Genomic DNA, 144,179 nt, shown 5'->3' with positions numbered 1-144,179 from the left:
TAAGAAATTTCAAAGAAAATTTTCTTTTCTTGAAAAAAATATGACAAAAATACATATAAGGAAAACTGTTAACTAGTGTATAAGAAATAGAGTGAATATTTCAAAATAATTAAAAAAAGAAATATGGGCAAAATTCTCAGAATTTGGAGAATCACAGAATTTGGAGAATGATATAGGCTATTGTTAGGACTTTGGCCTTTGCTTGGAGGGAAATGGAGAACCCTTGAATGGTTTTGCATAATAGAATGAGATGATCAGAGTAATGATGTTAAAAGCTTTCTCTGAAAAGCAGAAATTCCAGGAAAAGTCAGGATTCTATTATGATAATCCAGGTGAAAAATAATGGTGAAAAAAGTCAGGTGCCGTGGATATAGGTTTGGAACTTCAAATAGACACATCAGTCCAGATACATCCCAACAGAGATTATTAGTCAATTGGCTATGCCAGATTGATCGTCTGTAAAGACTGACAACCTAATGTATCTACAAACACTGATTCTTCCAGTTGCCTGGGTGTCCTGCCTTCCATTTTCAGTTCATTCAGTAGGCTGAGGTATCAGATTCCAGGAAAACAGAATGCTTAAATATATTTCTTCAAGCTTTCACTTTACATGATTTCCTATTGTCATTCCAGCCATTAAAGTGTCCAATATGAAGGCATTAAATACATGTTAAGCATATGAAATGATAAATGTAGACCAAAAGAGATGGCAGGCATACTGTGACTTTTTATCATTGTCTGTTTAATTCCACAAAGTTATATTAAATTTTTTATGTGTATTGTTAAATTGGTATGCTATAATTTAAATAGAGTTTGAATATGTTTGTAATAATTAAATGCAATTTTGAGTCTGTTACAGAGACAAACTATTAAACTTTTAGTCATGCAGAACTATATATTATTCTCTCTTGAGAATTATATGATCAAATTATTAATTGGTGCAGCTGAGACAAAAACGAGTGTTAATTATGTTTATAATGACAAATAAATAATACTACATAAGTAAAATATGTTGTTGTCAAATTAATGAACATTAAGAAAATTAAGAAGGATCTATCCTATGCTTATTATAACAAGTGTTGTTTTTGTACTAGCATTTTAATTTTCACTTGCAATCTAAAGGAGATATTTTAATGATGTAGTTTAGATAAATTCAGAAAAAGAGTTAAAAAGAGAGTTAGACAATATTTTAGTTCTTTTATCTAAGAAAGATTTATTTCTGAATTTCTATATTTTAATGAAGAAAATGATTAATTAAAAACTGGACAAGATGTTTCTCCATATTGATAATGAATAATTTATATTTTCCTATGATAGATAACTTTGAAAGTTAACTTATTTTCTTCTATATACTACTAATATTTCACAAAACAATTTTAAAAAGTAAAAATTGAAGAATGTACACCATATGATGAGATTTATCATTAAACTATAATAAAGAAGATAGTGTTGTATTACTTAAGTCTAAACTTAAGTAATACAAGTTAGGTATTAACTTACAGATTGGTAACACAAAATAAAGACTTTAGGAGTACATGTACACTTATGTGTTTATTTCTGTTTTGACAATGTGTCAAGGAAATTCAGGGGGGAAGTGATAAGCATTTTAAAAAGTGATGGGAAAATTATCCATAAAAGAAAAAAATAGATGTAAATATTGAAACAAATGTTTTGAGATAAAACTCAGTTCACTGCTTCTGCTGATAAGGTCTACACAAGCTGTAGTTCTCTGAAGCTCTTAATGGTGGGCTATACCCTCCAGTGTTACAGCAGACCCCAGCATCTCACCATCATTTTTTTCTTTCTAAGTTCTTATCTAGCACATTTGAAGCATGAAATCCACCCACCAGGATGAGTGAGGGTAATAGTAGGATTCACTGAAGAATAGAAACAGGAACAGAACTTTTGCAGTGCAAGAGGTGACCAACAGTGGGTTTTTCTCCTACAGAGTACTCTAGTCTAGAGTGTTAGTTCTTGGGTCAATACTATTTGTCTAAATTTATGCTAATCGGAGTTTGACAAAGTACCAGTGTTATTGGTCCAAAATTATGCTAATTAGGGTTTGGAAAGGTCCTAACATTGGTTAATTCTGAATCCCGTTCAGGTTTGCCTTCTTTCCATCCCCTAACTCCACCATCCTCTACCCCACATGCTTCTTGGAAAGCCAGAAGTTGAGGTCTGTGAATTGTTCATGCTTAGGGTGTGTGTGTGAGTGTGTGTGTGTGTGTGTGTGTGTGTGTGTGTACGTCTGCAGCCACTGCCCTGCTAAAATGGGTAATTGTGCCTGGCAGAGCTGTGGTGGGATGACAGGTAGCACACCTTGGCTCATCTGCTGTGGAGACCCACTGCTTCAGACCCACTGCGCCTCAGCCCAGCTCCTTGCAGTGTGGCCCAAGCTTGCCACCTGTATTCCAGCCCAACTGGGCCCCTGCAGTGCTACTCCAATGCTCTACCTACTCCTGTTTATCAATGAGATCAGGAAGTAGGCTGGCTGTATCACTTGGTGGAGAGGAAGCCATGTCAACATTAACTTATACCATTTGCAACCCTTAATTCAAAATTGATCATTTACCTAAATGTAAAACTGAAGTTATGAAGTTTCTAGAAAGAAGTGGAAAGAAACGAAGAAAAATTTTAGGTGTGGGTTAGGCAAAGATTTCTTGGACTATACATGGAAATAATTCCATAAGATATAGAAAACAATAAATGGAATGTTTTCTAAATTAATATTATGGTGTTCCTCAATAGACATAGAAAAAACAAACAAGAATGGAAGAACACTCCAAACAACTTAAAGACCTAGCATACAAACCACAGTAATATGAGTAGTAAAGTATCATTCTTTATGCAGCATTTATTCCAAATTCTAAGTATTTTGCTTATATTAAATTATTTAAATTACAAAGAAAATATGACATAAATAACTTTATTTCTAACTTAAATATAAGAATAATGTAATAGCGATAATTTAATAAAGCTTTCTGAAATCCCAGTTAATAAGTACAGAACTGTGATTTGATCACAGAGAGAATAGCTGTAGATTCCATGTTCTTTGCCTATTTTTGCTTATCACTTTTCTAAAAAAAGCATGAAATTTAAAGTTATAATTTAGACTTGAGAAACAGAATGAAAAATTATCAAAATTCAGTTGTCTATTCCACCAAAGAAATCTCAAAATGTACCAATAAATCAATCAAAAAGACTGTATCCTGTGGCTACAAGGATTACAATGAGAAATTAGTAGCAAAAAGACGGAAAGTGTGCTTCTAAAATGAAAATAAAGCAAAAATAACAATAAATGGTCCATGTTATCATATATTGACATACTTCTAATCAATTTTCAAATAATTTTGTAAAATTTAATGAATATTTATTTCATTGTTGTATTTGCCATTTGCTTTTTCCATCTCTCATGTACCAATAAATTCTAGCTATCAAATTAATAGATTTTGATTAATTTCCAAATATAATTGTCTTATTTACTTATTACTATTCAATGAAATACCCCAATACTTAGCAGGCAAACAAGAAGCCTTCATTACCTCATAGTATCTCTAAGTCAAGAATACAGGATCAATTTAGTAGACTTTTCCACATAAAAAGAGTTGCGCATAAGATTACAATCAAATCATGAGCCAGGGCTACAGTTGGGAATGAATTAGTTTCCAAATTAACTTGCTGTTGTTAGAAAGCCTCAAAAAACCTATTTGCCGATTTGTTCATCTGCATCTCTCTCCCCAAAGTTAACTCAAGATCTGGTAACTGAGTTCGCCAGATATTTTTTAAAAAATTTAATCTGTGAGTGACACATCATGATTTTGGTTTTATTCCATTCATTTGAAGAGACTCAGCAAGCTCAATCCACATATGAAGTGAGGATATTACATATGGGTATGAATTCCAAAAGGCAAAAATATTAGGGGTTTTTAGAGAACCACTACAGCCACCCTTCCATCCCCAGTGATTCAGGTCTCTCCCCACATGTATTATACCCAAGGCCCCAAAAGTTTTAACCTATTACAAACTGCATCAGTTCAAAACCCAGAGTCCCATTACTAAATCATGTCTATACATAGATGAGGCTTTTCAGGTGTGTTTTTAATGTACAGCTTCTCAATATAATTCCTTTAAATGTATAGAAAAAGGAAACTAAAAAGATAAGTTATCTACCCTCATTATACATAGCATGCAATGGTAAGATAGACATAAGATAATTGCTACAGTCTCGTTTTTATAAAGGGAGAAAAGGGAAGGCAGAAAGTAGTCATTCATCTATAAAAAGTTTTAGTCTATCTCTATGGCACTGATCTTTACTTTCTCTCTCCTTTTTTTTTTTTTTTTAATGAAATCTAGCTCCCGGCCCCTTATAATCAAATGTATTAGCCTGTTTCCTACAAGCAGAAATTTGAAGGCCTAAGATTTTTACACTTGGTGCTTTTTAAATTTTAGCATAATTTGCAGTCTGGAGAAGCTGAGAAAAAAATTTAAATTTTTTTTTTTTTTTTTGTAAATGAACACGATACCTTTATTTTATTTATTTATTTTTATGTGGTGCTGAGCATTGAACCCAGTGCCTCACATATGCTAGGCAAGTGCTCCACCACTGAGCCATAATCCCAGCCCAGGGGAAAAAAAAATTTAACCATAATTTGGCTTTTTAAAAACATATTCTTTCAACATATTTCTTTTTGTTGCATTTCACTATTAGCAGCATAAAGAACCAGTAAGCACCTTTCTTTAAATATATCTTTTAGAAATATCATTCAGTTCTCATTTTCAACACAATCCTATCTAGTGTTGTTAGTCTTTCTTCCATTAAATGACAAGAATTCACCTGCTTCCAGTTTTCAAAGAGATTTTCTTCACTTCTGTATGTTGCTACCCATAGCACCATTGAATTCCAAAATTCCACACACAGTGTGTTCAACTTGTCACTTTGTCATTTACACCGTGATCAATGTCCACTGCTCAATTTCAAAATCTTCACTGCTTTATGTTTTTGTAATGGCAACCCTCACATTCAGGCACCAAAATTTATACTAGTAATCTATTTCTGCTTAATAAAGTATTCCGAAATTGGTTGACTTAAAGATCAAACATTTATTTTCTCATAGTTTTTCTGGGTCAAGAAGCCAGGAGCATTTTTGTAGATGTTTCTCCTCATGGACTCTCATGAGACTGCAATCAATGTGTCAGATGAACTGTAGTCACCTCATATTTTAACTAGGGTAGGATTCACTTTTAAGCTGATTTTCTAAATAAGAGGATCTCTTAAGGATCTGCTAAGATCAAGGGTATGGAGGATTATACAAGGGCTTGGATACCAGCACACAAGGGTCACTGGGTGTGGAAGCATCTTTAAGGCTGCACACTTCAAAATTTGAATAAATATATATATATATATATATATCAATAATGGTTTAGAACTGTTCCTTATATTGATTAAAATTTGTCAATAATACTAAAGTTTTACAAAAAATACTTTATACTTCAGGTCTTAATGGGGAAACTATAGACCTTAAGTACATGGAAATTTTTCTTATTGTGTCTTTTAACTTATAATTTAACATATCATTATCACATATAAGTAAATTGACCTTTTTTTTCCTACTTCTAGCTTTTGTTTTGTATATGTATGAACTTAAAAAAAGAGGTCCACTACTTAAAACATTATGATCTTGTTAAATTGGTTTTCTTGTTGAATTTACAATATAGGAATTTCTATAAGATTTGACTTGTGCTTTCTTGCTGCCATTTCTTTTTCCAATTGTCTTCCCAATCTTATATTTAAGCACAAAGACTTTTAATGTGAGAGAAATTAGACCCAGTTCAGAAAAAAACATTTGGCATCAATCAGGATCTAGTAAAGAAGAAAATAGAAGCAATTTAATATAAGGAATTATTTTTATGAGTGAAGACTAAAAAAAATAATAATAATAAGGGAACAATGAGGGAATGAGATTTCTAGCTGTTTAAAACTCCCACCATCCTTTGGGAGGAAAACCAAAAGAAAAAGGTGAAATTATCTGAAGATTGAGGAAGGTGTCTGGGGAGAGTGGTGATTTGAGTCATGGTCTTTCTGATTATCTCGTGGCTGGGAACTTTCTGTGTGAAGTACAGGTCAAGATGGCTCAGTTGCTGTGGTTACGCCAGCCAGAAGAGGCTATGTGCAAAGGTGTGCAGCTTTAACAGTCAAGACCTTGAGCTCAGGCACCAGCTCTGGGGGATCCAGAACATAACAAGATAACCCTAATGCCTTGCCAGTCTTGCATCTTTCAGATTGCTTGCTTTGCTAAAACTTCCCCACAAATAACCTTTTGATGAAATCTATATAATAAACATGCTGAGCTAGCCTCTGGGTCACTGCTTCTTCATCAGAGAGCAGGGTCTGGTTTGTTTCCTGAATTAGTGGCAGCAACTGAGTGATGAGAGGGCTTCAGCAAATATCTCTTGCAGCCAACATTTAATGAGGAGCCCTGGTTTGACTATGCCCAGAAGGCAGAGGAAACACTCAGGCAACTTGATGCTTTTAACACTCAAAATCCAAAGTGAATATTTTTGAGCTTTTATTTATACTCAGAAGTAGTCATATACAGTGGCTGTGTCAAAAGAAGCTATAGTCTGGACATATCTGTCCTAACTACAGAAAGGTTACCAGAACAGGAATCTGAAATTCTTATCACTTTCAGCTTTCTATCTTCCACTAGTCATTACCATTAGGAGAGATTAATATCCACTTTCAGTGGAGTTGGTTAAGAGACAAAAAGTAAGTACCCCTTACAACAGAATATTGTAATGCTTTTAGGTAACTAAAGTCTTGACCAACCATAACATTTTAGGAACTCATATGTATGTATTTTCAGGGTGATATTAATAGTGTTAATTCAGGTACTGGTACAACAAAGTTGTCATAGATTGGTTTCCCCATAAGCAGGTGCTGCCAAAGTGTTAGGTTATAAGATATTTATTAGAGGTTATCATCTACATGGGAAGGGAAAGAAATTATTAAGGAGACTAATATTTCTCAAACTTTAGCTTCTATTAAAATTACCCAAAGCATTTGGTAAAACAGAAATTTCTGATATCCACTTCCACAATATCTCATTGAATAGTTCAATGATAAGCTCAAGAATTTGCATACTTAAAAGGTTCTAGTTGATGTTCATACTGCTCCTATGGGACTCATATAGAGGAAGATTCAAACTGCAATGAAAGTTCAAGAAAAGCCTTTGTTAAACTTTAAGGAATTCTCAGGAGACCTTGTCTGTTGGGAGCCATGAATGAATTGTGGGCTTGTTGCTTGTCTGAGCCATCTCTAAGCAAAGTTGTGCCCCTTGGCCAACTCTTGGTGTCATCTCACCCATCTGAGACTGCTCCATTGCCTTGGCAATGTCCTGCTCAAAGAGAATTCTGTAATACCACAGAATTTGCTGGTTCAGACAGCCCCAGGTTTTCTACCCATGCATGGACAGTAAGCTGTTCCTTGATATGGGAATTTGCAGGAATATCTCGAAATACACCAAATAGTTTGAAAACAAGTTTCTTCACCCTAGACTGCTGCAATTTTTTAAAAATTGAAACTAAATTAATGTGCTATATCCAGTATTCATATAAAACATGAAATATAGAATCACGAGTCCCTATTCAACCATAAAACAAAATGGCAAGAAAAAATATGCTTACAAAATGAATGCAATATCTGTGTCCTCATGTTGTCTGAAATGATTATGCAATAAATCTATAAAACAACGCTATTTTATAAAAACAGTGCTGGATGCAATTAAGAATGTTAGAGCTTTTTTGAAAGATAAAGATGTAAAGTCCAGGTATAATGGATGAAATTTATGATTCAGTTACGCAAAATATTCACATTCTTGGTTGCAAACATAAACTATGCTCAAAATATAGTTGGCCTAATTAGAGATTCATACTGGAAACTAAATATAAATTCACTGATGACTCAACCTATTTCAATGTTAATATTAAAGTGTATTTAAATACATTCTATTCAGACTAATTTCCGAAATTTACATATATTTTAAAGCTTTAAAACTTTATGTTTATATATATTCAAAACCACAAACACTATTTATTCAGAAGGTAATTAGCAAAAAGTTTTCATTTTGGGAAATGAAGGAACTATTTACTAAATAAAAATTTCTATTTTAAAATCTAATTCTCTTAACAGAGGTTAGATTAGATTTGGTAAGATTTTTTGCTTTATTTTACAAATTCCAATATTGCTAAATATACAGTTTAGGTGATAATTTTACAGTGGTTCATTCTCAGGTAGAGTGCTCAAGCCCATGACAATAAGTTTGTTCAAAAGTCACCGTGTAAGCTCTGAAAGCCACATGGAAAGAGTAAAACTTAAAACTATCTAAAAATGTGTGAAACGTGTTTCATTTTTCACAACATACAATTGGAGGATTATTCTTTTTGTTTTAATGGCTGAAAGAATTGAAACAAATCTTCACCCCAGAAATGACATATTTTTAAAAAAGAGAGAGAAGAGATAGTGTTCATGATTGCCAATATTGTAATGTGAACACTTTATATTTTAGCACTGGATGAGGCAATTCAATTGTTGCATTTTTAAATTTTTTATAATATCTCATATGTACTTAAATCATCAGAATATATTAATAGGGAAATGTTATTTTAGGGTTAATTTTATTACATGAATATGTGTGCACACCAATTAAATTCTGTATATGTATAAATGTGTGTGCTTTGGGGTGTATATGGTATTTTCTTTGTGGAACTATCTTTTAGGGATCTTTTTAAACCAGGGTACATGATTGCTAAGTTGCCTCTGAACAATCTCTGTTCACATTACATGATGAACATGAAAGTCTGTTATATGAATGAGTCAGATATGTTCTCTGTATATTGACCTTATGGCATTTGTATTTTCGTAGCAGTCTAAATAATTATCTTAACAATCCACCAACATTAAACTCATAATTTTCTATATCCAATTATTTTCAACATAACTTAAATTTTTAGTCATTTAGAGCCAAACTTCTTTGTGTCCTCTGTCAAATTGCACTCAGTACACTCAGTATGTGCTAGCGATGGACAATATAAACCTTGGATTTATGATGACCTCAAACTGCTTTCTCACCAGAGACTGAACACTGTATTGCTATGTATTTGCAAAATCACTACACAGACACAATTATACTTACAAACTTTAGAATTTGAAATATTCTTTTAAAACCACATTAATGTTCCATACATTGAGAATCACTTTGTAATGAACTGAACTTTTATTAAAATTATTTCAAGACTAAAACAATCAACAATCATTTATTTTTGTTTTAAAAAATTCTTTCCAGAAAGTCTTTGTTATATAATTTTGAATAGAGAGGACAAATATAATTCTCTTTCTTCTCTTATCTATCGTATATATGAATATAATATATATGGATACATTTTATATATTCAAGTTTCATATGCATATAAATTTTATACATATAAATCTTGAAGAAATACTAAAAGTTTCAGCTCCTAGGTGTATGTTAAGAATTTTAAATATATGTCACAGACAAGGATTCCATGTTATGGGTAGAAACTGCCAGCTTATAGGTGGCAGAGAGAAGTTTTGACTTTGGGCAGTCTGATTTCAGAGACTGCACTATTAATCACCATATCAAACTACAGACTAAGAGAAATTTGGCTTTTAAAAGAAAACACTGTTTTCTCAAAAGCTTTGTATTCATCATTCTTTCAAAGAAAGCAATGCAATTGATATTTATTTTTACTCTGGCTGAGAGGCAGCTCAAAGTTTTGTTTGTTCTCTAGTCATTAATTTTATCAATGCCTTGCAATACATGTCTTCTCTAACATGCTATTTCAGTTTTAATCTAGACAAATATGATGAATTAAAAATATGTAATTTACCATTTGGAACCCTAATTTGTTTTTGCTGTGTTATGCCCTGAGTAATTTGCATTGAAAACAAAATAATGAAGAAAAATTGATAAGACCAAAGGAGAAGACACTGGTTACTAAAACCAGGAAAATAAGGACTATCATTACAGAGCCTTTAGACTTTGTTCTGTCAGTTATTCTGTGCAGTTTTTCCTTTTTCAAAGTTTAGTTAACATAAATATTGCAATTGATGAGATAGATAGCATTAGGCTATTTACCCTTCTGAAATTAGTTATATCATTTCAAGTAGGACCACAACTTCTCTGTTATATATTGCATAGTTTTAAATACATTTATATATAAAATAACATAAATGTAAAGTGAAATGTAAGTCATAATATGGCATATAAATATAAGCTATAAATATTTCAATAAAACATGAACATAACACTAGTCTTCATGTATTGTTATATGTAAATTCAAGGCACATGCCTGGAGCTCTGAATAGATGATGACTTCATCTTGATTATCCAAATATGTGTGAAAATATTTGAGATGTCACTATTGCATAGTTGTGTGGTTTCTCCAGTGCATAATGACATTAGGAGTCTCAGTTTAACTGTAGCTCTTAATAAATTTAGTAATTGCTAAAATTTCAGTTAGTTCTGGAGACAGGAGGAAATTTTAATTTTGCTAGAGTAGTCTACCCTCTGATGATTGACAAGCAGAAGTGTGTGTGTGTGTGTGTGTGTGTGTGTGTGTGTGTTTAAAATGCTGAATTCCTGCAAGCTTCTGATGTGAATTTGATCTATTTTATGAATTTCTTTCTATCATTAAAGAGTAATATGGTATCTCTGCTTACAGTAGGAAGTGGAAGTTCCTCACGGAACTTCCATGATTACTCACAGACTGTATTCTGTTACTCAACTGGTATCAGTGACCAAAGTTAAGAAAGATAGTTTCTTGGTAGTAAGTTCAGAAGGAACGCTCTTTCCACAGGAATCTGAGTATGCCTTTCTCAGTATAATATAGCTAATATAGTGGCAACCTAATTTCCCAGTGAAGATCCAGTTTACCAGCTGCAAGGCTTTACCACTAGTTACATTTTTATTTTAGATAGAAATAGTCATTTTTGTAGAGAAGTAAATTGCTTTATTTATTGCTAGTGTTGCTTGCCTCATTTATTGAAACACTTTGTCACAGCTGGAGAATGCAGCTGCTTCCTTTTTCCTTACATTACAATCAAAGATAAATTGTTGGAGAAATATATTAGAAAATAAAAGTTTGTTCAGTATTTAAATTTGGCTGTCACCAAGTGAGAAATGTATAATTTTCAGAAAATGAATATATAATTTAAACTAAGATATATTGATAATGATCAATTTTCCTAATTGTGTTGCAGTAAAAATTTGAAACTTTTGTTTCTTGGTTTAAAGATACACAAAATGTCATATTTAAAAGTTGTAAGGAAGGTGAAGTTTGAGAATTATGGAATCTTTTGTATAGACATTACAAAAGGTTGTCATATATAAAATTGACTTAAAGATATTTAATTATATTAAATCCTGTTCACATCAGTAGTAGGAAACTTGAAATTTGAAACTGTAATTTTTCCTAATGATATGATATGAAATACCAAAAAATAACTTAATTATTACTTTTAGGTCAATAATAAACTAAATTCAGATACATTTGCTTTATTTTGTTTACTTGGACATACCCTCTTAGTTGTTTTACTCAGGTCTGCTGAATTTCTATTGGGTGGAAATTCATATGCAAAATAAGGAATGTATATATCTTCCCTTTCCATCCATGACAGAATAATGGAATGGATTTACCCTATTTCCTTGAGAAAATTAAAGCTAAGAAGCAGACAAAAATATATTTTAAAAAGTGTTTTCAGGCCTTAAACAAAGTACAATTTAAGTCTAAAATCTTTGAAAAAAGCAAAACAAGATGAGTTCTCTGAGCTCTCCCAAATTATTGCCTGGAAACATTATTCTTACTATAGTGAAAGAAAGAACACCCAAACAAAGCCTGATGCATCACTGAGTTCAGAGAACAGAGGGTGAAATTTTGACTACCATAGTTTCAAAGCATCCTGGAGAGCTGGAAGAGAGAGAGGGTGAAAGACACTCTTGAAGATCTGCAAAGAGATCCCTTAGAACCTTGACTGGGTACTGGTCTGTGCATAACTGTGCATGAACAATCATCACTTTGAAGTTCATAATGTGTGACATCCAATCAAAAATACCAGAAATAAGTGAAGAATCGGGAATAAAATACATACTTAAGATAAAAAGCGATCAGTTAAAAGAGAAACACAAATAAGATAAATGATAGAATTAGCATGCAAAGACTTTAAGATAGCTGCTATACAACATGCTCAATGTATTCAAAGCAGAACAAACATAATTGTCATGAGGAGAAAAATGGAAGGTATATGGTAGAGATAAAAATACACCATTGTAGAAGAATTTCAATGAATTCTACAAAATAGCTATAGAAAATACTCTGAAAAAGCACAGAAAAAAATATTTAAATGATTAGAGTGCAGCAGTGTCCCATGAAATATGTCAAGAGGTTTAATACAAGTAGATTTGGTAAATCTGAGAGAAGAGAATAATAACAAAAAATAAATAAATAAAAATTTCCCAAAATTATTGAAATAAGAAATCTCCCAAACAAACAATAAGCTCAATAAATTCCAAACAGAATAAATGTAAATAAAAATCATTCTTCCTCCATGATGTCCTGCCTTACCGCAGGTACTGAGAAATGGAGTCTGTCATCTACCAACTGAGACCTTGAAAACTGTGATCACCTGCCAAATGCCAATGTCTCGGCTTGGCACAGAATCATGAGCCACCATACAGCTTTGTAGGCTCAAACAGCAATTCTTTATTCCCGATCTCACACCAGCCTCCACACACATTCAGGGGCAATATCCCCCCCCCCCCCCCCCCCCCCCCCCCCCCCCCCCCCCCGCACAATTCAACAATTCACGTCCTAAATACTTTCTCTCCACAGAACTCAGCGGGAACTCAGGCAGCAGGCACGCCCTACTCCCAGCAGGAATAATCTTCAACCTCCAACTTCCCTAAAACTCCTATTGTCACGCCCTAAACCCAAGGATGGGGATACTTCCTGCAGGATACACCCTAATCCTGGATCCACCCTGGTCATTGAGCAGGGTCACCTTTCTCAAACACACAAGCAAGGTTGCAGCAAATCTCCAAGGCAAGTCCATTTAACATGGGGTATGCTGGCAAGGATTACGATACGTCATTCCTACTTGGCAATGGCTCTCAGCAATCACCAAATAGATTTTCCTCCTCTAAAATTGTTCTTCTCAGGTCGGTTTGGTCCCAATGACAAAAAAAAAAAAAAAAATTGACTAAAACATTCACTGTATTTTTAAATAAATTGCATTTTTTATGTTCAAAGCAAAAAAAATGAGGAAAATTATAATCAAATTCCTGAACCAGCATTAACTGGAAAAATCTTAAAACAAGCCAGAATAAATTCACTTATTGTGAAGAAAGATGAACTGACAGTACACATCTTGTTAAAAATGATCCAGAAATAGTATGTTACTAATTATTGAATAAAGTCAGGTGCAGTGACTTAAACCTAGAATTCCAGCTACTCAGGACTCAGAGGCAGGAAGATTTCAAGTTTGAGTTTAATCTTGGCAGTGTAGGGAGATACTGTCTTGAAATAAAAAATAAAATGGACTAGGGAATGTAGCTCAATAATAGAGAGTTCCTGGGTTCAATCTCCAGTACCAATAACAAAATTGAATAAAAGGGCCTTCAATTTAATTTTTTTACTCACAAAAACAATTTTTGAAAAATAAAGGCCAAATGACACTTTTCAAACAAACAAAAGCTGAAGAAAGCATCACCTTTAGATGTGCACTGCAATAAATTTTAATGGACTTTGTTCAGACAGCAGGAAAATAAGAGCAAAGGAAATTTAAATATCTACACAAAGAAATAAATAACATATGAAATATTAAATACATCAGTAAATGCATATTTCTAATCTCCAAAAGAACTGGTTGTTCAAAATCAAAATGTTAGAATGTGTTTTATAGTTTGAGATATGCAGAATTAAATTTTGTGATATCAATAGAATAAAAGATAGGAAGCATAAATGGGAATATGTAGTTTTAAAATTAAGACACATATTCTAAACATTATAACAACAACCCCCGCCCCCCCCCAAAAATGCAAAAATCTAAAGATGTGTAACTAAAAACCAATATTGGGAAAAAGTTCAAAAAGCCACGAGACCTAAATTCTCCAATAAAAGGCAGAGATTGTCAGACTGAATAGCAAATCAATTGTCACTCATGTATTATCCATAGAAAAGCCACTTTATAAAACATGGATGCAAAAATATATATCATGAAAACACTCAAAGAAAGACAAAATGTTTATATTAATATCAGAATATAGTATATAGTTGATTTCAGAAAAAAATATTTTTATTATGGCTGTCAGTTCATTATGAGGACACGATAATTCTAAATATGTATGAATTTAATAATAGGTCTTCAATATACATCATGCACATAATACTGGAAGTGAAAGAAAAAAGTAGACTGCCTTATGAATAATGATTTCGTATTGGTGATGTGGAAATTGATGAAGTAGAAAAGGAAATATATTTATTTCTACTTCATTTATCTAGGCTGCAAGTTTTCTTTGAGGTCCTAATATATCTTGTTATTTTTCTAAGCACTAATAATTTAATATATACCCATATACATTCAGTAGGTTTTCCATTCTTAAGTGGGAAAGGTGAGAAGAGAAATCATAAAAGGTATTTTGATTTTGAATCTTATCATCAACATTTTAAATGAGTTTTTGAACATTGCAATTATCATGATTACTCAGTTTCTTTTGGCTGACTCCTGCTCTCTATCTATGGGTTTCTAATGTTCTACTTCATAATAACTGGATTTGAATCTGATGGACTATCTGTGAATTCCCTGTGTAGGACTTATAATGTACCCATTTGTGCCTCCTACATTAGTGGCCCACAGTTTAATTATGAGAAGCATCAACACATTCTTATTTCTTGCTATTTTTGGAAATGTAGCCCCATCTCTGCTATTTTTTTCAGTCTATTTCAAAAGCCTCTTGTCTTTAAATATTTTGGAAATGTGAGAAATATTATTATTAGTGCTTTTTTAAGAAAGAAAATTTTATATTTCTACATACAAATCTCACCAGGCTTTGTTATTTTTAAATTAATTTAATTGCTCTTCAAAGTGCTTAAAAATGAGGTGAAATATAGCCTACATATATTAATTTCCTTAGCAATTCTGGAACTTTACATTTCTTTGTGTAGATAAAAGTTTCCATCTTGTTATCTTATTCTTACAGGCCTAATAATTTTTTCTCACCCATTTTATAGTGAAGAGTTTCCTGTAAACTAATTTATATTTGTAAAAAAATGATTTTTTTTTTCATTTTCATTCATGAAATATATTTCAGTAGATACAGAAGTGGCATACATGGATAGTGATGTTTCTTCTAGGACTTTAAAACTATGGTCAGTTTTCTTCTGCTTTGCACTGTTGAGAATACTGTGGGGTTTTGTGTGTGTGTGTGTGTGTGTGTGTGTGTATGTGTGAACACTTTGGAAATATTTATTCGATCCCTTCTATCTTAAAATTGTGTTTATTGTGTGTGTGTATCTTACTTGGGGATTATTGAGATTCTTAGCAGTGTATGTGTGTTTGAATTTTCCTCAAAATTGGAAAAGTTTTTCCCACTATTCCTTCAGGTATTTTTCTGTTGTACCATTTTTTTTTTTTTTACCCTAGGACTCCAGATTCACTTTTGAATAAACATTTGACATGGCCTGAAGATCAGTGAACCTCTCTCTCTCTCTCTCTCTCTCTCTCTCTCTCTCTCTCTATATATATATATATATATATATATATATATATATATATATATACACATACACACACATACTTTTTGTATGTATGTGTGTATATATATGCACGATATGCATATATATAACATATATATATAACATATATATATAAATGTATATATCTAAAATGTATATATATATATTTTTTTTTTTTCTCTCCAGCATCTCTTTATCCTTCTGTAATTTGTGTAGTTTTTATTTCTAAGTAAAGCTTACTTATCACTTCCTTTGGAGTCTGACCTGTTGTGAAGCATATAGTCAAGTTGACATTTAAGATATTTCATTGGTTCTTTTATATAAAATTCTCTTTCATCTTATTCTTCTATGTTTTTAAAATATTTAATACTAATGTATAATAGTCCTTTTAATAGTTCTAATCTAAACTTTACTGAAATTTCTTGGTTTGTTTCTATTAACTGATTTTTCTTCTTAGCATGGCTTGAACTTCCCTGTTTTTTCACATTTATTTTAATTATCATTGTATGCCCAATTTTAAGATTAGTATATTATCGATTACCTTTTTCTCTTCAAACATGGTAGGATTTGGACAAGAACTCACTTTAATTACTCCCCAGCTTGTTCTTTGGAGGTCTATTTTCAGGCTTTGTTTGAATAAGTCTAGATTGTCCTTTACTTTCTTATATCACCTCTACAGTCCCTGCTGAACATCATCAGTATTATAGGAGTTATTAGCACCCAAGAGGTAGCCACTGAAATATTCCCTATGTCTAGTTCGGTGTGAGCTCTTCACTATTTATAATTTATAATTCCCAAATTGATTTTTTTGTTTTTATTTATTGATTGATTGATTGATTGGTACTGAGGATTGAACCCAGGGGTGCTTAATCACTGAGCCACATCCCAGCACTTTTTTATTTTTTAATTTTGCGATAGGGTCTTATTAAGTTGGTTGGCCTTGCTACATTGCTAAGGCTAGCTTTGAACTTCTGATTCCTCCTGCCTCAATCTCCTGAGCCACGGGGATTTCAGACATGTGCCAGCACACTCAGCTTGTTTTGTTCTTGTTTAATTTTCTTTTATGAAAATTATGTAGATTTATCCTACACATGTATAGAATTACTGTTAAGTTAGATTCAAGGACCCTTCTAGGAAGTCTTGGAAATTGGATTATTTTCATGGCTTCCTCCTGTATGGTATTAAACCTTAGCTATGTTGACAATAAAACACATAAAAATAAAAATTAGCCTATTGCTGACAGTGTGTCATAAAACAAAGTTGTAAAGTTTCATTTATATTATTTGCACTAAAATTAAGCATATAAATGTGATATTTATTTATTAAAAACCATATAAATATATGACTTGTGGTAAGTTTTATTCTCCAAAAATGGTAACAGTAATTGTCACTATCCTATATTCTCTTCTTACCATGTAACTTTTAGATAATCTATTTTGAAAGATAGGATATGTAATACCTCTTATAGAATCTATGTGCATTCTGATACTGTTATGGAGATGATGGCTTCCCGTTGGTTGTTCTTGGATCCTCATTGTGACAGGCAGACACAGGCAGCCATCTCATTAGGAGGAACTGTCCACAGGAAAGAATCACAGCACCAACTCTTCTCCCAGTGACAGACAGTCACTGAGTGAACTCAACCCAATTTATAAACTATGAATATCATGCAGGATACCCTTTGATCTTTGCCCAAATAGAACAAAGTAAGAAATTATGGCTTTAAGCTTCTAATTTTTCCAGCTTGTGAAATTATTTATAATAAATGATTATTAGAATTCATTTAAATGACTTTTAACCAACTGAAACAATAGTGAATTTTTCTTTTATTATTTTTAATGTATACTAATGAATTTCCAATGTGTAACGCAACATTATATTCCTGAGAATTGACTTTGTAATTTTGTCAACTGGGCTGCTATAACGGATATCATGGACTGGATTGCTTAAGTAGAAATTTATTTCTCTCACTTCTAGAGAGTGGAAAGTCCAGGATCAGGGCACCAGCATGGCCAAATTATAATGAAGTTCCTCTTCCTGGTTTTCAGATAGACATCTTTCTGTATCCTCATATAGTAGAGAGGGAAAGAGAAAGTATATCACTTTTGCCCATTTGTCTCTGCTCATAAGGGCACACTATACCATTCATGATGGTGCCACCTAATTATCTTCCCAAGGTCCTACTTGTAAATATCTTCACATGGGGGATTCAGTCTAACCTACGAATTAAAGGCACCAACACTGCGTCCATGCCATTCAGTATGTACTCTTTCATAACACTGTATTGAATTGAATTTCCTAATATGTTATTTGGAAGTTTGACTTTTTTTCTTTCTGAATGAGACTCAACAGTATTTTTCTTTTCTCCACCTACTATAAAATTTTGGTGTTATTATTTTTGTGTTCGTTTTTCATCACTATAACAAATATTTTAAATACTCAGCTTATAAAAAGAAAGGTTTATTTTGGCCCACTGCCTTAGAGGTTCCAGTCCATGTTCATTGGTGGTGTTACTTTTGGGTCTGTAGTGAGGCAGAATGTCAGAGAACGTGGTGGAGCAAACTTGCATACTTATGATGGTGAGGCAAAGTGAAAAAGAGACTGGCTTCTTATAATCCCCTTTAAACCTACAGCCCCATTGACCAAAAGACGTCCTAGTTTTTGCCCCAGATGTAAAAGTTTCTGCCATCTCCAAAAAATGTTAATCTGGGGACCAGCCTTTGTCTATCTTTCTTTATTTTCATATGTTCTCAAATTCTTTGTTAGGTTGCATATTTCCTCCAAGAGGCTTGGTAAATCTTCTGTTTAGTACATTATGGGACCTGACTAGTAAGCACAAGACCCTGGATTTGGTCCCTAGCACTATAATAAAACAAAACAAAGCCAAATGAATAAACAAAAACCATTATGAGTTAGCTGTATTTTTATGATTAATAAAAATAATTTAAATTTAATTATTATTGGTTTATTTTGGCTTGCTACTTATTCAAGTTTTATTCTATAGATATTTACAGAGACACTAAGAACTTAAAAAAAATACTTCAAACTTATTTAAATATCTATAGAATGCTATTTTAGAAATGGAATTGCAACTCAGCCATTTTCAAAATCATCTATTGAATTCTTTTGAAATTATCTTACAAGGTTTTCACCATCGTTTAGTTTCAGCATATGTTTGGATTTTCTATCGGCAACTTTTTCTTTGGCTAGTTTGTCAAGTTGTAGTCTATATCAGAGTGTAGAGAAGTTGTTATGCTGCCTTCATTTCTAGATTGGATATGGTTTTTTTGTTGTTGGTAAAATTATTGAGAAAAGTTTCAAATCTTCCCTAACACCTTTAGACATTTTTTTTTAGTGTTTAATGCCAAGCATTACAGAAACTTTTTGTAAATGCTGTTTGTAAAATGTTATACTTTCATCTCTTGTTTTGGCATCTGGATATTTTTCTATATGTGTCATTATTGTTTTTTTTTTCTAATCCCAGCCATATAGAATAATATTGTTATTTATTTTAATCAGTTTTTTGGCTTGATAAGAACAATTTTAACAGTCAGATGTTAACATCAACAGAACTCATCCTGTAATCATTGGTGCTTATCTCATGTAGTATTTGTTAAATAAATTGAATGAAGGTATGTTGATAATAGATCATATATTCTATTTAACTCCAACTAGTCGAAAGATTTCTAAATGTGTTGATTTTGCTTATTTACCAGGAATTCATCAGAGGAGTATTTCCAAACATGACTTGCAATTGTAAAATTGTTAAAAATTAGAATAAATTATTGGCAATAATTTTTTGTTTTTATGTGAAATATTAATCTAAAAATATTTATAATTTGTTAATTTAAATGTAATGAAACTTATTATTTTTGTGTATATGAGTTTACCATGATGATTATTGTGCTGTAATAAACACCAGAGCAATACATATCACCTTATATTCTTTTACTTAATAATTAAACATAAACTCCCATCTTGTTTAAAGCACATTATAGAAGAATAGCCATTAAAATGTATGAATCAGTTTAAAATGTGGTTATTTCATAAAGTATTATAGACTATTCAACTAATATTAATCAGGGATTTAGAAATTATTTTGCTTTTTCATTCTAATGTTTATTTTTCTGGGGAAGATGTATTTATCAAATCCAGTCTACAAATGTAGAAATGTATTAAGAAATTTTCCTGTCATGTGATTGTATAACCTAAGATATGAGAAATAATACAACTGAGTGCTGCAGTCTGTCTGGGCACAAAATAATCGAGCCACCACACAAGCCTTGTAGATTCCAACAGCAACTCTTTATTCCCGAACTCTCACCGGCACTCTGCACGCACGTTCTGGGAAAATACACCACCTCCACCGGGCTCTGCATACCAAAATACCTTCTGAATCCCGCGAGAACTCAACGGGAACTCAAGGAGCAGGCGCCTGAGGCAGCAGGATATGCCCTATTCCCAGCAGGATCCACCTTAAACCTGGATCCACCCTAAAACCTGATCCCCTAAACCCGGATCTGCCCTAAACCCTGATCCGCCCTAATCCCTGAGCAAGATCACCTTTCATGCAATGTCACTGCAAATGACCTGGGTCCAAGGCAAGCCCATTTCCGCAATGGAGAGTCCTCCCTCTAAGCAACATTGGGTAGGCTGACAAGGAAATTGCCATGTGTCATTCCTATTTGGCTATGGCTCTCAGCAACTGAGAAACTAAGTACAACTGAGAAACTAAGTACTTCTACAGAATATAGAAAGTTAAAAATAAGATTCCTGTTTTCAGATATCCCAGCACAAATGTACTTGATGTACAAGGCAAATGTGTTGGATAGGCATACATTGTACTATAAATATCTCCCTAAATTGATAAATTTAGCATTATTTCATGTGCTTCTATGGTTAATCATGCCTGAAAATTTTGAAATTGAATTATCAAATTGCTCAACTTTGAAAACACACTTGAATATAATTGATGAATAAGAAAATTTACCTTCTACTAGATTAAATTCTTTTAATTTTAAAATCAAGAAATTTCTTTTTGTAAGAGATTAGTACTCAGAACTTTATGATAAGTGATTAGGAGGAGGAATTAAAAATTAGAAATACCTGATCAATATAAGATATCTGCACTATTCATTAAATGATATAATATTAGAAATAGAACATTGCTTAATTTATAAAGGCATATTGAAATCTGTAGGGCAACCAGTGGCGGGGGGACAAAAAACAAAGGGGGAATAAGGAATATGGTTGATATGCTAATGGAATTCATTGATGATTATTATTAACATTTAAAAAATAAATTATAACATTTCTCTAAGATCCCCTTCCAGAAAATAGAAGTAATTAATCCATAGCTAACTCTATGATGCCAACATTAAATTAAAACCCAAACTGAAACATTACAAGAAAACTATCAACCAATTGATGTCTCATGTATATTGATGCAAAATTCCTTAAAAAAAGTTAAACTGAATTGTATAAAACAATTTTACATCAGAATCAAGTGAACTATATTATAGGTATTCAAGGAAGCTCCAGCACTTGAAATTAGTATTGATATATTTATCATATCAATGGGTCAAAGAATGAAATTCATATGATCACATCAATATATTTTAAGAAGCATTTAATAAAATCCAATACACATTCATAAAAAAATAAAACCTATCAAAAACCAGGAATGAAAAGGAACTCCTTCAATTTGATAAGGAATATCTGCCCAAAAACCTACAGCTAACTCCATACTTAAAGATAAGAAGTTTTCGAGTTAAAATTAGAAGAAGGCAAAGATGTTCTCTCCTCACTTCCATTAACATTGAACTGGAAGTCCTGGTTAGTGAATTTAAATGATAAAATGAATCAAGTGATACACATAAAGGGAAATAAGAAATAAAATTTTGTTTACAGATGATTTATCTTCATAAGAAAAGGTCCCAAGTTAACAAAAACAAAAAATCTCCTGGTACTGATATCCATTTATAGACAGTTTGCAGAATTCAAACTTTATGTGAAAAGATCTGTTACTTTCTTTTATATCTGCACTAAAAAATTGTTCTTCAGAGTTAAAACACAATAGTACCAAAACAAAAGTAATAATTCAGCACTAATCCATCGTAATATATTCCAAATCTATTTTAGGAAAGCAACAAATATACAATAATTGTTTAAATACTAAATAAGTGGAGAAATAATCCATGTATGTGGATAGTACAATGGATGAAATGTTTGTTTTCTCTCAAAATTCGTAAGTTGAATTCCTAATCTTCAATGTAATGATAGTTGAAGATAAATTATTGGGAAATAATTATGTCATGAAAGTGAAGCCCCTATGACAGGATAAATACCCTCATAAGAAATTACATCCCACTTAGTCCTCACCAGGAAAAATATTGGCTACCTGTCAGGCTAAGAATGAGGCTCAAGCTTTGGAAGCAAGGGTCAGGGATCCAGCAATTGAAAAAAGATGAGAGACACAGGGGGAATGTTGGTCATCCTTTCTTTTGAGGTGTCAATAGCAACTAGTTATCCCCATTTAGTCCCAAGAGTCTTTTCCATAGGTCTTTTTATATACAGACTAAACAAAGAAAGCATGCTGCCAACAGGTTACATAAGTGGGCAAATGCTCACAAGTATATATTTGCTTAATTAGGGTATACATGTATGTTGAATCAAGGTATCTATGTGCTTGACTACACACTAACCATAACATAACCAATTTGACTTGGCTATGTATTAAAAACATAACATAGAGAGCCTAACTCTAGCCATTTTGGGTCTACCCCAACCCTGGCACTTTGATCTTGAGCTTCTCATCCAAGTTTCAGAACTTTACAAGATAAGTTTCTATTGTTTAAACCACCAGGTTTATGATATTTTGGTACTAAGAAGTGGGATGCTATTATTAAAAGACACAAATAATGTAAAAGTGGGTTTGGAAGTGGGTAATGGGTAGATGTAACAAAAGTTTTGAAATACATGCTAAAAAACCGAGTATTGTTGAAAAATGAATTCTATAAGTTAATCTTGTGAGGGTTCAAAAAGAAAAGGGAAGCGTTAAGTAAAAAGTGACCATCTGTCCTAGAGAACATATAGTCATGAATGGAAAATTTGTAGGATTATGAATAATAAAGGTTATTCTGATGAAGTTTCATATAGCAAAGTGGAACATAACATGCTTTTGGAAAATGGAGGGAAGATAAATTTTTAAAAACTTAAATATGTTTAAGTTTAATTCGTGTTAACATTTTACCTATCACTTCTTTTGTTTTTTTAAAGATATACATAAGTGTATTTTGACATATTTTATGTACATGGAGTATAACTTCTCATTCTTGTGGTTGTACACGATGTGTCCCTGATGGTTTCTAGTATCTCACCATTTAGGGGGAGACAAATAATAATGACAATGAATGAATACAATATATAGCATTAAACCAAATAGTTCCTGCTTAAACGTCTACAATGTTGTCACAATAAACAGAAATAATATTATCAGTATTGCCTACAGTAAAAACAGTAAGTTTGCAAATAATTTTATAATTTCAAATGGTGAAAAGGGAGAGAACAGAAGTGATGTAGGATGTGATGATTATGAGGGAGGAGGAGAGAAGACAGGAACTAAAAAATTAAATAGTGAAAGATGTGGCAGCTGAAATGGTCCTGGGGATTTCTTCCTTATTGTATCCAACCTCCTAAGTCCCTGATCTGCTTTGAATATCTAGTATTAAATCCCAGTAATGTCCCCACCCCCGCACCTTGCTTAGAAACTATCAGCTTTCTTGATTTCACACCACAGAGCAGCCAAGAAAATGACCTCTATTCTCTGATCTTGAAACCTCCAGGAAGATAATCCTTGTTATAAATGGGAAAGTAGTTGGCTGAATTGTCTGAATTCTAGTGTTTTGTGGAAGATAGAACTTGAGCATGATAAAATTGTATATTTAGCTGAGGAGAATTCTAAGTCAAGCATTGAAGGAGTGGTTTGGTCTCTCAGATTGCTTATAGTAAAATATAAGAAAAGAGACAGAAATTAGGATGTTATTATAAAGAAACTCAAATTAAAATAATGAGATACAACTGCATTTCTATTAGAGTGGCTAAATAATATAAAATGCAACTTTCCAGTATTAAGTCAAAGGTTAGCAGAATATAAAGCAGTGGCAAATTTCTCATTAATTTAGTTGATGTTTTAGTAAAGATGTGTTGTCGTAAATATGTTTAAGTTGAAATACTAGTTTACTTTTTGTTATTTTGAAATTATTTTATAATGACTATTTTATAAATTTCAGAGTTTTCATTCATAGTACAGTAATATTTATAAATCTAACCCGTGGAAGCTCTAAGATGTCTTTAATAATTTTTAAGAGTGTGAAGTATTTTTGAGACCAAAATGTTTGGAAAACACATGTATTCACATGCACACACACAAACTGATGAATTAACTAATTATAAAGCAGAACACAAGTTTACAATGAACATGCAAACTGTATTTCTGTGTATAGTACACACAATGGGAAAATTAAATTGATATTTATGTTTTAAATATTTAAAGTTACATATTTTTAAATTGTAACAATACCAGTGTATGATATTCTGTCAGATCATTTTTCTTTGCAATATATTTAATGGTTTTTCCCCCCAGTATTTTGATCTAAAGAAACTTTTATATTCCTAAACTGATTTAAAAATCCAATGCAATCCTAATCAAAACCACAGCAGGGCCTATTTTGTAATAAAGCATCATGAGACAAAATATTCTTAACCTTTTTAGTAAACAAACAAACAAATCTACAACTCAAAACCAAAACAAAACCTTGAAAAATTTGATTCCATCAAAATCAGATCTATATGCAAACTTATCAAATTGATTTTAAATTACAAATCATAAAAATACTCCAAGAACTACAAAATCAAACAAAATACTTTTAAACTCATAAATCAAAGAAGCACAAAATAATTAGAAAAATTATTTCAAACTGAGTGACAATGCAATAAAGCATATACAATTTCATGTGATATGATTAAAATATAATTTGGAAGAAAGTTTTAAATAATTATAAGGAAAACAAAGAGGTTTTAAATAAATAATTTATACTTTTTTTAAAGAGAGAGAGAGAGAATTTTAATATATATATATATATATATATATATATATATATATATATATATATATATATTTTTAGTTTTCGGCGAACACAACATCTTTGTTTGTATGTGTTGCTGAGGATGGAACCTGAGCCGCATGCATGCCAGGCCAGCGCACTACCGCTTGAGCCACATCCCCAGCCCATAAATAATTTATACTTTAATCTTAAGGTAGTATATAATGAGAATCATATTAAACTCAATATTGGAAACAGGAGGAGACAAATAAGGCACAAATGTAAAAATAAATCAAATAGAAAAGGCAAGTAGTGAAGAAAATCAAACAAGTCAAAAATTGATTCTTAGAATTTAAAACATTGAAAATTAACACCACTTTTGGCCCTGAATCAAGGCCAGCAGTTTGTTGAAGCTGTTGGTTTCAAGCAGGAGCCTAAAGAAACGTCTTTCTATGGTCTGTTGGCCATTTCAGAACTTTGGAAATGTAATGGTCAATTCATTAGAAAGAAACATTTGAATCATTAATGATAGATGTAGGCTAATTTTTCAATTAATCTCATCATGTCTCTTGATTCTGCTGTAGGACTACATATACCATTTGACTATAAAACTTTATTATTAGATTTTGAAATTGCATCTTGGTTATAGGTATTGATTGAAAAAATTACTTTTTGTCATAAAAATACTTATTAAATATGCTCTTTAAATGAAAAAAAAAAGAAAGAAAATTAACACCACTGATCAAGAAAAAAAACAAAAAATTACCTATATCAGGAGTACAAAAAATAATATCACAAATAATATATGAAAATGGTAATAAATATTTCTAATCCATTCATTAATTAAAAGAGACATTATTTCTAAAAATTGTGCTAAAACAGAAAAACTGATTAAAAAATCTGATAATCCCCATCTATCATAGCAAATAAAATATTCTCTGAAAATTTTAGATCCATATAGTTTCACTTATATATTCTATCATTTAAGAAAGAAATAACACCAGACTTACAGTGACTTGGTATATAAAATTGTGGAACACATTTTAATCTACTTTTTAAAATTTTTAATTTGTTAAATACAACAACAGAATGCATTGTAATTCAAATTACACATATAGAGCACAATTTTTCATATCTCTGGTTGTACACAAGGTAGAGTCATATCCTTACTGTCTTCATACATGTACTTAGGGTAATGATGACCATCACATTTCACTATCTTTCCTACCTCTATACCCCCTTCCTTTCCCTCCATTCTCTTTTCATTTTTTCCCTATCTAGAATTCATTTAATTCTGCCATCCCCCTCCCAGAATATTAAGCATCAGCATCCTTAAATCAGAGAAATCATTCGACATTTGGTTTATTTGGGATTGGCTAATTTCACTTAGTATTATATTTTCCAGCACCATCCAATTACCTACAAATGAGATGATTTTATTCTCTTTTAATGCTGAATAATATTCCATTGTGTATATAAACCACTTTTTTTATCATTTCATCCACTGAAAGGCATCTAGGTTGGTTTCATAGTTTAGCTATTGTCAATAGTGCTGCTGTAAACATTGATGTGGCTGTGTCTTTTTAGTATGCTGATTTTAAGTCCTTTGGGTATAGATTGAGGAGTAGGATAGCCATGTCAAATGTTGGTTTCATTCCCAATTTTCCAAGAAATCTCCATACTGCATTCCATATTGGCTGCACCAATTTGCAGTCCCACCAGCAATGTATGAATGTGCCTTTTCCCCTACATCCTTGCCAACATTTGTTATTGTTTGTATTTTTAATAGCTGCCAATGATATGATTCTATATGAGAAGACCCAAAAAAGTACACCAGAAAACTTCTAGAACTAGTAAATGTAAATGTTCATTCAGTAAAGTAGCAGGATACAAAATCAAGACCCATAAATCAAAGGCATTTCTGTATATGAGTGACAAATCCTTTGAAAGGGAAACAAGGAAAATACACAATTTACAATAGCATCAAAAGAAATAAAATACTTGGGAATCAACTTAATGAAAGAGATGAAAAACCTCTCCAATGAAAACTACAGAACGCTAAAGAAAGAAATCAAAGAAGACCTTAGAATATGGAAAGATCTACCTTGTTCTTGGATAGGCAGAATTAATATTATCAAAATGACCCTACTACCAAAAGCACAATACAGATTTAATGCAATTCCAATCAAAATCTCAATGACATTCCTCACAGAAGTAGAAAAAAGCAGTCATGAAAATTCATATGGAAAAATAAGAGATACAGAATAGCTAAAGCAATCCTTAGCAAGAAGAGTGAAGCAGGTGGCATCACTATTATCAGACCTTAAAGTATACTACAGAGCAATAGTAAAATAAAACAAAACAAAACAAAACAAAACAAACAAACAAAAAACCAAGCATGGTATTGGCACCGAAATAGACTTGTAGACCAATGGTACAGAATAGAGGACACAGAGATTAACCCACATAATTACAATTATATTTGACAAAGGCACCAAAAACATTGGAGAAAAGATAGCCTCTTCAACAAATGGTGCTGGGGAAATTGGAAATCCATATGCAACAAAATGAAATTAAACACCTATCTCTCACCATGCACAAAACTCAACTCAAAGTGGATCAAGGACTTAGGAATAAAACCAGAAACCCTGCATCTATAAGAAGAAAAAGTAGGTCCTAATCTCCATCATGTGGGATTAGGCCCCAATTTCCTTAATAAGACTCCTATAGTGCAGGAATTAATATTAAGAATCAATAAATGGGATGGATTCAAACTAAAAATCTTCTTCTCAGCAAAAGAAACCATCAGTGAAGTGAACAGAGAGCCTATTAATTGGGAACAAATTCTTACCACACACACACTAGATAGAGCACTAATCTCAAAAATATATAAAGAACTCAAAAATCTTAACACCAAAAAAGAAAATTAACTTATGTTTGAGTCCAGAACTTAACAGGGATATTTCCAAGAAGAATATTTTATGAGCATGGTAAAATAAAGAACCCCCTAAATTTGAGGAAGGACATATATGAAAAATATTCAGCTGACAGCATACTTAATCATGAAATTTGACATCCAGTCCTATTGCTTCTATTCAATATTGGATTTCAGATAATAGGAAGTGGAATAGATCAACAAAATTAAACAAAGAGAAGGCATGTAAGCTTAGGAGATGCAGTGAAAGTATACTACTCACAAGTGATATTTCTGTTTATGTATGAAATGCTAAGGCTTGTTCACAGTATATATTAGAATTAATGTTGATATTACAGGACATAAGGTCATTGAAAAATCCATAATGCTTTTATATACCAGCAATAGGAAAATATAATTAAAATAAATTTCTAATACCATTATTGGAATGTTTAAGGTTAAATTGCAGTAAATTTGAGTAATAACTTTATATTCAAAACTACAAAATAGAACTTGGGGAAAAAGAAGAAATCATCAGTCAGTGGAGAGATAGATCAGATTCATTTATTAGAATATACAATGTTGTTTAAAAGCCATTTCTCCTCAAATTTACATATGGATTCAAATCAATCCCAAACAAAATCCTAGTGTGTATTGTTGAAAAAACTATCCAAACAATACTAAAATCTAAATGGATGCAACATACATCCCAATGTGCAAGGCTATTTAGTAATTTAGAATCTGTTGGGAGGGAAAATATTACTCAGTCAATTTAGAAAACTGTTAAGCAGTTTTAATCAATATGCACTTACAATGTGACCTAGAAATTGCATTCCTAGTTATGTATCTAATATAAATGAAAGCATATGTCCATCAAAACATTTATACAAGCAACAACCACATGTCCCTGAAGAGGATGGTGAATAACATGTAGTATATTTATTCAATGAATACTAGTCAGCAATAAAGAGAATGAATTACTTAATATGTTAAAAAGTAGTTGTGAAATCAAGATATTGAGCAGAAAAATCCAACACAAAATAGTCTATAATATATGAATTCATTTATGTAAAGCTTTGAAAATGTCCAAATTATTCTAGAGTGATGAAAATCAAACACTGCCATTGAGATGGGACAATTGATTTGAAAGGAGCCTAAAAAACTTCTAGGTTTAAATGTTGGTAAAGACTCATTAAGACCCTTTTATTTTTCCTGAATAAATTAAATGTTGATTTTTTAAATTGAAGTCAACCAATGTGAAAGCATAATTCATGAAACATAATATTACTTCACCCAAACCTGAGAACTTGTAAAAAAATACTTAAAAAAATAAAATGTATCCTGTATATCTGAGGTTTACAGCATAATGTTGTTATTATATATATATATATATATATATATATATATATATAATTGTGAAGTAAATTTACTTATCCCACATAGTTTATTTTCCTATGATTAGTGCAGCTAAAATCAATTCATTTAAGTATATTACAGTTTGATTAACTATATTTCTCATGTTGAACATTAAATCTCTAGACTGATCATATATATCTGATACTTTGTATATTTCAGCTTATGTCTTTCTATTTCTCTCTGCAGATTCCACTCATAGTAACCATTGTTTTATTTTCCATATTTGTTTTATTTGTTATTACTATCATCATCATCATCATCATCATCATCATCATCTGCAGTGTAGGGTATTGAGCCAAGGGCTGTGCTATACCCCAGCCTCTGGTTTGTTTTAGATTAAAATGTAAGTTTATATCATTCAATATTTTCCTTTCTGTGTTTGATCCATCTATTTTGGACAAATGACAATCTCTTTATAAGGCTCAACAGTTTTCCATTTTCTTCAGCCATTCATTCTTTAGTAAACACTTAAGTTGTTTCCTTGCCTTGGTTCTTATTAATAATGCTACAATGAACACAGAATAAAACAGAGAAGATAGTCCAGAAATAAACCCAAACACATATGGTCAACTAATTTTTGAAAATTGCACTCAGTGGACACAATCAAGAAAGGATAGCCTCTTCAATAAATAGTACTTCTCAACAATATACTGAAGAACCAAATCACTAAAGAGATCAACATTTGAGTTTTGTGAACTCTTTTTTTGCAATAACATTTGATCCTTTAATGATAGAAGCCTTTTTTTGGTGGGGGGGACAGTCTATATACTTTATACCATAATAAACTTATTCATGGGTTACAAATTACCAAAGTGCAGAGGTAATAGGCAAACTGACATTAATGGGCTTTTTCTCTTTTTTTTTTCTCCTTTCTTTTTAACAGTAATGGCAATTGAACTAAGGGCTTTGCACATGCTTCACGAACACTCTACCACTGAGTTGCATCCTCCCAAACCCCACCCACCTTTGGGCTAAATCTGGTCTGTCAATCAAAGAACTTTTAAAAAATATACTTAAATTACTGAAAAAAATCAATAGAAGACTAATATGTTGTAAATGCAAAAATTACATAAAATTCATATTTCTGTGTCCATGAATAAAGTCACATAGATCATATTCACATTAATTTGTTTATGTATTGTCTTTGACTACTTGTGTGGTACAAGTAGCACATGTTTTGACAGGGATCATATGTCCCACAAACCCAAAACATATACTATCCAACCCTTCACAATAAAAGTTTTCTGACTTCCTTTTCAGTACAACCTAAAACAAACCAAACCAAACAATAACAACAACAACAAAACTAAACCTAAAATGCCATTTTAATGCTTTATGAATTTAAAAAGGATTTTTCTCAGTCAGCAGATGGAAGGTCAATATTACTTCTGGAAATTTCAGCTACTAAAGTTTTTCTCCAATAATTTGCCTTCATTCAATTCAATCTTTGATATTTTTATCTTCTTTACTTCACTACTTTATCGGAGAGTAAGGACATTGTTTCACATAAAACATTGTATCAAATAAAATATTTCTGAATAAAAGTTTTCCCTAGGACATAAATTTATCAATCATTTAAACCATTACTTTCCAAAAGTTTGACAGCTTCAAGTGCAAATTCTGACCTTTTTTCTTCTTTCTCTCATTGAGTTGAAGAAAACTGGAAACTTCTTTCATAATAAATCCTTCCTTTATGATAAATTCTTCTTATATCAGAGAGTACATTGCTCTTACATATTAAATTTTTAAATCCAGAGGTATGTGAATCATATTGCTTTAAATTTTTACAGGGAAATATGTTATTTTGAAAGAAAGCTTTATGAGCATGAGATATATCAGTCTGGGAAACATTAATGTCTTGAATGACAGATTTGAGGTTACTTCCCATAACATTGTCAATTAATGCACACTGATACAGAGTTAGGTCTCTTGAAAATAAGTCTGAAATGTATTTCCAGATAGTTCTGATTGTTAGAAAGATTTGTATCTATAGGTTATGCACTATTACATGATCTTTAAAAGCACCAACTTTTGAGAAATCATTAGAAGTAGATTAAAATATCAATTCAATAATTTATTACTACATATACATTTTTGAATATATAACCAGTTCTTTTTTTTCCTCTCAAGTTCCCTGTCATAACTGACCTGAAAAATTTCACCAAGGGAATCCAATTTGGTAAAACAAAATTTTATCAGATATTTCTGCTTTACCACTGGCAATTGTCCAGAAAATTTATTAAAAAGACAGTTTATCACATTCTCCAAAAATTCATCCATCAGCCTTTGGGAAGATGGCAATGATCTTGGACATTCTTTGCTATCGGTTTGTTTTATCTTTGGATATTTTTTGCTTTAGATTTCAGCCACAAACATGCTGAAGTTGGAATCATTTCTCAAAGTAGCAGTTTAATTGATACAGAAAACTTTAGCACTGCACTGCCTAGCTATCCTTTTTAAATAGTCTTCATTACTTTTTATATTCCTACAGTCTTGTTATCTATATTCATGTTGAAACACACAATTGGTTGAAAAATTAACAAATTCTTTACGGACATTTTATCTACTTGAGGTACCATGTCTGAAAAGAGATCATTTTTCATCACATGTGCCATTTTATGCATATATGTTATTTTGTCCACAGTTATTTATTTCCAGATGGCACTTTAACTAAAGTTGAATTATTTTGCCTTGGAAGTATTTAAGAACTAATGAAACTTTATTGGCGGCTGATAAAATCAGATTTGTCTGGTATAAATACTTTTATTTTAGCATCTTAATATGCCTTTGACAGTGGAACAATCTGTTTCATAACTGTGTCTATAATTCAGCTTGTTTTTTATGTTGATTTGATAGCCATCTTGGTGAAACACATCTTATAAAAATTTAACAGGAAAAATCCAAATTTATTTCTGGTGGGTCCTGTGTGTTATCTGTTTTTACTAATTATAATTTTATTTATTTACTATATATAGGTAATAATATTGTTTAAGATTTTATTACAAAATGCTTACCCAAAACATTTATAACATCCTGTAGTGGGATCGCTGGATTATATTGTAGTGGTACAATAGGGTGAGAATATATAACAATGATGTACTGTACATATTTAAAAGCTAGAAGAAAGTATTAAATTTAACCATTAAGAAATTACAAATGACATATTTGAGGAAATATATATGCTTAAAATGATTTCAACATTACACATTATATACATGTGCTTAAATATCATGTTATTCCTTTAATAAGTGGTGTGATTTTAATGTTTCTACATAACAGTTAAAATTTTTGAAAAGTAAGTTGTATTTATCAACTCATTCTTTTACCCAGGTCTTTTGTATTTTCTTTTGCTTATTTTCATTTTTTAGGAATCATAGGGCACCAGGCTACGTTTTAAAGTCATTTTATTTTCTAAGGGAAGTAAGCATATGAAGTGTATGGAAGATTCAGTGTTCATCCTGGTGAGGTGGTGAGGAAGATTTGGGAATATTGCTGTTAGACCTGGAGAACACCTTGGACAGAGCTGAAGATACCTTTGCCAGCATTTTAGATCTTTGTTTGGGAATACTGGACTTCAGAGTTTCTGTGGACAAAAACAAAGAAACAAACAAATAATAAATGAATGCAATATGGATGTTTATTAAATATTTTAATTGATGCAGTTATATTAGGGCAATGGTGTTCTAGAATTCTGAAGTTGATATTTACAAAATAATTTCTAGAATTTAAAGAACATCGGCAAGGAGTGTTTTTACTTGACCCTTGTGACACTCCTATGAAGGAACAGGGAGAAAGAGACCTTCTATTTTTGGACATTGAAGCTTGGCAAGGTCACATATCTTGCCTAAGATCATATGAGTAAAATTGTTCAAAGCTGGGAGTAGGATCCAGGCTCCCTGACTCTCTTGGCCTCATTAGGCATACTTCACCTTGAGGCATCTCCAGTCAGGTGTGGAAAGCCCCTCTGTTTTTCTCCAGAAAAAACAAACTCACTGAAACTGCCCAAAAAGCAGAATTGGAAAATAAATTTTGGCTCTACATTGAGAGTATCTATTTCAGAATGGTCAATTGAAAGCAGAAGTGCATTAAAAATGCTATGATTTCTCACCCATGTTGGGTAAATTTTCTGCTCACAAGTCTCCAGTAATATTTTGGCTCAGGTAAGAGAAGACTGCATAAGCAATAAGTCTTTATTTTGATTCATTTATTTTGTACCATTTATTCAGCACATGGTTATCTTAGAGAATATCATATTTCTGTTTAACAAAACTATTATTTCACACATAGGAGGAAAAAGAAGCATTAATGTGCTTTTCTGATCTTCATGATAGGATATGAAAATACCCATGGCACCAAGAATCCATAATTTCTTTATTGCAGTATATTATATTTAAAAATCAGGATTTTTAAAAAATATAAAGCTTTCATGTTATGCTTGAGAAGTGGTAAGACCTGAAATAGAAAACCTGGCAGTGATTGAAGCTCTGGTCTTCAGAGGAAGTATGCTGTTTCCAGTGAGTCATAGACTCTTACTCAACCTACTGCTTTGCTTACATTACTACCTTGCTGAGTATATGAACTATGATGATACTAAATGAGCTTTGGATTTGAAATCAAAGCAGATTTGTGTTTGCATCACAGCTCCACAGTTTACTAGCCATGAAGTGTCCTTGGAGAACATACCGTAATATTCTTCCTTATTTATTCTCATTTTCGCCCTCTAATAAAATATGAATAAATGTTAGTTGCACTGTCTATTGACCTTTGGGTGTGAATTCAAAGAAAAATGACTGCCCAATAAGCTTTAAATCAAATAAATCAGTTATATAACTATATCTAATAGAGAATGGAAGGGGCACTCTCAATTTATATATAATTTTACCATTTATATAAATATTTCTATTCTAAATTGCTAACACAAAGAGAAGGGCCATTACTTCCAAGAGTATAAATGATGAAAAACTCTAAATTCAAGATGATGTAATTGGGAACTTTATTTGGTTGTTAAAATGATAGTATATTTTGTACCTGCAATGACTTCCTTTGAGGGATATGCTTTACCAGCAGAATTCTTTGATCCTTCAAAGATGTTGATAAACTGCCAAGGAAAAATGACATATTATCCTACTCTTCTTTGGACAAAGGATACAGCACAATCATTATGTCATCTTATGTAAATAAAATCTGTACTCTGCACCCTAAAGCCATTGTTCTCTGAAAGTTAGGTTCATAATTTTTGCCAGTGATGATTCCTAGGATTATTCTTTATTATGAATGTAGACTTTGGGTACCACTACATGATACTCAAGGCTCAGCCATATTAAATAATGCAAAATGTCAGCTCCATCTTCCTAATTCCTCCTTTGGGTTAATTGCAGTAAGTTACAAATCTTTTTTAGAGAAAAGATAAAATAATAGAGGAGAAAGAAAAGAATGCTCATTTCCTAACTCTCAATTACCTTTTATGGAAATCTTAGCCATTGCATCTGTAGCAATCAAGTGGCTGTGTTTACCTATTAGCTGGGATCATGGCTCAGATACTTGCTTTGTTCTATAGACCTGAGTAATTTCTTTTGAATGCAGGAGGCAGCATTTATCCCAAAAGGACAGCATGTGAACCACTATAAAGACATCAGTTCAAGTTTTCAAAGCTTTTTTTCTATGTAATTTCAAGTCATTTCTATCTGTGTATAACTCAGGGGAGACGATTTTTTAGGGGTTCCCTTTTTCAGTGTCCCTCCTTTTTATCACTTGCCTCAGAGTTTCTGATGCTTAGCCTCCCCTTTTCGGGTTCTATGGCTAGAACGTTGTGCTGCTAACTTAACTTCCCTGTATGTGCTATCTCATTTCCTAAGACTCCGTTTTACCACCATGGTAAAGTAAAAAGAGAAAGCAGAGGCAAAAATAACAGGTTTATGCAATATTCGTCATTCTCCTGAGGGCCCTAATATCTGTGGCATGAGAGAAAAATTTTCTTTCACAATTTTAGGTTGCGTTTCAGCAGCCTCTTCCACTGCTGACATGCAGCTTCATAATGGAAACTTATGTCAACCCAAATCCAAAGGAAAAGGGGAGTGGAAAATAAAGCAGAGTCCCCCTACCCCACACACAGTCTCTACAGGTATTTATACTCTAACTCAGGTCAGAAGGAAATGACTTTGCTTAAAACTTTATTCTACCTAATCCCTCTGTGAAATTCCAGGTTTGAACTGCTCCAATTTTAAACAAGAAAATGTAGGAAGAAAAAGGCCAAGAAACTCACAATGATATTGGGTTTTCTTTGAGTTTTACTTCCTGGCCCAAATACCTGCTATCATTTATTTTCAGGTCCTCAGTACTTGTTTAAGGTTTTTAGTTGTACTCAATGAGAGATACAGTGAACTGTGCTTATTCCACTTTAGCTGGAAGTGGACTAGAAAACTAATTAATCAAGTTTTACTGTGGAAAAAGTAGAAAATGAGAGAAAGAACAAAGTGGAAATGGTTCAGGTTAGTTAGAAATTCAGATTTGGCACAAGAAGTGTCAATAATGTCTCAGATTAGAGTCTCAGTTTTAGAAAGTGTGGCCTAAGTGAAGCCTGAGATTTTTTTTTATAGATGTATCTATTCATAAATAAAAATTAGGATGACTGGGAACTAATCTAGTATGTTTGGAAATTTAAGTATTAGTTATAAGATTTTAATACTTGTTTCTGAAAAGTGTGCCATATTTTGATACTGAGAAGTGACTAGAAAATTGACAAATTGTGCATTTATGGAGGTAGGGGACCTACTTCAAAGCTAATTAAATTCATCCAGGAAGAAAACAAGGTGAGTAAAAAAGAGAGAAAATAGAGTCTGTTGCTTTATTCCTTATTAGAAACAAGGAGGATTTAGGAAGAGGAAATTCCCTGGACTGCACTGGGGCTGATGTTGTCTACATAGAATCTGTCCTTGGGAATACAGAGAAGTAGGTGGAATAAGCACTTGCCTCCTGCAACTCTTTGCCCCTCCGTCTTTGAAAGTGCTCCTTTCTCCCTACCTCCACCAAGTCCTGTGGTCTACCCACTCTAGCCAGAGCTATATGACTTACTTCCTCTAGGTTTCTCTCTAGAGATGGAAGTAACAGAGCTAATCAGTGGAAAAGAATTTAGGTGCTAGAGAGAGCCAGTGGCTTTATCTTGCACCTAAAGAAGGAATGATGATTTAACCCTAGGGGGTGAAGATTTTCATTAAGAGATTCTCAGATGCTAGGGACAGGTCTCAGCCAGAGGGGGCAATTTGTGAATACGGAATGCTTCCTGAAGTTTCCCATATCATACCACACAGTGTCTGGACCTTTAAAACTGGGCTATACTTAACTGGACCCTATTGTGCACCAATTATAGGCTAATGGAAAACATTTACCTTAATGCTGCTTGAATTCTCTGGCTTTTGTTCCTGAGAACTTGCTATAGGAGGGGGAAACAAAGAAAAACAGACATTTTTTCCCCCCTGAGTCTTATGTATTTGTTGACACAAACATGTTATTAAATTTTTTCATCAAAATTATATAATTTAGGCATATAAAATTATGATTTTTAAGTACATAGACAATGAGCTCAATGTTGAAATAGGTGAGAGTTCTCAAATGTTGAGGTATGTCTTAGGGATTATGAAAGATGAAGTGTGATGTACTAGAAGAGGCATGATGTATAACTCAGGAGGAAGAGATAAGGCTGGAAGGATAGGAAGATGGGCTCCTGGGTAACTTCCTGGATAGTAGAGAACAAATAGCACCTGCAAATAGTTGCTTAGAAATCTACAAAAAGGCTGCTTTTAAATCAAGACCTATGTGACTGGGGGGGGGGGGGTCTATGCCTCTCCAAAGAAGGAAAAATACCTGATCGATGTTCTGATTGAACTAAAACCTACATGAATACACTGAATGCCTTACCAGGGATTGGGCAGGCGGCTGACTTCCTTAAACCTATAGATCTATATAAACTGCTAGACTGTAGCCACTCTTTGGTATCCCTCTCTTGGGATCCCTCCCTCTTTGGGAGATCTTCTTTCTTTCTATTACTCTAATAAGTCCCGTTACTTTGCTCTTATCCTTGCGTTTGTGGATTTTAATCTTCAAATTCACCAAAGAACCCAACCCCACTCTCCATGTTACATATTCAAAATCATTCTGTCTTTATGACCCTGTTTATCAGGTGATGAGGGATTACTCTGCAGAAGATTCCTAAAGGCCCTTCCAACTCTAACTCTCTTCATGCATAATTAATTAAAAGAAGATCCTTGAAATAAAGAATAAAATGCTGACATAAATATCACTACAAGAGAAGTTTTACAAAGACCTAGGGAAGCAGCTAACATGCTAAGGGGTCAAAAAACCTGCCCCCTGAGTCTTAGCTTCACTCCCTAGGGCTATGAGAACTCTGGCAAATTGCATATAACTTCTTTAACTTAGTTTTCTCATATAGAGAACAGAAGTGAAATTCCCATCTTACAAGGGAACACAAGGAAAAACATGCAAAAACTATGAAGTTTATACACATGCAATCTTCAAGAGTCAACAGTTACTCTTCAGTCCACTGAATATTCTAGAAGTGAAGAGTAAAATCCCAATTAACTGAATTATGAAAGAGAAAACTTAAATAAATTGCCAAAAATTGGTAAAATTTTATGATTGCTTATCAATATTCTTAAAGTGTCTGAATCAACTTTATATTGCACATAAGTAAACTTGACTATAAAGTAACTGAGTTTATTTGGGTTTAATGCCAGGGCCATCATTCCAAATAAGTTTTAAATTTCTAAGCTATATAGGTATCAGAACTCCTACATAAGCTAGAAAGTTCTTTTGATGAAGACATGCAGAAAAACTCCTCATATTTAAGTGACCCAAGTATTTAGATTTAATTTATTTGAGATGCTTTTGTGGATTCTATGGATGTAGGGATGTATATGATCCAGCCTGATCTCTTTATTGAACTCTATAGATTTTACATCCAATTGCTTATGTGACATCTCAACTTGAGTAGCAAATGGATACCTCAATCTAAATGTAATCAAAACATTTACATTCTCCCTCTTATACCATTAGCTCATCTTATAGTTTCTACTGTCTCATTAATTACTCCCCTCTACTATATGCCAACATACTGCTTTGGGTTTGCTCACAAAATGTGAGCAGACATAAATCTCCACCTTCATGAAACTTACATTTTAGAGAAAGACAGTAACTAAAATATACAGTTTGCCAATGCTGGGGAAAAGGAAAGCAATGAGGTGGGAAAGGTAGGGCATGAAAGAAATGGATTGCAGTTTCAGAGTGTGTTCAGAGCGAAATGGAGAATGTTACATTTGAGCAAATTTTTATGGCCAGGAAAAAGCAATACAGATATAGGAGAAAGAACCCTAAAGAAGTATTTGCAAATGCAAAGACCCTATATTTCTGAAAGGGTCAGGAACAGAAAGTTCAGTGAATTTAACAGAGGTTATAAAGGCAATTGGAAGTTAGGGTAGTTCTCAGCTGACGTTTTGTAAGCCATTGTAATGACTTTGTGATTTTGTCACAGATGGAAAGTACTTTTAATGTCTGGAATTATCTTATGTCCTGACTCTTCAACTCCTCACCCCAAGTTAAAATGTAAATTCCACAAGAGCAAGGACACTGTGAGTCTTGTTAACCCATAAAGTCATAACAAAAAGGAGATGCTCAGTGAAGAGTGAATGAACATATAGATAAATAAGTTTTTGGTAACTTTGAATGAATGAATAGATAAATGAGTACCTTGGAGAGTCACGGTACTTTGAATTATTTAAGAACTTAAGCTTGATCACAGCAACAAAATTGGACAAACAAAACAATGTACGGAATTTAAGGGCAGAAGTTGAGGTCAAGATAGGACTATGTTTTTGAAAAGGATTGAATTAGACAGTTTCTGTTTGCAACTAATAGCTTATGATTCCAAAGTGCAGAAAACATGTCAGTGGTTACTGTGATACCTATAGGTTAAGGAATGTTCATGGAATCCAGGAATGACTACTGCTGTGTTATGGATTATCTTAATGAAAATTATTCCCACTTTCAAATTGACTCTTGAGTGGTTTGCATGATGGTGATAAACATGTAGTTTGAATTTCAAGGCTATTTTACAGTAAACACGTTACTCTACCTTTTTTTACACTGTCATTGTTAGAATAAAATTTATCCTCTTAGGTGTGAACAAATAGAGAATGAAAAGGTTCTAAAAAAGGTCCTAAGGGGTATACACAAATCAATTCAAAAAAAGAAAAAAAAAAAAGAAAAGAAGGTCCATACTATTCAGATTTTAACATAAGCAAATAAGTTTAGCTTTAAAAGGCCTTTTATACATTTTAGTAGGACTAAACTATGACACAAAGGAAGCACAACTAAGGTTGTGCTTTACATCCAAGTATTATGAGTTCTTGCTCAGATATCAACTGGTTTGACAATACATCCTTTTACTCTCTCACAGGACCATGATGAATGTGAATTCACAAATCACATCATATACTGGATATCAAAATTATTAATGAAATATGAATAGCAATTCAGATAAGACAAAGTATTTTGGTTCATTTTAACATGTGAGTGATGTAAAAATACATCACTTTGGATCACTTTCCAAAAGTAGAAATGCTCAAAGGAAGAAAAACAATATTAACTTCAAATTTGATACCTAAATAATTACTGAAATATTGAACAACTAATTTATCAAACTGAAAAAAATAGTTTCATTTTAAGCAATAAAGAAAATGTCAAACCTTGTAATACTTTAGCACTTGGATATGGGTTATAATCTTCTCCTTCACTAAAATAAGAAAAAAAATCATCATTTTTATTTGGATATTTAATAAATGAAAAAATTACTGGTTAAGAAAAATAGCAATCATTCATTCTTCATGTGGGAACAAACATGTAGTAGTATAATTGCTTAAATTCCAAAATGAAAGAAAGTGTTTTCTAAATAGTCTTTATATCACCTTTAAAGATATGATTAAATATACATAAAATTTATCAGCTCAAAAATTTTTAAGTTCTCTTTATTAGAACTGTTTCATTACATATTAAGTGCACAGTTTTGCAGTATTAAGTGCATTTACATTTTAATTCCACCATCACTACACCATGTATCTCCAGAACATTTTTATCTTCCCAACCTGAAACTCTATACCTGCTAAACAACCTAGTTCTCCTCTCTCATCATCACACAGAAACCACTATTCTACTTTCTGAGTCTATGAATTTGACTAATCCAAGACCTTTATATAGTTAGAATCATGCAATATTTGTCCTTTTGTGACTGACATGTTCATAACATAATGTCTGCAGTTCCTTGTGTTGAATTTTCACTCCATTGATATGTCATTTAAAGCATGAAAAATTTTCAATTTTGATTACACAATTTATTATTTCTTTTCTTATCTGTGCTTTTCATGTCATATAAAAATTATTATCAAATTTAATGTCATAAACTTTTCTTCTATGGCCTTTTATAAAAGTTTTATAGTTTTGGTTCTTATGTTTGAATCTATAAACAACATTGAGTCTTTTCTATGTGATATAAAGTAATGGTGTAACTAATTCTTTTTTGTTGTTGTTTGTTTGCTTTGCATATTGGTAAATTTTCCCAGTATCATTTTTTGAAAAGTCTACCATTAAATGGTATCAACATCCTTGTCAAAATTATTTAACTATACATTCAATGATTTATTTCTGAGGTTATATTCCATTGCTCTTTATGTTCATCTTTACATTAGTAATGACTGCTTGATAACTGTGGCTTTTCAGTTAGTTTTGAAATCAGGAAGTGAGAAAAAAAGCAATGTTCTTTTTCAAGATTATTTTGGCTGTTCTCTTAAGCTTTCAGTGATCTTTAAAGTTTTCTATTTCTGAAAAAAAATTGGTATTTTGATAATAATTCTTTTAAACTTGTAGATCACTCTGAGTAGTACTGACATATTAATTATATTGTTATTTCAATCCATGAGCATGGGATATTTTCCCACTTATCTGTGTCCTATTTTATTTATTATATTTATTATATTTATTACATCTTTCTCTTCCTTGTTTAAGTTTATTCCTAAGTATTTTTTTTCTGTTTAATGCTAGTGTAAATTCAATTTTTCCTCAATTTTCTTTTTGGTTTGTTCATTGTCTATGTATAGAAAAACAACCATTTTTTAGTATTAACTTCACAGACAGCAATTTTGTTGAATTTGTTTATGAGTTCCAATATGATTTGGGAAGATTCTTTAGGGTTTTCTCTATATAAAATCTTATCATCTGGAAACAGGTCATTTTACTCTTATTTTTCCTATTTGAATGCCTTTTATTTCTTTTTATTGCCTAATTTCTCTGGATGTGTCTTCATGTACCATGTTGAAATGGCAAAGATAGGTGTGCTTTTGTTATTCCTGTTCTTGGAATAAAAATCTCCATTGTTACCCCCAGTGAGGACAAAATTAGATGTAGATTTTTTCACATATAGCCTTAGTGCTCTTGAGATGATTTCTTTCTAATACTAGTTTGTTGGGTGCCATTCTCATGAAAAGATGTTCAGTTTTTTCAAGCTTTTTCTTATGCCTCAATTAAGATAGGCATATATGTTTGTTTCTCCTTTATTCTGTTAAAATGGTATATTACATAGATTCTAGGCCTAGATCCAAAAAATACTCCACCTTTGTCTATCGGAGCTTCTAAAATAATTTTCTCAGGAAGTCTATAGACAGGTCAAAACATTTAAAGCAAATAAGAAAACAAAACATTGAAAACACATTTCCTCTGAGGGAATAAATGTAACTGGACTCTGCTCCCATGATGGGAGGAGGTTGGGTAAAAGTAAGAAAATATCCATAGAACTGTTCTTCTCTATTTTCAGGGTGGTTTTTCCCTTCATTTGTTTGCTGCAGATATTTGACTGGTTTATAGAGTTCTTAAAAACTTGTTTTAGTCTGTTTATAGTTGTTTATTTATTTATTTATTTTGTTCCCATGGCCTGAGACTTCTTTTGGGACCATCTTACTCTAAATTGCTTTTTACTTAGTATTATCTGTGCTCCTTCTCTACTTCACATATACAAATAATAAAAGGTGCATGAATTACTAATTATGCATGTAAACAGATAGTTTTCTCTGTATACCCAATTCTTCTCTGCAGACAGAAAATAACACCTCTTTGTGGTTATAAATATAACAACAATAAACTTAACAACGTTTTAACAATAATTTTAAGAATTATTAACAGAGTTACTAATCAGATTTTAAGCCTATAGTGGACTTTGTTTCTCTCTGTACTCTGTAACTGCTATAACTCACATACTTTATTCCTATAGCAATACAAATTTGGATTTGTCTTTTTGTCATGTAAATGATATCCAGTTTTAAAAGACACATCAAAATTTATTGCGTTCTAGAATTCATCTCCAAAGCTTCCCACTTACATTCTTCCCTCTCCTCCTTTAATTGTTCTTTCAGGCAGCACAATATACTAGGAAATTTAGCTTAATTACCAGAGTTGAACAGAAACCCTTTTGTGATGATGCTCCATATTCTACTGCTGACCCAATGCCTATCTCTCAGGTTAAACAATACCATAACACATTAGCAAATACCTGTCTGATGTAATTGACATTTTGTGATGATACTCCATATTGTTTTAATTTCATATACCTTGTATTTGAAATGAGATCTTGATTATACGAAGATGTACTCATAATTCTGTGTATGAAGTAATGTGCTGGTTCAGTAACTACAGTCTTTTCTTCTTTCTGTAAAATTGCAAATAAGGTGTTACAAATATGAGTTTGATATGTACTTTTTCATCTTACTGGCATTTTTGCAGTCTAACCTACACTTAAGTGAAAAAAGTTTTGGAATTACTAAAAAGATTGGTGAACTCTATCACTCTAGTTAAAATGTCTCTTCCAGTATAATTCTTTTAAAATGGCTCAGAGAGATGTTCTAAATTATTATATTGGTTTTTGAATAGATTTTAAGCAGAAACCTAGTAAAGTGTTTGAAGGATATACTTTTCTATTTCTAAACTATAAAAACATTTTAGCCATATTTTACTGGTAAAAGAATTCGGATATAACTCTGGACAATTCAGAAACTTGTGAGGTCAATCTAAATATACTCTGATCTATCTGTGGGGAAATCATGGGCTTCTGAATTGACTGAAGTTGTATCTTCATTTTCTCTGGTTCACCTCAGTTTTTGTGTTAACCGGGGACATCAATCACATCAAGTGCCTAATCAAGAGAATTGTCTCATCAGGGAATCCTAAATTATATATTCTCCAAATAAAAATAGCAGAAATTTTTGGACAGGGCCAAACCCAAAAGGTCATTTAGGCCAGATTATCATTTGAGGATTTGGAAAGAACAACATGAAATGTTCGCCATGATGATAGTGAAGTTAATGTCTGATTGTAAAGGTGATAGATATTCAAAATACATTTATTAACTCGTTAAATTCTGGAAAATGGGCTAAAGATTATTTAAGAAGTTCATATGTACTTTGTATAAAGGTTAGATAGTTATTAAGTGATAGTCAATATACAAACTCAGACAATCTGATTTTCTTTTATTTGGGGGCAGGTGGTAGTGCTGGGCATAGAACCTAAGGCATCATTCATACTAGTTGGGATTCTGAATTCCTATGGATCATTTCAGCTTCCTCTACAACAATCACCCTCCACAAAAGATGTTCAATAAGTGATTATCAGTTCAAATACAAAAGGACTGGAATCTATTGTTTAAATAATTAGCTTGCATTTCTCTTAACTGGTTTCTATTTTCTGTTTCCCTTGAGCTTCTAATTAGTTTAGATTTCTTTCCATTATCTGTTTGTTCCTCAGTTCAGTTTCTGAGTTCTATATTAATTCTCCCTATACTTTAAATATCTATAGATTTAGAAGAATAATGAGCTAATTTTAGTATTCTTTCTACTTAAGGTACATTCTTGGACAGAGTTTGTGAAGTTCCCTATCCTTTCTATTCACTGATAGTCACATTTCTCACTTACCTTATGTTGTGTCTTTTTCTGTGGAGAAGAGTCTGTTTCAGTCAAGGTTTTTGAAAAGGGCATGCCAATCTCAGAAGCAGTTCTTTGAACTTGTGTGTCATGAGATTCTAGTATCAGATTTGAGGTTGTTTCAATACTTTCAGTATTCACACCATTTGTAGTCTGACAACATTTGCTTATTGATAAGATTTTTTTCAGGTTGCTTGCACTTATTATTGTCTTGGAAGAAGCAACTTTGCTTTCTACTGTCATCCCAAATTCTTTCTCTTGATCTTCAGATAGTTCTTCTAAGTTTCTTTGAACAGCAACCTCACCTAAAACAATTTCATCTTCATCAGAAATTTCTTCCTCGGCTACATTATTTCCTGGATGTTCTTGATTAATATCATGGGCTACTAACCGAATGATGAGATCTTTTGAGGTTTGAACATCTTTTAAAAGCTCTACTGTGGTGATATCAGGCTTTTTTATATTCTGAAATGAATGTCTGCAAACAGCCTGAAATTAAAGGTACAACATATATTAAAAACAAATCTCAATCACATTTCCTGTGGTACTATTGTGATATTGCTCTTTTCTTATAATTTCTAGTTTCAATTTAAGTAATACCTTCTAATGCCACTTACTAGTGTATTAGCAGTATTTTAAAAAGAAGAAACAAATAAAAACCATAAGAAATATTTATTGGTGTCTATCATTTCTTTTACATTGAGATTATATTAAACTATTATAACATTCCATAAGGCGGGTCTAACATGAGTTGTTGCTTAAATGTTATATTTTGTTGCAAAATAATTTTATTACTTTCAATTTTTCTCATTTCTCTTGAAAGTTTTGTGACAGAAGAAGATATAACAACTTATTTTTAAATCATAGGTAGGAAATCCTAGAAAATCTAAATACAGATACTGAAAAAAGGCAAGATATTGCTTGATCTTCACTCATAGAAATAATGAGTAGACAAAATTATGAGCTTTGAATTTTCGCTTTTTACTCCTCCACTCTTGATCCTTTGGACATATTTTCCAAAAGATTATTCAAAATATAAACCTTCATTATTTTCCTCCTTCCTAGTCAAATCTTAAGTTCTATTTTCAATGTTAAAGACAGATAAAAATATAATTATAATTAAATAAACAAATTACATCCATTTTGTGGCCTTTGACCAGGCCATAGAATCTCTAAATTAATAATCTTGAACCCAACCTTCCTTTGTAATATTGCAAGCCAGCTTTTCATATTATGATGCCTTAAAGGAATATCTTCTATAAAAACAAACTATTAGAAGCAACTCTTTAAGAAATGAAAACAATCAATTATCCTTTGTGGTGGAGGAAAAGAGTGGGTTAAAAAAATATTCCAAATCATTCTTTATAGTTTTGGTATTTGCTACTGAATGTTATTTTAAAATCATATGTCTGGTGAGTTCAGAATTTGTGGTATCTCAAAACAAAGAATCTCTGAGGCAGAACCAAAAATTGTCTGTACTATCTGAGTTGATCTACTCTTCTTCTTTTGTTTCTTTGTCGTTTTGTGTAAAATAGACAACATACATCTCAGATTGGTGCATAAAATCTATAATTTATGTACCTTAATTAAAGTCCCTGGGGATGCTGGGGTATTTTTTGTTTGTTTGGTTAGTTTATACAAATTTCTTTTCTTTCTCTTAAAAGGACAGAGGCATTAGTTTGGTTTAAACATTGCTTTCTGTGGTTTTATTCCTTAAGAGAGTCAGTAACTTATGGCTTTCTGTGATTTTATTACTTAAGAGAGTTGTGAACTAAGAGTAGGATTTGTGACAAAAGATTCTATAGATAATTAAAAACTGATCTTAGCTAATGGTATTTAGTCTGTTTATGCACATTTTATTTCCAAGTGATTACTTATATATACAAAAAATGTCACTATGTATGTGCTAAATTAATGATGAGAATTCAGATGGAAAAGAACATTTTATAACTCAAAGGAACCATCACCTATTCCAAAACCTAAGGATAAATGATTAGAGAGTCGCAGACATGATAGTTTCAGTATTTGGCTTTGAAAACACAAATGATCTACTGGTTCATTTATCAGCTTGAGATTTAGTTCAGTGAGTTGCAGAACTGTGCTGAGTTTATGTTCCAGGGTACATGGTTCTATAAATCTTTGTTAAGTACCCAGTTCGTAGACTACAACCTTAAGCACTCACAGCTCTTTTACAAATGCGTAACTATCTATACAAGGAGTTTTGATGAAAAGCGAAATGTGCAATGGGTTAGTATAACTATATCCACTGGTAAAATAATTCTGTTATATTCATTAATAGTTTTCTTGTAACAAGTACATAATTTTTGACGTTTTGGAGTCCCATTAAGTTTAATATATTTGAGGCATGAATATGAGACTCCAGGGCAGAACTACATCCACAGAAATGGGAACAGTTTCCTAAAAATAACAACATTAGGACAGTTGGGTCTACAGCAGGGGTAGAAGAGGAAAAAATCTGGGTACATCTAGACAGTATAGGGTAAATGTGAAGGGCCAATGTAATTAAATGAAATCATAAGAACAAGCATAATCTAATAGCAGTATGTTTGCTGAAGAATGTTGTGAAAAGAAAAGTAACACTATTTAGGAGACTTAAATTTGAAAATCAAAACTATTTTAAATGGTTTCAAGTATCCTGATATTCCACTAACTTGTCCTTTAGAATACTGTTATATATCCACAATGAAGAATTAAAAGAATTATATACGACTATATTTCTTCTGACTCTTCAAATGACAATTGTACCTTCAATCAGTGTTGTACTACTGTTAAGGACATGTCTTTATATTCCCATTCTTTATAAGATAAAAAGCTAGTTTAAGTGAATTTTTTAAGGAAAACTTGCCTGAGACCTTTAGAGTGAGTCAAGGTATCAAATGAGTCTTAGTATACCAGATAACTGTGTGGACAAACTGGTGAAACCAATTTCCTTTTAGGCTAGGCAACAACAACAAACATGCATTCCCATTTAACTATCAGACTAAAGAAATCACAGAATCACCGTGTCTCATTGACCACTGCCTTTACACTTACCTCCAAGGGTTTTATATCTATTCGTCCTGTCTTACTCAGTGTGGTTCGTCTTTCTTTCTGTCTCTTTTCTGAATCAATTGGTTCTGTAGAAGAGTAACTTTTTCCACTTATTGATGCTTTTCTCAGTTCTGCTATGCTATGTCCAGTTCTTCTTATACATTCCATTTTAAGCTTCTCAAGAGGTTGGGTTTTTACAGAAAGGACTGTTAAGTGTTCTGAAACAATCTCTGGATCTATTTTGATTGGTTTTTTCCCAAGATATGGAACTATTTTAATTGTAGAGTTTTCTTCATCTGGTTCTTCATTATCTAACTCAGGCATAATTTTGAGAACATGGTTTTGTGCCTTGTCAACAATTCTATTAACATCCAGCTCTCCACAGAAATGAGAGTTTGAATTCTTTGTGTTAATGCTTTCTGATGAAACACTTGAAACTCCATCAATAATTAAACTAGCCACATTCTTAGGAAAGACTATGCTTGTATCTTTGGTGTCATAAAGTTCTTTATTAGTTTCAGATTGTTGAAATACATTGCTATAAACAGAATCAATAACCTGAGAAATCATTTCCATGCTTTCTGGTTCTAAAGACTGTTCTTCAGAATCAGCAGCTACAAGAGAAATATTACTTTTGGAAATTTCCGCAGTTACATTTTTTGTCAGTTGAGATGCGATTTTACTTAACTCTGGCTTTGTTAAATTGTTTGTGTCTTTGCTTGATGTACTTGGCAATCTTAAAAGTTTAGCCAAAAACAAGGCTAGTGCTTCCTCTAAAACCTTGGCATGTAACACAGAACCTTTTCTGGATGAAGACTTTTCCTGGGACTTAAGTTCATCGATAATTTTGACCACTTTTTCCATAATTTGTACAGCTTCCAGAGCTAATTCTGAGCTTGATACTTCTTCCCCTCCTTGCAGCTGAAATTCAGAATTGGAAATTTCTTTCACCATTAGGAAACCTATTATATCAGAAAGGACATTGCTCTTACCCATTAAATCTTTAAAAACAGACGTATGAGAGCCAGAGTGTTTTAAAACGTTGTCATAAACAGAATTAACTATGTTTTCAATAGATGCATTGTCAGCTAAAGGTACAGTAGGTGATTCCTTAGTTGGTGGTACAAGTTTAATCTTACTTTTAGAGATAAATTCTTGGAATGATTTTAATATTTTTAATGTTATATTTTGCATTTCATTTTCTAAAGATTTGGTTATTTCTTTACCTCCCTTTGGAAACACAGAAAATAACTTAGATAAAAATTTTATAGCAATTTCTTCTATTACATTATAAGACAGTTTATGAGCCTGTGATGATTGAGGTGAAGCAGTTTGAATAATATCTTTAAGGATATTTTCAACAGTACTATCAACTTCTGCACACTGATGTGGAGTTAACTCTCCACAAAAATAGTTCTGCAACTGATTGCCAGAAACTTCTTGTAGAACTAAATCAACTATGGTTTCTAAAAGGAGTATGCATCCACTAGCTACACAATTTTGTATGACCTCTCTTGTTCCAAATTGTGGCAACAAATTATTATAAATAGACTGAACCACTAATTGAATGATCTCATCATCATTGGGGTGTAAAGATTCTACATATTTCACAACCATATTTTCATTTCTAGAGATTTCTCCTGCAACTGTATTTACTAACTTCATTTGAAGAAAATCCAGTTCTGTGGATTTTTTTCCCTCAGGTGATTTTGCTTTGTTTTTGCTGTTGGATATTGATTGAAAATTGAAAATTTTTGATAAAAGAGCAGAAATCACATCCTCTAAAAATCTGTGAGGCAACATTATGGTATATGGTGATGATGTTTGACATTCCTTGCTGGCTGTTTGGACCACCTTTTGGACTTTTTTGACAACTTCCTTAGATTCTAGAGGAAAACATGCTGAATTTGGAACATCATCACAAAATATCAAGTTAAGATGATGTTGAAAAATTTCATCTATCACTGCACTAGTTACACTTCTTGCTAAATTTTCCCTGTTACTGTTGATTTTCTTACAAATGGATTCCTGAGATCTATTCTCCTTCAAAATATTGCAAACAGAAGAATGAACAACTTTATTGACTAATGTTTTATCAATTGACTGGCTTTTTTCTAGGGAAGGTAACTTATCTGAACGTGCTTCTTCAGTCATTTTATGCATATGTGACACTTTATCTGCACTTTTAGCCTTAATACTGGATGATGCTTCATCTGTAGTTGGTTCTTTACACTTAGGAAGTCCTGTCGGATCTGAAGATATTTTATCAGCATGTGGGAGAAACTGATTTACCTTATGTGGCCGGAACACCTTAATTTTAGCATCTGAAAACTCCTTTAACAGTGAATCAATGAGTTTCATAGCGGTTTCATAGAGTTCAGCCTGACTTTGATCATCATTTGCTTTTAGACATTTATCACATATTTGTGGTTCGGGTGAGGAAGAAAAAACCAATATATTAACAATTTCACTGATAACATCTTCTAAAAAGTTAGCCGGAAAAACTGCAGGTTTATTTCTTGGTAGGTGCTGAGGATGGTCAGGTTTACTAGGTTTAATTTCAGTATTTTTCTGTCTTGCACATTCTCTTTCTCTCTTTTTCTCATTTTCTTTCTCCTTTTCCCCTTCTTTAACTTTTTCTCCTTCTTTCTTTTCTTTCTCTTTGTCTAGGACTTTTTCATTAATCGAAGGGAATAAATCCTTTTTAACAGATTGTGCAGAATCATTGCCAACCACCTGAACTATATTCAGTGCTTTATCACTTGGAGAGTTTTTTCTATATCCGGGTTTTGATAAATCCAACGGTTCTTGAAGAGATGACATTTCTAAAACATTCTCATAAATATTTTCAACGACATTTTGAACACATTCATAACCTGAATATGGTATTTCATCCACATGTATATGAGCTGAAGGGTTTCTCTTTTCTTTATTGCTTGGCTTTTGGATTATTTTTGAAGTTTTGTCTATTATAGTCTCCATACTTCTTGCCTTGGGCTTGAAAGGACATGCCTGAAAGTGTTTGTCAGCTTTTTCTGTTGGACTTCCCCTGGTACTGTCAATCTTCTCTTCATTGTCTATTTTACTGTCTGACCCATGTACATACTTATCATATTCTTTATTATCAGTAGCAACTGAAAATTGTGTGTCCACCCCAGCACCTTGCTGCTCATTTTTTGCAGTGGATTTTTTCATTGTCTCAATTTCATTATCTTTAAGTTTTTTATCTACATGTGGATCTTGAGCCTCCTTCCTTTTCACAGTGGTGGATGGAATAGTAACTTTTGATACATTCTCACTATGTTCTTTAGTATGAATTCCCAGTTTATTTTGATTCTCTTTCTTTTTATTTGCTACACCTGCAGCTGACTCTGATACTAGGTTAAACAGATTGCTGTCCATAATGGCATTTATAGAGCTGATTATTGAATCTTGGATGTCACTCTTTCTGCTCACTGCAACTCTATCATCTATGTCGGTAACATTTTTCTGATCTGAGCTTTGAGAACTGTCCTTGTGTGATTGTTCTGGTAAAGTAGGTTGATCTTTTAAGCATCTAGTTATCTTCATAGAGGTTTGTTGTGGTAGGTTTTGAACCTTTTGGGTAATGTTGTCTGGGTTTAGAAATGAAAAGAAGGTAGAAGACCATTCTCCTGAGAACAGTGGTTGAATCTTGAATGCAGAGATGGCCTTCTGGGCTAAAGTGGCAATCATTTCTATAACAATGCTACTTTTATCACCTTTCTGAATATCCTTAGATCCATATTTACCTATGAACTCATCATAAACAAAATTAGATATATTATCAATTGTCTCCTTATCAATTGGTGGAAAAGAAAATATTTCTTCAGCATGTGGTAAAACTTTAACTTCACTTTTCCTAAATTCGCCTATGAGTGAGTTTGCAAATTTGATAGCCAACCCCACAATATCTGACTCTGGAATTTCTTTGTTAGAATCTTCAGTAATAGTTGGGAAAGGACAAAATTTGTTAACAAGGTCAACAATTACATCTTCTAAAAACGTAGCTGAATACAGAGAATGCCGTTTCTTTTTCTTATCAGATTTTGCAATTACAGAAGCATAGTCATTACCAGATAAGTCACTGGAAGATGACTCTTCACCATATAAAAATGGTCGTAAGTGATGATCCATAATTTCCTTCATAATGAAGCCAGCTATCTTACTGAGAAATGAACGTCCTTTTTGGTCTGCTCCTTTCTGTACTTCAGCTTGGAATTCAGATTTTTTCAAAATATTATTACATATGGAGTCAATGAAGTTGTCAATAGCTTCTAATTGCACACTTTCTGAATTCTCTTCTGCTATGGCAAGTCGAATCTCATGTTCATAAATTTCTTTTATAATGTCATCAGTCAATTTTGAAGCTGTGTCCACGGACTTATCATCTGGTATAACCTCTTCCTCTTTTGGTTCATTTTCAGCATCAGTTGAAGGGACGATATGCACTAGAAGCTTAGAAATCATATCTTTTAAAAGAGAACGAGGCAACACAGTAACACATGATGGCAAGCCACTGCTATCCTTCGTTATGATACTAAGCACATTTCTGATGATGTTGTCAGCTTGAGGGGAAGAATAGGAAGAAGACACTAATTCTCCTGAAACTAATGACTGTACTTGATAATCATAAATTTCTTCCAATAGTAAATGATATATTTTTCTTCCAAAAGAAGCAGTATCACTTTGTATAGCCCTATATATTTGAATTAGAGATTTATATTCATCTAATAGTTTTTCATAAATTGGATTGACTGTTTTTTGAACCATTTCTTTATACTGCTCTGGAAAACACAAATTTTCATCCAAGTTATCTGCAACTAAAATCTCTGATGTGGTGAACTCTAGAATGATTGATTTTACTAATGTTGTAACAATGTTAGTAATTCTGGCTTTTGCTCCATCTGGGTTTTCAGCAGCCAAGACATTGTGTGTGAATGCATAAAGAATTTTGCATAAAAGCTCAGAAATTACTTCCTCCAAAAAGGCTGCTGAGTTCACAACAAAGGACAATTCTCTTTGTTTAGGATCTATTGCTTTCTGTTTATAAGTTTGATCAGCTGAAGCTGAAAAGAAAGTTTTATCTTCATATAAAAATGACTGTAGATGATGGTTAAAGATTTCTTTTATTATAAAACTTGCTATTTTTGAAACAGGTATGTTACTTATACCTTTTTGATCTTTTGCAAGAGATTGGTATAGATTTGAATGAGAAAGATCAGCATATATGGAATCAACCATAGACTGTATATCTTTTTCTGAAATCATACTTTGCTTTTTATCTCCATGTTTAGTAATACATATTGCATGTTTTGAAATTATTGACATAATTTCCTTTATAAGTTTTATGACTGTATTATTTAAGTCTGATTGGGAAATATCTGTATGTTCTACACTGGAAGCTGATGGACTAATCTGAGACATAAGCTGAGTAACTATTTTTTCCAAGTGAGTATGAGATAACATAGTAGTATACATTGTTGAAGCCTTTCTCCGGAATCTTGATTTACTAATGTCATATTGAACTCTATTTACCAATACATTTTCATTGAGTTTGGAATGTGACTTAAAAGGAAGATTTGCTATAAGATCCGAATGGATTTGGAAATGAAGTGTTTCAGTCAGAATGATTTTAGTTACCCTTGCAGCCAATGTCTTTATGTCATTTAAGAAATCTTTATCAGGCATAATTTCCCTTTCATATTCTTCTAAAACTTTGCTATATACCATGTCGATAATGTTTTTGACTGTAGCTCTCTCCACTGGAGGCAAACACAATTGTTCCTCAGCATTATCTACAATGCTCACTTGGGCTTTTGAGAATTCTTCTGCTATGAAATGGATGAGTTTTTCAGCTTTATCAAACAGTTCATCTTCTGAATCTTTCACTGACTTCATTTGTACAATGCCTACCACTCTGTGGAATATTTTGCCTAAAACCCCAGAGACTACATCTTCCACAAAAGTTGAGGAATAAGCACCAGTGTAAAATAATTGCTCTCTGATATCATCAAAATACTCATCTGATAAAGATGATAATGACTTTCCTTGCACAAATGGCTGAAGATGTTGCTCACAGATATGTTTAATGATAAAACCTGCTATTCTATCAATAAAAACATCATTATTGTTTGCGATATTTTGCTGCACTAAAGCTTGAGAATCAGAGTTTTGTAAAATATTTTTGAATACTGAGTCAACAAGATGCTGAACATCATCTTCTGAATAAACAGACTTTACTTCTTCATCTTTTGAAAATCGAATTTCATGCTGGGAAATTTTCATCCTAATATCACTGATTAGGTTGGAAGCAATTTCATTAAAATTCATTCTTGATTTATCTTTTGGAGTTTCTCTGTTTGGAACCAGGCTGGATGTAGGAGGAAAGAATCTAGATAATAGTACTCGGATCATATCTTCTAAAAATGTGTATGGCAGTAAAGTATTATATGGAGGTAAACTCTGGTTTGACATGATAGACTTACTGATGTTACTGAGGATGTCTTGAACAATATTCTCAGCCATTGAAACAGAATAGGAAGAAGCTGACAAATCACCAGAAAACAATGGATGAAAAAGATAGTTTGAAATGGCTGCCACAATTAAATTAGTAATATTTTCCACAAAAATAGTACTATCATCTGACTCTTTATCAATATCAGGGTCTAGCCCATGCTGATTTAAAACATTCCTATAAACTGAGGTGACAAGTTCATCCACAATATCTGTATCTGAAGTGGGAAAAGATTGCTCTTTGTTATCATATGGAATGGGAATTTTAGCTTTGTCCAAATGATTATTCACTGAGTTTATTATTTTATGGGTCATGTTTTCCAGTTCAACTTCAGTGTTCGGTTTTGGGCTAAAAATCTTTGATAAAAGTCTGGTAACAATCTCCCCTACAAGTGTGTCTGGGCGAATACCTAAAGGTAATGGCTTCTGGGATCCATATGATTCTGTAGCTTCATTGAGAACCTGTTTGACCATATTAGACACAGCATCATGTGGAGTCTTTGAATGAGGCCAAACCTCTCCACTTAAAAATGGCTGAAGATGGTTTTCAATAGTCTCCTGGATAATAAAACTGGCTATTTGGTCAACCATAATTGGACTTCTGCTGACTATATTTTTCTGTATTGAAATAAGAGAACCAGACCTTTGTAAAATACTACTATAAATAGAATCCACCATCTTTTCAAGGTTTTCTCCTGTAGCTAGATGTTGATTATCATAGATAGTGAACCAGATTTTATGTTTTGAAATGGCTGACATAACCTTATTTATTATACATGTGGACATTTCATTGAAATCTGAACTCATTAAGTTTTTTGTTTCCAAACAGGAAGGATTGATGGATGGAAGACTGAGCTGAGATAAAAGTCTTCTGATGACATCTTCTAAAAATGAGTGTGGCAACCTGGTGCTATAGCTTTTTGATGGCCTGGGCTGGAAAGTAAATTTTCTCAAGTTATTTTGAAGCTTCTGCAGTATAATTTCAGCTTTGAGAGGGTAATATAAATGAGGAACAAGTTTTCCTCTATGGCAAGATGGAAGTTGGTAGTCTAAAATCTCTATGAATATTCTATCAGCTATTTGTTCTGTTATTGAACTATCACCATATAACAGATTATTGCTACACGTCACATTCAATTCATATTGCTCTACAACACTGAAATAAATTGAGTTAACAATCTTACTAAGAGTTTCTTTATCAATTGGTGGAAAATATAGCCTTTCCTCAGCATTCCGTAGAACGGTGATTTGGGAATTATTAAATTCATTCACTATATTGTTGACATACAATATATTCATCTCATTGAGATGGGCCTCAGTGATGTTTGCATTTTTTTCCCACAATGATATAGAGAGATGACAAAACAATTCTGAAATTATTTCCTCCAAAAATGTGGCTGAATAAACACTTGTGGTGTTCATTCCTCTTCGAAGTACTTTGTTAGAAACAGCTATTCTATCCATTTCCTTTGTTTCTTGTCTATTAAGAAGTGACAAAGAAGATTTTACTGTATGTTGCTTGCCAAATGGTGCTTGTATTTTGGAACTAGTCACACTTGGATTACTCAGATCTTCTGTCAAAGAATTACTGTCATAACTCATGAATCCTAAAAAGTTTTTATCTTGTCTTAATTTTACTAATTCTGGTACATTTGCTTTTGAGCAAAATGTAGACTGTATTTCTCTTGTTCTGTATGTCAAATGTTTTTTTGCAAAAGGTGGACTTTCAGGAGCTTGTTGTAAGCTGTGAGATAGTTTGTCCATCAGTGATTTAACCAAGCTGTGGGAAATACTAGCAAGCATACTATCTGAAGACATTAAGTCTTGATCCATGTCTGCCAGATTTTCCAAAAGATCTGACATGTAATCTCCTTGAAGTTGTTCACAGCCCATCAATCCCTTACAATAATCAAAATCACCATCATCTTCACTTTGAAGTATTTTTAAAAGCTGACATTCTTCTGCAAATATTTCACTCGAAAGAGAACCATCATCAGCAAAGACAGTGTTTGTGCATTTTTCCAAAAGTGTTCTAACAAGTTTCTCACACACAACATTGAGAAGAAAAACTGATTTTGGGGAAAGACCTAGGTTATTTGAAAGTGTGAAATTATTTTGTTGATTATTTGGGCAGGAGAAAAGTGTTCTTGGTAGTTTTCCTGATTCCATAGCCTCATCTGGAAATTCATCTGGCAAAAATAAATCTACAACAATATTGAACACCTTATTGACTACTTCTTTGGATTCATTAGTTTTTAGGCTACCAGCAAATCTGTCTAACTTTTTTGCCAGATAACTTAACTTATTATTTTTAACAAGTTGATCAATTTTGTGAGTAGATGATTCCCAGTCTCGTGGACTTATCTGTCTTTCCACTGTACTGGTTTTGCTACAAAAGGACCCACTATTGCTTCTAAGCACTGAAAGCGAGTTGTTTCTTCCATTACTTTCAAAGTGATGAGTTATTCCTATTTCTTTGGAGATTACATGAATCACTCCTGTTAAGAGATCCTGAAAGAAATCATCCAAGTCATGAGAAGCTACCTGTGGACAGTATATGTATTTTGTTTTGATGGAACCCATTTGCTGTGTAATTTTAGCTTCTATAATGTTACCATTAGAAAGAATTTCAATAATAATTTCAGAAATACTTAAAGCAAGTTCTCCAATAGAAATTGACCTGTTCTCAAACATTTCAGAATGAACTGAAATAATCTTGTTAAATGCTGCACTTTGGATTTCCCAGTCTTTGTTTTTTTCTCTACCCTCTTCAGTGACATCAGAAATGCTTGAAGTTAAATGGCAGATGACAGACTCAGTGAGTTGCTCACAAAATTGATAAATTGAAGAAGTATTATATATGCTTCTTAGAGGTTGTGTTAATTCATACTGTTTCCTTGAGAGTGTAGAAATAAGAGATATCTTCTCCTCATTGGAAACTGAAAAAAGGAAACATTACCATTTTTAGCATGCATCAAAGGAAATATGGAAAATTCAATATTTTGGAAATCATTTACATGTGTTTCTTATTTTTTGGAGCACCTCAATAAAGAAAAAGAAAACCCTCAAAACCCTAATAAAGAAATAAACAGAATTTTATTCAAATATTTATTTCTCTATGTTGTGGGTCTCAGTTTTAGCCAGTAAGTTCAATAATTTTAGAAATACTTAAAGCAAGTTCTCCAACAGAAATTGACCTGCTCTCAAACATTTCAGAATGAACTGAAATAATCTTGTTAAATGCTGCACTTTGGATTTCCTAGTCTTTGTTTTTTTCTCTACCCTCTTCAGTGACTTCAAAAATGCTTGAAGTTAAATGGAAGATGACAGACTCAAGTGAGTTGTTCACAAAATTGATAAATTGAAGAAGTATTATATATGTTAATAAGCCTCCTGCCCTCCCCCAAGTAAAATATTTAAGTCATGTGTTAATGTCTTTCTTGGTTGGATAGTTATGAGCTTTAACATGCTGAAAATCTTAGGCCAGAGAAAAGATCTCCAGTTTTGTTTAAATATATTATCCTCTCTCCAGTGATATGTAAAGTCTGAATATAATTATTTAAAAATAGTTTTAGTCAAAACATATAATGCATTGCCATACTTTACTTTTAGGATGCTAAGAGGTTGGTAGTAATATCATCTTGATTAAAATAAAAGTGACAACTCTAGAAAGGTTAGTGATAGACTGCAATGGTGTGTTTAAAGTTTTGGAATTCATGCCTCATACATAATCAACATTGCCTGCCTTAAAATAGTATCTCTTTTTCTTCACCTGCAGATACAAAAAACTGAACATGTAGTTCAGATTCATTGTGTGTGTGTGTGTGTGTGTGTGTGTGTGTGTGTGTGTGTGTGTTGGAAAGTACTAGGGACTGAACCCAGGGATACTCTACACTGAGTTATATCCAAAGTCATTTTTGAGATACGATTTTGATAAGTTGCCTAGTCTGACCTTGAAATTGTAATCCTTCTGACCCAGCCTTTGGAGTTGCTGGGATTATAGGCATGTACCACCTCACCTGAATACACCTTTTAGATTCAAAGCATGAAAAATTTTTTGACTTTAATATATATTATTTTAACATAATGCACCTCTAATATTTTTTTTCAGAAAAATAGAGAATGCAGATTCTTAAACAGAAGATCTTTAAACATACCTTTTTACCATTTTATAAAAATTATGCTAATTTTTAAAATGAATTATCTCTTGCTTACCTCTACTTCTGAAGTTCTTCAAATATGTGATCACTGAGGTAGTGACATGTCTTGCTATCAAATGAATTTCATTTGGACCCAGTTCATGATCAGCAAAAGCCATGACTTCAAATTCTTTCAGAGTTATTATTTTATCTATCTTTGGGTTTTTGTTTTTCCATTTCTGCAATAAGGAAAAATCTTCCTTGTAGGCATCAGGGTTTCTGTTGTTTTCTTCAGGCATACAGCTATTTTTTTTGTCCCACATTCTAAACAAGTTTTCCGTATTCTTTTGTTGTCCAGATATTTCAGATAGAGGGCTTTGTTTTGATATGAAAAATGGCTTTATTGTTTCCTTGCTTTCATTGGTGTGTGGTTGATTTGGAAAGCCATAGCTTGACAGTACAGTATTGACAATATTTTCTGCAGCTAAGCATATTTTAAGTGGAGAAACACTTGTCTGAATTTGGTTTGGCTCACCAACTGGTTTTAGGGTCTCATAATGAAATACTCTTGGATTTTCACTTTTTCCCATCTCCATAAATGACATGGCTTGATTTAATGATGCTTCTGTGGAGTCATTTGCTTTCTGAGACAGTTTTTGTAAGACACTGCCTTCAGGAAGGGAGCTATTTCTTTTCACGTCTTCATCAAATCGGCCAAAGTTAGGTTTCCTTGGGCTGTGATATTGTACTTTACTTCTAGAACAAGATGGCATAGTTTCTGAATGAAGTTCCTCTGACTCTGATCTTTTAATTGTGTCTTCTACAGAGGACCTGGCATATGAGGGTAAATTTGATGAAACCCTGTACTTTGTATTCATATCTTCCTCTGAATAAAACACCAAGTCAGGTATACTTCTTTGTGGAGGATTATTCCTCAAACTATTTTCTTTTAACTTTGATGAGGGTGTTTTTACATTAGTTGCTAATTCAACCTGATTAACAATGTAAGTATTTTCAGTTCTTTGGAACAAACTTTCCTTTGGAAGGTTTTTGATCAAAGACTCTTTGAAATGAGCACACTGATCCATTAGTGTGCCAATGATCTCACTTGCTACAATGTTCTCTTTCAATGTGGGAATTGAAGGTGGATCCACTTGGCTTATTTCTTTGTCTAGCTTGTTCTTGATTGTGCCAAGCATGTCACTGACAATATTAATAGCATATGTAAGTAATTCTGAATGAAATGAATGAACCTGTAGCAGGGTGTTCTGTGTGTTTTCCTTAGAAATAGTAATTGGCTTGGATTCATCAGAATTTTTTTTTAGTGGTTGTAATTTTGGCAATATCTTTTTACTTAATAGTCTCTGTTGGACTTGGAAAAGGTTTTCTATAGGCATTTTCACTATTTCAGAAAACTCATATTTGGAGATATGTTTAAACTGCAAGTCTACAAACGACTCTAACATATTTATAACCCTTTCTATAATCTCTCGAATAATCTGGTTGCTAGAGCCTATAGAAATTGAATCCTTTGTTTTCATGTTACAGACTGGTAAACTGTTGAGGATATGCTTTGTTGGAAAACCATGATTGCTTTTACTAGAGATGTTTTCTTTCCTACTTGTTAGATTTTTTTTACTATCTGAAGTGGGCATCTGAGATAAGAAGCACAGCTGTAATTTTTCAAAAAGTATTTCAACAATTTCCCTTCCAAACATATTAATTTGTGCTTTGGTATCCTCAGCTCTAGTAGAACCGTCTTTAAAGTGATTATAGAACCTGCTTTCACAATCCTCAAGAGGTGGCAAATTTAAAAGTGAAAGAGAATATTCTAAATCTTTGGCTTTTATTGAAATTTCAGTCAAAACATTTTCAGCAGTCATCAGGAGCTTAAATTTTTCATTTTCCATGTCATTTGATTCACTTTGCCATTTGTCAAACATTTTTTTAAATATACCTTCCTTTGGAAAAATCTGTTCTAGCTGTGAAGAAATATTCTCTAAGTAAAAGCATGCTTGCTCTTTGGCAGAAGATCCAGCATATAAATCATGCTGTGAAGGTTTGAGATCATCCAGATATGAGAGTTTGATTGGATAAGACAAATTGTAGTTATCTGTAGTATATAATTCTCGCAAAATTGTATTAACTAGTTTACTTGCTTCCATGATTTGATCAGATGGTGAAACTTCTGTATTTACCATTGCTCTAGTTTCCATCTCTCTATCAAATTTTTTCACAACTGATTCCAGAATATTACTTGTTATATCTTTGGCATACATTTTTAGTTCTGAAGTGGGCAATTTTGATTCCAGTAAGTTTTTGGCATCTCCTGTTGATAGGATGTGTGGCAGTCCAGTGAAAGTCTTGGACCAACTATCTATTGAAGTCTTCTCTCCAGTACTTAACTTGATCTTGCTTTTGGATTTAGCAACAGTAGGTCCTAGGTATGGTTTTGTTTTAAATTTAGGCAAAGAGGTAATTTTTGATCTTCCTTTTAAATTTGCTTTAAGAACTTGCCTAGGGCTGCTCTTAGGGCTAACTTTAGAATTACTTAGTCTAACAGGTGGCAATTCATCAGAACAATCTTTAGGGGAAAAACTCTCTTCTAGATGGAGTGAGATGAACTGTGTGATCATACTAAGAACCATTTGGACTAAATCTTTTCCTATGTGCAATGGTGAATATTGCAAAGAAGTGTTTTCTAACACAGAAATATTTTGACTCTTTGCAGAAGAACACACCTGCAGCATTCCATATCTACAGGCATTATTTCTTTTCCCTGCTTGTTTAGTTTCTCTAAAGCTTGGTAGTTTCATTGTTAAAGTATCATTATTGTCACATATCTCTACTTCTCCTCTTTTGTTTTTGTATAATGATGTCATAACAACATGGTACATTTTCTCCAAAACACTTTCAACGATATCATTTGCAGCACTGTTAATATGTGACTGAAAAATTTTTTTTTGTGTTATACCTGATGTTTTAATTTTATAATTAGACATAAAGGTGGGGATTTCATTATATGGAGGCAAACATCCTAGGACTTCCATTATTCTTTGATCCAAGTTATTCAAAAGATCTTCTACTCCACTGAGTAATTCAGTTTTCTCTTTTTGTTTTGATTCTCCATTTCTCATAAATATTTTTTCCAAAGCATTTTTCTGGCTTTCCTTCTCCAATGTCGTTTGGTTTTGCTCTACTGGGCAATTTGTAAACAGAGATATTGTAGTGCTTTTTTCTTTTTCTTTGTGTTCCAGCAATATTTCATTTGCTATAGTTAATTGTGAAAAGTTATGATTCTCTTTTGAGGAAAAACTAATTTCCTTTACAGAACTTTTATTATATAAAATCTTTAAAGTACTGTCGACAATTTCATTCACAAAGACATTTTTCTGGAATAAAATGTTATTTGGAAATGGATGCATTTTTTTGATTTCTAAGTCTAAGTCATTCTTAATAAGCTTCAAAATGGTGCTAGCAATAATATCAGCATATTCCTTAAGACTAGCTTCTGGTAAATGAATAGTGGATCCAAGTTTTTCTCTGTAACTGGCAAAAGTGTGCTCTGTAAGTTCTTCACTGAGAATGGTTTTAGTTGTTGATATTTTCAAGACATTCACATCAGATTCCAATTGGCTTGATTCACAAAAAATGCTATCATCTTGTTTACAGTTTTCCAATTCTGGGCTAACAAATGACTTTGCTTTAGGCTGTAAAGCAAGAGTAATTAATGAATCTATTCTTTCTGTGGCAAAAGAGTGTAACCGATTGAAAATAGTTTTAGTGATGGAATTAGCATTTTCCTCACAAGGGTCAGGAATAGATTTCTTGGTGTCTTCTTTCCCCTCTACAGCTATCTGATTATTATCAGCATAAGCTGATTTCTTTTTTTTTAAATATGGAAAATACTCTGTCTTTTCTTCACTTTTTGAAACCACAAGAAGGGACTGATGACCCTCTTCTTTTGGAAATGTATCACAAAAGGTCAATTGTGCAAGAGTGGAATCCTTTGCATTTATGCCAAGCATTACAACAGAACTGAGATTATGAAGAACGATATCCACTATATCCTTAGAGAACAAAACAACTTCTGACTTAGGAACTGAAAATTCAGGAATATTCTTGTTTGTACCCTCAATGAAAATTTCAGAATTTGGTTTCAAATATTTACCTGTTATGCTACTTTTCAGAGAGGGAGTGACAAAGGAGAGATTGTTCTGAAACAGAATTTTTTCATAAATATCACACAAGATACCTTCTATGGTATCTTGTATTTGAAACTGAAGTATTTTTCGATATTCAGGCTTATTGAACAACTTTTCAATAATACCTTCTTGCTGATCTGAATTAATCTCTTTGTCAGAACTGTGTTTGTCACATTTACTTTTGCATGATACAATATCTAGCACTGTGCTAACAACTTGACTTGCAATACTTTCAGAAACCACAATTTTTTGAGTCAAGAAAGGACCCTCCCTTGCTTTATCTAACTCATGTTTGATTCCTTGTAGTATTTTTGTAGCCACTTCTTTTGCATAAATATTTAATTTTGACAAAGATGGTTGGCACCAGGAGTTGGACTGTCCTGACTTAATATGATCCACTGAGCAACAGGAATATTGTTCATCAGATTGTGAGTCTTTGGCTGATAATGCTTTGCTCAATGCACTTTCATCATGTGGATAGGGTAAAGTAACTGGCACTGTGAAGTTGACTTGGGGATAAAAGAGTGATTTTACCTTGGATGTAGTAAAAATTTCTAAGTTGGTTAATATTGTCTGTACAATATCTTCAATTACATTTACTTTGTTTTGTTTTTCAACAGTCAATCTGGACTGTAGAGAACATGGATTTCCATCCATCACAGCAACAGAGGAGTTTTGACCATAGGTATGTTCATGAAAAGAAACATTTGCTGAAAAGGTGACAGTTTTGCAACTATTTTCACTTACATTTTTTTCTATCATGGCAGCTGAATAAAGTTTATGGAATACAATTCTAACCACATCATCTGCCACTACTGTTACATCTGTGTCAGAAACTAATGGACCAATTACCTTATTCATAAATTGAACAGATGTTTGAGTAGTTGACTCATGAACATTGTGAGGCATGTCACTGAAATGAGTCTGAGAGGGAGAAAGCACATTTAATTCATTGATTAAATCACTTTGAAAAATTTCATTCAAGATATTTTTTATAATTGGAACAATTGGAGATTTATGTGGTTCTCTGAGTTTCACTTCAATTTTATTCAGTGTTCTTTCTAGAATCCATTGTTTAGAAGAATATGTTTTAGCTTCCTCTCTCAGTGATGTTCTCTCTCCACTTAATTCTTTCTCTGCAGGTGCCTCATCTTCTATAAATGACTCTGTGTCAGCTCCTCCAGGAAGAAAATTTCCATAAATTGGCTGGTATCGATAAGTTTCAATGCCTCTGTCTTCAGATTCAGTTTCACTGAACGTATCTGTGGATACTGAATCTAAAATTAAATCAACTATATTTGTAAACATTTGTGTTTCAGGTGATGGGTTTTTTATACTTGTCTTCAAATCTGACATGTTCATATTTAATTCAGTTTGAATTGTTTTCAAAAGAGCACTTGATACCTTCTTTGCTTGTGTATATAAAGTAGACCGCAATGGTTCTTCACAGATATCTGTGAATGCATTGGTACTTTCACATTCCCAGTCCACCCCCCTGTCTTTTTGACTGTAATCATTAGTAACACCTAGAGTATCTAAATTCCCATTGGCGAACCCTTCCAAATTAGCAAAAACCATATTAAGAATGTCTGAAGCTGTAGTTTTCAATGCATTTGGATGTGTTAGTTTTGAGTTCTCTATTTTGGAAGACACAGGAGCAACATTTTTTGCCTTGCTTTTAGTCAGATCTTTATTATTTTTCTGCATCATTTTGGAAATTATGTCAGAGATTATACTGGTGCATTTGGCCATTTCCTCAATAATTGAAGCAAACGATAAGTTGTCAATGTCAGGAGATTCTGATGAAGCTTTAAAACTTGTTAAATTGGTATCCATATCAACACCACATAGTTTTGCAATGATATATTCCAAAATAGTTTTGGAAATCAACTGAACATCAGATACCAGTTCGGTGGCCATTTGCTTCTTCTTGTTTGATTTCTTTCTGTTTTGCTGACTACAGGATGGTTGAGAGTTAGGATAGACACATGCTAGTTGGTTTAACATTTCCTGTAGTGTTTCCCCAATACTATCTAATACTTGCAATTTGTTATTCTCTTTGAGGTCTTTTCCGTTCTTGATACTATGGAAAGCACAAGGAGTAGCCAAAGATTTGAGAAAAGATTTTTTATCCTGTCTAAATGACAAAGTGTTTTGTTTGTCAAAGTGGTCAGATCCATAGGAAGTTGAAGATGTTGACTTATCTGAAAGGAGAAAAGTATTCCTTTGATCTTCATTTCTACCTGATACCATATCACAAATACAAGTTAATAATGGACTGGTCATAATGTCATCATTGAGATCTGTGACAAGATATTCTAATTTCTTATCATTGTCCGCAACAAATCCTTTCCTTGTAGGGGGTTTAGTATAGTCTATCTCTGTAAGATGTAAGTTTTTCTTACTGAATTCTACTTCATTCTGGATGGCATGCAAAACAATGTTTACTATTTTAGTCGTATAAGTACTAAGTTGAGATTGTAATAAAGATTGTTTGGGAAGTGAAGGTTTGACTCTCTTTTGCAATTTTGGACAAATCAATAGCTTCAGTTTTTTAAAAACTGTATCAATGATCTTATTACTAATGTCATCTACATTCTTAAGTGTACCTTCTTCAGATCTGGACCGGTAAGGCTTTTTAGAATCTACGTCAAGGGATGATAAATATTTCATTTTCTTTTCACTGTCAAACCATATTTTCAATGGTTTTTTATTTGGTGCTTTATTGACTATTTGGGGACTGTCAGATTTATCTAGAAAAGTTTGACAAACTGATGATGAAATGATACTTTCTGTGATATCGGGAATGCAGCTTGATGCCTTATGAAGTATATTTAACACAGAATCTGCTATTTCTTTAGCCACTGCAGTAATTTCCGACACAGAAAACATCTTGTTTATCCATTCTTGACGTGACAGTCCTTGAGATTCTTCTGTAACAAGAGCTGAAGATTCTTTGCCAATTTTGCTGCTGAGGTAATCAGAAGAAGAAAATATATCCTTGAACATTTCTGTTAAAATACATTTAACTATGTGTTCTGAAGTCTTTTGAATTTGATGCTTTTGATCTTTGGTGAAAATGGGAATGTCTTTATTCATGCATGGTTTTTCCTTCAAAATGTCTTCATTACTAAAAGATGGCAGCTCTGTCTTTAATTCCCAATCATGAAGTGCAACTTTGCTTGGAGCAGCAGACTTTGTAGGTGATCTCCTGATTTTTTTGCTTTGAAAATCAGTGTTTCCTTTTGTAAACCGATGATTAGAAATCTGGTCTTGTGGTTTTCCTTTTTCTTCTTTGAAGGATGAATCAAGTACACTTTTCACAATGTGGTCAATCTCTTCATTATCATCTTCAGAATAAAGGACCATGCCTGGGACATTAATAGGTGGAAATGGTTTTCTAGGCATAGGTCCATTAGATAAGCTAGTGCCAGTTAGTCTATACTTTTCTTCAGTGTCAGAAATATTTCTCACTCTAGGTTGTCTTCTTTTTTGTACACCTGTTTTTACTGGCTTCTGGCGGAGCTGTGTAAAGATATCATCAAGTAGTTGAAGGAATACTATTGTTTCTTCAGATGCAACAAGTCTCTCATTATTAAGTTCAGTTTGTACATAACCTAGTATAGTACCGATTGCTTCTTTTACATAACCAATCAAATTTGACTGTGAAAAAATACCTGATATTAAATTTTGTATTTCTTCTTTGAAATTTAAATTAGTTTTATCAGGATCAGGAGTGGATTTCTCTCTGCCATCACTTTGAGGTACTGTGTGTGTTGGGTCTGTCTTATTTTGCTTTTGATGTTTGGTTTTGTCTTCAAGAGGAAGTTCAGTTTTCTTATAAGATGCAAGAGTCTTCAGCTTTTCTAAAATGGCATGTACCATATCCTCTGCAATATCACACATAGGTTCCAAAGGACACGGCGGTAATGACTCTTCTGAAAGTTTTCCATTTGATAATGTGAAACACTCGTCACTGGTTGTTAAATTTGGTTTAAGGTCGACTGACAAATCTTCTTGTGAAAATACCTCAACACATTTTTTCTCAACTGCAAGTTCTAGTTTCTCAAGCATGTTTTCCACAATGTCTGAAGCTACAGAGCAGATATCAACATTGGAAAACAAGTCTTCTTTGTCAGACTCACACTGGTCAACAAAAACTTCAGCGGTTACAGAAGAAAGAGAAGGAATGGCCTGGGTTAAATCAGACATTAGTTCTTGAAAAATGCTTTCTAAAATCAGTTCAGTTTCCCCTTTCAAGTGACATTTAAAGTTAACAAAAACATTCTTTAAATTCTTTATCTCATCCACGGCTTTTGCTTTTTGATCAGAAAACAATGGATTCACATTCACTAAGCCATCTGTTTCTGTGGTAGCATCCTTAGATTTTTTTCTGCCTGTTTCCAATGGTGTTAAAAGATGACTATCTGATTTAGAACTTCCGAGCTTAGGGTATGAATACATCAAGCTGGCTTTTTTATAATTGAGTTCAGAGGCTATAGACTGTCCTTTCTGGTGAAATGCTTTCCCCACAACTCTTCTTTCCACATGAGAAGAAGGAGGTTCTAAGGGTGTGTTTGTTCTTTTTACTGATGTGTGAACTGCAAATGTACAAGGCTCTGCCTGATATGTTTTAGTTGTTGCAGATGTGTAGCTTCCATATGTAAACTCTTCACTGCATGTGCTACAGAAACTTGAACTATCTGAAGAAAGGACAGAGTCCTCAGACACTGGATAGGTATTATTTTGCAACCTTTCTTCATACTTTGTGATGGCTGGATATAATATGCTAGTCACTGTAGCTACAACCCAGGTCATTATGTTCTGAATTATACTAGTCAGTTCTTCAGAAGTTATCTGGAAAATAAATAAGAAGGGATAAAAAAGAAAATCATGTAATAATTTATACTCAGGGAACAGAGAAGAACATTTAATTTTTTTTATATCAAACAATGCATGGCTAGAATACCAGCAGTTTGTGAAAAACACATAGTAGAACATTTATTTAGAATTTTAGATTAATTTTGGTTAGTCTATTATCTACAACAGAGAAATATTTTGTGCATAATATTTCACTTATTTGTCTTCCTTCAGAAATTTTTAAAAATTTATTTTCCCTAGTTTTCATTACTAACATAAATGACTGTTTAAAAATAAACCATGAAATTGCTACCTAGGCATGTATCATGCAACTATTTTGTAACAAGAAATGTGTTCATAACCCTGTAAAATTCTTTAAGGTACATTAAATTATTTCCAATTAACTAGTTTTCAAACAGATGTCGTCCAAATATTTGTGTGCCTTCAGAGGCATCTGCCTGCCTCACTGAGGTATAAGGATGGAAAATACATCATCCTTATCCCCATTCCCTGCTGCAAGGGTCAATCTGTGGTCTGTATATATGAAATAAGCTTACTGTTAACAACTATTTGATAGGCTACAATAAAAGCTAATACTTCATAGAGACTTAAAGTCTTTGAACCCCACAAGAGTATCAGTGCAAACTGCCTTAAATAGGAAAGCTGAAAACAGATGATCAAGTGAAGGAATAAATTAATTTAGAAAGAACATAAGAAGATAAGCTCAACTGGATCTCTAAGATCCTGGAGGGATGAGAAAATGTAGGAAATTTGGAATATTCCTCATCTTGAACCAGCACTGAAAATTCAGAAACCAGATTTAAATGACCACAGTGTCAATGTTGCTCTCATAGAATTAGACTGAACTGCAGTAGAAACAAAATGTACCTACAGGATTCAGTTAAACCTCTACTTATTTACTGCACATATATTTTCTTCTAAAAGTCATCTTTCTTAGAATGAAATGTAGTCTTTTTAAAATTATTACCAATCTGAAAACATATAGGTTGTAAACACAATAGATGGCAGCAAAGCTGGAAGTCTGTTTTTTAAAGCATAATAATAAATGATAATATGATTCTTGTAATAGTGTTATCTAACCCATAATGTTACCTTAAGTTACTCCAAAATTATTCATGCTTCAGGAAAACCATCAAAGAAAAAGTAACACTATGTAGTACCCTTTCTCCTGATCAATTTGTGAGTTTTCAGGGTGCATCCTAGGAAAGTTCATTTTATTAAATTTTCATTTCCCAAAGCTCTTAAAATCCCACCGCCCTGTATCTCTCCATCTATCTATCTATTTTTTATACTAATTTTATAGACAGTACTGGTGATCTGAAAAATACATTTTGTTATGACAGTATATATTATACAACACTTGTTTTACATAAAAATAAAACCTAAAGTTTAACAGAGAAGATAATCATTCAAAATCAACAACACATTTAAAATATAAACTAAAATATTCAATATATACTACCTTTTATAACCCAAGATAATGAACAACAGACCTACATTATTACTCTTAGGCTAAGTATGGGAGAGTTTTCAACCTCATTATATGAAAGAAGGGACATTCCTAAAGTTTTGGATTGTAGTGAAATAAGTCAAATAGAATCCTGTTTTTCAAATTTTTTCTATGTAATATAAATTTGAAAATATTCCCTTGAACCAAAGCTTCTGTATTTGGCTGCATATTCTATGAATTGAGCAGGTATCCATGTGCATGCAGTATGTGCTTATTCCCCAACAGCTTCAACTTTCTTGACTGGTCTATCTAGACCCAAAGCTGGGTCTTAAGAAAATACAAATGAACAAAAACTCTCTTATCTTTGCTCATTCCAACTTTTGGCTCAGAGGTGACCAGGTTCTTTCCCATGACGACTCCTGGAGATAGATACTGGCTGACCTGCTTCTGAGCTCAACAGCAACATATGCAAAACATGATGATTAATGGCTTCTCATGAGAGATGGGCTTGTGGCATTCCATGCTATTCCCATGAAGGCTAGGTTCCTTTGTACTCCCCATTTTATTCTCATGGACTCCCTCTTGAAGATACACCATCATTTTTTTTTTATAACAACTGTGGACCACATCAGAATCTGAGAATTAATTGAGATAAATTTCAAAGAGGATAAAGAGCAAACAGGGAAGATGAGCAATCAATATATGATTCCTGGTTATTGGATTCACAAAGTTTTTTTCCTATTATGACACATAAGAAGATATAATTAATATGCTGCTTTTTCAGTGACTCTTATGATACATACTTTTTGTTGCAAGCAATTTTGTAGAAGGTTCTGTTGTCTGTAAAGCCAAGAAAGGTTGATCACTTTTAGGATAAAGAATTTATAAAAATCTTTCCAAAATATCTAATAATTAAACTGGTCTCTCTCTGACAGTTTCATTGCAAAATTTTTTAAAAAGAATAAACTTTTTTTTTGTTCAACTCTCTTATTTCACCTCCTCTTTAGATATTGGCCTCTGGATTCAGAAATGTGCCTTATTATTCAGGGGTGTACAGTTATAGCTGTTTTATAAATAATATACCTGTCTGCTTGTTTGCTTCTGACATACCTTAGCTATGTCTATGATTCTCTGGGGAAGGACACAGGATTGGGAGGGAGATATTATGGTTTGAATATGAGGTATCTTCAAAAAGCTCATTTTAGAAAATGTAGCAATATTAAAAGGTGAAATGATTACATCATGAGAGCTATAATATAATCAATGGATTAATCTATTTGATGGATTAATAATATGAAGGGACTCTTCTCAAGCTGAGAAAAATAAGCACCATTAAAATAGTCAAGAGATTTGATCAATGAAAAGACCCTGGGGTTTTAAAAACCATATTTTGGAAGTTTCGACAGGCTACATCATTAGAGATCATTATTGTCGAGTACACTGTAAATATTTTTTATGAAGGAAATAACTGATTAATTAATTAATATTGTGTAGTAAATTATATGAATAAAATGATAGGAAGTCAATAATCTCAAAGGGTGTAGGAATGCCAAGAGTAGAAAAAAATTCAGATCCTGAGAAATTTCCTGGGGCAGGGAATGGGGACTGTGCCTACAAGACCCTGAATGTAACAGCCACAAGGATAAGAAGATAGGAAAGAGGACAAACAGTTATTTATTTTGTTTGCAATTTAAGGTTAGTTCTGAAAGTTTGAAAAAAATGAAGCTTCACTAATTCCAAGTAGATCTACAAGGGAGTTTTCCATGCAATAATGTACTTATGAAGAGCACTATTATGCAGTGATTAAAATATTAATTTGTAATTTACACATAAATTTTTTAGATACTTACGTGTTTGAGAAAACAGGAGAAGAAAAAATACCCGTGGCTGTAGCTCTACCCTGAGGTCCTATATATTAGGAAAACAAAATTATAATTTATATCTCATCCTTAGCAACTTTATAAATGGTAAATACATCCTCTAGTAGATTGATATTCTTGGTTGTCACTGCCTTGTTTATAAGCTTTTAGGGATTCTCCATAGTAAAATCCAAAGTCCTTGGCAAGGCATAAAATGCACTGTAAGTCTAACATTCTTATCTTCCCCTCCAGTGTATATAGCTAGTTTTTCATATGTATTGTGTGGCAGAGATACAGAATATACCACAATCTCCTAAAGAAATATTTTCTATGCCTATGGACCATTGATTTTGCCATTTCCTGTTTAATACTCTGTGTCCTCTCTTAACTTGCTGTCTTATTAACCTTGTGTTAACTCCTATTGAAAGTCTTCTATGACATGAAACCCACCTAAATAAATCTGCTGCCAAAGCACTGTTATGCTTATATTATAAAATTCATTATGCTTTATTGTAATTTTTTACTTTTATGTATCCCTGACTATAATTTCACCACTATGTCCTTAGCACCTAACATAGTGAGTAGTCAATAACAAATATTTGTTGTAATTGTTGATTTGTATGTTTTCTTAGTATTTGTACATTGATCTGGCTATCATTTATCTCTTCCCATTGAAATATTATCTAATTTTTTAATGTTACAAAAAGTTTTTCCTCATTTTGGTAAATATTCTGGACATATAATGACATAGGAAGTCTTTGTGCAGAGTATCTCTACTTGAATACTGGATTTGATCAGTGTGGATCTGTGTCTGCCACTACACAAATGCAACTACACAAATGAGTGAAAATCTAAATAGAATGCTCTGCTCAGAGAAAAGTTGTATTAGTAGTTGTAATTACAGCGATTTCAAAGTAAGTTTAATTGGTTATTTATGTTTTTCTTAAACAATGAATCATCAAAAGTATCAATAATGTATATAGAGTCTTAACTCCATTTAACTTTTTTTGAGTTTTTTAGATATATTAGAGTATGTTCAGTTTTGAAGAGAAACTGACATTAACATTGTCCAGACCTGAGAAATTAAGTGTGAAGACAATGTAATTTTAAAACAAACCAATAAATATTCATATGTCTTCTAGCAATAAAACAAAACAAAACAATGCCTAGATAATCATCAAGAATGCAAATAACCATAAATGCTGGCGAGGATATAGGGGAAAAGGTACACTTATACACTGTTAATAGGACTGTAAAGTAATAAAATCACTAAGAAAGTAGTATGGAGATTTCTCAAAAGACTAGGGATGGAATCATCATATCCCACTCCCTGATATTTATCCAAAAAAACTAAAGTCAGAATACTATAGAAATACACACATCATAATGATATTTATAGCAGTGAAATTCACAATATTTAAGTTATGGAAACAGTCTAGATATGCCTGTCAGTAGACAAATGGATAAATAAAAATGTGGAAAAGCAAATCTACAGTTCTAAGCAAATGTTGAAGTTGACGCCCCTACCCTGTGAACAGTGGTTACACTTGGAAAAATAATTTATAGTCAAGAGGATTGAAAACAATATATCCAGCTCAAAAAAAGGCCTGAAAATCAAAATAAGAGCTCTTAAAAATATATAAGATTTCAAAAAACTATACCCACACTGAAATATTCATCTAAAAATAAATTAAAAACAATTAAACAGAAGTTTGAATGTAGAATTGTGATTACTAGAAGCTATGATGGGAGAAGGAGAGGGAAATAGAAAGAAGTTGGAAAATGGCTACCAAAACAGTTAAACAGAGGAATAAATTATGAAATTTCTCAGCACATGACTATATTTCACAATAAACTGTTATATATTTTGTACAGATCTGGAAGAGCTCAAAGCCTTCAAACATACAAATCATAAGGAGGAGAAAAATGTTAATTATCTTGACTGGATCAATGTGCCATACATACATACATGTATTGAAAAATAACATTGTACCTAATTATTATATATAACATTATGTTAGTAAAAATATAACAGTAAATATAAAAGGAAATTTTTAAAGGTATCCTGTTAAAATAGCATTAAAAATGAAGTAGCTCCGAATACTCACATGTAAAATTTACAAAACATACAGTGCTATAAACCCTGAGAGAAATTTAAATTATATACTATGTTCTTTGAGCAGAAGAAATAATGGTTTAAAGATGCCAATCTTTTTGAAATGAATCTCTAAATTAATACAATTCTGATCTTAAAATTTTCAGAAAGAATTTTTGTGAAACTCAGAAGATATTTCTAAAATTTACATGTAGAGAGAAAAAGGTTAAGGATGTTCAAAACACTCTACTTGCTCTCTTGGAATCAAGATTTATTAAAAGCCTTTAGTATTTAAGATAGTCATTAACTTAGTAATAATTATGGTGATGTGCTACTGCACAAATATACACAAGTAGACATAAAACCTATACTATAATGTCACAAATTAAGTTAATGATAGCATTTGGAGAGGAGGAAGAGACTATTGATTGGAATGGTTACAATAAGGACTTTGATAATATGAGCAAATATTATACTTCTCAACTTAAGTGTGGGTTATATGGATTTTTTGTGACAATCCATTTAGCTATATCATATACTGTGACATCTTCTAAATGTATATTTTACTTTAAAAATATAAAAAAGTACACTATGATTAGACAGGATTTATTTCTGAAAAGAAAAATAATATGATTAAATTTAGAAACAAAACTCTTATAAATCAAAGGATAAATATAATCCATATAAAATCACTTATCAATAGATGTTGGAAAAGCCTTTTAAAAAATTTATAGGTGCAGTGGTGCATGCCTATAATCCCAGTGGCTCAGGAGGCTAAGGCAGGAGGATTGCAAGTTCAATGCCAACCTCATAAAGTTAGCTCTATACAAGTTAGCAGGACCCTGTCTCTAATTAAATATAAAAAAACAGGGAGTGCTAGAGATTTGAGTCAGTGGTTAAGTACCCCCTTAGGTTCAATCCCTGTTAAGCAAAAAAATTTATAATTTTAGTTCATAAAATGAAATTCATATTTACTATCAGACATTTGCAAGAAAAACTCCAAATAAAACAGTAAAAATACTATTTTAAAATAAAATACATTTACCAAAAAACAGCAGCATATACTAACATAAACGGCAAAACACCAATTCCATATCAATTAAAAACTAGAATTTCACAGGTATGTTGCAAACATTATGGCCACATAAAATTGAAAGTTCTTTTAACTGTAATTAGACAAGATATTAAATGGGTATAGATGTTGGGGGAAAATTAGCAAAAAAAATTCCCTTATGTAATATTTATCAAGAAAAATAAGAAATGTTAATAAAAATGGTAGAGCAATAAGAAATTTTGGTATGATCAATGGATATAAGTCTAAGAACTTTAGGGTTTGTCTAGCATGAAAAGCCTGCACATGAATGTGGGAAGGTATTTTATTAATAAAATAGACAAAAAATGAGAAGTCAGGAATAAATAAGAAAGTAGATAACCACTATATAGTGGTTATCTACTTTCTTATTTATAGTGCTCATATTATCCATATCACTTGCATCAATAAATGTGTCACGCACATGTGAATATGATTACATATTATGAAATGATATTGAAGACAACTTCTAGACAAATGGGAAAGCATTTAGTGTTCAATGAAGGGTAGCACTTAATATAAAGAACTGTCAATTTTCTAAAAACAAAAATTCTTCTCTGTTATAGAATCTTTTAATTTTTTTTCTTCTTTAGTCTAATTGCTAATTGTTTTGGCTACGATTTCAAGTACTATGGTGAAGAGAAATGAAAAGAATTGGCATCCTTGCCTACTACTAATTCTCTACATGATCTTAGAGGAAAGGCTTTCAGTTTTTCCTCACTGATTTTGTTTTAAGCTGTGGGCAACTCATATATGCCCTGTATTGACGTAAGCTCCTTCTATACATGTTGTATTGAAAATTAAAGTTATGAATTGAAGTTTGTCATGTGCTTTTCTGCATCCATTAAGGTGACCATATGTTTGTTTTTAATTTAATTGGTATATATTACACCAATTGATTAGTGTAGGCTGAACAATCTTTGCAATCCAGGGATAAATTGCGCTTGATTGTGGAGGATGAACTTTTTAATGTGCCATTAAATTTCATTTGCTAATTTTCAATAAGAACTTTTTTTGTATGTTCCTCAAATATTATGTTCCTATAGTTATATTTTCTTATACTGCTTTTGAATGGTTTTGGCATTCAGGTGATGCAAGCTTTAGGATGAGTTGGAAGCATTCTTTCTTCCATTTTCTGGAAAAGTATAATAAAGGCTGGTATTAATTCTTCTCTGAATGGTAGAATTCACCCATGAAGACATACATTTTGGGCTTTTCTCTGTTGAAAGATCTTTAATTCAGTCTCCTCATTAGGTATTGTTGTGTTCATATATTCTATTTCTTTTTCCTAAGTTTATGTTTCCGGGAATTTATCCAGTTCTTCTAGGTTATTTATTATTTTTTGTGTTTTTTATTCATAATAGCCCCTAATGATAATTTTTATTTCTGAAGCATACCTTTTAGTATCTCTGATTGCATTTCTAATTACATTTATTTGACTCTTCTCTATTTCTTAGCCTAGCTAAAAGGTTGCCAAAATATGTTAAGTTTCTAAAGAAAAATAATTTTTAGTTTTTTTGATTTTTCTAAAATATTTATCAGTACCTTCCTTCTGACAACTTTTGACAGTTTATTCTTTTTCCAAATTATTGAGGTAGAGTGTTGCATTTCTTGAGATCTTTCTTCTTTTAAAATATTAACTGTTTATCATTATATTCTTTCCTAACAGTTGTACTTTCGCTGCATTCCAGAGGTTTTGATATTTATTGGCTTTGTTTTTATTTGTCTTGAGAAACTACTAATTCTCTTTTGATTTCCTCTTTGTCCCAATAGTTATTCAAAATTGCATTTGTGAATTTTATGATTTTTCCTCCTGTTTCTCATTTCTAATTCGTACCACAGTGATTAAAGATATTTGGAATGATTTCATTCTTAAATTTGTATTGTGACCTAAATTTGATCAAAGGAGAATCAGTATTCTATATATGCTTAGAAAGAATGGGTATTTAGCTGTTAGGTAAAAATTTCTGTATATATTTCACTTCTATATACCAAATGTTAGAAGTGAAATTACCTCTACTTGCAGATGAAAGGACTGCATGCACAGAAAACCAATGATGACTACATAAACAAAATAAAATAAAAACAAAACAAAATACCAAAAAAGGAATTCAGTAAATTATCAGGATACAAAATCAGCATACAAAAATCGATCAAATCTCTGTACACAATGAATTGACTGAAAGGAAAGTTAAGAAAACAATCCCACATTCACAATATTGATGAAAAAAATTACTTAGGAATAAATCTAAGGAAATATAACTGAAAGTTATAAAGCACTGATAATAGTTAAACAAAACACAGTTAAATGAAAAGATCTCATTTTAATGGGTTGAAAGATTTATACTTTTAAAATGTCCCTATTACCCAAAGTGATAAACAAATTCATTGCATCCATAACAAATTCCCAATGTCATTCTTTACAGAAATAGGTAAACATAATCCTGGCATCACAAGGGATTAGTGTAGGCTGAAGCTAAAGCAACCCTGAATAATAACAAAGCTGAAGGCATTACACTACCTATTTCAAAATACATTAAAAAACAGTAGTGATGCAAACAGTATGGCACTGGAATAAAAAAGCCAAAAGCTTTTTTTTTTTTTTAATTTTCTCATACTATAAAAGAATATAGAAGCAAAAATAAATAAATCCATACATGTAAGGTCAATTGATCTTTGAAAAAGTTACTCAGGACACAATGGGGATCAGATAGTCTCTTCAATAAATATTGTTAGAAAAACGGTATATTAACATAAAAAATATTTAAATATGAGCCTTAGTTCACTTCATATGCCAAAAAAAAAAAACCAAAACAAAAAAACAGACCACAAAATGGATTAAATACTTAAATGTAAGATCTTACACCCTAAAACAACTAGAAGAGATTGTAGGGATTGTAGAGATTATTGTCTACACTTTTCCCATGACTTGAGATTTTCTGTGAGCCTACAATATGACATCCTAAGCAAATGAAAAAAAAAAAAAAGCAAAGGTACACAAATAAAATTATGTCAAACTGAAAGTTTTTGCACATCAAAAAAGACAAGCAAAATTGTGCAATATTTTGTGCAAAATTTGCGCTAACCACATACCTAAAAGATTGATATTGAAAATACAGAAACTCAATTCAATAGCAAAATAATCACCAAATTTTAAAAAATGAGCTACAGACCTGAATAGAACTAGTATACCCCCCTCAAATACAAGACATATAATGAGCCAAAAGTTATATGAAAAGATGCTCAAGAATCAGTAATCAACAGGAAAATACAAATCAAAATTGCAATGAGATAACATTTCACACCTGTTAAAATGGATTTGAGTAAAGAGGCATAAGATAACAAGTGTTGGCAAGTTATAGAGAAAAAGAAATGCTGACAGCACTGTTTGTGGTTATGTGAATACATTTAATAGTTACAGAAAACTGAGTGAAGTTTCCTCAAAGAATTAAAAATAAACCTATTTATAATCCAGAAATCTCACTTCTGAGTATACACTTAAAATAAATGAAATTGATATAGTGAGAAGATATTTGCACTCCCCTGTTTATTGCAGGATTAGTCACAATAGTCAATACATAGAAACATCTTGCTATGATTTAGGTATAGTGTAAGTGTGTCTCCCAAAAACTTGTGCTCTGGAAGCTTGTCCTCAATGTGGTGATGTTGACAGGTTATGTGGAGCTAATGGGGTCCAGTGAAAGGTGATTAGATCATTGGGAGCATTGCCCTTTGAGAGGTTCTAGTGGAACAACAGTTAGTTACCCTGAAAGCAGAGCATTGAAAAAAGAGTGAGCCTGACTCCTGAATCCTTCTGGATCCTGTTTCTCTATAGGATCTCTTCCAAATATGCTGTCATTCACCATGAGGCCCTCAGCAGTGACTGAACATGTGGAGCTGCCAAACATGAACTTTTAGCTCCCAAACTGTGAACTACATAAGTTTCTTTTCTTTAGACAGTAGCCAGTCCAAATAGTTGTATTTTGTAATAACAACTGTTTTAGTCAGATTTTCCACTGCCATGACTAAAATACCAACCAGAACAATTTTAGAGGAGGAAAAGTTTATTTAGGGCCTTACAGTTTCAGAGGTCTCAGTCCATAGATGGCTAGCTCCATTCCTTGGGGCTTGAGGTGAGGCAGATATGATGGTTGAAGAACATAGTAGAGGAAAATGGCTAGCATGATGATCAGGCAGCAGAGCAAGAGAGGGACTCCACTTGCCAGACACAAAATATATATACCTCAAAGGCACACCCCCAATGAGCCACCTCCTCCAGTGACACCCTACTTACCTTCAGTTATGGTTCGGTTAATCCCAGTCAGGGAATTGATTCACTGATTGTGTGAAGGCTCTCATAACCCAATCATTTGTCTTTTAAACATTCTTACATTGTCTCACACATGAGCTCTGGGGAATACCTCACATCCAAATCATAACAAGAACAAATACAAAACCAAATATAAATGTCTGTTGATGAATGAGGTTTCAGAGGGGAATAAAACTTTTTTCAACTGGGACTAGAGAACATTCATGTTACATTCTGGCAAAGAAGTTGTCTACACTTTTCCCATGTCTTGAGATTTTCTGTGAGCCTGAATCTAAAGGTGATTGACTAAATCTGGTGGGGGAAATTTCAAAGAAGCACAACATTCTGGCAATGGCATGGGTGTTTTGGGTAGCATTTAGTCAGATATACTGTGAGAATTGGGAGTGAGAAGCAGAGAGGAAAAATTTTTAAAACTTGCATTTCTTTTTCCAGAAAAATGAATGTAAAATTGGGATCAATGAAGGTATGTTTTTAAAGTGACTATCACCACTAAAAAGAAGCTAAGTACTTTGCAGAGAGACAATGGAAAAGATGCCTTGAGAGTATCTCAGGAATCAACAAGACCACACCTATCACAGGTTCAAGTATTTAAAAGGGAAAACTTTCATAAAATACAGTGGGTACCCTGCTCATACAGGGGTTCCAAAGAGGTTGTTACTCCAGGATTCAGTTCACGATGCTTACCACCTAGGCACTGAGAGGTCACTATGTCCTTGGTACTAGGGTCATAGCTACTGCTGGATCTGGCAGCAGACCTTAAAATCATCTACATTGTCCTAGTTCTGTAGGAATGCAGATTGTTAAAGTTAGGGGCTCAGGTGAGGTGAGATTTCAAAGAAATGCCTGATAAATAAGACAACATGCATCAGAGTGAAAATCCTTGCAGGCAGCCTCTGAGTGGGTGATACATGAAGCTATGAGAAGCAAGCCAAAGTTGTTGTAAGGAAAATAAAAAAGGGGACACAGAGACAAGATGCAGGGGCAGGAAAGAAAGATGGCAGAATGACACAGGGGCCAAACTTCCAAGCTTTATTTATATCAATAGGTTACTTTAGCTCATTGGCATCATTAGTACATATTGTTCATTGTATTACTAGGCAGGTTACAGACTTAGCAATATTATGCAGCTTATTCCTCAGTTACATACTAAATTGCAATGTGCAATGCTAGGAGCTTTGTGTAGCTCTCAAGAAATTTCATTGTATAAAGTTACTGTTATATGGGCAGGTTTAGGCTCAGTGAAACACTGTGGTTGTCTAACAAGAGATTTCTTTTATTTCCAGGAGCTGTGTGCCTGAGATCAAGGTTGAGACTGATAAGATTCTGAGATTAAGGTCAAGGCTGATAAGACTCTAACACAGAGCCTCCCTGTGAAGGACATTGCTACAGCAGCTAGGCATTCTGTGTCTTTGCACTGATACTTCCTAGCCACCAAGCATGCAACAGTCATGAAGCTATCAGAGACCTCAATCTCAAACACAGAACCCCTACAAGTTGTGGTGAAGAAACCCATGATTAACAGATGCCCGTAATGAGGAACATCAGCTCAGGAAAGCTTCTGTCTTGGCTGAAGCAGAGCCAGCCTAAGTGAGAGACCATGAATTCTGCAACAGGCAAGGCCAAAGTGGAGGACTGCCCAAGAAATTTCAAGTTTATATCCTACCAACACGTGCCATGAATGCTCAACATGGCATTACAGGACATATATTTGTCCAACTGGGTTTTAGTTTTCTTTTGGTCCCATCCCTTCTTTCTATTTCTCCTTTTTGAAATGGGAATATTTACTCTTTAACACTAAATACTGGATATATGTAAATTGCTTTTAATCTTTATAGGGGCTCATGAGCAAGTGCTTATATTTTCTATTGTCCCTACCACATTCTCTCTTTGCTCCGTGTCTGCCATGACCTGAGGAAATTTCTTCTGCCACACCCTCTCACTATGATGTTCTGCTTAACATCGGACCCAGAGTAATAGAGTTGCCCAATCATGGACTAAACCCGTGAACTGTGAGTCCAATATAAACTTTTCCTCCTTTATGTTGTTCTTGTCAGTTATTTTGTTCATAGTAATGACATCTGATTAACACACATGATCTCACTTATATGTAGAATATAAAATGTCAAACTCATAAAACAATAAAATTCAAAGGATTCTATATATTTTGGTAAAAGGGATTTCTTATTTCTCACTGGTCATAAAAATCAAAGGCCTTAGAACCTAAATCCTAAGAAAATAAAGTAATCAACCAACCAACCAAACAAACAAACAAAAGACCCAGAATAGAATAGTCTTTACTAGGGCATGGGCAATGGGGGTGGGCAGAATATTTTGGGAAAGTACAGTGAATTGGTACAAGTTTTATTTATACAATATTGGTTAAGTATTGGAGATCCAATATATAAGACATCTATAGGTAAACAAAATTTTGTTGTATACTTAAAAATTGTGAAGAGAGTGGATCTTAAGTTTTCTAACCACACACACACACAGCCACACACATAAAATGGCAACTATGTGATCTGAGATGTGATAGTTAAAAATATTGTATGGTGGGGGCAGCTAGGGCTGTGGTAGCGGCGGCAGCTTCCTTCCCGCCGGGAAGTAGGGCAGCGGGGATGGGAACCTTGTTAACTTTAGCCAGGGCGGTGGCGGCGGCAGCTTCTTTCCCGCTGCAGTTTTTCAAGTGATAACTTCATCAAATGGCCAGTGATAAGCAAATGTCCGATGATGACAGCCCCAGCACCAGCAGTGGCAGTTCAGATTCGACCAGCAACACCCTGCTGCTCCAGAGCCTGAAGATCATGAAGAAAGAACCTTCTGCCACCCAGGGGAAGAAGAGCACCAAACTCTCTCGCAAAACCACTGCTAAGTTATCCACTAGTGCTAAAAGAATTCAGAAGGAGCTAGCTGAAATAACCCTTAACCCTCTCCTAACTACAGAGGGGGACCTATGTCCAAAGGGAACAAGTCCTATCAACTGAGTGTCATAGCAATCATGCAGAAGCTTCAGCATATCAAAATGTCAGAAATCAGACAACAGAGAGAGAAGATGAACGTTTAAATAATAGAAAACTCTTCAGTAGCGCTGAAGTTTGGTAAAGAAAGAAAAAGGGAGGTGGGAAGAAACTAAAGAGTTAATGAGGAAATAATTTATGAAGAATTTTATAATGCCTTCCATCCCTTGTACTAAGTAATTGAAGTTTTAAGTATAAAATACAGGCTCTTTTTACATTTTGGACAGACTGGCTCTGCTATAGTGTGGAAATTTGTCTTGGATGGGAGCCAGAGCAACAGTGAGAGATCATTCATTCATCCTGTTGTTTCAGATTATATAAATACACAAAGAGAAATATTGCATCCTGGTCACTCTCCAGTAATCTGCCCATGTCACAGACGGGTGGATGGACAGCACTCTGACTCACCCTGTGCAGGCAAGCAAGGAGCTTCCTGTCCCAGCCACATCAGAGGAAGATACAAGACAAGCACCAGTTCACCTGCCATGGTGGAGTTGGCATGAACTTAAAAGCAGCAGATACTGTTATTTTTTTTGACAGTGATTTTAATCCTCAAAATGACTTGCGGGCAGCTGCCAGAGCTCACCAAATTGGCCAGAACAATACAGGGCTGGGAAAGTGATCCGGCTGATTGGCCGAGACACTGTGGAAGAAATAGTTTATAGGAAAGCAGCCTCCAAACTGCAGCTCACCAACACAATCATAGAAAGAGACCATTTTACTCTGGGAGCCCAGAAACCTTTGGCTGATCCTGACCTCCAGACTTGACATTCATCTGAAATGACAATGCAATCCCTAGCTACTGCAACAGAAATCCTAACCTCTGAGTGAAAAAAAAGAGGGATGTTGAGATACCTTCAATCATCTTTTCTCACTTCTGAAGATGCAGCCACCCCATGAAGATGATTTTCCTAAAGAGAACACAAATCGTCTTAATAGAAATCTTCATGAAGAGCCTCACTTCCTGAATCATTTTAATGTGAACCATCCTGAAGAGCCCAGCCCCTTGAGTCAACCTGTGACTGAGGACATGGGTATCTCAGAAATGTCTCAGATCCCAAATACTGAGAAAGTAGACCCAGAGATGCAGCCACCCCATGAAGATGATTTTCCTAAAGAGAACACAAATCGTCTTAATAGAAATCTTCATGAAGAGCCTCACTTCCTGAATCATTTTAATGTGAACCATCCTGAAGAGCCCAGCCCCTTGAGTCAACCTGTGACTGAGGACATGGGTATCTCAGAAATGTCTCAGATCCCAAATACTGAGAAAGTAGACCCAGAGCTACTTATAACAGAAGGTACTCCTGTTGATGCTGCTGATACAGAAAACCAACTAGAGATAAATGTGGAAGAGCCAGAAGATGCCACCCTTTTGGACAGCATACTTTTCTTGTTACATTCATTCTTGCTTTATTTGTCTAAGATGCTGTTTACTACATTGCCTGATGATACTCAACCTGGGCCTGATTTTTATGGACTACCATGGAAGCCTGTAGTTTTCACTGTTTTCTTTGGGATTGTATCCTTTCTCATTTTCTTTTGGAGAACTGTTCTTGTTGTAAAATATAGAGAATATCAAGTCATTGAACAGCAAGTTTCCAAAAAGATGAACAATTTCATGAAAGAAAATGAAGAACTAATGCAGAAATTGTCAAATTATGAACAGAAGATGAAGGAATCAAAGAAACAGGTCCAAGAGACCATGAAAAAAATATGATTCTTTCTGATGAAGCAACTAAATATAAGGATAAAGTGAAGCTTCTTGAAAAAGATAAAGAACTTCTGGATGAGAAAGCTAAAAGTCTTCTTGTTATGTTAGCATCTGAGAGAGAACAGAATGCTAAGAATCAGGACTTGATAATGGAAAATAAGAAATCTATAGAGAAGCTTAAAGATGTCATTTCAGTGAATAATTCTGAACTTTCAGAGCTTCAAATTATCCTTACTGAAACTAAGCTTCATGAAGCGAAGGTGAAGTTGGAATGCAGGAAGCTTCAGAAAGAAAATACCATGCTTAAGAAGGAGAAAGAGCAGTTGCAGCAAGAAGCCAAAGACTGGAGTACATCACATGCTGAGCTCAGTGAACAAATCAAATCATTTGAGAAGTCCCAGAAAGATTTACAAGTAGCTCTTAGTTACAAAGATGATACTAATAAAGCTTTGACTAATTACATCACACAGTTGAATCGGTTACAATGTGAATCTGAATCTGAGGATCAAAGTACAGATGAGTCAGATGAATTAACCAATGGAGAGGTAGCAGGTGATCGGAACGAGAAGATCAAAGATCAAATTAAGCAGATGATGGATGTCTCTCGGACACAAACTACAATATCAGTAGTTGAAGAGGATCTAAAACTTTTACAACTTGAGCTAAGAGCCTCGAAGTCCACAAAATGTAATCTAGAAGACCAAATAAAGAAATTAGAAAGTGACTGCAATTCACTACGGTCTTCTAAAGTTGGACTGGAAGAGGAATGCAAAACTCTTAGGCAGAAAGTGGAGATTTTAAATGAACTCTACCAGCAAAATGAGGTGGCATTACAAAAGAAACTAAGCCAAGAAGAATATGAGAGACTAGAAAAAGAGCAGCGGCTGTCAGCTGCAGATGAAAAGGTGGTTTCCTCTGTACAGGAAGTTAAAAATTACAAGCGGAGAATTGAAGAGATGGAAGAAGAATTACAGAAAGCGGAGCGCTTATTTAAAAACCAGATTGCTATGCATGAGAAGAAAGCTCATGATAATTGGCTCAAAGCTCGTTCTGCAGAAAGAGCTGTAGCTGAAGAGAAAAGGGAAGCTGCTAATTTGAGACAGAATCTATTGGAAATGACCCAAAAGATGGCAGTGTGGCAAGATGAACCCGTGATTGTAAAACCTATGCCGGGAAGACCAAATTTACAAAATCCTCCTCGGAGAGGTCCACTGAGCCATAATGGCTCTTTTGGTCCATCCCCCGTGAGTGGTGGAGAATGTTCCCCTCCACTGACAGCAGAGCCAGCTGAGAGACCTCCTTCTGCTACTCTTAATCAAAAAGATATGCCTAGAAACGGATTTGACCCAGGATGTGGTCCAGCTCACATGAATAGCAGTTCCAGAAGTTCTTCTCCAGCTAAGGTGACGAATGAGGGTGAGGTTCATATGGCTATGAAAGGGCCCCCTCCTTTCTCAGGGGTACCCTTCATGGGACCCCCGATGGGACGGCCTCCACCACCTCCCATTCGGTATGGACCACCACTTCAGCTCGGTGGGCCTTTTGGGCCTCGGCCAATTCCTCCACCATTTGGTCCTGGTATGCGTCCACCAATAGGCTTCAGAGAATATGCACCATGTGTTCCACCTGGAAAATGGGATTTGCCTTTTGACCCTCGTGATTTTTTTCCAGGACCCGCACCAGCACCATTTAGACCTTTAGGCTCATTTGGCCCAAGAGAGTACTTCATTCCTGGTGCCCCATTACCACTTCCAACTCATGGTCCCCAAGACTATGGGCCACCACCTGCTGCAAAAGACTTAATGCCTTCAGGCTTTAAAGATGAACCTCCATATACACCTAATTCTCAGATTAGTGAGGGCTGTTCACAGGCCTTAAAACAGGGCCCATAAAGTTAACCTCTGACACTTAGTCAGAAAATGGACTATAAACTATTCATCAAGTTAAAGGATTATTGGCTTCAAAATATAAAAGTTTATTTTAAATGGTTTATGTTTTTAGAATGAAGCTGCCTTGGTGCAGTATACATTTTGAGCCAAAATATTTTCCCCCTAAATATCCCCCACTTAAGCTAGAGTATCCTTCCAATTTTAAAATGTGCAATAAGGAATACCTTTGTTTTAGTTAATGTAGCATATACAATTGCTAAATGATTTAGAATGTCATAATTATGGACATTTCCTGTGGAAATGCTTTAAGAACATGTATTTCCATTATCCTATTTTTAGTGTATTCCAGTTGATAACAGTGAAATGGTGTTTTGTAAGCTTGATTTTTTTCTCTTTCAATATCTGGTCGCAGAGACTGTTACGCTAAAAATGTTTACTCAAAGATCATAAACTTCATTTTCCTTCTTGCTGAAGTTCTTTGTTGTAATAGTTCATAAAAAATGTTTATTAATATTAAAAAAAAAAAAAATATTGTATGGTAAATTTGAAATTTGCTAAAACAGTAGATCTTAAGTGTTCCAACCACACATAAAAGTGCAATCATGTGAGGTGAAGGATATGTTAACTCGCTTGATGGTGGTGAATTTTTTATAATGCATACAAATATAAAATTATCAAGCTGTAGTCCTTCTTATATATAAATTTCATTGTAAACTATACCTCAAAGTTTGTGGGGAGGAGTTACAAAGAGAAAACAATATATATAAGAATATAAGCACAAATTTCAACAATAGTTTTCAATTTTAATTGTCAACATTAGTACTAACTCAATAAAAATAAAAGATAAAAATATGGAAAATTCTTTGTTATTATTAAAATTCTTTCTCATTATTCATTCAAGCCTCTTCTGTGCAGGCTTCTCTGAGGACCCTAGATAGACCTAGGCATTGTCTTCTTACATGTTCTGACATTTATATACACATACTTTTATATGGTGATTATAATACTGAGTTGTGATTTTTGCCATTACTATCTTCCCAGAACTATGCACTCTGATAGCTCTGGGCAAGAATAAGGAATATTTTCCCTATATGTTCAGTGCCAGAATTAGCATTTAGCAAGAGAACAATAATGTTAGTAGACAGAGTAAGTAAATAAATTGCATGATTTACTCAGTCATTGTTGCTGATTGTTACCTGATTCAGAGATACAGCTTGATTTCTTCTTGGTTGGTCTTCCACTCCAATCAGTATTTATCTCCTTCTACATAAACAAAAATATAGATTCTTAAAAACTTTTTTTCTAGAATTTTAACATTGTCTATTATTTCTATATTTAAATTATGCATACATTTTAAATTTTTATTTTAAGAATTTAAAATTTTTAAACTTATCTTAAATATCAATTTATAAGAAATGTGCACCTTTTACTATGTTTCTATAATATTTATTATTGTCGAAGGGTACCCACAAGACTATCCATATATTAATAATTTTCTAAGAGTTTGAGACTTAGCCTATAGTTGTAACTCACATCTAGGATTTATTATAATAAAAAATACACAGCAGAAAAAGTAAGGGCTAAGTATAGAGAAATCCACGCACAATTTTCCTTATTTTATGTTTCTCCCTTGTAAGAAGATAAACGTGAGTGTATTCTTTTTCTAACAATAAAAAACATAATAATATTATTACAATGTTCCTACCCAAGGAAATACATACAAAATTTATCACCTGATGATTTTTTTAAAGGAACCCTATACAAGATCATATTGTTTTCACTTTCCAGGTACAGTGAACCACTCTTATTAGTAATGAACGTAAAGCTTCCCCAGTCATCTTCCTAAACACCAGTCAAAGGCCAATCATATAAGAAGGCTCCTTTAAAGATAGTAGTTCCAAGGCTGCTTTGTTACCTCTTTTCTGCAGAGTAATATTCAGTGATAACCTCCAATTCACTATTTGTGGAATGAACTAATTAACAATGAAATTAATCCTCTCAAAGGGAAGAAAATGAGTGTTTTTGTTTGTTTGTTTGTTTTTAACAAAACAACAGAAAAAATTTAAGTAGAGCTAGAAGGCAAATAATAGATTCTCTCAAAACATGGAATTTGGTTCTTTAGACTTTTCTAGGAGCCCAAACAACTCCAGGGAAGCAAATTCCTTGTAATATATTTATTTTTTATTTTTTTTCCTTATCCTGTGTAAGAGCTAAAAATAGGCTACAAGAAATACATTTTCTGACAATGGTAGACTGGAAAATATTTTATAATACTTAAAAATATTCATTCTGTTTTTCATAATAAGTTAGGTATCTGTTAACATCTGATATTCATTTGAGATTCATATGGATATTAATTTAATAATATACAGATTACCAAAAAAGGAAATGATAAAATGCATACATAGTTTTAAAGGCATTTTTCTTCTTTTTTATAATTAACAACATAACCTTTGAAATATGTTGGACAATATGACCACTGCAAATGTCAGTGTTGCTAAGAAATATATATATTTCTTTTTTTTTTAAAGAGAGAGTGAGAGAGAGAAAGAGAGAATTTTAATATTTATTTATTTTTTCTTAGTTCTCGGCGGACACTACATCTTTGTTTGTATGTGGTGCTGAGGATCGAACCCGGGCTGCACGCATGCCAGGCCAGCGCGCTACGGCTTGAGCCACATCCAGCCCAGAAATATATTTTTTGATTCTTAGCATAATTAATATGGCTATTGATATAGAGAACAGTGAACTATGATTATTATGTAATGTCAAATTATTATTTGTAATGAACTATACCATAGAGAAGCATATTGTGCTAACTATACATTTTAAGAATTATGTATGATTTTGACTGTCAATAATTATATAGATAACAATTATTATGAGAGAATAAATGTGGCAGCTTGTTACTTCAGAGACTTTATTTATAAATAATGTCCCCAGTTTATCGAAAAATTTTTCAAATCATTCTATTCCTTATCATAGTTAACCAGTTAACACTATGCTGATGATGAAACCAAAACTATGGATTTGATTCATCTTATAACAAGTTGACAATCCACAGAAGAAATTCATTTAATTTTTTTTTTTTTTGGTACTGGGGATTTAACATTTTGGGGGCTTTTAACCACTAAGCCATATTCCCAGCCCATTTTATTTTTATTTTGTGACAGGGTCTCAATACATTGCTTGTGATCCTCCTGCCTCAAACTCCCAAGCTTCCACACCCAATGAAATGATCCATTTCATATGTAAGGCAGTATCCTGAATATGTTTTGCAACTTTTCTACAGCAAGTACTTGTTCATTGGTCGAAATGTTCTATATTAGTACACTAGAAGCCTACTAATCAAAGAACTGTAATTTGATTACTTTGAAGACTACAGGTACACATTGCAAACTGCCATCGTGTGGCTTACATTTAGACAGAGGTTCCTAGGATTATAACATTTTTATTAAGGTATTATTAATTTCATGGAATAGAATTATTCCATAAGGTCAAAGAGTGACATTTCATGTAAAAACGATGAACAAAAGACCATATTTCACTTATTCTGTTTGTATTTGGAGAAAAGAAATATTACATACCTCTTCTTTTTGAATTGGAGTCCCTATAAATGTCTGTGAAGTTTTACGGTAACCTTTTGTGGGTGAAGTTTGAGCTGAAACAACTGAACCTCGAGCTGATATATTTATACCTCCTAGAGAAAGAAGAGATTCCTTTAAACATGAGAAGATAATATTGCTGGGAAAAGGGCAAATACTATTTTACAACATTATCCCTGCTGCACATTTTCTCTGTTGAACTGTCAGAATAGCAGGAATTACCACAATCAAGTATTTATTTGAGTTAAGGAAGTATCTCCAAGAACAACTTGCCTGTTTTGATGCTTACTGTTACCATTATCTTTTTCGCTGCTGTGACCAAAAGGCCTGACTAGAACAATTAGCAGAGGAAAAGTATATTTTGGAGCTCATGATTTCAGAGATATTAGTCCATACATGGCCAGCTCCATTGCTCTCGGCCTAAGGTAAGGCATGACATCATGGTAGGAGAGTGTGGTGGGGGAAAGCAGGTCACAACATAGTACCAGGAAGCAGAGACAGAGCTCTGCTCAACAAAAATAAAATATACTCCATAGGAGCCTATTCCAGCCACACCCTACCTGCCTAATTATTGGCCAGTTAATCTTTATCTGTGGACTAATGAAATGATTAGCTTAAGGCTCTCAAAACTCAATAATTTCACCTATACACTTTCTTGCATTGTCTTACACCTGAAGTTTTGGCAGATATCTCACATCTAAACTGCAGTGCTGGTTAAAATTTTCAATGGCTCATCATTTCCTTCAAAGGCAAGTTTGAAGTTCTTAACTTCTAACCCTAGTTCATTCAATAGTCCAGCTTATTCTTATGAAACTATCCATAGCTCACTGCTGAAATTAACAGTTTTCATTCAGTTGGTAATGAAAACAACATGTGACTCTATGTTTGTAGCATCCTTTATTTTTCAAAATAAGCATACATTTAATAATTAAGCAAAACAACTTTAAAAACTATATGATAAAACTATGACTCACACAGGAGAATAAATAAAACTGTTTTTTAAGAAGATTTCTTTCACAGTAAAATGTATGGTGGGTTAAAAGATGAAGAAATTATAGGAGGAAAGTTATTTCAATAGTAAAGCATGGAGAAACAAGGACAGAAGTAGTGGGCTAGAGATTGCTAGATGAGAGGATTGTTATTTTCTTCAAACTCTAGTCTCAGGAGGTCATAAAGGAAATTCACAGAATATATGTAAAGATCTTAAAGGGTCCAAAATGGTTGAAATAGCTAATAATCAGAAAAACTAGTAGGATATTCAAATAAAATCTTTTTTGGAGAACATTTTGGAAACACCCCCCACCAACAAATGTAAGGTATGATGTAATCAGATGGTATAGTGGATGTTTTTAACTAAGAATTCCTCTATATTGCTTATGGAATTTTAATATAATAATATAATTTTGGAGGTAAATTTAACAAGACAGTGAAAATATTACAATATAGTTTTTATAAAAATTTAGAACAAGTTATAATTATGATAGAAAACATAGTAAAACGATAGATTTGTAGAAACTAGTAAATATTTAATATGTCAGGGAAACATTTAGATAAGCCACTATTTTTTCAATGTAGGCATCTATTCCTATATTAGGAAGTTTCTCAAGTCTAATGGAGGTGGTACAGATTGTACATTGAATTAAAAATAAGAATCAAATGGTATTAGAAAAAAAATCAAATGATGTTAAGAACTTAGTGTTTGATGAGCATAAGCAAGATTGACTGAGTTCTCCCATCACCTTGAGGCTATTAGAGCTGAACTTGAATATCCTTTTGTTGTGAGGTTTAGTCCAAAGATACATAAAATTACTGCTAAATCCAAATCTACTGATTGTTCTTGGTAAAATATTTAACCCATTTCTGTATGAACAATATGAAATCAAGCCTTTAGTCATCAGAAAATTGCTATTTTATTATATAGATGTGTTTTTATTAATATGCATACATATATTAAATGATGTTATAATTAATAAATGGATTCTATTAAATAAGGTATATATATATATATATATATATATATATATATATACACACACACACACACACACACACACACAAGGTATATGTATGTATACAGAGGATAGGATAAAGTAAGAATACAGTTATACAGAAGTAGAAACTTTTAGATGTAAAAATAACAAGAAAGGCTCAGATAATTCAGGTTCTGTCCCTGAGTGAAAACAGGAGATTCATGAAGGTGATAAATTTATGTTATGTTAAATTTCAAGTGATTATTAGCTACTATATGGAGATGTCTTATATTTCCTGTATATTTAGGACATACATTGGACTATTTTAGCATATTTAGTATGTTAGTATTTAGACTTGTACAAACATAGCAAGTCACAACTTTTTTTTTGTAGTTGTAGATGGACAACATGCCTTTATTTTATTTGTTTATTTTTATGTGTTGCCAAGGATAGAACCCAGTGTCTCACAGATGCTAGGCAAGTGTTCTGCAGCTGAGCTACAGCCCCAGCCCAAGTCACAACATTTTTAAGTAAAGTATATATCATGGGAAAATGGGAAACTGGATGTATTGTTTTCAGGGACGAATGGTAATGGAATATAAGGACAATTGTATTGCAGCCTCCCAAACCATAGTTCTTTAGTAACTTACTCTACCTTCCACTACAAACAGCTACAGCAGAGAGTTTTCTACCACTCAAGAATGACAAAGGGAACATTCATCTAACTGTAACTTAAGTAAATGTTCTCATTAAAATATTACATTCACTAATAATTTTGTAGCATCCTTTATTTTTCAAAATAAGCATACATTTAATAATTAAGCAAAACAACTTTAAAAACTATATGATAAAACTATAATGATGGGGCTGGGATTGTGGCTCAGTGGTAGAGTGCTTGCCTAGTATGTGCGAGGCCCTGGGTTCGATCCTAGGCACCACATAAAAAATAAAATAAGAATATTGTGTCCAACTACAACTAAAAAAATATTTAAAAAAACAAACTAAAATTATGTATTTAATAACAAGAATTATGAATGCTCTCCAATTTCTTACCTCTCTCATCAGTAATACTTGATTTTTTATTCATTATTCCATCTCTCTATATGATACAACATAAATGACAAAAACAAATCCATGAGTAACCGTACTTCTGAAAGAGATTTTCCTTTCTATCAATCAACAAAATGAATCTACATGCTTTTCCCTTTCATCCAAGCAATCTTTCAAAAAAGTTGTGTCAGGAAGAATATAATCATCAACCTCTTGGATACCTACCATATGGTCTCAAATTTAGTTTAAAATTGAGCCCAATATATAGCAATGTTCTCTTCTAGTATTCTATATTTTGTTTAAAGGCATGGTGATCCCTTCAATGACTGGATCTAAAAAATTCAGAGTCATTTGTCTCAGAAAAATCCAACTCTAGCAATTCATACCCTTTCTAACTCAATGTTTATTGAAAGCACTGCTTAGAATTACTTAAAATTTATTTTATTACAACATTTTTCTGTGTCTGTTGCCTCACTAGACAATGATAGTGTCTTATTTATCTTTGGAATCTATGTAACCCAATTTCCTTATTTTTCATCCTTCTGACTTAGCACAGTGTATGATTAACAGTACATGCTCAATAAATACTAGCTAATATCATTATAATGGCTAAGAATTTGTTTGGATCAGTTTCTGCTAAATTGCACAGTACATTGAGAACACAACTAACTCAACACTTTGACAGGGAAAGAGATCAGATCTCATGAATATAACCCAACATTCCTACCTAATCAGTGCCTTTTCATAGCTCACAGAAGTAAAAATCAAGAAGATAAATCAATAACTACTGTGTAAAACTTTGAAACTTAATATTTTTACCTTTAGTTCTATACCATTATCCTGCAAATCTTGATGATAAACAATTGAGGTTGACTTTTTTGTAATATTCTTTGAACTACTTAGAGACTGATAAATAACATTTGTTGTCTGTCCTAAAAGTAAATGAAAAAGTTAAAAATAAATTTATTGAAGAATAATTGAGGTACAATAAGTTGTACTTATATAAACTTTATTTTTAATAAACTTTTAAATATGTATACAGCTCTGAAACCATCACTGCAATAAAGATAACATTTTAATTACCAATAAAAGCTTTCTCATGCCCCACTGTAATCTAGCCATCTCTTTAATTCCATCCCCCAACATTTGATCTTATGATTTCTGATTTTGTTCTTACTAAAGATTACTTTGCATTTTGTTTTGCATTTTTCTAGAATTTTATATGTACATAATGTTCTTCTGTTTGCTTTTTTTGTCATTTTATAATTTGGGGGGCCTGTTTTCTACCATTAAACATAATAGTATTATGTGTTTTAATAGTTCATTCTTTATCATTGTATGGATATGTCACTATTTTTTATCTACCCATCAGTTGATGGACATTTGGATTGTTTCTGATTTAGGCCTTTTATAAATAAAACTTTTATGAACTTTCAGATACAAATATTATAGGAATGTATAGATTTTTTTCCATTTAACTTGTGCAAATACCTGGGTCATATGGTAAGTATGTTTAACTTTTAAGAAACCTCAAACTAGTTCCAAACTGACCACCTAATTTTTACATACACCAATAAGCAGTACATCAAAATTTCAGTTCTTTCATGTCTTGCCAAAACTTAGCAGAAAAAAATAATAGAATCAAAGTAAAATGAAATAGAAAAATAAGTAGAAATAGAAAAATGGGAGAAAATAATGAAAAAAACAGACAAATCTTTAAAGTTCAGGAAAAGGGATATGTTGGATTGATCAGGAATAAAGGACATAAATCATCACAATAGATTCTACAGATAATTACTAAATTAACAACAAATCTAATGAAAATTGCATAGAAATCAATTTGAAAAGTTATACAAGAGTCAAATTCCTTGAAGAACTCAAACTACCAAATCTTATTCATGAATAGATAATAGGAAGAATCCTCTATTAAAGAAATTGGATATGTAGTTAAAAACTTTCCATACTAATTAAAATAATTTCATTTCTGAATAGTAACAAATCTCTAAGCAAAAAATTAACTAAATCTGCACAAACTCTTTCAAAGAATCAAAAGAAATTCAAAGAATTTCAAAGATTGAATAAGTCTGAATGATTATTAACTCATATTTTAAGATCACAGTGATCCAAAATATCATTTACCAGATATTACAATAAAATAAAACCTTAATTTCTCCATGAAGAAAATAAATCAAATCCAGCAATATATAATAAAAATAATGCATCATGAATATGATGAATAAATGAAGTTTTATCCCAATAATAAAGCACTAGTTTACATTCAAAACTCAAAGTAAGGGGCTAGGGATAACCCTAGCCCCTTACTGGCTTAGTGATAGAGCCTTGCCTTATGTAAGGGGCCTTGGATTTGGTCCCCAGCACCCCCCCCCCACACACACACACTTAGTAATTTATCACATTAAGAGAAAAAAGGAAAGAATTCATGTGATTATCTCAAAATGAGGGAAAAAACAAAAAAGTTCAATAACTTTTCAAGTTAAAACCTCTTTGTGAACTACAAATAGAGGGATGCTTATCATCTTATAAAGGCTATTTTCAAATTTCTACAATAATCTCACTAATATCGATGACTTTTCCTTAAGTTATGTAACAACATCACAATGAACACAACTGCCATATCTGTTTAACGTCATAACAGAAGTACTATACAGAAAAAAAAGAAATGAAAATTAGTCTTAAATAAAATCATGACAGTCTACTTTTTACAAGTTTCCAAGTTGTTTCTAAATTATTTTTTGAAAGTGCACAAGGATAATCATGTCAAGGTAGAAAACAACAAACACTGGATGACTCAAACTGTTAGTATTCAAGACTTATTATAAACCTACAACAATGAAGAGGATGTTATATTTATATACAAACAGATGAACAGAAGAGCAGAGAATGCTTATAAGTAGAACCACTTATCTATAACTAAATTTACCAGTGCAATTTAGTGGTGTTTATGCAACTCTATATATAGAAAATAAACTTGGCTCATCCCATCTTCTCAGATAGCTATCACCAAATTTATATCAACATTTAGACACAAAAGAACTCTAGGTTCATCTTAGAGGGTATCCACTGGCCAGAGCTGTCACAACATCAGCATTAATAAACAATAACACATGCTGTTAAGTGTCACAAATTCACAAATTTAAACAGCTACGTATGTTGAAGCACATAAATCTGGGAGTTCTTCATGACACTTAAAAAAAACTAACTGCATGTTTTGAAGATTGTTACTAAAATAATTCACCATTTTGAAATTGTTGAATGATAATAAAATATTAAATATTTAGTCTACTTTTCCTAGATGGTCTGTACCATAATGTAAGCAAATTGAAGTTGAGAGCAAATTTATTTTTACAAAAGTGTTCCAGCTAATCTGTGCAGAAGCAATGATAGGATTAAAATATCTCAATTTTGCAATCCTTAATTTATGGATTTAGGCCTTGAACTCAAAAGACTGCTGAGATCATGGAGAAAAAACAGATATTACATGCTTCCTGAATGAAAGGTACACCACCATTTGGGATCCATCTTACTGAAGAAAGTCAACCTGAAAACAAATAGATCTAACTAGTACTTTATAGTAAACACAGAGGAAAGAACATACAGAATGTATCATATAGATAAGGAATGTACCAGATAAGCAACTCAATTTTGTACAAATAAACTGTAAACATAAAAAAGAAGGCAGGAATGAGAAATGCATGGAAGAGGAACTTAGATTAAAATATACTCAAAAATATATCACAGTGAACATTGATAAGCTGATTAGTGTAGATTCAAACTAATAACAAAATACATTTACAACATTATTGAAAATTTAGATGATAATTGATTATTAGATGATGTAAAGAAATTATTAATTATTAATTTGGGTAATATGTAATGGCATTGTTGGTATGTATTTTTTTAAATAATCCTTATCTTGGAGATTCAGATGCTGGGCTAGAGAAAGCTTGCATTATTTGACCCAGGATTTAGGAAGCAGAAATACTGCTTCTCTGTGAAGTGAGTGATAGAGGGATTTCACTACAATCCAATGCTGAACAGAGTGTCTTAGAGACTCAGAAATTTGGGTATATTAAACAAAGACAAAGAGACTACATTTTGGAGCCAAGCTGGTTGCAGCAGCAGTAATACCAGGGCTGATTCAACATAGAGGGAGGAAGAACGTAGAGAAATACAATAGACAGATTTAGTTTTGAAAACCTTGAGATCAGAAAAGAAGCCTCCCTTAGCTGATCTGGAGGCTGCACTGTACACAGGTGTACAGTGAAAAGCATCTGTGTTTCCCAACTGGGCACAGATTGCTGAAGCTGAAGCCATCGTGAGGCGGCCATACTGCAGCTGTTGCTGAGGGAGCCAGGAGATCTGAGCAAAGATGGTTATATGGGCCTGGCAAGTGCTTGCTGCATGCCCTAGGCTGTACCTAGGAGAATGAAAGTGAATATTTTACCTAGAGGGATTCAAGTTGAAAAAGTGAAGGGGGCCCTTTTTCTGGCAGCTGATAAGACCAGCTTAAGTGAGTCAGGAGTTGAACAGTAAACACTGTGTGTGTAGACAGCAGAGGGGGTGAAGGATTGGCTCCGCCTACCCACAAGTAGAATCCTAGGGAGAATTCAGGGATCCAAAATTCCAGCAGAGATTGGCAACTTCCAGGCCCTAGGGGTGTACTACTGATCTAATATCTCAAGAGCAGCTGCCATCCCACAAAGCCCCGGAGGCCTGATTAGACCCAAGCCAGTGGGAATTTCACTTATAGAACACTGTAGAGGCCCCACCCTGGGAGTGCATGGACCTGGTCTGTTCAGACAAAACTCCAGCTGACAGTACTTCTTATCCCATCCTAACTCATACTGGTGAGAAGGAAAGCTGAGAATTTTTGAACTCAACTGAGTACTTGGTGAGCAACACAAAGAGAGGAAGTGTTAACAACCCTTGGCCTTTACTTTCATGCTCATTTTTCAAAATGTATGTATTTTTCCTTGACTTGCCTTTTGGGCATTAGGGTTTTTATGTATATCTTGGTTTTCTTTACTGTTTTTCATTTGTCTGTTTCTCTTATTTCTCTTTCTCTCTTTTCTTTTGCTAACAGCTAAATTCCATTGTTCTTTCACCTTTCCTTTTTTACTTCTAGTTTTTTCTCTTTCCTTATAACCACCACACCCTACTTCTCTTCTGCTTTCTCTGTTTGCTTTTTGAAATTGTAAATTTGTTTTTTACGTTCCTATCATACTTTCTTTATTCTTAATTGCATTCCTACCATCTTTCAGCACTAAGTGATTCATATAACACCTGCCCCCACCATTAATATTGTCGAAATTATTACTACTGTGGATCCCATAGTGGATGCTTGTTGTTTGATTTAATGTAAGATATAATACATGGATACTTATTGTTTTGCTGATGGTAAATACTGACCTACCATTTCTAGATTTTGTGGAAATTAACACTCTAGATGTCAGAGTAGTAACCAAGTAACTAGTTTAATACTGTATATTGTTTGTATTGTTTGTTGTTATTACTTTTTCCCCTTATCTGTGAAATGCTGGACTTACAGGGACACTTCATGTTTACAGGACAGACATTCAACTCTGTTGCTGAACTCATCCAAAGACACTGTACCTTCCTCCATGCACAAATTAATGATATTCAATCTTCAACTACACTTTAATACAGAGAACAGAAAAGACAAAAACCCAAACTATCAATCAGGCCCCAAGCAGAAACAGCTATAGTAGAAACAGATTGAAATAATAGAAAGACTGTAGACACCACATCTACAAAGGGATTTCAATGCAGATCACTCTATTATACTTCAGCAACTGAAGACTGTGCCTTAAAAAAAAAAAAAAAAAAAAGAGGTAGAGGAATTCACTTCAATTGATGCACAAGACCAAGCCCTCTAAAAACAGGAGAAAATAGGCAAACAAAATCCACAATCCCCCAACAGAGGAACCCACTGATGGTGAGGTAGATGAAAACTCAGAAAAAGATTGTAAAAACTGATTATCAAAATATTCAATGAACTAAAAAAATATATAAGGAAGGAAAATTACAGGAGATGAAAGATCATTTTAGTAAAGAAATATAAATACTAAAAAGAAACTAAGCAGAACTCCCAGAAATGAAAGACAAGATCAATCAAATTACAAACTCATTTGAAGGTATCAATAACACACTAGATAGTATAGAAAATAGAACCTCAGGCCTTGAAGAAAGAACTTCAGGCACTGAAGACAGGGCTAAATGATCTTGAATACACAGAAAGCAATAAAGGGAAAAATTATAGAATGTGACCAGAATATAGAAGAACTCTGAGATAACTTTAAAAGACCACACCTGAGAATCACAGGATAGAAGAGGACATGAAGATGCAAACTAAAGATATGAAGAAAATTTCAATGATATAGTTACAGAAAATTTCTTCCATATCAGAAATCAGATAAACATCCACATACAGGAGGTTTATAGGACCCCAAATGGACTCAAGCCAAATGAGAAGCTTTGTGAGATATATCATAATCAAAATGTCCAACACAAAACAAGGAAAGAATATTAAAAGTTACAAGAGACAAAGAACAGGTCACATTTAGAGGCAAAACCAGTAAATTTCACTTCTTATTTCTCCATTCATACCCTAAAATCAAAGATGGCCTGGAATGAAATATTCTAAACACTGAAAAAATCAACTGTTAGCTAAGGTTACTATACCCAGAAAAACTCAGTCGCAAATTTTAAAGGTAAATAAAAACATTCCATGACAAAAGTAAAGGAATTCATGAGCACCAAACCAGCACTACAAAGAATACTTAAACTTCATACAGAGGAATGAAAAAACAATTCCCAAACCCCACAGAGGCCATTCAATAGAAAAATAATCAAGACAGGGTAAACTATAGAAAAAAACAAAATGGTAGGATACCACAAACACATACCCATACTAACATTGAATGTTAATAATCTCAACTCCTCAACTATAAGACACAGATTATCAGTATGGATCAAAAAAACCAAAATCTAACTATATGGTATTTACAAAAGACCCATCTCATAAACAAAGACACCCACAAGCTGAATATAAAAGGATGGCAAAAAATATTCTAGGTCCAAGAAAACAAGCAGGATTAGTTATTCTCAGATCTGACCAAAGTAAATTTCAAGTAAAAGTTGACCAAAAGAGAAAAAGAAGGACATTATATACTAGTATATAAAAAAGAATGACATTATATACTAGGCAACAATTCAAAAAGAAGGTATAATCATAGTAAATATGTACATCACAAATATCAGCAAACCCAAGTACATGGAAAAAATTCTCTATGACATTAGATTTTACACAGACCCCCCAAAACCATAATACTGGGGGATTTCAATATTCTCTTATCACCAATAGACAGTTAATCAAAACAAAAAATCAACAAAGATATCTCCAACCTAAATAACACTATAAATCAAGTGGACTTAATGAACAATTACAGAATATTTCAAACAGTTTAATTAACCTTTTTCTCAGATGCACATGAAACCTTTTCCAAAATAGATCATATTCTAGGCCACTAAGCAAATCTTAGCAAACAATTTAAAAAATGCTATAATCTCATATATCCTATCAGATGATAAAGAAACTAGAAATCAACAGCAAGAAAAATAATACAAACCTTATAAACCCATGCAGATGGAATAATAGTCTTTTCAATGAAGAATAAATCAAAGGGAAAAATTAAAAAATCAAGAAATTCTTAGAAATGAATGAGAACAAAGATACAACATATCAAAATCTCTGGATCAGTATGGAAGTAATTTTAAAAGGCAAATGTATAGCACTGAGTACCTACATTAAAAATTAGAGATATCCCAAATAAATAAGCTTATGGTCCACCTCAATATCTTAGAAAAAGAGAAACAAACTAACTCCCAAACCAGGAGAAGACAGGAATTAATTAAGATCAAAGCCAAAATCAATGAAATTGAGAATAAGAAAATACATAGGATTGATGTAACAAAAAGTTGGTTCTTTGAAAATATAAATAAAATGGACAAACCCTTAGCCAAACTAACCAAAAGAAAAAGTGAGAAGCAAATCAATAAGATGAAAAAGGAGATATCACCACAGACTCCTCTGAAATCCAGAGGATTATCAGATCATATTTAGAAAATTTGTACTCTAAAAAAACTAGAAACTCTGGGAGACATGAAGTTTTAGATATATATGACCTGTCCAAATTGAACCTGAAGATATGGATGCACTAAACAGATAAATATCAAGTAATGATATTAAAACAGTGATTAAAAGCCTTTCAAAAAAGAAAAGCCCTGGACCTGATGAATGATCAGCTAAATTCTACCAGACCTTTACAGAAGAATTAATACCAGTCTTTTTCAAATTATCACATGAGCTTGAAGGACAGGGAACTCTCTTAAATGAAGCTAGTACAGCTTTGATACCAAAACCAGACAAAGATGAATCAAGAAAACTATATAGCAATACTCCTGATGAATATAGTACAAATGTCCTAAATAAAATATTAACAAACTGCATTTCAAAAAACATATCAAGAAAATAATACACTATAATTAACTGAGTTGCATTCCAGGGATACAAGGTTGATTCAACATGCACAAATCAATAAATGTGAATCATCATTTAAGCAGAATTAAGAACAAAAATCTCATGATCATCTCAATAGATAGAGAAAATGCCTTTTGATAAAATCCATTTATGTTAAAAAATGTTGACAAAAAACAGACTGAAAGAACTTACCTAGACAGCATTAAGTATATTTATGACAAACCCAAAACCAACAACATACTAAATGGAGAAAACTACAGGCTTTTCTACTAAATTCAGGAACAAAACAAGGATGCCCACTCTCACCACTACTATCAATATAGCCCTTGAAACATTAGCCAGAGGAATTAGGCAAGAAAAGGAAATCAAATGAATACAAACTATCTCTGCCAATGATATGATCCTATATCTAGAAGATCTCCCCCAAAACAATCCACCAAAAGACTTCTAAAGCTTTAGAGCTTATAAATTAATTTACAAAATATCAGCATACAAGATCATACTCAACAGTGATTCAGTCAAAGAAGAAATCAGGAAAACCATCCCATTTACAATACATTAAAAAAAAAGCCATACTTTGGAATTAATCTAACCAAGGATATAAAAGAGCTCTACAATGAAAATTACAGAACACTGAAGAAAGGAACTGAAGAAGATTCTAGAAGATCTAAAAACATCCCATGTTCTTGGATAGGCACAACTAATATTGTCAAAATGTCCATACTTTCAAAAGCAACATACAGATTTGGTGCAATCCCCATCAATGACATTCTTAACAGAATTAGAAAAAAACATTTCTTTTTTTTTTTAAAGAGAAATAGAGGAGAGAGAGAGAGAGAGAGAGAGAGAGAGAGAGAGAGAGAGAGAGAGAAATTTTCTTAATATTTATTTTTCAGTTTTCAGTGGACACAACATCTTTATTTTTTGTGGTGCTGAGGATTGAACCCAGTGCCCTGTGCATGCCAGGCGAGCAGAGCACATTACCGCTTGAACCACATCCCCAGCCCCTAGAAAAAAACATTTCTTAACTTCATTTGAAAGAATAAAAGACCTAGAATAGCCAAAGAAATACTAATCAAGAAAAGTGAAGCAAGAGAATCACAATACTTGATCTACAGAGATGCAGTAACAAAAACAGCATGATATTGGCACCAAAATAGACATATAGACCAACAAACATAATAAAAGACACAGAGACAAACACAAAATCCTATAATATCTGATATTTGGCAAAAGGTGCCAAAAGTATAGCTCAGAAAAAAGAAAGCCTTTTTTAATAAATAGTGCTAGGAAAACTGGATAGCTTTATGTAGAAAATGTAATTAGACCCCTATCTTTTACCCTGCACAAAACTCAAATCAAAATGGATCAAACACTTAGGAATAGACTAGAAACCTTACCACTGATAGAAGAAAACATCTGGTCAACACTATATCATATAGGTGCAGGCACAGACTTCTTTAACAAGATCCCAGAAGCATAAGAAATAAAAATAACAATCAATAACTAGGATGCCATTAAACTAAAAAGCTTTTGCACAGCTAAGGAAGAGTGAGCCTACAGAATGGGAGAAAATCTTGGCCACCTACTTCTCCAATAGGGGATTAGTATCCAGAATATACAAAGAAGTAAAAAATATTAGCACAAAAAACCCCTACAAATAACCCAAATCAATAAATGGAGAAAAGAACTAAACATACACTTCTCAGTAAAAGAAACACAAAATAAAAATCAGGGAAATGCAAATGAAAACTATCCTAAAATTCCATCTGATGCCAGTTAGAATGGCAAAGATCAAGAATACAAAGAACAATTAGTGCTGATGAGGTGTAGGGAGAAAGGCACAGTTACACATTATTTGTGGGACTCCAGACTAGTACAACCAGCCTGAAAAGCGGTATGGAGATTCCTCAAAAAATTAGGGATGAAACTTTCATATGACCTCACTATGCCACTCCTGGGTATTTTCCCAACAGATCTAAAATCTGCATACTACAGCAACACAACCATATCAATGTTTATAGCAGCACAATTCACAATAGCTAAATTATTAAATCAACTCCAATGTCCATCAATAAATGAATGGGGCTGGGTTTGGTGGCACATGCTTGTAATCCCAATTACTAGGGAGGCTCATATAGGAGGATCGCATTTTCAAAGCCAGCCTCAGCAACAGTGATGTGCTAAGCAACTCAGTATGACCCTGACTCTAAATAAAATACAAAATAGAGCTAGGGATGTGGCTCAGTGGTTGAGTGCCCATGAGTTGAATCCCTAATACCAAATAAAATAAAATAAAATAATACAATAAATGAATGGAGTAAGAAACTGTGTGGGTATATATCTATATACATACACACACAGACACATAAATACACAGATACACACACAAACAAAACAAAACAAAAAACAGAATTCCATCCAGCCATTAAAAGGAATGAAACTATGTCATTTTGTCATTTTCTGGTAAATAGATGAAAATGAATAATATCATGCTAAGTTAGCCAAACGCAGAAACTCAAAGGTTGAATGTTTTCTATCATATGCAAAAGCTAGAGTAAAATAAAGGAAAGCAGGAGGGAAGGATAATATTATTAAAAAACAATCAAATACAAATTAATAGACAAGTGAAAGGAAGTCTAGTAGTGTAGAGGAAGAAGAGGGGAAGGGGGGATAGGGAGGAAAAGGGGGAAAGAAAGGGGAGATCATAAACTGAAATTGATTTCCATGCATGTATAAGTTTGTTGGGATGAACCCAACTACTATATACAACAATTAAGCTCTAATTTAAAAAAAATGCAAAAAAATCCTAATCTTCTAAAGTTATATGTTGATATACTGATGGATGAAATAATATTATACATATCTCAAAAATAATACATCTAAAAACAAAACAAAACAAAAACAATATGGCCACAGGTATAGAGTTTGAGGGTAATGGCAAGATTGTCCATGAGTTATTGAAAATGAATAATAGGCACACAAAGGTTCATTATTCTCTTCTGTGTGTTTTGGTTTATATTTGATATATTTAATAAGAAAGTTTTAAGAATATCATTAATAACTGAAAATATTTTTCACAACTAAGAGACTCATGTCTCTATAATGTCAAAATGAGATCATCCAAATAAATATAAAATAAAACATAATGAAATATACAAATTATTTTATTATAAAGATTAAATTTTATTATATTGGACTTCTATATATCCAAAAATAGACATAAATCATAAATTTTAAGAAAATATTTGCTATACCATATATACATGTATAATAAGTGAGGAGTATCAAACATGATTAAGAACTCTTCTAAATCCAATAAAATCAATCCAGGATGAAAACTGACAAGAGATGGTAATTTCTCATAAGAGAAGAGATGGCCCAGAATCCCTAAAGAATCACTTGTCCATGTTTACCAGGTGATTTATACATACAAGTATAGTCAGTGAATCATAAATTGTTTAAATTATCTAATACATTCATCAACAGAAAAATGAATATTAGAAACTATGATAAATTTATATAATGGGATATGACTAGAAATGAACCAAAATTTCATTTCACAAAATTGTGAAATGCTTTACATAAGTATAAATTGTTTTGAAACAATGCTGAGTATAAAAAGAAGGTCAAAGAGTGAATACAATATCATATATTAGTATTAAAATATCTTAAAATGGTATTTATATTATATCTATATATAAGTAGTTGAAGAATAAGTGATATAGTAAATGTATTTTCTAGAAAAGTTTATGATGATCACCAGAATTAGATGACAGTTCTTTTTGTTGGTGGAGGTAAGTCTATTCTATGGAAATTTATAATAGATATAAATTTATACAGTTCCAAGAATCCAGTGGAAGGGGACTAGGAACAAAGACATTCACATCTAGACACATCATAAGTTGTTGGAAACTAAAACCCTCCAAAAATAATAGGAAATAACCAGAGAAAAAATATGGTAGCATTTCTTATAGGAAAATGATAATCAAAATATTGTTGGTGCCTCATCATATTCCTGAAAAAACAATGAAACGGAATGACACATTAATATCTGGAAATGAAATAATTCAGGTTTCTCAGTTCTGGTGAAATAAGCATACTGTATACTCAGGAAGAAAGGGTTTGGATTTGCTCTTTTTAGATTCTAGTCTTTAAGAACCAGGTGATTTAATGTCCATAAATTAATTAATTTTAAATGTTAAATTTAATGGTGAGTCACATTGTTTAATTTTTAAGTCTTACATTTTTTATGGTGTATTATTAGAAAACATTTTTGTTGTTTGGACTCACACTCTAATCTATTGAGCTCCAATGGACAACATGAAATGACATAGTATAAGAAATATAAAAGTTGACATTTCAATAAAGTTCACAGAGGCTTTAGAGTAATTTCTAAACCATTTCAGTTTTCCTAAAATTATTTTGAGTATTAAAAATATTTTGCAATTTAGATAGGTACTCTGTATTATAAATAGTGTAGTTGCTAGTACCACTCTAAATCAATCATTTGTCAAAAGATACAGAGAATTTATCTGCACTTAAGTGAAAGAAGTCATTACCAAGTTTGGTCTTTCTCCACATTATTATACTTAGCATTTAGTATTTCTTATAATAAAATTCAATTACCAGGTAGTCCTTTCTGTGATTTCTGCTCAGGAACTGGATAAACTACTTTTATGTCATCATAAGTCGTCTTTTTCTTCTTTGGAGAAGCTTAATTAAAACATGTAATAAAACATTGGATTTTAATTACAGTGATAACAGAAGTACCAGATAGATTTATACGTTTTATGTCCAGGATATGAGCCACTTGCTAACCCATATGCAGGATTGTGGGGTGATATGGGAGAAGATGGAGAGAGATATGAAATGGGACATGCTTTCAGAAACAGAATTTTTTTCTGTTACAAAGGAAAATCCATACTGCAGTCTATTGGAACATATAATTTTCTCTACCATGAGAATGCATACCAGAATAATGACTGGGCTGAAGATCTACCAGCCTACAGTGATTACTGCAATTGTTGGATTTGCATTATAGCCTGGCACAAGCAAATGTAAATGTATATTATAATACAAGATAGAATATTTGTTTTATACAATGCACAAATGTATGTGTGTGTGTGTGTGTGTGTCTGTGTGTATATTCCTTTTTTTCTGATAGAGATAATTAGAGTTTCTTTTTATAGCAGTTTAGGTGGGCAATAACTTGACTGCATATATGCTCAATGAGTTTACATTAGAGATGTAAAATGTGAGAGTGATCTGTTTCCTCACTGACCATTGAAGAAGAATCTTCTAATACTCCCTTCTTTTCATCCTCTGAAAGTTTCAACTTGGTGGAAAATGACATTACTATAGTTGTATAAAACAATTTTATTTGTGAAATACATATTATTGTTCTTCTGTCATATTATTATAAATTCATAAAATACTACCAGTTCATAGAAAAATATGTGAAGTAATAAGTATTTAAGGTAACACTTGACATTCTTTTCCTATTAAATGAGATAGTTGACAAATATGTTGGGGTATATAGAGTTACTAAAGTGATTTCTTATCTGAAGCATGAGATTGCTATCATTGCCTCAAAGAATTAAATGGACTGAATCAACCCATTTATCAAATATACATTTAATATACAATTTCTTTTTGGGACCAGGGGATGAACCCAGGTATACAACTGAGCTACGTCCCTAGTCCTTTTCATTTTTTATTTTGAGACAGTGTCTCACTAAGTTGCTTAGGCCTTGCAAAGTTGCTAAAGCTAGTCTTGAGATTGTAATCCTTCTGCCTCCTGAGTTGCTGGGATTACAGGTTTGTGCCATGATGTCTGGCTAGCATATATATTTTTCTTGAAACTCTGTGACACAAAAAGGTGGGAGTTACTATTGGAAGTGATTAAGGCAGTGGAAAGTCTGTAATAAGTGCATTTTGAATGTTACAAACTATTGAAGGGATTCAAAAGAGAAGTATCTTACCATTGGGTTATCAAGTAAGACTTAATGAAGGCTTAAAATGAGGCTTAAAGTATTGTAGGATTTTGATTAGAGTGAGAAGATCATTCTAAACTGAGAAAACTGGGTAAAGAGGCAGAGAAGCAGGAAATGTAACCTGTATTTTAGGAATGTCAGTAGTCTTATTTGACAGACAAATGAAACAGCAACGAAAAATGTTGCTTACTATGTGCCAGAATGTGGGGGTTCTTTATAGAAATTATTTGAGGTATTATCTTTGTTTTTAGATGGTTAAATTGTTTCTGAGAGCTTAAGTAATTTGCTCAAGCCATTTACAAGGCCATAAAATGAGTTGGACCTTGGCAGTCTGGCTCCAGAACCTGTTCATCTTATCGCTAAATCATAGATATCATCTTCAAAAGTGTATAGTGTGGAATAAAAATTAAAATTTAAAATTTGGAATGGATTCCTTTTAGCAATGAATGCTTGCCTAAGCAGTCTGAGCTACTTTTAAATAGGCAACAGCTTTTGGGGCAGGAGAAGAAAACATCAGAACAGAGTTTTAAATGCAACTGGGGAACAGTGCACACAATAGATTTGTACTCAATTAAAAAAAAGAGCCAGCTGAAACTAGTCAGTCAATCTGCTGGAAAGCCACAAGGAGATTCTAACAGAGAAATAGGATAAGAAAGAAACAGGATTGACATCATGTTCTTTCCTATGTAATATTATTACGTAGTCATAGATAGTTAAAACCCATATACTCTTTTACATTTGAGCCAGCAAATGAGGTATGGAATTCACTAGTTTTATAATGTTATAAATAAAAACGAATCTGGTATGGATTGGGCATAGTGATGTCACTGCTCTATATTCTGTATTCCGTCTTTACACTTCATTTTTTAAGTTTTTGCTTGTGTACATCCTACATTCTTTCTTATCTTCCCCTTTTTATTTCCTGGTGCTGTATATTTTCACTGGTTGGTAACCAGTAATTATCACACACACAATTATCACAATAACAATTTTAACACACACAATTCTATAGTTTCAGTAGTATAGGAACTACCATAGAGGAAAACTCATCTCTTGAGTCACTTCATAACATTGTTTCAGTTTGCTATATTTTTTTACACATAAATATCCATCATTCAACTTAAACCGTAATATGAAAATTATTAGGTTAGACCCTTGAACCAAGTGTAAGCACACAAAATACTACAAAAGGATTTCTACATAGATAATTATGTCCTACTTAGCTACATTGCCTTTTGATGTCCTCACATTCATAAATGGCTCCATCTTGTCCACTGTTTTCTAACGTACTTTTCCCTATATCTTCTTTAAAGCCGGTATCGTGCATTTTTTGTAAATGATAAGCCATTTTTTTCTCTAGCAGGACTTGTTTCTAAAACATTTCAAAAATAACATCAATTTGGTTAACATCAATTTGCCATTTATAAATACAAAAATACTATTTAAAATATGACAGTATATTGGAAATGAGCAATCTGTTTTGTGACTTGTAAGTTCACACTAAGCACAAAAGTGGGAGGGCAATAAGGGGTACACATCTATCTGTGGTCAAGTATGAAGAACATTTTTAACATTCAGATACAATTGAACTCATTGCACACTTTTGGGGAACTAGTACAATTTCTCTTCAAATAGGGTCTGTTATTCTTATCCTGGTAAACTTAAATAATTTTTCTAATTAAATAATTTTTAATTAGAAGATTCCTGGAGGCCTAAGCAAACGTCACCTCGGTCTACCACAGGCAAACATAACATAATATATGAAATGTGACTTCTTTTTGTGAATTTCTGTGCTAGTATAAGCCATGAATATAGCAGAAAGAAGATAACTTATGAGAAAGAAACCCAGAGATCCTCAGAGAGTTTTATATTCAGCAAGAAAATGGATCAGAACACATGCATAATGAAGCTAAGATTGCATAAAGGACTATTCTAAAGAATGAAATTGCATTCTAAAGAGTAGTAATTACATCAACCTTAAGATCAAAATTATATCTATTTTTACTGGTTGCACTGGAAAGACTTCAAATCACATTGGGAGGAGTACTAAAATGAGTCTTACCTCAGTAATAAGAACTAACTCGTCCTAGATCAAATGTAGCTCTGGCTTTGTCTAAAAATTTATTTTTAAAAAGATATGAATAATCAAACTTTCCAAATAAATTACATATATATAAGAAAAATGCTAAGGAATATGTATACCTATGGAAAAATATCCTGTACACAAAGTAAAATTCCCAATAATTGGCATTCAGTCAAAGAATGAAAGGTATATAAGAAAGCAGGGTAACATAACCCATAGAAAAAATAAATCAATGCACTAAAATCAACTCATAAAAGACACAAATGTTAGAATTAAAGAAAGAGCATTAATATAGTAAATGTAACTGCATCCTGTATGTTTACCAGTTAAATAGGAGACATAGCAGATGTAATATAAGCCAAGATAAAATTATGATATATGAGCTAAGTAATGGAAAGGATACATTAATGACAATATAGATATTACAAAAGAAACTGACATTAATTCAGCAAGAATAACTATTCAAAAGTAAATATATGGAAAAAAAGAAGAGTTTCAGAGACATGTGATAGCTTCAAGCAGTTTAATGCCTGCAAAGAGAAAAGACAATATAAAATAAATATTTAACAATAATGACCTATAGTGTTCCAAAGTTGGTAAAAATCATAAATTTGTAGGCTCAGGAAGCCCAAATATCCAATTTTACAGAAAACAACTAAAATGTCATCAGGCATATAATAATCCAATTTCTCAAAACTAGTGATAAAAAGAAAATCTTAAAAGTTGCCAGGGGTAAAAAAGTTATGTTACATAGAAACAAAGTTAAGAACCGCTGTAGAAAAGAGAGCAGAAAACATATTTTAAGGTCTAAAATAAAACAAAAGGTCAATGGGGAACTCTATATCTATCTGATAGTAGTTGAAATATGAGCTAACATATATCCAAAGAAAATCTTTCAACATAAATGTAACATAGTTTTTCTGACATACAAATTAATTGACTAGGACAAGTATTGAAGAAAACCCTTCAGAAAGAAGAAAGTTAAGATACCAGAAGAAAATATAGATATACAAAAAAGAATGAGGAACACTGAAACTGGTAAGCACATGGCTAAATATATAAGATTTACTATTTAAATGATATTAGTATATAAATTACTGTTTAGATATGTCAATGTATTATGAGATTTATATATATACATATGGCTCAGGTTCTAAAAATAATATATATGCATACATACATATATATATACACATTATATATATATATATATATATATATATATATATATATATATATATAAAATGAATGACTGAAACAGATAAAGACCAAAGGAAAATAGAAAATAAAGTATATTATTGTAACATTCTTATAGTATGTAGAGTAATAGCACTGTAATAATAGCATACCACTAATAATAGCATACCATAATTCCTAGAGCAACTAAGCCACAAAGCACCAAATTATATAACAGAGAAAAAAATAAAATTCCAATAAAATCAATTTTAAAAATAATTAAAATTTAAAAATTCACAGAAGAAGGCAGAAAATGTGGAATAAATCAATAAAGAAAAAACTAGACAAACAGAAAACAAATACTGAAATTACAGGTATAAAATTAAACATATTAATCATAATATCAAATATAAATGCATTAAACAACTTAAGGCAGAAACTTTCAGATTGAATAAAATAATCAAATCCTTCTATATGAGAAGTATGTCCAAACAAGGAACACAGAAAATGAGCCAATAGAGGGATTTTTTTTTTTTTTTGGTGTGGGGGGGTTACTGGGTATTGAACTTAGGCACAATCGACCACTGAATCACATCTCCAGCCCTATTTTGCATTTTATAGAGACAGGGTCTCACTGAGTTGCTAAGGGCTTCACTTTTGCTGAGATTGGCTTTCATGTCATGATCCTCCTTCCTCAGCCCCCTGAGCCGCTAAGATTACAGGCATGTGCCACCATGCCCAGCCTGGTGAATTAATAGCGTTTTAAAAGTTAAAATAATAATAATAATAATAATAATAATAATAATAATAATAATAATTTAAAAAGGAAAATGTCATGCTAATGCTAATCAAAAGAAAGTTGGAGTGACCAGGATTCCTTGAATAGAATTGATATCAGTCAAAAAGTTAAAAAAAAAATGTAGCATTCTATTGCTCTCAGAAAAGAATGATAGTCTCTATGAGGAAAAAAAAAATAAAAAAAAAATAAAGAATTGATATCAGTCAAAAAGTTAAAAAAAATGTAGCATTCTATTGCTCTCAGAAAAGAATGATAGTCTCTATGAGGAAAAAAAATAAAGAGAGTGGTAAAAATTGCATACTTATTGACATGGAAAGTTGCTAATGGTATTTCACTAAAAGAAGAGGCAATCTCCAAGCAGTCTGTAAGATATAGTACCATATATTTAATTATTTGTTGAAATAAACAAATATTCATGGAAACATTATGCATGGTTATATGTCTATGTGTGTGCTAAAAAGTTAATAAGGTTATAATTAGTTTATGGATGTTATTTCTTTTCTTATTCTAATTTATACTTTATATCACAACTCACTACATGTTATTAACATTAAAAACAGTTAAGCTTAAAAAATTAATTGATGAGAAAAAAATCAAGACTTTTGCTAAGAATTTCTCATTCTCAGAAAAACTAAATTGGTTATTTAATTTTTATAAGAATTATAACTACAGCATGTGGTATAAAGCTAAAGCCAAAGGTAATTATATCAAATAACAGGGCAATATGTTGTACATTATAGAAAAATATTTCAGTTAAAATATAGTAAAAATGTTTATAGCCAGGTGTGGAGGTACACAGCTGAAGTTTCAGTAACTCAGGAGATTAAGGCAAGAGGATTATCTAAGCCTAGGAATTTGGGGCCAGTCTAGGCAACATAGTGAGACAAAGTCCCCCCAAAAATTGTTTATAAATTTCAGTTTTGTACAATGCATATTATCTAGGGCAACCGGTCCATGGTCATCTTGCAGTGATTTTTACGTTGGAAAAATCCTCTCTTTAAACAGCCCCAACTAGAGTTCACCCTACCTTTCTGTCACTCTCTTCTCTATATTTACGCCGCTGTTCTTCTACTCTCTGTTCTCTTTTAACATCTTCTCCAATCCTTGTCAGAAGTAACATCTCTTTTGTCTTCCATTCCTAGAGAGCACAATGTTACTAGACTTGGTGTTTGTTCCCTTCCCAGGGATACCTTAATTTTGTTCCACCACCCAAAAAATTAGACAACTCAAGGGCCTAACAAGCATCTGTTCTGGTCAAGCATAAGCAAAGTCATACAATGGTTTTGGAATGGGCTTTCCCCGCCCCCCACTATGTTTCCTATTTTATAAAAGCAGGTAGCATGTTGGTTGGTTTGTTTTTTGTGGTACTATGGATTGAACCCAGGGCTTTGCATAAGCACTCTTCATAAGAGCTTCACCCTCAGCTCTTTTTATTTTTTATTTTGAGACAGGGTATCATCATTGTTATGGCCAGGCTATATAGGCAATGACCAAAAGAATCCATTTTATCCCCAAACTCCATGTCATGTAAGAAATGCTTCTCCCATGGGAAAACCCTGCCTTTGTACCTATCAACATTTGCTTAGCATAGCATATTGGCAACGCAAAATGATGAAATTGTTCCTTCTATTCTTATATCCTGTACTTGTGCAGTGTACCCTAACTACATAAAATGTTAATAGTAACCATTTTTCAACTTGTACTCAACTATAGTCATTTTTACCCACTTCCCCTTCTACTTATGATCTTAGATCTTATGATGTTTGTTTGTAGTTTTGAAATATAGCAATAGCCACTTGTGAATAAAGTACTGACATGCTTTAGAAGGTGTGCTCTAACCTCTGGAGGGGGTCAAACAGTGTAGACTTGAAGCCTGCCTCCTCTTCCCACCAGCTAGTGCCGGGCTGTCTGGTGAATAAATATGGTTCAGTCTCCTTCTAAATTAAATTGTCAGGCTGGTTTCGGATTTAAAATCCTGCTTCAGCTTCCTAAGTACCTGGGATTACAGGCATGTACCACCACAATGGGCCATAATTATTTTTTACTAAATATAAATTCAAAATTTTTTCCTCTTCACACAGAGTGATATAGGGAAGTGAAAGTGTGTCCAGTAACTCTTTCACACTGCGGAAGTTAAGCTAGGAGTGGTGGTGAATGCCTGTAATTCCAGACTCAGGAGGCTGAGATGGGAGGATACTTTGAGTCCAGGAGTAGGAGTCTAATCTGGGCTACATAGATGCCTGTCCCCAAAGAGGAGAGGAGCAGAAGTTGATTTATATGTATAGTGTGTGGTCTCTGCCTTAATTTTTATGTAATAATTTATACATTATAATTCTGAAGATAGTTTAATGGGTATAAATTATTTAGAAGTGAAATGACTTGAACTGACTTCATGCATTATGGCATACATTATTTACAAATGGAGAAAAGTGTACACAATTTTTCCTCTCAATATTTTAAATCTACTATGTCTCACTTCTTCCATTTTTCTGCGAAGGTTAAGTTTTCTTCTTGTGTGTTCCCGCTGACGCCTCTCTTCTCTATCTCTCTGGAGTAGGCGATGCTCTTCTGCTGTGCGCTCTAGTTGTTCTAATTCCCTACATATCATATCCAGATACCTGAGAAAGAGTGCAAATATCATGAAGTGAATTGGATGTTTCCTGCACTATGGTATCTTATGTTTTGATATTCCCAAATCATCTCTTTGCTTGCTTTTCACTTTTTGAACTACAGAATTTTTTTTCCAGTAGTCCTGTTCACAGACCTTAAAGTCAGCTTGACTCATAATATTTTACTCATTTTAAAGTCTTCCTATTCCATTTGTATATGTTGTCATAGCCAAGGCAATGGGACAATGTGTATCATACTAATTAAAGCATTTGCACAGTAAGCATTCAAAACTCAGTAGGTTTAGCAATATGAAGTTGGAAAGAATGTTGATATAAATGAAGCTGCAACTTCAAATCCAGAAAAAAAAATCGAATTTTCTGAAAACAAAGTGAGTCCTTGTAATTTATAATTCTTTGAACAAATCTTCCATTTATAGTCTGGGTCTCTGGTACATAGATATCTTATGATATTATTGCAAAATATATCTGTGGAATAAAAATTAAAAAGTAAAATTCAGATAATACAGCCTAATCTTTCAACTCCTAGTGAAGGAAAAAGAATGTCATCTACCTTCACCTAAAAATACAGATTTGACAATGGAATGTTAATGACTGAGTAATATCTGAATTAATTTACATGATTTTTAATTTTTTTAAAGATAGCTTATGTTCATATTTTACATCAGATATCTTAAACTAGAAAGTTTTGGGCTTTATATTAACTGCCTCAAATTTAATGCTGTCAGACCCTAAAAATGGATCATAAAAACTTGTTTTCAACATGTGCTAAAAATATTTTCCCTTCCTCTCCTTCTATAGAAAGGGTTTTGGATCTGTTTTTCCTTCAGTCATATGTTTGGCTTACCTCTTGGTTTAAGTTTATCCTCTCTGGTAAAGCTTAAATTTTCTTTCACAGCCTTGATACCAAGGTTCCCAATCCCTGTATCTCTTTGTTACTATAAGGGAGTTAAGTAGTATCTACTATTTAAAAGAAAAAAAATCTTGCCTTCAATGTTTTCCACTATTTTTTCAATTTATTTGAGTTCATAATATATATGTAAAAATATGCATTAATTTCAGTCTTACCTGTGTCTTATTAACCTCTCCTGGTCCTTAATAGATTGTGCAGCACCCTCATGTAACAACCAATTCTGGAAGTGTGCAATTTCAGAACATTCAGGGAGATGATTGGCTTCCTGCAGTCTACGTAGTTGTTTTGCAATCATTTTCTAGTTTAGAAATGTATATTATAAATATGTAATTTCTTATATTTCCCAGAAATAGAGCAGCCATTAGTATTTCTAAATTGCATAAATTATTAATCATTTAATTGCACTTAAGTCTATCTTGAATCTATTAGACACAAAGACAACCAAACCAAAATGAAGATTTATTTCTCTGAAAATTAGAGATAAACCCTTCATTTGTATACCTGTTTTAAAGAAATTAAATAAAATCATCGGAGAAGTAGAGGGCAAGTGGGGAAAGATACACAACACTTAAAAGTGTAGGGAAGTCATTCTCATTTTAATCCATCTCTCTAATCTCAAGCATAAATTTACAAAGACACACATTTCCTTACTTTGAATGAACTTTCTTGCCCCTAAAACCTGAATGTCCTCCCCCTCTCTCTCTCTAACACAGATGTGCCCCATATAAAGCTTAGAGTTAAAAACCAGAAGGAAGTCACTGCCTATAACTGCTCATTCTATGGCCAAGAATTCCATTGCACCTTTAAGAAGAACATTTTGATAGAATAAATGCAGGTGCATGGACATGAGTACAACCACACAGTGTACATGTTCTGTAGGACACCATAGAAATTCTTCATACTGTTTTCTTCCTACTGCTTAACCGGTTTTGGATTACAGTTTAAGAATCTTGCTGTCACAAGATACTTCCTATTTGCCACAGATCAAGCAGAAGTAACACATTTGACCAGAAATTTAATTTCCATATTAAGTCAGTCACCTTTAGTGATTTAATGTATGAACTAATTCCTTTCCTATTTTTGGTCAAAGATAGCCAACTTACAAATATTGTCTATTCCTGTTCTAATTTTTTATTCAGAAAAATACTGAATTACTTTGTCAACAATTAAAAGTCAAAGTGTTATTAAAAACACACACACAAACAAAATTTTTTTCTAAACTGCTTAAAGAAATCAAATTGAAGTATTTAACTTACTTGTTCCCTTACATAGTTTCTTTCAAAGTCTAATTTTAAGCTGGTGAGATATTGCCTGTATTTATTTAATTCCTTCAAGGTACACACAATCTAAAAGCAAAAACAAAAATATATAAATATTTTAAATATATAATATATAAAAGTAATAATCACTTTGCAGAGTAAAAATAGTAGAGACATAAAATTTAATCACATTTTGGTATCAATAGTAATAGTATCAAGGATAGTATCTAATATTTGTTGAATATAAAGTAGAATACAAAGAATTTGTAGAATATAAAATAATATTTTTTTAAATTTCTATCCAAAATGACCTATAATATAATAAGGAATTTATTACTAACAATTAATTGAAGTTATTGAAATAGTAATTCTGATTAATTATAATTCAGATTATAAATGTCTAACTCAAGTAAGAACATTCCATTGGGATTCAAACAGAGTGAACAGTCCTACTTCATCTAATTTTTTATATTAATACACCACAGTGAATCTCACCATCATGTACATCCATAAGACACTAATAAGAAAAAAAAAACTATAATAGCAGAAAGATCAGTAGAGGGAAGGGAAATAGGGGAGGAAGGAAAAGAGGGTAATGGGAGGTTTTGGGGACTGAATAAGAAAAAAATTATATTCATACTTTTAGAATTATGTTAAAATGAAGAATAATATTATGAATAACTAAAAAGAATCAACTTAAAACATATATGGTTCATAATCCTGACAAGAGTACAGTGCCATTAGAGACAAATAAACAAGACTGTAATACAGCTGAGGCAAATAATATATTTTTACCATCATAAATTACTTATTTATAATCGTGATATTTCAAATAAAAAAAAGGTGAAGAATTAGTTTCATTTAGAAACACCTGTTGTCTGATTTCCTTTGGCTCAAACACTGACTATTCTAAGTTAAAGGTGATACTGGCTCTCCAGGCAGGTATAGAAGCACACATGTATGAAATTTTTAAGTTTTTTTTTTTCATTTACAAAAAGTAAGTTTAACCCACTTTATTATTGCTGGTGATGTAGCCACCTTTCTTTAGTCTCCTCAGGATATCTTTGCGCTTATAGTAGGCTCTTAAATGTGGATCATGGAGGTTTTTATACTGGTTTTCCAAAAGCTGACAATAAGGATCTGTCAGGTTAAAACCATAGGACGGTCGAAAAAGCTGCAAACACAGATTCAAAAATATTACATATGTAAAACTGGTGCATTTTCAAATTTAAATAACCTATTGAGATGACTAGAAATAAAACACGGTGGAAGAATCTGAACAGGAGAAACTCCAATGGAAAGATTTACTTGAAGCAAGTTTAAACACTATCCTCCTCTTCTTTTTCTCAATTACATGAATTATTCTAAGGACCCAAACTCACTGATCTGTATCAGTCTCTGACCCTAATCCAAAGAAGACAGGAGGAAAGGAAAAGAAAAGGTAAAGTGTAGAAATTTTTTAAGGCATAAAGCAATGCTAAGATTCTCCCTTTCTTAATTCCTCTATCAGATCATGGCATTACATTTAAAAGGATAGTATTAATTATATTAATTATATGTCAACATCTGAAAAAGAAAATCTTTCAATGTAATTAAATGGACATAACTTGAACAAACAGTAAAAGCAAAACTCAGATGTTAAAACTTTGGGGTTAAAGAGTCATTGTATTTTGGGTCTTCAATGAAAGAAACTTCTACATTTAAAGCAAACTCTAGATCTACATAGTTCAACACACCGAAGAGCCAACTTTAAAACATATTTATAGGAAATGAGGGGGTTTTTGCATCCTATCTAAGTTTGGCTACAACAACACAAGTGTGAGTCAAAAGAAAAAAAAAAAAAAAAGCCAGATTTGGAATCAGGTGAAAGAAGTGGAATATGTGGTAGAGCTGGAAAACCAGGGAGCATGTGCCTTTTCTGCAGGCATCTAGTTCCATGAACACTATCACACAACACAGTGCATGATCCACACATGACTGCAGCTATTGATTGGTGACTTCCAGATTTGACTACAGATATAACTTTGTTCAATACTTTTATAAGTACTCAGAAGGCTGGCTGGGTGGGACTCTACAAAGACTTCCACAAAAGGGTAGAGAGGAGGTCCATAATAGTATACTAATTCTCCCTTATTACTGAAAATCTTCTTTGTTAAGTTTCTGACCCCTGTTAACACTAAACTTTAATTCCTTCCAAGTGGCCAAATCAGAAAACCAAATTTCCTGTTTACAAAATGCTTCTCTGAAAAGCATAGAAAACAATCTGCTAGCATAAAGTCTTTAATTCAATGAGAAAGACATCTCTCCTGTAAAGGAAACAATCAATAATAATAAGTTGAGGAGGGGACTGTCTCTTTTAGATGGTGGTATTTAGTTTTCAATTTTGTTTAGGTGTTTTTGACCTTTATTTATTTATTTTTTCTTTTAAATTTTCCCCCTTTCCCCCCCCACCTCCAGGGTGGTACTGGGATTAAACCCAGGGGTACTCCACCACTGAGTTACCTTTCCCATCCCTTTGTTATTTTTACTTCTTTCATTTTGAGAAAGGGTCTCAGTTGATGAGATGCCCTCAATCTTGCAATCCTCCTACTTCAGCCTCACAGGTCCCTGAGACTACAGGTGTGCAGCACTGCACAAGGCAACTGTTGACTTTTAGTTGTGCCAGGCATATGTTTCTCAAGGTGAAACCTGATTACCTAAGCCAAGAAAAGGTATTACCTTTTAATACATGATTCATTAAAGCCAGGGTAACCCTTTGTTGTCAATAGAAATAACTGTTTTTTCTATATATAAAAATAATAAAGATTTACTTCATCAAATATATAATGCTGAGAAAAAATAATCTCATAAAGTCAGTCTTCAGGGAGGTGGCCTGGTACCTAATTATGGCCAAATGAATAATTTTGGAATAAGTAATAGAAAATATATTTTTAAAAAGTAATATACAAATGAATTTATTGATTGAAAAAATGGTAATAAACATATTAGAAGCAGCAGATAAAAGACAGGGCTAAGTTTCTATGCTAAAGAGAAATTATATCATTGTATGACTAGTAATTGAATAAATTTCAAGCAAATTTTAGCAATAAATTTGTGTAGATATGACACAAATTTTGTGAGGATGGCTTATTTTTTTTAAAATTAATACATAACAATGGTATACATTTATGGGGTACCATGTGATATTTTAATGCATGCATAAATTGTGTAGTGTTCAAATCAGAGTGAACACATTTATATCTTCAATATGCATCATTCCTTTGTGGTGAAAACATTCAAAAAATTTTAAGGCAAAATATAGAGTACACTATCATTACCTCTAGTCACTATATGTGCAAGAGAATACAGAACTTCTTTCTCCTATCTATATCTTAGCTTACTATATTCAAGTAGAACAGATTAGCTTTCAAAAAGTAATTATGTTTTTGTCAGAAATAAAACTTATTTTGGGAAATAAGTATTTCCCAATTTTATAAGTATGTCCTCGTATTTATTAGGTGTTACACAATGTAAGTGTTCCCCCAAATTTACATTTTGCAGTCTTAGCTTCCAATGTGTTATTAAAAGGTAGAGTCCTGGGAGGTAATTAAGTCATGAAGGTTGAGCCCTCAGGAATGGTACTAATGCTCTCGTAAGAGACCACAGACAGCTCATCAACTCTTTTTCTGCCACTTAAGGGTTATAAGCAGAGGGTGCTAAACAGAATCCAACCATGCTGGCACCTTCATTTCAGATTTCCAACCTCCAGAACCTTGTAAATAAATTTCTTTTGTTTTATAGATAAATAGTCTATAGTATTTTACTATAGGAACCAAACTAAGATATTCAGCAAGTATAAAATATCAAAGGGCTCCACTTATTTCTGATGACATCATAGTGAAAGGGTTGAGTGCACTTAGAATTCTTTTACAGAACTTTTTGGAATATTGATCAAAGTAACCACTCAATAAGAATATACCGAATCTCAAGAATTTGTCAATAAAAGCTGGGGAGTTTTCAGACAGGGATAGATAGAGTTGAGGACTAGAAACATGAAAATATTTGAGAGAAGTAAACATTATAATCCAGTCTGAGTGTTGAGTGAGATCAGTCAAACCAAGGACATGTGAATTCTAAGTAAAGATAAGCTAGTCAAGGTCTATACTGCCTCAACAAAGAATCTTGAAGAATGGCTCAGATTCATAGATTAGGGAGAAGAAAAACTGTTAAACTAGGAGACTGGAGGACAAAAGCACGGTATGGATGTGTGGATTATAAAAGACATGTACTTGAAGTAGCCAAGGCTTGGAGATTTGACTGAAAGGCCAGATTGGGGTAAATCTTGGGACCACCTCCTCATAGAGGCAGGGCCATCTTTTTCCACGTTGTGTGTGAAAACAGCATTGGGCTCAAAACTCACACACACGCACAAAAAGTGTTTTAGAAAGAAAGTTTAGTTATTAACCAATATTACTATTGGTTAAAATCATAACACAGAAACAATAGCAGCCTTTGACCTTTCATTCAAAATACATATTTAAGCAAATAAAAACTAATTATGTTGTTATATGTGAAACATTATTACTAAAACTGTTAATATAACTTCCATAAGTTATAAATGAAGACAGAACTCAATAAAAACTTTCTGGCTCGTGATTTTGTCCAAATTATATAGGATGAAAATGCTTTACATATATTACAAATAATACCTCTGGATAGATGTATGTTTGATTGTTTGTTGTTGTTGTAGTTGTTTCCTCTCATGAATGTTAACGCAAATTCCCTTAATGGACTTTATATACTGTAGCCTCTGAATTTAAGAGCAAGTAGAAAGAGAAAAAGAAAACTAAAGACAGTTAAAAATCAGTTTACCTTTTCACTTATATTCGTAGTAAAGAAAACAGTATTACTTCCTGGAATCACAGGCAGCTTGACGCCAAGGGGCAAATCCAGTAGCTGAGAGGCTCCCACCCCTGGAAACTGGGTCTTGTGTACACCCTGTCAGGCACAATTGGACACTTTAGTTGTTCTTCTTTTCCGTGGGTGAACCCCTTTGGTTCAGGCCAGTCTCCTCCCACTCCCACTAAGGAAGCCCTGGCCTCTCATTCCGGGTTGCAGGGGTGCGTGCACCGGATGCCCATGAAGCCCTCCAGCCTCGCCGGGGCCCCTGCTCCAGCTCCGCGGGTGCGCGCCAAGGGGGCGCAGGGCTGGACCGTTACACTAAGGCCAGGCCCTGTGTGGCGAGGCTCTCCCCAGAAGGCCTGAGACCCAGAAGAGAACAAAGACCCCGGGCTTGTGGCCACTCACGTCTCCGCACTGCTGACTGTCCGCGGCCACGCTGCTGGAGCCCGTCTTGGTGGCGGCGACATTGGCAGCCTTGGAGCAGGCTCTGAGGTACAGCTCCATAGCCGGCTAGGCCCCGGTCCTCCCCCGCCGCCCTCCGGGCCCGCTTTCCCAAGCAGCGCTTCGCCGTCGTCCCTCTGTCGCGACCCGCCGGGCAATGGCCAGTGCCCTGGGTCTCGAGGCCCCACCCGCCGCGTTCCCGGCTAGAACTTCGAGGACGCGGAGGAGCGCAGCGGCCTCGCGGGCGGTGGCGGCTCGCGCAGGGGCCAGAACCCTCCGGTTGGGAGGACCGGTACTCAGGCCTGATCCCAGAGACCGACTGCAGTCCAGATCCCCTCAGAAGATCCAAACCCACAAAGCTTGGTTGCGGGGTGGCTGGTTAAGGTCTCCTGAGCGCGTCGACGAGGGGTTCTGGCTTTCCACACCTGCCACATACACACATTGGCACCACCCGCGCCCAGGCTGAGGGCTTCTTTCCATTCGAGGTCCCCAGGGGTGTATCAGTTTCCACTGGCCTCCTCCCTCCTCTGGCCTTGATCTTTCCTTGCCGGCTGTCTTCTCTTTTACTTTTAGGACTGTCTTGTTTTATCCTGTTTCTCTCTTTCTGTTTTTCTTAACCACCCCGTCAAATTTCGTAAAGTTCCCGCCTTCCTTTGCTCCACCCACCGAGGTAGGCCCAGCCTAGAACAGTGTGTGACATAATGGCTCCTGACTTTAAGCGGCATCAGGAAGCTGGGGCAGATACTATTTGAACTCAGAAGCTAGGACTTGGCTTCATAGGTTCGTTGACCCACAACTGTTCCCCATTATTTCTGGGCCCCTAGAAATACTGTGCTAAACACCTTTCAAACGTTTCATTCTTAACAACAGCCTTGCCAATAGTTACCCGCTTTTTTTTTTTTTCAAATATTGAGAAAGGATGATGATCACTATTAAATGATCGCTTTTTTTCCCCCCAAATATGGAGAAAGGATGATGATCACTATTAAATCATGGCTCCAGAGGCTGTTTTCTTAATCAGTATAATCTTACTTTTGCTCCCTTTTAATTTCACTTGTATGAATAGGATTCAGTTTGAAATCTGGGCAATATAGTCTATTGCCAGCTCTCCATGTGGATGTCCCACAATCAACTCATTCAATATACTGAAATTGCAACACTACACACACACACACACACACACACACACACACAGACATCCTTCACCAGTATAAAACGAAGGGCTCATTCTTGCATTTTTCATCTGACTGAGGGATACTTATGGATACTTCCTTTTCCCTTGTGCCCATGTACAGTGGACACTTAAATCTTGATTGCCCTTAAAATTAATTTGTCCCTTCTTTTCTATCACTTCACTACTCTCCCAGTTAAGCAACTTATCACTTTTTATTTATTTATGTTATTGCTGTGGCCTTACAACAGAACTGTTTATCCCACTGGTTCACCTTTTATCTAACCGATCTTTGATGGCAAACTAACCATTTCTCTTACATTAAAATTCCATTTACACTAAGGAAGACTAAAAGGATGTGACAGCCTCTATTACTTAATCTATGTTTTAGTATCTTATTACTGATCTAATAAATTACCACAAACTCATTGGCTTAAAAAACTAGAATTATTATCTTAATGGAGGAAAGTAGTCAAAAATGAGTCTAACTGGACTTAAACCAAATGTTAGAACTGCCATTATACACAGAGTGTAGATGGGTGGGTTCTTTTTCTTGGGAAAACACAAAAGAATGAAATCCATGGACACAAGGGTGAGAGCAAATCATTAGGATTTATTAAAGTAATAGCAGAGGTCCCCAAAAGGAGGGACCCCAAGAGGGTGGGGGTATCTGTTGTCTAGGGGATTTTATGGGCACTATCTGTCCCTGTAATTGACTGGTGGTATGACAGGATTCAAAAAGGGACTAGTCAACTCTATTTTTCTTCAACAAATCTGGGGAAAGCAGTTTTCAAGCCATTATTAACAAAAGGGGGGTTGTGGTGCTGAGGGTTTGTTGGCACAAGGGAAATGCTTTAGAGAAGATGTGCTTGGTTGTTGGTAGGGTAGGGGTAACTAAGGAAGAGCTATTGTAGTTGAAGCCCTCAGAGGCAGTGACAGGATGTTCTCCAGGCCTGATGTCTCCTTCTAGGACAATATGGTCTCACTCTCTCTTTTCCTTCTCCCAGTCCGTTATTTTATCTGCCTTTGGGTGGTCTATCTTCCTGCTTCATTATCTCACCATGTTCCTTTTTGAGGTCTGAGGCACAATCTGTGTCCTTACATTTTCTGGCTTCTACAAGTTTCCCCTTCAAATCCAGCAGGATAGCCCTTTCAAACTTATCTCTGATTCAGATCTCTGTCTTACTCTTCTGCAATTAATAAATTGTTGTGAATATAATGAGTCCATCTAGATGACCCAGGAAAATGTATTTTTTATTTGAGGGCAACTAATTTAGCAATTTTAATTCCATCAGCAATATTTTTTTAATTTAAATATTTGTTTTTTAGTTGGACACAATATCTTTATTTATTTATTTTTATGTGGTGCTGTGGATCGAATCCAGGGCCTCACACATGCTAGGCGAGTGCTCCACCGCTGAGCCACAACCCCAGCCCCCATCAGCAATATTAATTTCCCCTTCCCAAAAAGCTATGTTTTCACAAATGTTGGAAAGTTTTCTTCTGCCTAGGATAACCAAACTCATTTTCTACTGTTTGCAGTCCCAAACCATATCTCATAAAATACACACTGTAGTCCCAACTTGTCTTCATTTTCATCATTTCTTAATGTAAATATCAGCAGAAGACACAAATGATTGGGTTTTGCAACCTCCTTATGCTTAGTTAAGAAATAAAATCTAAGAGCTTTAGGATATTGTATTAGGATTCTCCAGGGAAACAGAACACAGAATCTCTTTCACATGTGTGAGTGCTCTCTCTCTCTCTCTCTCTCTCTCTCTCTCTCTCTCTCTATATATATATATATATATATATATATATGCACACACATATGCACATACATATATGCATATATCTACATATATATAATATGTGTGTGTGTTTCAAGTGATTGTGGAAATTTGGCCAATTCAAAAACTGATGGGATAGGCCAGCAGATGGGAGACTCAGGGATTCTCCAAAGGCAGAATTCCTTTTTTCTTGGGAAAAAAATTAGCTTTTGTTCTATTAAGGTCTGCAACTGATTAGATGAGTCTTATCCATATTATGGGCAGCATTCTATTATATTCCAAGCCCACTGATTTAAATGTTAATCTATCTAAACCTTCCCTCACAGAGACATTCAGAATGATGTTTGATGAGTCTGAGCACTATGTCTCAGCCAAGTTGACATGCAGAAATAACCATCACAGATCCCAATCTTTGTGTATTTCATTGAGCCAAATTACTTTCTGAACCTGAAAAATAGAAATTGGTCATTTTAGGAAAAGTATTTCAGTTTAAGTTACACTCATTAAAAATATTGTATTTAATTGTTACTCCTGTATTTGGACTCAATCTAGGTAAAATGTTTTCTTTTTCTATTTATCACTAACTGTCGTTTGATTGTACTTCTTAATTTCTTGAATGCTTAACAGTTTATTCAGTTATTTTGCTTCAAACTAGTCTCTGACATATAACCAATAACATGATATTAAGATAGGTTATCTTTCTTTATATTGTTCATTTTCATTAATATTTTATAGATTGACAGTCTCACAATAACCTTACCTCATTTTTCCTAAGAAAGTGTTTTTAAATAAAATTAGAAATAAAAATTAAATCTTTATTTCTGAGCACGTTGTCACATGTCTATAATCCTAGTAACTCCAAAGGGTGAGACAGGAGGATAGCAAGTTTGAGATCAGTCTCAGCAACCTACTAATATCCTCAGCAATTCAGTAATATTCTTTCTCAAAATAAAAAATTGAAAAAAGGTCAGTAATAAAACACCCCAGTTTCAATCCCCAGTACTGAAAAAAAGGATGAAGCTTATTAAATGTAATTTTTCTTTTTCTTTTTAAAATTATGTCACCTGTGTTTGATCATTTAAACTGACTTTAAAATCATTGATATTAGTAAATTCATCAGATAACAGAAAATGTTCTTGATATTATGTGCAGTAATTGCTATTTTGTTTAACAGTTTTAAGGGAGATTTGCACATAGAACACACCTAAAATTCTTAGAAAAGCTATCAAATAAATTATAATGTAATAGAATTACATGTAATAAAGTAGAATGAAAGTAATTTTAGGGACTTGCCACAACACGCAAGTAAATCAATCAGAGTCACTCCAGGTGAATTGGGTTAGCACTGAATAATCACACAGACACAGAAAGTACCTTTTGGGGGGGATTCATTGACTCCTCTGCCTCAGTTCCCACAAGGAAGGCAAGGGAGGCAGGCAATAAAGAGAGCACACCTGAGACCCTATTTTTTGGGGGGGGACACTCCAGAAAGTTCCACCCAAATGAAACAAAAGATTGGGTTTTAGCCAGGTGTCTCCTAGTCCCATAGGGTGATGCCCACTCCCAGATCTGTAATTCCTTGCCAAGCAAACGTGATGTCTATCTGCTTTCGCACTGTAAGTAGAAGCCAGTCTCACACCTCCATTGCTCAAAGCTAAGTGTTGTGCTCAGCTCCTGTTCATGGAGGCCCCCAACAGGAACTGACATACTGTTGTGCATAGACATAAAGTTTGAAAAGTTTTAAGGCTTCTTTCTAGAAATTTATAACAATGATTATGATGTGAAATGCCTGAGACATAACCAGGAGATGAAAAAGGGGAAAACATATCTATAGTAATGCAGTGGACTGCTAACCAGATTACAGTTAAAGTCATAAAATATGTATAGGTAGGTATAATAAGGGGCGGGGTAATATAGATCCCACCAGGGAGACATAAGGGATCTATATTACCCTGAGTAATTTGGGGGAGGGGTATTTACAAAGTACCAAAGTACTTGAGTATTTGGGGGGAGGGGTATTTACAAAGTCTCAAACACCAGGGCATCTTAAAACAACCACATTTTACTCTATCACATTTCCGAAAGCTAAAAATCTACAAAGGTATTTTGTATTTAAAAAATCTACAGGGTATTTACAAAGTACCAAAGTACCTGAGTATTTGGGGGGGAGGAGTATTTACAAAGTACCAAACACCGGGGCATCTTAAAACAACCACATTTTACTCTATCACTGTTCTGAAAGCTAAAAATCTAAAATCAAGATGTTGGCAGAGTCATGCTCTCTTTTAAGGCTTTCTGGGAGGAAACTTCCTTATCTATTTCTAGGTTTTGGTGATTGCTATCAATCTCTGGCTATATTCTCTGTGTGTCTCTGTATACAAATTTTTCTTTCCTTGTCAGGCTACTATTAGTCTTGTTAGTCAGCTTTTTGTCACCATGAACAAAAGACCTGATAAGAACAACTATAGGAGGAAAAGTTTATTTTGACTCACAGTTTCAGAGGTTCAGGGCACAGTCAGCCAACTCCATTGCTGTAGGTCCAAGGTGAGACAGAACATGATGGTGGAAGGGCATAGTGGAGAAATGCTACTCAGCTCATGGCAGCCAACAATAGAAACAGGGGAGAAGGGCCATAGGAATGATGAACTCTTCTAGAGCATACCACCAGTGACCTACCTCCTGCAGCCATGCCCCAACTGCCATAGTTTCCATCCAGTTTGTCTATTAAAACTAGGGTTACACATCTCATAATCATTTCACCTCTGAATATTCCCTACATTAACATAGGAGCTATTGAGGCACACCTCATATTCAAAGGATGATATTCTTACCCTAGACCCCCAAAAGCTCATGTCCATCACACAGTGCAAAATACATTTAGTGTGTCTCCAAGAGTCCTCATAGTTTTAACATTTTCACCATTGCCCAAAGTTCAAATCTTAAGTCTCATCTGAGACACAAGGAAAACTCTTGGCTGTGAGCCCTGTAATGATGAAAAGCCAGTTACATATATCCAATATACTATGGCACAGAATAAACATTCTTATTCCAAAAGGGAGGAAAAGGGGTATAGAAAGAAGAGATGAAAATAAAACAAGACTGAAATCCAGCTGGAAAAATAATTTTGGAGCATCTGGAGCACATTGTGTTGATATGTGAGATTACCACCAAAGGGCTTAGCCAGCCCCATCCCTTTGGCCACATGATCTCTCTCTCTCTCAGCATCTCTCTTTGCAGCCAGAAATTTTCTTTAATTGTAATCTGTAAAAAGTTCAAATGATTTGCATTTCTTAATTCTTGAGGTCTCCATTTCAACTTTGGCTACACCTTTACAGCTTCATGTATCACCCTCTCAAAGGTTGTCTGCAAGGATTCCAACCCTGCTACATTTTGTTTAGCCTCACAGACCTCCCTTTGTAATCTTGATGGAAGCCTCCATGAACCCCTAAATCCAACATCCTGCATTTCTGCAGGATGTGGATGATGCCAGGGTCTGCTGTCAGATTGAGCAGTAGCTGAGTTGCCTTGGATTTTGTCTGGGTAGCTGAGCATGATGAAACAAATCCTGGGGAAACACATTTATAGACAACCCTGTGCAAGAAGGATGTCCCCAAGCACCCTGAAATGTTTTTACTTCTATACCTTGAGGCTTCAGATGTGGTCTTGCTGAATCCTGAGTTACCCTCAAAGCATCTTTCCTATTTAGCATCACTTTAGAGCCTATAATGCTTCAACAATAACACCTTCCTTGACCCCAATTTTATATGCAGTTTTCTAGCCAGACTGCAAGTTTTGAAAATTCTTCAGCTCTGCTGTGTGTTCCCCATTCTTATAATAAAGCTAACTAAAAATATCCATGCCACTGCCTGAATGCTTTGCTGCTTTGAACTTTCTTCCATCAGATTAATTATTCCATCACCTTTAAATTGGGACTCACAGAAAGTGTCAGGAAGTGCACAAAATGTAGTCAATTTCTTTGCCAGAATGTAACATGAATGGCCTGTTCTCCAATTTTCACTAGAGTCCCACCTCTGAGACCTCATGTGTGCAGCCTTTACTCTCCACATTCCTATTGGCATTCTGATCTTCTGAGCTCCCAGAAGAATCATCCAATAAGTTCTGCTTACAATAGTCTAAGTCTTCTCTACCCTGCATCTCCAAGCATTTCCAGATTCCTCCCACAAGCCAATTCGAAATACTTCTGAACCACATAGTTCAATCACAGTAAAAATTCCACTCATTGTCCAATTTCTGTCGTAGTCAGCTTTTTGTCAATGTAACCAATAAAGCCTGAAAAGAACAATTTAGAGGAAGGAAAATATATTTTGTCTCATGGTTTCAGCAGTTCAGTCTGTAGTCAGCCAACTCCATTGCTCTGGGGCCCAAAATGAGGCTGAACACTTTGGAGGAATTTGATAAAAGAGTGCTACTCAGCTCATGGTATCCAGGAGGCAGCGAGAAAGGTGGGGAAAAGACCACTGAGAAGATGATCCCTTCCAGGTCATGCTCCCAGTGACCCACCTTCTCCAGCCATGCCCCCATCTGCCTAGAGTTGCCACCTAGTTAGTCCATCTAACAGGATAAATTGATTATGTTTCCTGCCCTCCTGAGCTTTTAGAGACACCTCATATCCAAACCATAATTGTTACCAATCACTGGTTTATGGGCCAGGCTAATCCAGTATAGCTTCATTGTTTTAGTGCAATTACATCTGTACATATCCTATTTTCAAGTAACTCCACATTCTGAGATTCTCATTGGGCATGAATTTTGGGAGAATTCTGTTGAACCATATAGTAAAGCATTATAAAACATCCTTTTGATGGCTGAAATTAATATATTGCTGGATCAAGAAAGACTGTTCAAGATATTGATTGTCAACATAAGAACCTGTATCATAATAACAAAACCTAGTTACACAATCTTCATAATGTATGCAGGTTTCTAAACAATTCCTGGACCTAAAGAGAGAGCAGATGATATTAAGCCATCACACTTTCTTTAATTGATGCAATTAAAGTAGGCAAGAAACATGAAAGAATATTACACATCCATATTCCCTGCAGTAGTCCATTTCTACCATATAAACACTTAGATTCTGATTAGTTACTACTTCTGATTAACCACCTCTCTTTATATTACTGAAAAAACTGACTCAGATTTTGAAGTAAACCATCTTCTGAGTATATAATTCATCGAATGCCAAGTAACCAGTTTTTATATTTCTGTAAAATAGCTTCTGTGTTGATGTTTCAGATATTTTTAAGCTACTTATTTTTACACGAGAGCTAATAAAAATTGAGGTTAAAAATCTAGTAAGGACTACATACATTTATAGCTCTTTGATAATACCTTACCTTTTAAAGCACTTTACATTAACTGTGCATTGCCTTTTAATATATAAGCATTTTTATTTAAATTATGCTAAAATGTATACTGTACACAGATTAATTAGTTCAGATCCACAAACAAAGAAAAAGCCCAAATTGCATATTGGTTAGTTAACTCATTCATGTATTCTCAATATATATATATACTTTAGGTTATAGCACAAACAAATTAGAGTAAAATATGAAATAAGAATTACTCTTGAAATATATGTATAGTTTTAGCATAAAAATTTAAGGTAGACAGACAAATAATACATCACATGTGGAGAAAATATGTTGGTAGTAAGAGACATTAGGGAAATATAATACAACATTAAAATTGCAGACTCGGGTGTAAAATTACCTGGTTTTAAATCCTCCTTATTTCAAAATTTTGCTCTAGTTTCTTTATTTTCAAATTACCATAATGATCATACCTATCTCATAGGATTTCTGAATGAGTCAAAGTGATGAAAACAGCAGATTCCAAAGAGATATTCAATTAGAGTTTTTTAATTAACATTATTTGATCAAATAGCATTAGTTGGGACAATCATTTATTCTTAAAATTTTTATTTGTATTGATTTTTCTTTTCTCTTAATTGTCAGAGTTTACTGTTTTTACAATATTTTACTGTTACTATGCATTAAGTATGCTTGGGGGAGAAAGTTTTAAAAATAGCTGTAAAACATTATTTAGTAAAATGAATATTTTTGATTTATTAGTAACATAGCTATAGTTTGTTTTTAAAATGTTTACCTTATTTATTTCCAAAAATAATATTAAACCACACAAATTCTTTCTGTTTAATAATTCTACGTATGAATGTACAGCAGATGATTTTCTATTATACACCTAAGTTTCAGTATGAATGCATTAATACAAATTATATTATCTCTCATTTCCAGAGGTCTGCTGTTTCCCAGTGATCCTTGTCTTCTGTTATTCACCCTGTTATATAATCTCCAAAACTTAAAAAATGGGATAGACTTAGTAACTTTCTTCTAAAATACAGAATATGGCAATAGTGATAGGATATCACTTCCAAGATTTTCCTTCTACAAAGGTAAATGTCAATTTGTGAGCAATGTGTGGAGAGGCCATATGGCAAGGAATTGGGGCCCTCAATTCAATAGCCTTTGAGCAACTGAATCTTGCCTACAATTATATAATTGGGGCTGGAGTCAACGTCTTCCTCATTTTGGTTTTCATATAAGACCTCAGATCTGCCTTCCGTTTAATTGCAGCTTTGTATAAATGCCTACTGCTAACCTGTGCTCAAACTCCTGAGACTCAGAAACTGATATGCTAAATGTTCATTGTTTTCTTTTTTATTTGTCTTAAATAGTTATACATGACACTAGAATACGCTTTGACACATTATACATAAATGGAGTATAACTTCTCATTCTTCTGGTTGTACATGGTGTAGAATCACACCAGTCGTGTATTCATATATGCACATAGGGTAATAATAATGTCCAGTTCATTCTACTATCCTTCTTAACCTCCATACCATCTTAACACCCTTTATTCCCCTCTGCCAAATCCAAAGTAACTCTATTCTCCCCTAGCCATCCTCCTTATTATTTAAAGTCACTAAGTTTGGACAAATTATTATATACCAACTGGTAGCTAACACTTTCTGTGTACTACTCATTGTGGCAGTCAACTGACAGGGTGATCATCAGTAAATACTTTTATTAATATTGTGAGACAGTTATCAAAATCTGATTTACAAAGAACTTTGGGCTAAGAGAAAAATATTCCACTGACATTATAAAGCTTTAAAATGGGCTTAGTTGCAAGGGGTCATTCTTAATTATAAAGGCATCTGCCTTTCTAAAAATTTTAAAATAAAATGATTTTTTACAGATTAAATATATTCTAAAAAATCCTTGTACATATTTGCTTCTCATGTTGGATTTCACTAGTAAAAAATTTCCAAAAAGAATTGAAAACAACATTAAACCCACTTCATAGATAGAGCTTCATTATCATTAGTGTGTATAATAACCCTGACAAAGCCTGAAAGAAACATGAGGAACAATTATAGAAGAAGTGCTATACTGATTTCTCTCCCTGAGTCTTTCTGAGATACTAAAGATAGAATTTTTAAACTATTTTAAATACTTTAATAATCTGCTTTGATCTCATTTATCTATTTATCAAAATCCATTTTTATTTACATTCATTTTAGTAACCTTCTGTATTTAATATAGAGGAATGTAAATAAATATGTTGTAAAATGTAAATGTAAATAAATGCAGAATAGTTGCTAATTGCTTTCTTGACCCATAAGAATTGACTACCTGTCTCTCGCCTCATTTCAAATACAATATAAATGTATTTGATCAACAGGTCCATGGAGTTCATCTGTCTATCTGGAAAAGAAAAGATATGTTGGAGCAATACATTCTTTTCCTTCACTGAGGGTGCTCCAGGGAAAGGAAAGAAGGCAAGTGGTTTGAAATAATTCTTTTAACAACATACTAATGAATGATCTCCAGGCAAAACAATGATGACAGTAAAGGCTTTTGCTAGCAATATATTGGTTCATGCTGCATGCTTTTAGTAGAATGTGCTTAATTGTCTATAATTACTTAAGGTAGACACATTGGGATGCATAGATTTATGGATAATGACTTCTAGTAAAATGTTATACCATATAATTTGTATAACCCCTCCCAGTGTGTGTGTGTGTGTGTGTATACCATACACATACAACATAAATGTTTTATAATCTAACTAGCTGCTTCTGTGAATGTGAGGCACCAGCATACCTCATAGCAATCTTATTTATTTACTTAGATTATAATGATGTGGTATGATAGTACTTGGGGAACTGTACCAGAGGAGCTGGATCTTGCTTTGCTTTTCTTATGCTTACAGCATAATTTCAAATGTCCTTGAAATTATTAGTAAAGCTTGATACTAGATAAGATCTCTGAGTCTTCTGGATCTCAATTATCAATCTGATCTTTTATGCTGTCTAAAATTCCAATATTGATTTTTGTGATGGCTCTTCTAAAATTTCACTCTTCTATTGATTGAGTCAGTCATTTTTGTATTCCTGAGAGGTAAAAGAGGCACAATTTTATATTGGTGAAATAATATACATGTTGGGCAAAAATCCAATCTGTAAGGAGAAATATATTTTACTCATTAATCCTTGACCTTAAGGTTTTCAACCCAGGAGCAATCAACAGTAGTTTTGTATTATTACACACATGCAAACATATCTTGCAAAATATTCACCATTCAGAGTTCTACATGTTACATTTTTCACTTGTAATATATCTTGACAAAGATTTCTTATGAGTATACTTGGATTTATTTTAGTTTTTAACCATATGTGGTACATAGTGTTGTAATTCATTTTTTAATTAGTTTTGTATTTATGAATTTTTAGATTATTTTATATTACAAAAATTCTATAATAGGCATCCTTTTAAAGCAGCTTGCTGGATTAAAGTGTATATCCATTTCAGTATTTATTTTTTTTCAGATGTGGTCAGCCTTTCATTAAAGCTGTTACACTAATTTAATTTGACCTCCTACAAACGGAAATCAGAGAATGTATGTGCATGGGGTTAGCATCCTCTTTCCATATTGAATAGACCTACCTCTTAAATTGTGGTTTCAGGTAATAGGTAAGGATCTCTCAATCCCTATCTATATCTTTATCTACTTTTAGAGATAAGAAGGTTCATTTTTTTTCTTCCCCCCAATTTTCACTTCTTATATTTTTTGTGATATTTTTACTCATGTCAAACTTCAAGGAAAACCTCTGGAAATTTTTCAGATATTTTTTAAATTATATGTTTAGATGATAAATGAAAGGACAAAAGATTAGTAAAAGTACAGTTTTTATTATAAAATAATTTGCAAAATTTTATAATTTTTGTATCTCTTAATAATCAAATCAAAATTAAGTAATCACAATAAACATGATACATATGATTGCAATTAAAATATGCTACTAATTGAATAACATTTTTACTTGTCAGCCTAACTGTTCAAATGATTTAACATAATAGGCTGAAGACTGCTATATTGTAGAAAGGCAGGCTTGCAAGTTTTCTCCTTGGCTGGCTTCTGGGAATGTGGCATTTGAATTATTTATAAACTGATAAGACCAGTTCATTGTGTCTAAACTATCTGTGAAATGATGTGGTTTATGCAGATCACCTGCCTTCTTTCTACGAGCTTGGCATTTTAGTATGTCCTAGAAACAAGTGCATATATGATCAGCTCTTTAGAAACCCTGGAGTCTGTTCTGGGCTGCCAACAAATTCATAAGTTAAAGTTTAGCTCTCCTTTCTCTACCATATCTCAGAATGCTACTGTTTGGAAGAACAGGTTCTGTAAACACACAATAACATTAAAATAAGGTCATTAGGATGGGCCCTAATCCAATATAATTGTGTCCTTACAATAAGAAGAGATAGGACACAGACATTTATAGAAGGAAAACCATGGGGAGATGCAGTCCTTTAAGGATACCTTTTGAAAGAACGAACAAGACTCATCGTCGGAGAAAATACCCATTTATTGAGGAACAGCTCTGCATATTTATAGAACCGGGGGTGATTTGACAGTTACCACAGTTTAGTGGTTGAATGGTTTGACAGTTGGAATGGGGTGCTTTCTGATTGGTGGGTAAGGATCATGTGAGTCAGCAAGGATAGTCTGATTGGTGGGTAAGGATCATGTGAGCCAGCAGGGCTCACCATTGGACGGCTCTTCTAGGGGGATGGGGAAGTTAGTCTTTGGAGCCAGCCCGGGTGACTCCCAACACCTTTGATATGTGTTTAAATTTCTAACTAAACCACCTGGTCTCTAGAACCTTATTGTGGCAGCACTGGAAAACTTAATGTAGACTCTGATTGTCTTTCCTCAGAGAATCATTGCACATGTCACTTTACTTTTCATTGCTGAGGAAAAGTGTACTCAGTGTGTCAGATAATGGAAAGGGAAAACAATAGAAGCCTGTATATGGATTTTTTTTCAGATTTTGCATGTGTGTTTGTCCCTTGTTAATCCTGCTGTTTATCTTTTCACTGTCACAGTAAATCTTAGAAGTGAATGAAACTTTGCACAGAGTACCAAGAGTCCTAAGTGAATCCAAAAGTCTGGGTGGTCTTGGGAAATCCCAGAAACACTAATCCAGCCAATATAATGTTCTGATTAATAGTTTTGATAGTCAGAGTAGAGCTTTTCATTATTTGGCTTGCAATCACTTTTTTCATTCAGGTGAAATCCTGCATAGATGAATTTTAGTGGGCACTCAGCTTCCTTTTAAATGAAACTTAGGATGGAACTCTGCATACAGTTGTACTTGTCTGTCTTATCTGCCTTATCAAGATAAAAGAAAATAAAATTAGGGAATGTATTTGTGTTTCTTGGTCAATGCAGAATTTATTACAGTGCCCTGTAATTACCATTGCATAGAAAGATCTCAATAATAATTATTTAATAAATAGTACTCAGTAAATGAGTACAATTTTTTTCTTGGTCACTGCTTAAGTGGACATTACAGACATTTCTCTTAGCATCCCTTCAGTTTCTTTTCCTTATCTTTTTGTTTGTTTGTTTGTCATCAATTTCTGAACGTTGATTCTTTTAATTGACTCGGTCCTCTTTTAGATAACATCCCATGTTTTTAGCTACTAAATTACTATTTCCCTATGTAGGGTTAATAATGTAAGCTATGGAATAGCAAAAAAAAAATGTGTTATGGTCTGCTATTGTATTTTCTCATTTATTTATCTATTTTATAAACAAATTCATTATAAATTTGTATTAGTAATGTTATGTTATACTTTGACTATAACAGAATATTTTGTGATTATTTAGCTTCATGTACTAATGCTCATAAAACCCCAGTATTCACAAATTAACCCAAGTACAGGGATTGCTGATCTACATAAAGATATAGTTATCCTGTTAAACAGAAAATTACAAACTGTTAGTAATGTGTAATATTATCTATTAGGTCAAAAAGTAATCTTTAAAAAAAAGTAAAACAAAATGAATAGAATAGCAAATAGAGTCTTTCAAACAGGGAAAGAATTGTAAGTGTATAATTCACATACTTTGCTTAAATAAACATATCAATATATAATGTACAGGTTTTGAGCTTAAGGAAGGAAAGATTTAAAGTGGAAAAAGAGGCTGGATTTAGAGTATTTATATTTCAATAAGAAATTCTAAAAAGCAAAGTGCTTTAAATTTGAAAATAGAAGTTACTATTGAATATCACTTAATTGAACATTTTTATTTTATAAATAGAGAGTGAATCAGTAAAATGAAATTATCTTTTAAAATTGCAAATTTAAATTTATAACTCAGTTTTCTATTAATTTTTTATGAAATAACACAGTTTAAGACAACATCATGCTGTGAGGCGCAATGGTATATGCCTATAATGTCAGATACTCAGGAGACAGAGGCAAGAGGATTGCAAGTTCCAGGCCAACCTCAGCAATTAAAAGAAAAAAAAAAGTATGACTGGTTAAGGTGTGCCTCAGTGGTAAATCACTCCTGTATTCAACTCCCATTGACACCAAAAAAAAAAAAGACAATATTATGCTAACTGCTCAAACATATATGTTTGAATCTGTTCTACTTATTAGATTGAAACCAGAATTGAGTTTAAGATTTTTTTTAAGAAAGACATGTGCTTCACTAAATGCAGTCAACCATAGAAATATGTTGTTCTTTTCAATTTTTTTCATGAATCAACATTCATTTAAGTACAGTTCCTATAACTGTGACTGTGTAATTTTTTACTTTTTTTATATTTATATTGTTAAACTAAGACGATTTTTTTTGTTAACATGGATAATTGCAATCCTTTATGTAGTTGGTATTATAACTATTCTAATATAAGTGTTCAGAACAAGTGCCAATTAAAAATATTACTGCATCCTTATCGTCTTCTACCAGCTGGTTGTTTATATTAACATTGCAAGGGATCACAGTGTTATTTCAGGAAGCTGCTTACCAGTTATGGGCTTTTGGGGGGAAGGTGATTAATTTTTTCACCTAATTAGTCAATAGTCCAAGAAAAGCTTTATCTTTAATATGGTTTCAAAAGTAATGAAAGTTAAAATTAAAAAAGACCTTGAGAGACATTCTGCAAGTTAAAAAAGAATATAATAAAATAAATCCTTAAACCAAAATGAAAGAAAATGAAAACCTTTCCATCTTTTTCTTTCTTATTTGAGGATTTTTGTTTTGTTTTAATTTTACCTTGTCTGACATCAGGAGCTCACTCTTGTTGTATTAGTATATGTTTGTCACACTAATTTTTATCTTTTTATATAAATTCTTCTGAACCACTTTGTTTTAGACATATTTCTGCATTACAACAAACTGTTGGATTTTGCTTCATGGTGCACTTTGAGATCTTCTTTGTTTTTAAATGTAATAAATTAATTTATTTTTACTTATAAATACAATGTAGTCAAATTTTTTCATGCTGTTTCTTTAGCACTCTGGGCTCTTTTTCTCTGTCAACTATGTAAAGGGTCTTTGTTGCCCTGTAAATATTTTGTTTTCCTAAATTTCTTTGGATCTTTACAAAATAAGTAGTAATGAAGTGATTTTCCACTACTGGACGATGAGGATGTGCTCTTAACATTTTTATTTTGAAGTGTATATAGGATGTACATGTACTTCAAATTTTTGGCCAAATTTAGGAGACTATCAGAGCTATTGTTTCTTATTGAGACTTTTAAAATACAGAGCTATTGTTTTTTTAATTGAGATTTTTTTTTTAAAATACAAAAAAAAAAGTTTTCTTCATGAGCAAGAAAATAAAATCCAGAGAAAATTTGCCATTTAAGAATTAAATATTCCATGAGTCCTCATTCATATAGGTGCTTAATTTCAAATATGATCTTAGTATTCTCTGAGAGATCTAAATGTTGTTTTAGATTTGTACTCATTTAAAATATTTTTGTTCTGTTTTAAATAACATAGATAATCACTGAAATCATTATTTGTGTAGGTTCTTAATTATGTAACAATTATGTATTATGAAATAGTTCTCATAATGGAAATTTTAGAATGTCATACAATAATTTATTAACCTTATTTTTGCAAGATATTTTTCTTGTAGGAAGAATGAAGTGATCGATTTACCTAAATTACCTTTTAATACCCAGTGGCTTACACTATATTTTGTCAGAAGTATGCGATTTAAATAATTTTTAAAGTAATTTTGTTAGTTTATTTTTTCAATGTAATATATTCACTTTGCTAGAAAAGTTATAGCCTACAAATGCATATTTATATAATGATTGCATTACAAAATATTAATATTTATAATTTATTTAAATCAGTAATATTAATTAATACAATTGTTACTCTCATTTCTTCTTTATTTCTGCATTTCATTTTTTAATATCTGGACAGTAATTTGTGGTGTGTAATTTTTTGCTAAAATGGATGTCTTAAAATGGTATTTTCCACTAAATGATTTTAAAAAATTGAATGAAAGACAAACCCAACAATCTTATGTTTTGTAAAAATAAGTATGCCTTTTATCTAACTATGTTATTATTAACCATCTATAAATGGAATGAAAATAGTGTAGTTAATACTGGTAATAATTATTGCTACTGATAGTGGTAATTACTGTTGCTACTGGAATTGTTAGTATTTTTAATATCATAATTTTAAGACATGGATGATCCTATTGGACCCTTACAAAACAGATAACCTGTAATCCATTTGTCTCCCATACAAGGATAGAGGGGGAGAGTGCTTCTGAGGGAAAATAATGTAGGTGATTTTACAAAATCTTATGGGGAAAATGCTGATAATTGACCTCCTGAAAAATAAACTGATGGTATTTGCCTGGATGAAGGTTTTTGTGTGTGGGATGCTTTGAACAGGATGTTCCTGGTTTAGGATTAGTTGTGGTTAACAAACCTAATATTTATGGATTTATGTGCCATGGCTCTTTGGACAGTGCTATGTAAAGTATGCAGTTTTCTGAGTATTAAGAGGAGAGTTTTAGGGCTGGGGATGTGGCTCAAGCGGTAGCGCGCTCGCCTGGCATGCGTGCGGCCCGGGTTCGATCCTCAGCACCACATACCAACAAAGATGTTGTGTCCGCCGAGAACTAAAAAATAAATATTAAAATTCTCTCTCTCTCTCTCTCTCTCTCTCTCTCTCTCTCTCTCTCTCTCTCTCTCTCCCACTCTCTCTTAAAAAAAAAAAAAAAGAGGAGAGTTTTATACTCTTAAATGCTCACTAGTCTGTGTGATAAATTGAATGTCTTTCTTAATGACCTCCTCAATTATTCTGAGCCAAAAGGCAGGTATTTATGTGAGAAAAAAAAATACTGGAGAGGGTGCAGACAGTAGCCCTGTCGTATTATACCTATGTTTTTTGATTGCTTATATATTTGAAATTATTAGGAAATCTTCATACTGGATAACTTATCTGAATCACCTTTTTGTCATCTTAGTAGCTAATAGTTTGGTCGAGGTTGTGGAACTAGAAAGTAATTCTTGTTTTGTTGTAGAGTTCTTATAAGTTATTGTTAGTAATAAGTAATATTCTTTGTCATGTTAAAAACAAACAAACAACAGCAACAAAGACCAGCATACTTTTGCATAAGATTGTTCTAAGTTTACCTTGACTGCTAGAAGCCACAGCAAAGTATTATGATGCATGGCACCTTTGGTTAAGGTGACTGCCAGCTAGCCATTGAGATGATATGATTATGTTAAGATTTACATTCATATGGAAATTGGACTCCTGCTGTTCACCTCTGCCTGCTAGGGACTCCCCGAGAGTTCCCATTGGTTGGGGAAGGATAGTAGGTGGGAATTCCGGGGGAGGTGGGGGGGGGGCGGTTCCGGTAGACACACTCGTGTGTGGACCAGCTTGCTAGCCGGGCGCACAGGGGGTATTGGCGGCCTTTTTAAAAATAAAGTTTTGTTCCTGCTTGAGTGGCTTGTGATTCTGTGCCCAGCCGGGTTGTGGCACTTGACCCTATCAATACTTAATTGAATGGGCAGCATATCTCAGTTGCTTAATTTTTAAAATGGGAATAATTATAATATCTGTTTTAAATCATTGTGGAAAGTACTGAAACAATATAAAATAGCATATGTGAAGGATCTGTGCAATGATTTGCAGATGGGCCTCAATAAATGTTATAAATGTTATTCTTCCTCCCCTTCTCTTTTATTGTTTTTTTTTTCCTCTTTGGGAGTCAGAATTATTGTGAGAACTTGCATGTATCATACCTTCCTGGGAACAAAAATTTCAAATGAATTTTCGGTTTCTTTGGGTACCCTTCAATTTCCTCATTACTTCTTAATTCAAATAAAACAGTATTCTATATGTGAATTTTCACAAAATTTATCTTAAGAAGTTGAAATGTAGTACCGTTATAATTTCTATTAAGAGACTATTTTACTGTGAAAGAAGAAACTTTTAATAATGAATATCTGATTGACCAAAGATGTTCAGAGAGAACATTTAAATTCTTACTTTATATGAAACTAATAATTTTAAGATTTGCTAGTTGATATCATTATAACATTGAACATGCTAACATTGCAAAACATTTATACCTAATCTATTTCATAAAATACATCAGAAGGTGAATGAATAAATCTCACAAAAATTTGAGAGACTTGAACTCAGAAAAATTTATATTGGTCTAGTGTTCCGGGGCATTGAGATATCACTTCTAAGGTTAAAGGTAAGGTTTTGCATCTGTCTTCTCTGGAAATAAAAGTCGAGACAGCATGCTTAGAAGATGCTTGTTTGGGAGGCAACATTCTTTCTTTGGGTGTTCTATTCTAGCTCTTTAACCAAACTGCTTATTTTGAGTGGTCTCAGAGAAACTGAAGAATCTGGAACAACTCTGAATTCCATGCAAGCTACTCTGCCACCTATGCCATATGGTCTAGCAGATAAATTGGTGTTTAAAATGTCAATTGCAAAAAGAGATGCTCTTTGGAGGCTTTGGCTGGTGGCTATGAGTTAATCCTGGTGCAAACCCTTAGAATTTTGGAGGAAAGTTCTATAAATAACTAATTTCCTTTGAAAAAACAGCTATTGGCTGAGTAGAGCCTGAACAGTTAACTATGAGCCACCAACTTATCATGCAACCAATGCTGCACATTATGAACTTGATTTCTTACACACCAGACCACAAAGTTGGCTATGTGCAGAAGCACTCTATTATTACATACAAATAGTATTTATGAGATTGGTCTCATGGAGACCCTAAAAGCACATAGAAATTACATAAGGAAGTGGCCTAGATACCTTTAGCATCTATTCTGCTTACCTTTTTGCTACTGGGCTTTCATCTATGGCCTCATGGGTACTTCCTCACTACCAGTTGATTGAGGAAAGAAAAAAAAAAACAAACTAGCGTGGTTTTCATGATTCTTCTAAATTTGCATACACCATCTTAAAGTAAACTTTTGGAACTTGCAGCACTATAATCTCTCTCTGAAACATCCTTCAAATGTAGTGGCTAAGGGAAATCCTATAGAAGAGGAAAAAACTTTGAGCAATGACCTGATTATGTATCTGTATGTTAATTTTGCTAGAAGTAGAAATGGACATACAATCATCTACTGATTCATGGCCTAACTCAAAGAAATTTGATGGATGTTAAGGGACTTATGAACACAGTTGGAAAATTGGTAACAATAAGATTCCAGAAAGAGGTCTGTGAATGGTTCTCTATAAATGGTCAAAGAATATGAAGATATTTGTGTCCATGTGAATGAACATCAAAGGATCACCCATTTTGTGGATACCAGTGAGTATCTTTCCCAATCATCATCCATTGACTAATGGTTTTATAATCAAGATGGTAGTAGTGGTGGGGGTAGAAGTTTTGCACGGGCTCAGTGACATGGACTTTTATTCACCAATGGCAACTGAACTATATAGCTTTTGGTGAATGGTTTAGTTAGTAACACTGCATCTCAATATGGTACCATTCCTGGGGATGATTTCTAGCTGCATCATTGCAGGTTGATTATGTTGAAATAACTTCAATCATTCGGATGTGTGGCATTTTATTCTTACTATAGTGTGTACTTATTCTGCATGTGAATTCATCTGCTTTGTATACAATGGTTTTGTTAAAACTATCATCTATAAACTTATGGAATTATTTATTCACTATTGTATTTCATACAACATTTTTTTTCTGATCAAAAAATTTACTTCAAAATGAATGAAGTGTGATCCAGGCATAACAACACACGCCTGTAATCCCAGAAGCCCGGGAGGCTGAGACAGGAGGATCTCCAGCCAACCTCTGCAATGGCAAGGTGCTAAGCAACTCAGTGAGACCCCGTCTCTAAATAAATTACAAAATAGGGCTGAGGATGAGGCTCAGTATTTGAGTACCCTTGAGTTCAATCCCCAGTATCAATAATAATAATAATAATAATAATAATAATAATAATAATAAAGTGTGGGATTAATTGGTTATTAATTGGTTATTATAGTTTGGAACTGAAAAGTTCCCCAAAAGCCCATTGACACTTTTGGAAGGTGGTGGAAACCTTTAAGCTGTGGGATCTACTGGGAAATTTTAGGTCATATTCTTGAAGGGGATTGTAGGATGCTGTAGTCTTTCTCTTTTGCTTGCTCAGTCTTGAAGTGAATGGGACATGTACTCCAACCTTACATAATGTGCTATCCCACCACAGGCCCCAAAGCAATGGTATCGCTAGTTTATGGACTGAAGGCTCCAAAACTGTGAGCCACAAGAACCTTTTCCCACTTATCTCAGGTAATTGTTATAGTAATGGAAGATTGATCAATATATTGAAGTTATATTTTTTGCATTCTAAACTATCTGTCTTGCTAGAATGGTGAAATGGCCTTTTGAAGACTCAGTTGCAGTGATAGCTAGATGGTAATGCCTCGCAATACTGGAGTAATGTATTATAGGATGTGTTATATGTATACAATATATGTTGATGTTTTCCTATAGCAAGTATTCATGGGTTAAGAATGAAGAAGTAGAAATGGGAATGAGTCTACTCAATAATACCACTAACATTACAGTCACAATTTTTTCTTCCTTTTCCTGTATCCTTAAACTCTTTTGGTTTATGAATCTTGGTTCCAAAGAGGTATTCTTTTCACTAGAGGCATTGCAATGATTTTCTTGTTACCTATTCAGTGTTTGCTCCTGATGAATCTAAGTCAACAAGCAAAGAAGAGTATCACTGTAGTGGTTGGGGCAATTGATCTTGAGTACCAAGTGGAAATTGGGTTACTATAATAGAAGTAGGTGGAGGTAAAGAAGAATATCTCTGGAATTCAGAAGGTTTCTTGGGACTTTTCTTAGTACTACTGCATACTGTGACTAAATTCAGTGGAAAAGTGAAGAGGCAGGAAGATGGCAGAAGTAAGCTAGGCAGTGAGTCTCAATGGCTTCACAACACAGAAAGGAGGGAGCAAAGGAAAAGCAGAATTGAGAAGTTTGTGAAATACTAAATGCTCTAAAAATCAATTTTACAGTCTGAGACTTGGAAAGATTGGAAGATTGATTACATAAAACAAACAAACAAAAAACTCAGAGTCCCCTAACCCTGTACCCAAAGCTGGGTATGAGATATGTGAAGGGACAGCAGAGAGAGGAAGGAAACAGAAAATCGCATAAGCTCATCTACTTAAAATATTTGCAAATAAAGTCAAAATGTAAAATATGATAGTTACAGAAGGGTTCTTAAAACAGAGCAAATAGTTTAAAACGAAATTGCAAATATAAAACTCAGTCAGGGGTTCACAGCCATATTGTGAAGACCTCAGCTGACCAGTCACCCCCTTAAATCAACACAGTGTCTACTTATGCCCAGACAATCACAAATGAAAACAGAAGGAAACCTCCTGCAGTGGGAACCCTTAAAAATGCAGCCAGAAAGAACATCTAGAAGAACCACTACTAGGAAAAATTACTGAAACCTTCTTGCCCTCCCCCTCACAAGGGGAATGGCTTGATGCGACCTATGCTGAGAACTGCACCTAACCCTGCTCAGGTAACAAAGGCAAGGACAGAAAGCTTTGCACACTATTCACTTGCATAACTCAGAGATAGTTAGTAATGAAACAGCTTTGGCCTCCTGAAAAGAGGAAAGTGGATTCACCAGTTCCGAATCACTGACATTGAGAGAAGGCACCATGGGAAGCATAGTGACATTCCCCGGGGTTCTTGGGATCCCAGGGGATCAGAAGGAAGCTGCCTAAATATCCAATGCCAGAGATTCTAAGGAAAATTACCAGAGTCTACAGAGCAGGAAGGGGCTGATTTCAGCCTTAACTGGTACACAGCCTTACCTGTGATCACAACTGGTGAGTAAAAGGGCATTGTCTGGATACTTGTGAGACCCTGAATCAGTCTTAGTAAACAGAGGGAATCAATGCCCACTATTCACAACCTGAGGCAGTGTAAACTACTTGAAACCCTTCACTATAGTACCTCAGAGACAGGAGTCAGCTGGGGGAATACTGCTCCACAGAACATCCATTGAAAACCCACAACCATAGTTCCTGCACTCACAGTCAACCACAAGGATCTTGACTATAGAAAAAAATGATCCTAAAGAAGGGATCTGACACATGATGACCTACAGTAATCACAGAGACACTCCAGTCTGCATCCTGAATTACTGCAAACAACAGAAACAGACAACCCACATCATTGCATCCTGTAATCAGTCAGCTGCAGGCCCCTGGGTGGATAAACCAGAAGTTGGGGTGCATACCAAATAGCAATTTGGCTTCTGCAACTCTGGAGAGATCCTCAGCCAAAGATTGATGGACATCTGCTAAATGTCCAAACTTCAATGAAATATATACAAGCCAACATTTAACAAGAATTTTTTTAAACTTTTACATGGTTGACTATAAATAAATCTAATGTCAACTTTTACCATATAAATTACTCTTTTATGATAATTATTAAACCAATAGCCAACATTGAATCTTCAATTTATTTAATATATATAATATATATATTAAATTAGTTTTTAAATTTATATATGACAGTAGAATGCACTATAATTCTTATTACACATATAGAACATTTTTTTCATATCTCTGGTTGTATACAAAGTATGGGCACACCAATTAATGTCTTCATACCTGTACTTTGGATAATAACAATCATCACATTCCACCATCATTAATAACCCCATGCCCCCTCCCTTCGCCTCCAACCTCTCTGCCCTATCTAGAGTTCATCTATTCCTCCCATGCTCCCACTCCCTATCCCACTATAAATCAGCCTTCTTACGTCAAAGAAAACATTTTGGCATTTGTTTTTTTGGGATTGGCTAACTTCACTTAGCATTATCTTCTCTAACTCCATCAATTTTCCTGCAAATGCCATGATTTTATTATCTTTTACTGCTGAGTATTATTCCATTCTGTATTTATGACACATTTTTTTGTATCCTTTCATCTATTGAAGGGCATCTAGGTTGGTTCCAGAGTTTAGCTATTGTGAATTGTGCTGCTATAAACATTGATGTGGCTGTGTCCCTGGTAGTATGCTGTTTTTAAGTCCTTTGGTTATAGACTGAGGAGTAGGATAGCTGGGTCAAATGGTGGTTCCATTCCCAATTTTCCAAGAAATCTCCATACTGGTTTCCATACTGGCTGCACCAATTTGCAGTCCCACCAGCAGTGTATAAGTGTACCTTTTTCCCCACAACCTCGCCAACAGTTAATGTTGTTTGTATACATAATAACTGCCATTCTGACTGGAGTAAGATGAAATCTTAGAGTAGTTTTGATTTTCATTTTTCTAATTGCTAGTGATGATGAACATTTTTTAATATATTTGTTGATTGATTGTATATCATATTTGAGAGGTGTCTGTTCAGATCCTTGGCCCATTTATTTATTGGGTTATTTGTTTTGCGGTGCT

General features: G+C 33.3%; 2 protein-coding genes, 1 non-coding gene and 1 pseudogene across 4 annotated transcripts; 3 read left to right on the top strand and 1 right to left on the bottom strand.

Annotated features, from left to right (window-relative positions):
- The first annotated feature begins 25,290 nt into the window (after positions 1–25,290).
- LOC113191104 (small nucleolar RNA SNORA2/SNORA34 family) lies at positions 25,291–25,427 on the top strand. Its single transcript, XR_003301864.1, has one exon. It is a non-coding gene; the product is annotated as a small nucleolar RNA SNORA2/SNORA34 family (small nucleolar RNA).
- A 7,260-nt stretch (positions 25,428–32,687) lies between these two features.
- Positions 32,688–119,968, bottom strand: Fsip2 (fibrous sheath interacting protein 2). The gene is made up of 23 exons (XM_026400732.2): positions 119,870–119,968; positions 119,435–119,560; positions 115,596–115,757; positions 114,581–114,670; positions 113,480–113,622; positions 112,261–112,402; positions 110,812–110,922; positions 106,975–107,098; positions 104,360–104,446; positions 91,969–92,081; positions 91,153–91,198; positions 88,112–88,224; positions 85,721–85,787; positions 70,381–70,438; positions 69,334–69,370; positions 58,071–67,056; positions 47,325–56,794; positions 44,262–44,759; positions 42,906–43,003; positions 39,999–40,045; positions 36,627–36,670; positions 34,270–34,339; positions 32,688–32,824 (listed from the first exon to the last, which is right to left on the bottom strand). The coding sequence occupies exons 1-23, from the start codon at positions 119,966–119,968 to the stop codon at positions 32,688–32,690; spliced, it is 20,868 nt and encodes a 6,955-aa protein (XP_026256517.2).
- LOC144254983 (ubiquitin-conjugating enzyme E2 E3 pseudogene) lies at positions 80,538–81,684 on the top strand (annotated as a pseudogene). Its single transcript, XR_013343651.1, has 2 exons — positions 80,538–81,022; positions 81,149–81,684. The product of XR_013343651.1 is annotated as a ubiquitin-conjugating enzyme E2 E3 pseudogene (transcript).
- Positions 82,120–84,877, top strand: LOC113191092 (transport and Golgi organization protein 1 homolog). The gene is given in 2 exon segments (XM_026400730.2): positions 82,120–82,630; positions 82,633–84,877. Coding segments are annotated over 2 exon segments (2,373 nt in total). The 5' UTR covers positions 82,120–82,152; the 3' UTR covers positions 84,528–84,877.
- Positions 119,969–144,179: the final 24,211 nt, after the last annotated feature.

This window comes from Urocitellus parryii, chromosome 1 (genome assembly GCF_045843805.1).
Source record: "Urocitellus parryii isolate mUroPar1 chromosome 1, mUroPar1.hap1, whole genome shotgun sequence".
In the NCBI taxonomy this organism is placed as follows: domain Eukaryota; kingdom Metazoa; phylum Chordata; class Mammalia; order Rodentia; family Sciuridae; genus Urocitellus; species Urocitellus parryii.
Note: the sequence above shows the minus strand (reverse complement) of the source record. Positions and strands in the feature narration are given on the sequence as shown.

Coding starts and splice junctions, on each gene's coding strand:
- Fsip2 (XM_026400732.2), bottom strand. CDS start 119,968: ATGGAGCTGTACCTCAGAGCCTGCTCCAAGGCTGCCAATGTCGCCGCC. Junction 114,671..115,595: donor ACATCACCAGCAATAATAAA/GTGGGTTAAACT, acceptor TTTTGCTTTTAG/ATTGTGTGTACCTTGAAGGA. Junction 67,057..69,333: donor AAAATTGCTTGCAACAAAAA/GTATGTATCATA, acceptor TTTATTTTCCAG/ATAACTTCTGAAGAACTGAC.